Source organism: Gopherus flavomarginatus, chromosome 16 (genome assembly GCF_025201925.1).
Source record: "Gopherus flavomarginatus isolate rGopFla2 chromosome 16, rGopFla2.mat.asm, whole genome shotgun sequence".
NCBI classification, from domain to species: Eukaryota; Metazoa; Chordata; order Testudines; family Testudinidae; genus Gopherus; species Gopherus flavomarginatus.
The window spans coordinates 23,809,586-23,930,166 of record NC_066632.1 but is presented as its reverse complement, the minus strand read 5'-3'; the positions used below and the strand labels follow the sequence as shown (position 1 = coordinate 23,930,166).

At 47.8% G+C, this 120,581-nt stretch overlaps 6 protein-coding genes and 1 long non-coding RNA gene across 27 annotated transcripts; 3 read left to right on the top strand and 4 right to left on the bottom strand.

The window, feature by feature from the left end:
• Nucleotides 1–8,562: 8,562 nt before the first annotated feature.
• On the top strand, nt 8,563–10,536 carry HIGD1C (HIG1 hypoxia inducible domain family member 1C). Its single transcript, XM_050925321.1, has 3 exons — nt 8,563–8,657; nt 9,864–9,998; nt 10,452–10,536. Exons 1-3 carry the CDS (start codon nt 8,564–8,566, stop codon nt 10,514–10,516), a joined length of 294 nt encoding a protein of 97 aa, XP_050781278.1. The 5' UTR covers nt 8,563; the 3' UTR covers nt 10,517–10,536.
• Nucleotides 10,537–12,688: 2,152 nt separating this feature from the next.
• On the bottom strand, nt 12,689–57,860 carry SLC11A2 (solute carrier family 11 member 2). Of its 8 annotated transcripts, XR_007769788.1 has the most exons (18): nt 57,781–57,859; nt 42,010–42,093; nt 37,659–37,795; nt 36,493–36,618; nt 35,675–35,794; nt 33,358–33,464; nt 32,440–32,510; nt 32,228–32,295; nt 31,332–31,487; nt 29,988–30,146; nt 29,286–29,372; nt 28,905–29,024; nt 28,334–28,483; nt 26,923–26,996; nt 26,042–26,195; nt 25,204–25,257; nt 14,155–14,525; nt 12,689–14,034 (listed from the first exon to the last, which is right to left on the bottom strand). XR_007769788.1 is itself a non-coding variant. In XM_050925292.1 (17 exons), the coding sequence occupies exons 1-17, from the start codon at nt 57,827–57,829 to the stop codon at nt 14,448–14,450; spliced, it is 1,791 nt and encodes a 596-aa protein (XP_050781249.1). In that variant the 5' UTR covers nt 57,830–57,860; the 3' UTR covers nt 12,689–14,447. The 8 variants fall into 8 exon arrangements, 7 of the variants coding, with proteins under 7 accessions (XP_050781249.1, XP_050781248.1, XP_050781254.1 ...); XM_050925292.1 differs by having other exon boundaries at nt 12,689–14,525; nt 37,659–37,792; nt 57,781–57,860; XM_050925291.1 differs by having other exon boundaries at nt 12,689–14,525.
• On the bottom strand, nt 19,978–25,197 carry LOC127035433 (traf2 and NCK-interacting protein kinase-like). The gene is made up of 2 exons (XM_050925320.1): nt 21,591–25,197; nt 19,978–20,585 (listed from the first exon to the last, which is right to left on the bottom strand). Exons 1-2 carry the CDS (start codon nt 21,790–21,792, stop codon nt 20,089–20,091), a joined length of 699 nt encoding a protein of 232 aa, XP_050781277.1. The 5' UTR covers nt 21,793–25,197; the 3' UTR covers nt 19,978–20,088.
• Nucleotides 57,861–64,496: 6,636 nt separating the features above from the next.
• LOC127035579 (uncharacterized) lies at nt 64,497–70,371 on the top strand. The gene is given in 3 exon segments (XM_050925599.1): nt 64,497–64,860; nt 65,726–65,926; nt 65,929–70,371. Coding segments are annotated over 3 exon segments (3,414 nt in total). The 3' UTR covers nt 68,778–70,371.
• Nucleotides 70,372–71,411: 1,040 nt separating this feature from the next.
• LETMD1 (LETM1 domain containing 1) lies at nt 71,412–87,752 on the top strand. Of its 2 annotated transcripts, none has more exons than XM_050925300.1 (9): nt 71,412–71,712; nt 76,938–77,089; nt 79,041–79,156; nt 79,625–79,707; nt 81,132–81,318; nt 82,211–82,312; nt 82,712–82,864; nt 84,311–84,407; nt 85,083–87,752. In XM_050925300.1, the coding sequence occupies exons 1-9, from the start codon at nt 71,429–71,431 to the stop codon at nt 85,181–85,183; spliced, it is 1,275 nt and encodes a 424-aa protein (XP_050781257.1). In that variant the 5' UTR covers nt 71,412–71,428; the 3' UTR covers nt 85,184–87,752. The 2 variants fall into 2 exon arrangements, with proteins under 2 accessions (XP_050781257.1, XP_050781258.1); XM_050925301.1 differs by having other exon boundaries at nt 71,446–71,712; nt 86,333–87,752.
• On the bottom strand, nt 72,812–76,931 carry LOC127035436 (uncharacterized). Of its 11 annotated transcripts, XR_007769792.1 has the most exons (6): nt 76,232–76,931; nt 76,085–76,182; nt 75,709–75,755; nt 75,338–75,383; nt 74,562–74,607; nt 72,816–72,903 (listed from the first exon to the last, which is right to left on the bottom strand). It is a non-coding gene; the product is annotated as an uncharacterized LOC127035436 (long non-coding RNA). The 11 variants fall into 11 exon arrangements; XR_007769793.1 differs by lacking the exon at nt 76,232–76,931 and having other exon boundaries at nt 72,812–72,903; nt 76,085–76,217; XR_007769802.1 differs by lacking the exons at nt 74,562–74,607; nt 75,338–75,383; nt 75,709–75,755 and adding exons at nt 74,195–74,241; nt 74,608–74,654 and having other exon boundaries at nt 72,813–72,950.
• A 470-nt stretch (nt 87,753–88,222) lies between the features above and the next one.
• On the bottom strand, nt 88,223–118,038 carry CSRNP2 (cysteine and serine rich nuclear protein 2). Of its 3 annotated transcripts, none has more exons than XR_007769790.1 (6): nt 117,872–118,038; nt 98,838–99,092; nt 97,038–97,297; nt 93,900–94,196; nt 89,599–92,586; nt 88,223–89,059 (listed from the first exon to the last, which is right to left on the bottom strand). XR_007769790.1 is itself a non-coding variant. In XM_050925298.1 (5 exons), the coding sequence occupies exons 2-5, from the start codon at nt 98,986–98,988 to the stop codon at nt 91,714–91,716; spliced, it is 1,581 nt and encodes a 526-aa protein (XP_050781255.1). In that variant the 5' UTR covers nt 98,989–99,092; nt 117,872–118,038; the 3' UTR covers nt 88,223–91,713. The 3 variants fall into 3 exon arrangements, 1 of the variants encoding a protein (XP_050781255.1); XR_007769789.1 differs by having other exon boundaries at nt 88,223–90,661; nt 90,754–92,586; XM_050925298.1 differs by having other exon boundaries at nt 88,223–92,586.
• Nucleotides 118,039–120,581: the final 2,543 nt, after the last annotated feature.

Sequence of the window (120,581 nt, the reverse complement as noted above, 5' to 3'; positions counted from 1 at the left end):
TTCTGGGGAACTAGCATGTGAATATGATCTGGCTTGAGTTTCATCAGCATTGCATATATGCTTTTTTAAAAACAGACTAGCAAACTGGGATTCTGTGTTTCACATTTTCTCTAACAGATTAGGCATTTCCCTCCTGTCCCCCTCCATTACTAGGCATTTTTGAAATGCTGAACTTATTTTTCATTCAGCCAGTCTTTTTTTGTATGCATGTGCACTAGTTTAGAGGAAACATGTGCAGATAAACAGTTGACACAGCCATACTTAAAAGAGCACGGTCATGTTACTGTTCATAATTTTTAAATAAATGTTCCTTGTTTATAACACCTTCAAATCTTAAACTGAAACTCTTCCTTACAAAAGCTTCTTTCAGCTGCATAATCACAGTGATTTGTTACTGCATGATAGCTTATAAGCATTTCAGTTGCATAAACTGGTTTGCTGTTGTAGGGTTGCTTGAGTGTTGGGCTACACACACTGGTTTGTTGCTATAAGGCAACTCAGGAGGTGCTGGGATATGCACCTTTTTAATTTGAGGACTGCTTTTTGTGCTGGAATGCTTGCACTGTATTTTTAAATAAGAACTGAGGTACTTATTTTGAATAAAATAATTATATGCATACTGTAAACAGACACTCAGATACAATGGTAATGATAGGGCCCCTATAAGAACTTGATTAGAATAGATTGTTCAGAGACAGAAATAATAGATGTGGGAAATTCTAGCCCTTCCTCACCTTAACAGTATCTTAAAAAGAAAAAACCCTACGCCAACACAGTGACTCGCTGTCAAAATCAAATCAGATTGCCCATTTTACATCTATTTGATTGTATCTCTCTCCCCCTTCATATTTTGCTAGTTTTCTTACATTGTTAGCTTTTCGGGATGATGATCCTGACCTCATGTGTTGATAATATCAACACCTACCACCAGGGGATCCCAGTCTTGGTTGTAGTTCCTGGGTGTTACTGAAACTTAAATAAAGTTATCCTTTTTGGAATTCTGTCTCATTCAGATTTACCTGTTCTAGATTTTAGTCCAATCGCCTAATAAAGCCCCAGTATGTAGCTAAGTTTCTCAAATCTTTCTCCTCTTTCTCCTTCTTGAGCTTCTTGTTGTTTATTTCAGGGCTCAAAGAAGTTTTGGCTTGATGGTGTTGTATTTGGTATGAGAGAGAGACAAGCAGGGTGACTGAGGTACTGACATGGCTACAATTACACGTATTTGGTATCGTCTGATGCAGATTAGGCAGAGTCAGCATTTAACAAAGCTTTCTGAGCCCCTTCTCCTCCTGATTTGCAACATCTCTAAACTTCCCATCCTGGGCCTCCCTTGCAGAGAGGCTGCCAAATCCAGCACATCAATCTGGTGGTGTTGTAACAGGGATAAAAGTCCAGGAGGGGCCATGCCAGCAATCTGGAACTATTATATTTCTATTTCATTCCCTGGAGCCTTGGGGTTTGGATCTGGAATCTGTGCCGTACCTGTTCAGATGTGTGTTGTGGCTTTTGGCAGGTGTCAGTCCCAGCTATTACAAAAACAATTACATATTTTCTTTTGGATCAAGGCATGGGGCTTAAGAAATTAGACTGTTCTGAAATTTTTTTTTTTTAGACTTGTATTTTAATCATGTATTGCTTGCTTCAGTAACCCTTTGCTACTCATTCTCTGGATAACAACCTAAAGAGCCAGAGCCATTACTTTTCTCTTCTCATTAACCAGTTTATTAGAACACTAGGGGAATTACATAAAATACCACCGACAAAGCAGCACTTGGGTAAATAGAGTAAATTGAACATTCAATTTTTTTAATAGTCTGTTTGAGGAGATGATGCCACCTGCTGGGCACTTGCTGTAAAATCTTTAAAAAGGGGTATTCAAATAATTTCCACTCTATCAGCTATCCACCTCTAATCTGACTGGCATATTTCAGATATTTTTCTCTAAAATTATTACTACTCATATTTTCATGTCTTCAGACTCAACAGAAACTTCAGCTGTGATCATAGGTTCAGTCCTTCTAGGGGCACAATGTAGTGTTTCCTGTGTGAGACCATATTTAGTTCCCATGGAAAATGACACATCCCTCTAAACCCCACCCACATTGTTCAGATATTTGGCATCCAGCAACTGATTCCCCTCGCGGTTCAGATATTTGGAGTCCAAACCCATTGACATAAGAGCACAATATGCCCATGACTAAAGGAAATGCGTGTGACCATGTGGCTGGTGCAGTTTCTTAAGTCATTCACCAATGCACCATTGGGTGAAATACCTATGCGTCTGATTCAAATACCATTTGTCTAAACTGCAAGAGAAATTCAGGCAGGCAGAATGTAATTATTAACCAGGATGGGCAGGGATGGTGTCCCTACCCTCTTTGCCAGAAGCTGGGAATGGGTGATGGGATGGATCACTTGATGATTACCTGTTCTGTTCATTCCCTCTGCAGCACCTGTCATTGGCTACTGTTGTAAGACAGGATACCAGGCTATATGGACCTTTGGTCTGACCCAGTATGGCAGTTCTTATGTTCTAAATTAGCTGCACTGGAATTAAGACAAGACATTGCGGTTCACATACCTGTTCCTGTTTAAAAAAAAAAGCCATGACGTCTTTAATGATGACAAATGGTCAGGGTCTTGGGTGTACATTATACCCAAAACAGCATATCCAGCAGTGCATTGCCCTCTAACATCATGGTGAAATATTGGGTCACTATTCACTCAGAGGGAAGACTGACACCTATTGAATCACCAGTCCCACTTGCTGCAGCATTATCCTTGAGGAAGATAGCGCTTGTAAGGGCAGACAAAATCACAGCATGTAGTGGTACAGCAGCAGGTGTTTAGTTATGCTAGTAATACTTTCTAGGAAGTCATAATAACAGTGAGAGTCCCTCTTCGTATCTGCACTACCAAATTCCTCTGCTTTCTGAGCATGAAGCTGTGCAAGCATATGGTTCACAGGCACAGAATAAATATTTCATTAATCATAAGTGAGGATTCTCTTCTATGTATGTTCTTCTCTCTATTCTTTGGCAACTGCTCCCTCTCCAGGACATCTTCCTTTCTGCAATACGTTTATCTTTGTAAAGTATGGATAAATTCTGTGCTTTCAGCTGTTGTGTTTGGATATATCTAGAGTGGTACTTAAATCTGAGAACTCCCAAAGGTGTCAGTCAAACTTGTCTTTCCCGGTTCAGTGAATGTTCTTTAATAATATTAATTATTGTATCTCTCTCTCTATATAAATATATATATATATTGGGAGTGATAACATTTTCAGGCCTTTTAAATAAAATAAATTTAGGGGGTGGTTTTTTTGCTTCTGGGTTGCTGAGTTATTGCTAATGATCCCATCACTACTACTGGCAGAATGTTACTTGTATTGCTGTCATCTTGTTCATGTTAACATCATTCAGACATTTAAGTACCAGCCGAAACAGCATTGTGAATGGGCTTTCTTTGGTGACTGATGTGTGTTCTGCTGGAGGTACACTAACACTAAAACAATCAGGCATAATATCACCCACATTTATCCTTAACAACAATTTGGATCATCGGTGACAGTGAAGAATGGGCGAAAGCTACATTTAAACCAGATAGGCTCGATCTCTCAATCATAACCAAATTTACTTCTATCCCACACACTCCTACCCTAAAAAGAACAGAAGTACTTGTGGCACCTGTTCTTTTTGCGGATACAGACTAACAAGGCTGCTACTCTGACTCCTACCCTAGTGTTTATATCACACTGTTTATTACTGAACATGATGGTGAAACTGAAGTTAAATAAAATGGAGTATGTCCGTGCTGGTAGTCTGCAGAGAGCTGAAACATCACAGGGTGCTGGCTTTTCCTAGTTTCCCATTGCCTGAATGCCTGCAAAAGCAGCTGTAAACAAGGAGGAGGAGGAACCAACCTAGCCATCTCTATTAGGAGAGGCTGCTACATAAGAGGAGGAGGAAATAAACGGGGAGTCATCAGCCACCATCAGGAGAGGAACTAGGAGTTGCCAATGGGACCAGAAACCTCCACAGGGGAAGGAATGTTCAAAGTGGAAGGGAACCAGGCAGCTGGTGCAGAGGAGTGGAGAAGAAAGGGACCTGATGACAGAGAAACATATGCCAGGTACCAGAGATGACAGAAAGGGAGAAATGTAGAGCAAAAACTGAGGTGTGATTTTTTTTTTTTAAATAAAAGACAGAACATCCATTGCATTAAAGATATGAACTCTACCTCAATACTTTCCTTGCTTTACTTTTCCACATAAGCTATTATAGTAGTTGCACAGGGCTGATGCCTGACTGCAACAGGATGGTGTTGAGAGGGGAGATGTCCTCACTATTAACAGGCAGCCAACACTGCTAGATTTGAGAACCCCTGGTGTACATCCAAGTTCATTTCAAGCTCCCTGCTGTGTTATTTTGGGGGCTGTGTTCCTCTCCTTAAAGGTTCACATCACATGAAATGGTTTCTTTGGTCAAACAAAAAAGCCCCACATCTTTTGCAGCCTGTCCCATACAACAGGACTGCAATCAGCTCAAACACTCCCTTCCTCCTGTTATTTTCATTATTCTTCCCACAAGCAAACTGTCCCCCTCTTAAAAAAACACCTGTATCAATTTTTGAAAATCACTTACCTTTTCCAGGAGCCATAGACAGATGTTTTGTGCCTGATGGAAGGATGCTCCAGTCGCTCACATACTGGCATATTTACAGCCGGTCAACCAATCTCAGGGATGCCACGGGAGCCACAAAAGTGCCTGCTTCCTTACCTTCTTCCCACAGGGCACACAAAAGAAAATTGCAGGAACAGGTGATGAGCATGAGTACAGGGCACTAGCTCAATTCAAGCACTGCTCTCAGTGCAGTCAAGGAAACAGCTGAACCAGGTGGAAGAGATTATTGGAAGGGAGAACAGCCCAGTGGTTAAGATGCAAGCAGAGGACCAGGGAGGCTTATTTTCAGTTCCCTGCGCTGACAGACTTCCTGCGTAACCTTAAGCAAGCTGCTCCAGTCTTTCTATGCCTCAGTGAAATCACCACTTTTCTATATCATAGGGGTGTTGTGAGATTAAATGCATTAAAGACTGGGAGATGTTCAGCTTCCACAGTCATTGGGAGACGGGGGAAGCTATACATGTCTTAGATAACAAGAGCTGGTTTTTGTGACATACAGAACCTACTGATGGGCTGGGGAAGAAATTGGTGGGTTAGTTTTGAAATTAAGCTAAGCATGACATGAGCTGCTGCTGTCTGCGTGAGGGCAGATGGAAGCTAACGGAGGAGCCCAAAGCTGCCCCTAGGTGTGGAGCTAGGAGGAAACGAAAGCAATAGAAGCAGGGGGGGCTGGGGTTGGGGGGGGGGTTGGAAGACACTCCCTCCAGCAGGGCCGACTTTAGGACGTGCGGGGCCCAATTCGAACAGTTTTGACGGGGCCCCGGCAGGCAAGACTTAAAAAACAAACAAAAAAACCACCGAGTGGCGCTCCGAGTCTTTGGCGGCGGGTCCTTCACTCACTCCAGGTCTTCGGCGGCACTGAAGGACCCGCCGCCGAAGACCTGGAGCCAGCGAAGTACCCGCCGTCGAAGTGCTGCCGAAGACCCGGAGTGCTGCCGGGTGAGTAAAAATTAAAAAGGAGCCAGGGAAGAGATTCTCACTAGGCACGGGGCCCGATTCGGGGGAATTGGTGGAATAGGCCTAAAGCCGGCCCTGCCCTCCAGCATGTGACTCGGGGCAGCAGTGGAGACCGGTAGCCGGGAATGCTGGGCAGCCAGGGGCAGGAGGGTATTGGGGGGCTGTGAGGGGACCATGGCAATGGGGGTAGGGTGGTATATGGGGGGGCGCTGCCCTATAGCTCACAGTGACCCATCATGCCCACCCCTAGCCCTGGTACAGCAGGGATGAGGGTCTGCAGCTGTCCTGTGTGGAGAGGCCTAGGTCCCAGCTGGGCCAGGCCTTGGGGGTGGGGGGAGCCCTGGCGGACACCACGTTTCCATGGCTCCCGCTCCACGCTCTCAGGTGGGCCTGGCCAGCGCCCCCCTGCCCGTGACGAGCTGCCCGGCGGGAGCGTGTGTGTGTGGGGAGGGGGGGCACCTGACTGGGACACTTTCGTTATCAGCCCAATTACTAGCCTTGGGGCTGGGGGCAACATGGGGAGCACCGCCGCCCCGCCCACGCGGGCGGAGCTGGGGTGGGGCCTGCGCGAGGGAGGCACTCAACCTTTCCCGCCACTTCTGCCCACCCTGAGCCAGCGCGAGCCGCGACCACCCGCCCCCTCCCTGGCCATTGGCTGCCCCTGTGTGACGTAAGCCAAAGAGGGCGCGGCTTTGGGCAGCCGTCCGGAGACGGGTGGGTTGAGTCATGCGCGTGCGCCTGGTGGGCGGGGCCAGGGGAAGGGCCGAAGTGGGGCGGGGCGGGACCGTGTAGGATGGTCCTGGGGGGGAGGGGGGCTGTATGGGGTAGGGGGAGGATACTGGGGGGCAGTATGGAGTAGGGGTAATGGGGGAGGGTACTGGGGGGGCTGTAAAGGGGGAGAGAATAATGTGGGGAAGAGGATACTGGGGGGCTGTATGGGGTAGAGGCAACAGGGGGAGGGCAGTGGGGGGCTGAATGAAGTAAGGGCAATAGGGGGAGAGTACTGGGGGCTGTAGGGGATGGGGCAATAGGGGGAAGGCAGTGAGGGGCTATGGGGGGGAAGGGGCAATGTGGGGAGGGGGAGGATGCAGGGTGGCTGTAGTGGGGAGGGGCAAGAGGGGGAGGGTACTGGCGGGGGCTATATGGGGCAGAATCCTAGAAATGCAGGACCTGAAAGGGCCTTAATAAGTCATCTAGTTCAGGCCCCTGCACTAGGATAGGACTAAGTATTATGCAGACCATCCCTGACAAGTGTTTGTTTAACCTGTTCTTGAAATCCTCTAGCCTCCTTAGGTAATTTGTTCCAGTGCTTAACTACTCTGACAGTTAGGAAGACTTCCTAATGTTTAACCTAAATCTCCCTTGCTCACTTTAAGGCCATTACTTCTTGTCCTGTCCTGTCCTAAATGGATAATGAGAACAATTTATCACCCTCCTTTTCATAACAACTTTTACCTATGTGAAGATTATCATTCCCTCTCCTCCCCCTATCTTTTTTCCAAACCAATCTAATTTTTTCAGGCTTTCATTGTAGGTCATGTTTTCTAGATCTTTAATAATTTTTGTTGCTCTGCTATGGACTTTCTCCACAGTGTCCACATCTTTCCCAAACTGTGGTGCTCAGAACTGGACAGAATACTGCAATTGAGGCCTTATCAGTGTGGAATGGAGTAGAATTACTTCTCATGTCCTGCTTATAATGCTCCTACTAATACTTCTCAGAATGTTGGTTTTTTTTGCAACAATATTACGTTGTTGACTTATATTTAGTTTGTGATCCACTATAACCACTCATCCTTTTCTGCCCTACTCCTTCCTAGACAATCATTTCCCATTTTATATTTGTGCAACTGATTATTCCTTCCTAATGGTGGTACTGCACAGATATGCTTATTGAATTTCATCTTGTTTATTTCTAACCATTTCTCTAGTTTGTCAATATACTTTTGAATTCTAATCATGCCCTCCAAAGTGCTTGCAACCTCTCCCACCTTAGTCCACAAACTTTATCAGTGTACTCTCTATCCCATTAACCATATCATTTATGAAGATATCGAATAGAACAGGACCTAGGACAGATCCCTGTGGGACCACACTTGATATGCCCTTCGAGCCTGCTTGTGAACTATTGATAACTATTTTCCAACCAGTTGTGCACCTACCTCATAGGTTTGTCAAGGCTATATTTCTCTAGTTTGTTTATCAGAATGTCAAGCAACAGTATCAAAAGCCTTATTAAAGTCAAGATATCATATCTATTCCTTCCCTCATGGCTTGTTACCCTGTCAAAGAATATTAAGTTGGTTTGATATTTGTTCTTGACAAATCCATGTTGACTGATACCTTATTTTCTTCTAGGTGCTTACAAATTGATTAATTTGCTGCATTATTTTTCCAGATATGGAATATAAGCTGACTAGTCTAAGTCCCTGGGTTGTCCTTATTCCCCCTTTTTATAGCTAGTTTATATTTGCCCTTTTCCTCTCCAGGAAAGGGGCAATGGGTCTCTAAAACATCCGTTAAAAAAAAAGAAAGTAGTATCTCTTTATTTCACAGATACAGCTACGAAGAGGAAGCTTCATTTCCGAGCATGTCTTGCTGAGGTATCCTTTGGAGAGCTGATCAGGTGTAAGTGACAAACTTCACCCAGCCCAATTGCAGTGCCAAAATAAAACCCTTAACAGGGAACCGGAGGGCCTCTAAAATGAGATTAAGCAGCAGATGATATTGCATTAAGTGAATGACAACTAGAAAAAGGGAATCTGCTTACGTATGACCAGGATCAGTTTGCAAGTTAGCTGCTCTCACACCTGGGAGTCTCATAAGTTAGAGGTACCTTAGCAAGTAATCACTGGAGAACAGAGAAGGAAAGAATCTCTGGATTTGAATTGTCAGCCCTGTTCTCTTGTTTTCCGACGTGAGAAATGTCTTCTGATGATCGCTGGTCTGCAGAGGAAGATGACAGTCAAGTCTCTAAACTGACACGGAAAGCTAGAGACTCTCCATTTGTTCCTGTAGGTGAGTTGAATCTTTCTGTGCACACAGAGTGCTATGGACAGGGTTTTATTGCAATAATTCCGGCCTGTTTTTCCTCAGAAATAATCTCTTCAGCTAGTAATGGAGGTTAATAGATTTTTTCCAGAAATAGCTAAAATGTACACTGGTTAAACACGGAACAGCAAAATTGATAGCGTGAAAAGGTTTTTCTCCTTCCACTGTCAACTGTCATACACCATTATTCTATCATAATAATAGGATGGCCAGAGTAAAATATAAATCTGTTGCAAAGGTAGCTGTTACTTTATCAGTCGTCTGATGGAAGCCTGTTATAACCTTCATTTAAAAGGTGTCTTTACTGTAATTGTGCAGCTTCCTATATAGTACCTTCTACATGGGGCTTCTTCCCTCAGAAACAGAGCTTTACAGGTTTCTATATTCACACACCATTGAATCAGACCTTCCTTTAAAAACCAATATATTAAGTGAGATGAGTCACATCCAAAATACTAGGTTTTCAGGAACTGTGCAGAGCTGGAAAGGCAAGGAGAAGCCTCACCAAGTTTCATCCATCAATCTTCATGAGGCTTCCCTAACATTTAGCAGCAACAGAAGCTGTTCTAAACCTTAAAGTGATTTGTATGTACCAGACTAAATGAGCACAGGCTAATCTGTATACACTGTTGTCAATTTAGCAGGTTGCAAGGACACAGATTGCTTTTTTGCAGTGTGTGTGGGTGGTTGTAATTGAAAGATAAAAGAATAATTTAGTTATTCAATTTATATACCAAATAACAAAGTAATTGAAAGTGATTTACAGGCCCCCGACTTAACTTGAAAAGCAAAAAAAGGCAGAGATAAAATTAAACCTCTAATTGATGCTTCCTTCCCTACTTCAGAAAGAAAAAAAGTCAGATAATATGAGAGTGGATATAGCTACACTAGATGGTTTTGGGAACAAAACCACCATTTTCTGGTACAGAAAGTTGGATGCTTTGTTCAAACAGCATGTCTAATTTAGCATTTGGTAAACACTACTTTTTTAGGTCAGAAGGGGCAGATTCTGCAAACCCTTAATATGCTGATTCCTCACCCTATGCACTGTTTGGTAGATTTTAGCTTAGGGAATGTAGTATTTAGAGTAATTTATCTGACATTCTTTAAGCCAAAGTTACATTTTCTGGTTCTACACATTTATTGAACTTCACCCTCCTTCTGAATGCATAGGGATGGCAGGCTTTGTTGCTGTCGTGGGCTATGGTCTCTACAAGCTGAAACACAGAGGAGATCAGAAAATGTCAGTCCATCTCATTCACATGAGAGTTGCAGCACAAGGCTTTGTCGTAGGAGCAATAACAATAGGTAAGATACTGTTTTGTGCAGAAACCTTTTAAAGATACCTTTGCAGTAGCTGAGCCTTTTTCTGGGGGGCAGATGGGGTAGCCTTCTGCCCATATAGTAGTGAGCCTACTCATAGGCTGCTTGACTTACCTCTACTTTCAGCAAGTATTCTCTCATTTCAAAGCTAACATCTATATCTTCTGTAAATCACTATTACTCATGATTCATGATATAACTATTCAAATTGGGATTTATTGGACCATTTAATGTCCAGCTGTTACCTCCTTGCACCACTTATTTTTTTAGGATATTTAGAGAAGACATTTTTACTGCTAAATAATTTTACCTATGCTAGTTTGCAGACATTATAATTAAATGAAAAAAAGCCAGACTGTTTGCACGAAGAGTAATTGCTGAACTATCCTTTCATATGAAAAACACCAATAGATAACAGTATCTGCTCTTTTTTGTTAGGTGTTCTCTTCTCTATGTATAAGGATTACGTTAAACCTCAGTTCAAGAATGGGGCCAAAAAGTGAACCAACTCCATAGGAGCAAGCAGGAGAAGAAAGCATATGTTCAGTATTTAAATTTCTATATGTAAACATTGTAAGAATTTTAAGTAATTATCACCAGGACTTCTGTTAGCTCTGCCACTGAACGGCTGCTCTACGCTAAAGCCAACTGTTGGGATCAATACCTAAACTCACAATATCCATGTCTATGATGCTAGAGGCAATAGACTCATCATGAGTGACAGAACAGTCAATACCAATGTTTCAGCAGTCCCTGCCAGCTAGAATACGGTGCAAGGAGGAGAATTGTTATCTGGGGCAGAGGCAGCCATCTCCCTACATCAAGCTCAGAATGCTGCAGTACATCCCGTGCATCCTAGTTAGGAGAGGGGTACAGTATGGAAAGAGAGCATTGCAAGATTGTTCTCTGGGGTTAGCAGTAGACAGTTAACAGAACACCTGAGTAGTCCAATGTCTTGTACCATTGCTGGTTGTCTAAATGTTTTGTGCTAATATATTTATTAGGTGCCGTTTGTTTATGCTTTTTTAAATTTTTAAATAATTTTATTTATTAAATCTTTATATATAGGGTAACCCACTTGGTTACAATAAAACACTCATGTTTCAACTCGCTGAGGCCAATAATAATAGCTACAATAACTAGATTTTGAATAGCTGCTCACTATGAAATACTGAGTCATTGCTCTTTGGCCTGTTGCATATTTCACGTCATTACTATTGAGATCTTCACCTACCGGACATATTTGGTTTAACAAAGATGCTGTCTGAACCACAGCAGTGATTAATTGGATGCAAGTAATGAGATTACAACAAGAGCCTCTTCCTTCCAACTAAAGCAATAGTGTCTGCAAACAAAAGCTTTGGCAGCTATTTAAGAACTCCCCAGAGATAACACACGTTAGAGGGACTCCTGGTTCAGTTACTGTACAGGCTGAGACTTGCCTGCCACAGAAAGATGGCACCAAATTACAGCTAGCACCAACTGGGGTATGTCTACACTACCTGCTGGATTGGTGGGTAGTGATCAATCTATTGGGGATCGATTTATCGTGTCTAATGTAGACGCCATAAAATCGATCCCCGATAGCTCTGCCATCGACTCTGGAACTCCACTGCAGCAAGAGGCAGAAGTGGAGTCGATGGGGGAGCGGCAGTGGTCGACTCGCTGCTGTCCTCACGGCCAGGTAAATTGACCTAAGATACGCTAACTTCAGCTACGCGAATATCTTAGGTTGACATCCCCGCCCCCCAGTGTAGACCTAGCCCAAGGCTAGGGGCAGCCTGCCTCTAAAGCGAATCAGCTGAGGGGGACTATTCCTCAGCCTTAAACCAAGATCCTTAGTGTCCCTTGTATGTAGCTACAACAGCAAGCAAAAGCCACTTGCTAGATGCCTAATCCACACTGGTCAAGGTAACATTCTAATGGGATTTACTAAAAAACAAAAGCAAGTACCACCTGCAACAGACTTAGGCGATTAGCGTCTACACTACAGACCTTACAGCGGCATAGCTGTATCGCTTGTAAGGTCTCCTGTGTAGCTGCGCTTTCCCAGCAGGAGAGAGCTCTTCTGCTGGCATAATTAAACAATGCAATAGTGGCATTAGCTATGTTGGCAGGAGACCCTTTCCTGCTGACATAGTGCTGTCCACACCAGCACTTTTGCCAGTGAAACTGATGTCGGTCAGGGGTGTGTGGTTTTTCTTCTTCACACTCCTGACTGACAAAAGTGGTAGTGTAGACAAAGCTTTAGTGTGAGAAAGAGAATCTGAGTAAGACTCATTTTGCAAAAACATTTACGGCACATGTTTACATCTTTCCACATTAACTGGTGGAAACTTGGACACCATTGCCCATGCTACACTTCAATTCAAACCTTAGGGTCTCACTACAGTTGGGAGCCAGAGAATATCCTCTGGTGTACTGCAATCTACACTCACACTGGTAGTGTCTTCCCCCGCATGTAACAGCTACATGTTTTTGCAGTTGTTCATACTGTACAGACTGTTCTTGTACAGAAAACAGCCAGTGAAAGTTATGAACTTTCTGGGTCATCTGACCTGAAGAATATCAGCATTATTTCTTAAGCAAATGAAGCCTGAACAGAAAAGGCTAAAGTGAATTTGACACATTTATTTGACAGTCTAGGCTTCCATCATATTCATCACAAGTCAAAGTGTAATCAATATATTTAATAAATGGAGTGCCAAATACACAGGGACAGAAATGCTTCATTGGTAAGAGATTTAATTAAAAAACAGAAGTAAGATGCCTCAGAACTGAGCCCACATAGACATAAATACAAATATAATTCAGGGTATCTTCCATTTGAAGGCAGTTCCGGCCTCAGGGTTCTTTGCACAACTGCAAAAGATTTATCCTTTCAAAAAAACCCAAAACAAAACACACTTTCCCACCCAGAATATCATGGCCTCAAGCTTTGAGTTTGAAACTATCCAATTCTAAGAAATTATCCTAAATCATTCAAAGCTTCTTGAAATGGCATGAAAATGCAAAGCTCATGTTCAATTCCATTTGTGTCCCAGGAAAAGTTAACCCCATTCTGTGGTTGTTGGTTGGCTTAAAACAAGAGGCCACATTTCACCTATACATGGAAGCTGCTGTGTAACTGTGCACATGGATTTATTCAGTTACATTTATGGCTGGAAGAACTACATGAAGAAATTTTGAAGTTCCCTCTTCAGGACTTAGTAGTTAACAGGCACCTTCCATGGTGAGCACTCTGAATAGAGAAGTGTCCACTCCTATAACTGTATAGACCGATACTTAAATCAAGGATTTTACCTCTGATGTCAGGAGTAAAACCTGAACCTGCATTGCCTCTACAAATTGGTTGTTTTTTGAAATTGAGAATTAAGCATTTCAACACACTGTCGGTCAAATACAAGCTGGGATGTGATGACAAAGAAAACAAAGTTAGACTGAATGCACAAAGATACAACTCTTTGTGTCCTCCCATTCCAGTTACACTGTAGTTACCATTTCCTATGCAGCAGTCAGCAATGTAGTTGTGGGGGGCCAGGCAAGCACCTGAAATAAAATCCTAGAGCGGCTCAGTATTGAAGAACTGGCCAGATGCTTAGAAGAGGTGGGCAGGGAAGTGAGGATTGCCACGCTCTTGGAGCAGGAGACCTCTTCAGATCGCCACACTGGAGGCTAGAGAGGTTTGAGATGATAGGACTCATTGCTACAGTAACTGAGCATCTAAATACCTGGACAGATAGGGAGGGTGTTTTTAGACAGAAGGGAACAGAAATGGAAGGGCACGCCCAGAACATAATCTGCATTTTACAGAAACCTTGTACACTTCTTTCTTAGGCTCCAATGGATTTGCACTTCAGAATCTGTCCAGGCTTTTGAGTTAATTATTTCTCATTGTGTAGTCTCCTTAGTGTACTTCATAAATGAGATCATTCAAAATCAAATGTAAAATCTTAACGTTACTCATTTGGACAATCTTCCAAAAGCTGGAAAACATGTTACGTCCCATAATTTAGTTGACCTAAGAAACACCAAGCAGAATAAGTTTAGATCTAAAATCAATAAAATATTCAAATATCTCTAATTTACTACCCAAATAATTTACAATTAAAAAAAGGATTAAGGAAAATATTTTGAGTACCTAAAGACAAACCCATAGGGTATGTGATATTATGAACTGGTTTGACTCTGGCTCTTCATTGGTCCTGTGAGAACCTTCATGGCTGATGTCAAGTGCAATGCCTGTTGATTCCATCTGACACTCCTCTGCAGATGTCAGTTTTATCTTGTGCTCTTTCTCGGAGAAAATCTTTCCGTCATTCATGATGCTTGACCATACCCGTTTCTGAACTAACCAAAAGTAAGGAAAATCCTTTTCTGCAGCACAAAGGAGCTTCAAAATTGTTTTTGTTCTTGCTAGTGCAGTTCAGGGAATCATCTAGTCACAACTGAGGCTGCATCGACATTGTTCAGAAGGAAGAGTTCAGGGTGAGTAGTAAGTCCCAGCTGATACTAGAGAAGGCAAAGAAGAAAATTAGGGAAACCACTTTGAAACAGAAGCCAAAGAAGTGAAATCAAAGGCGATTAGGTTGAAGTCACTAAGCAGAGGGTTTTGTGCTTTGGCTTTCTTCAGCCTAAATCTTTGATTAAAAGTCCTTGATCAATGCTTCAAATCCTGAAGTATTACAGAAACATCTTATTTTGCTCAGACAATGAGTTTCATAGGACTTGTACAACCCAGAAATGCAAGCAGCCTGGCCTGGAGGCCATGTAGAGAATATTCCTCCAGGGCAGGTAGTAATTGAGACAATTGCACGCCACAGGCACAGAGGCATGACCAAGACCAAGCTCTTTTCCAGCAGTTAAGTGCTATTCTCTCTGAACTGCTATATAGCGTGCAGTTTCATTTCACTAAGGGCTTGCCTACACCGTGATTTAGTGCACAGCAAGCCAGGGTGTTTGAAACAGCAGGACGTCAAAGCACACTACGGAATTTTTAGTGCACGGAAGCAGAGGCTATGCAGCCAGTTAGTGCCATGTAGACAAGCCCTTAGGAACTGGTACTGCCAAAAGGCCCAGTAGCTCCAAGCCACACAGTACAGTAGAACCTCAGAGTTACGAACAGACCAGTCAACCACATCCCTCATTTGGAACTGGGAGTACGCAATCAAGCAGTAGCAGAGACAAGAAAAGCAAATACAGTACAGTACTGTGTTAAACGTAAACTACTAAAAAAGGGCAAAGTTAGAAAAATATTTGACAAAATAAGGGAACTGTTTCTGTGATTGTTTAATTTAAATTAAGATGCTTAAAAGCAGCATTTTTCTTCTTCATAGTAAAGTTGCAAAGCTTTATTAAGGCAATGTTCAGCTGTAAGCTTTGGAAAGACATAACATTTAGTTTAGACTTACAAAAATTTTAGAGTTACGAACAACCTCCATTCCCGAGGTGTTTGTAACTCTGAGGTTTTACTGTAGCTCATAAGGTCATCTAAATCATAATCTGATACGTAAGAATCCTAATTAACTCAGATGACTGATTCTTTGGTCCTGCCACTTTCATTATACAAAATAAAATAAAATCCAAGTTTTGTGAGGCTGTTAGATGTTAAAACCAAAGCATTAAATCAGTTCTTATTCTCTAATCAGCAGCAGTAAATCTGACTTGTTATAAATATGATAAATACTGTACCACAATTAACTGATTTATTAAAGTTATTTTGATTAATCTGAAGGAGTGTCATTGAAAGACTGAAGCAACATGCAGCTGATTAAAAAACAAAGGTGATTCAGCTGCTAGAACACAGGAGACAGATTTTTCCGTCTTTCCATGCTGATTTTCACTTATTACAGTAGATCTTGTACATTAATTACCTATTAGATTATTAGTAGTAGGAGCACAGAGTGTGATCCAACAGGAAAACCCAATCTCCACTTACAGAACATAGGATTCACCCTTTTCAAGTAGTGTGAATTTGTTACAGAAAGTTTAATTAAGCAAACAGTGGATGTTGTTTCAGGGCAACAGGTTTTCTCTGCCAGGGTGCACTCTCAATTAGCCAGAGATAATAACCAGTTATTTATCTTATATCTGGACAGGCTTCGGTCACTAGTGGCCAGCCAAATAATATGCTGCTATGCTCTAGGCCCCAAGAGTTACAGCTTTATAAAATCCTGTTTTGTATCCAGTTTATGTCTCAGCTGCAGTAGTTTGAGGACTCCCTTTAAAAGGGATTTGCATCTAATTTACAAGTTAGCTTATGAGAGCAATGGCTGTTGATAAGTTTTTATTTAATGGACACAATACTTCACATCAATACATATTACAAAAACATGCAAGGGACACAGATGCAATATCCCATTACTGTTTCTGTTGGGGGGAATCAAGGATGGTATCTTTCTCAGTTATAATTTCCTGTTACATCAACATGCAAGTTTGCCTGATTCCACGTATATAGGAGATAAAGTTATTCTCCTCTGTGAAGATTAAGTTCATGCTTAATTGTTCAAAATTTGTTAAAAAATTCAGTTGTTAGAAATCAAAAGGCAAGACAAGAGTTTTCAATGGACTGAAACTTACCAGTGTTTCTTACATGGTAGAAACAAAGAAACTAAATAGGTATTTAATTAAATTAAAGGCCTGTAGCGAGCTTACAAATTCAGTGTTTCCTCTAAGAGAAATAAATAATATGGATTACTTACAGCTTCCAGTTCACTTAAAGCAGGTAGGGAAAGCTTGTAATAAAAAATGGGAACGTTCCCATATCACATAGTAACACAAAGATCAATTTTTGAACAGAAGCAAAAGTTCAGGCTTATTTAAAAAAAGAAAGGAGTGTGCAATGCCTGCTTCTATCAGAATTCCCTCCCTACTCCCAAATAGATTTTAAGGCCAGATGGGACCATTACATCACCAAGTCTGAACTCCTGAATAAGATCAGGCCACAGGATTTCACTCAATTACCTGTATTCATTCCTAGTCCAACTAAGCAGAGTTTATCCCCTATTAAGGTTGTTCCTGGCCAAAACATGTTGGCATTTGATTCGTTTTGTGAGTAAGTGGGGAGACAAGATAGCCTAAAACCAATCAGACTGGTTTAGTGCATTTGCAATTTTGACTGAGGATGAGGAAGTGGCAAGACATGCAGAAATGTGGCAGTAAATGATCTAAATGTAGAATGGTGAGTTTGTCTTCCAACCAGAGCCACCCAAAGACACCTCTAAAAATGCTCAACTGAACCCTAGCAATAATTATATACAGATAGTCAGGTTGCACAAGCTAATAGCATATCAATCCTTTGCTATAGCTGGGAGCAGAAGCACTCAATATTGCCCTGAAGGGAGTGGAGAATATCATGCCAAGATAGCTTCTTGGTTGAATGTCTTGCACGAACAAGGACCGTAGTGACAATTTCTGGCAACAGCAGTTAATGAGAAGTTACTATGCACAGCTTGGAGAGAGTTAGTATAGAAATACTAAGCTTTGCATGCAATCTAGTGTACAGGGCCAGTAAACCTATAGCATCTCAATCATGTGGGCATCAATACGACTTTCTTTTAAAGCAACATACTGGGTGTCGTAATTTAAAAAAAAAAAAAGACCCAAGAAACCAAGTTGAAAAAGTGTCTCTTTTAATTGAAAATGTAGTGCATACAAATTGATTCATGCTCAATTAAAAAAAAATTAAGTTTCACAAATAGAATAGAATAGAAGCTAAATTATAGTACACTAAGAGGACTTTTATACAGAAGCTCCTGCATATAGCGGTGATTTTGACATACAGTTCACATCATATCCAACAGTGACAGTCATACATGTTCACAGTGGTCATGCATTTTTGACACTTTACAAACCAGAAGTTTTTAAATTGCATGAATATCTAAGGCATAAAAATTAAACTACAGGAACTTATAAGCTAATGAAGGCAGCTAGATTCAAGCCTAATAGCAGTTCTAGATCATAAACGTGCCTTTGGTTAGACAGTCTATATAATTTTGCTGCCAAAGGAAGACAGATTAACACACAAATCAGTGGAATTAGATATAAGACTACAAACCCTGGTGGTAAGTAGGATGCATACTCAGGATTTCTAGCTGGAATTTTGAACTAAAACACTAAGTGAAGTAATTTTTTTCTTTATATCAAGCATTAATACTTAAATCAAGTATGTTTTGTCAGTTATCTTGACTAAGGGAACGTCTACACTACGGGATTATACCGATTTTACAGAAAGCGGTTTTTTAAAACAGATTGTATAAAGTCAAGTGCACGCGGCCACACTAAGCACATTAATTCGGCGGTGTGCATCCATGTACCGAGGCTGGTGTTGATTTCCAGAGCATTGCACTGTGGGTAGCTATCCCATAGTTATCCCATAGTTCCCGCAGTCTCCCCTGCCCTTGGAATTCTGGGTTGAGATCCCAGTGCCTGATGGGGCAAAAAACATCGTCGAGGGTGGTTCTGGGTACAGCGTCACCCCTCCCTCCATGAAAGCAGCAGCAGACAACCATTTAGCGCATTTTTTCTTGGGTGAACTGTGCAAACGCCATAGCACAGCAAGCATGGACCCTGCTGAGCTCAAGACAGCAATCATGGACGTTGTAAACACCTCGCGCATTCTCGTGCAGTCTATGCTGAACCAGGACCTGCAAAACCAGGCGAGGAGGCGGCGGCTACGAGTGATGAGGACATGGACAAAGAATTCTCTCAAACCGCAGGCCCCTGTGCTTTGGAGACCCTACTGGTAATGGGGCATGTTCCAGCCATTGAACGCTGATTTTGGGCTCAGGAAACAAGCACAGACTGGTGAGACCGCATAGTTTTGCGGGTTTGGGACGATTCCCAGTGGCTGCAAAACTTTTGCATGCGTAAGAGCACTTTCATGGAACTTTGTGACTTGCTTTCCCCTGCCCTGAAATGCCAGAATACCAAGATGAGAGCAGCCCTCACAGTTGAGAAGTGAGTGGCAATAGCCCTCTGGAAGCTTGCAATGCCAGACAGCTACCGGTCAGTCGGGAATCAATTTGGAGTGGGAAAAATCTACTGTGGGGGCTGCTGTGATGCAAGTAGCCAAAGCAATCATTAAGCTGCTGCTACGAAAGGTTGTGACTCTGGGAAATGTGCAGGTCATAGTGGATGGCTTTGCTGCAATGGGATTCCCTAACTGTGGTGGGGCGATAGATGGAACCCATATCCCTATCTTGGCACCAGAGCACCAGGGCACCCAGTACATAAACCGCAAGGGGTACTTTTCAATGGTGCTGCAAGCAGTGGTGGATCACAAGGGACATTTCACCAACATCCATGAGGGACGGCCAGGAAGGATTCATGACGCTCGCATCTTCAGGAGCACTACTCTGTTTAAACGGCTGCAGCAAGGGAATTACTTCCCAGACCAGCAAATAACAAACAGTTGGGGATGTTGAAATGCCTGTAGTTATCCTGGGGGACCCAGCCTACCCCTTGAAGCCATGGCTCATGCAGCCATACGCAGGCAGCCTGGACAGTAGTCAGGAATTGTTCAACTACAGGCTGAGCAAGTGCAGAATGGTGGTAGAATGTGCATTTGGCTGTTTAAAGGCGCGCTGGCGCACATTACTGACTCGCTCAGACCTCAGCCAAACCAATGTCCCCATTGTATTGTTGCTTGCTGTGTGCTCCACAATCTCTGTGAGAGTAAGGGGGAGACCTTTATGGCAGGGTGGGAGGCTGAGGCAAATCACCTGGCCACTGATTATGCGCAGCCAAACACCAGGGCTATTAGAAGAGCACACCAGGAAGCGGTGCGCATTAGAGAAGCTTTGAAAACGAGTTTAATCACGGGCCAGGGTATGGCGTGACTGCTGTGTTTGTTTCCCCTTGATGAAATACCCTCCCCACCCCCCGCACCTTGATTGACTCATTCCCTGTAAACAACCCACTCTCCCCCTTCGATTACAGCTTGCTTAAGAAAATAAAGTTACTATCATTTAAAAATCATGTATTCTTTATTAATTCATTATAAAAAGGAGGGAGAGAACTGACAAGGTAGCCCGGGTATGGTTTCGGAGGAGGATAGGAGGGAAGGAAAAGGCCACTAAAAAAATTTCAAAGTAATGACAGCCTTTTGTTTGGGCTGTCCACAGGGGTGGAGTGGGCGGGTGCACGAAGCCTTCCCCCACGCGTTCTTACACGTCTGGGTGAGGAGGATATTGAACATGGTGAGGGTGGTTACGCAGGGGTACAGCAGCACTCTGTGATCCTGCTGCTGTTCCTGAAGCTCCACCAGATGCCGGAGCATGTCAGTTTGATCACGCAGCAGCCCCAGCGTTGCATCCCGCCACCGCTGATCTTCCTGCCTACACCTCCGATCTTCCTGCCGCCACCTCTCATCTTGAGCATCCCTCCTGTCCTCACGTTCACTGGCATCTTTCCTGTAATTTGATACCACGTCCTTCCACTCATTCAGATGAGCTCTTTCATTGCGGGTCACTTCCATGATTTCTGAGAACATTTCGTTTCGTGTCTTTTTTTTCTGCCGCCTTATCTGAGATAGCCTTCGGGATGGAGTAGGGAGGCCTGAAAAATTTGTAGCTGCACGAGGGAGGGAAAAAAGGGAGAGAAGATACATTTTACAGAACAATGCTTATACTTCTTCACGGTGAACACTATTCACCTTACATAGCATATGTTATTTCACTACAAGGTCGCATTTTGCATGTTAATATTGAGTGCCTGTGGCTCTGGTGTTAGAGATCTCACAGACGCCTGTCCGGGCAGCAGAATTCGGCTTCCATGCGGCCATGGTAAGTCATTGTCTTCTACAGCCTTCATATATCCAGCACCCTCCTTTACCAAATAGCAAGCAAAGCCCGTTCAGTGCTGCTTCTTTCCTATTAACATGCAGCAGCAGAAACCACCCCCCATCCAGTTTTCTGGGATGATCGCTTTACCCCTCCTCCCACTGCGTGGCTGGTATCACGGAAGATCACTGCCAAACCACCCCCTCCCCCTCCCACTGCGTGGCTGGTAGCAGGGAAGATCCCTGCTAGCCAAACATGAGAAAGCTCAGTGCCAATCACCCGTCCCCCTTCTCCCTGCTTGGCTACTCGCAAGGAAGAATTTCTTTTAAGCAACAGGCAAACAGCCCAGTAGGAATGGCCATCTCTGTCCCCTTAATTAAATTCCGGAATTTCAGCCAGGTTACCATGAACGATATCACTCTCCTGAGGATAACACAGCGAGATAAAGAATGGATGTTGCTTCAATGCCAGCAAACACTGGGACCATACGCAGCTAGGCTTTGTCATGCAATGATACCAGATTACTTGCTATATGCATGGCATGGTCAAGTGTCCTACTATGGAGGACGGAATAAGGCTGCCCTGCCCAGAAACCTTCTGCAAAGGCTTTTGGAGTACCTCCAGGAGAGCTTCATGGAGATGTCCCTGGAGGATTTCTGCTCCATCCCCAGACATGTTAACAGACTTTTCCAGTAACCGTACTGACTGTGAATGCATCCCAAGTCCTCAAGGCAAATTAATCATTAAAAAACGCTTGCTTTTAAACCATATTTTATATTTACAAAGGTACACTCACCAGAGGTCCCTTCTATGGCTTCATTGTTTGGGATAGTGGCTTGGGAGGGTAATTCCGCCAGGGTGAGAAAAAGCTCCTGGCTGTTGGGGAGAACGGAGGGCTGTGTGCTCTCTGCAAGCTCGTCCTCCTCTTCCTCCTCCTCATCTTCCCCGTCCGCAGAATCCTCAGCCATGGCTGAGATTACTCCCACCTCGGAATCCATGGACAGGAGTGGGGTAGTGGTGGCGGACCCCCCTAGAATTGCAGACAGCTCAGCGTAGAAGCGGCATGTTTTCGGCTTGCCCCGGACCTTCCGTTTGCTTCTTTGGTTTTCTGGTGGCTTGTCTGAGCTCCTTAGCTTTCACACGGCACTGTACTGAGTCCCTGGTGTGGCCTCTCTGCATCATGGCCTTGTAAATTTTTTCAAATGTTTTTTCATTTTGTCTTTTGGAACGGTGTTCTGTGAGCACAGAATCCTCTCCCCATACAGCGATCTGATCCAGTACCTCCTGTGCAGTCCATGCTGGAGCTCTTTTTCGATTCTCAGGAGACTGCATTGTTACCTGTGCTGATGAGCTCTGCGTAGTCACCGGTGCTGGTGAGCTCTCCACGCTGGCCAAACAGGAAATGAAATTCAAAAGTTCGCGGGGCTTTTCGTGTCTACCTGGCCAGTGCATCCAAGTTCAGATGGCTTTCCAGAGCGGTCACAATGGTGCACTGTGAGATACCGCCCGGAGGCCAACACCGTCGAATTGTGGCCACACTAACCCTAATCCGACATGGCAATACCAATTTCAGTGCTACTCCCCTCGTTGGGGAGGAGTACAGAAATCGGTTTTAAGAGCCCTTTATATCGATATAAAGGGCTTCATTGTGTGGACGGGTGCAGGGTTACATCGGTTTAACTCTGCTAAATTCGGTATAAACGCGTAGTGTAGACCAGGCCTAAGAGTAAATTAGCCAACTTTGTAGGCTTAGTCAAAATGATCATTAAAAAAAGATTAGCAGCTTTAATTTTTGCCATCACAAATTCATCATGTCTCTTGCTCATAGTACAGCCTTCCTAACACTGAATTCCTTACCAAATTTATGAAACCAACTCTTTTAATGCACTTGGGAGTTTATTCTTTCCTGTATGTCTGCACTTATTATCATAATAGGAGCTACACATGTAGGTGTTCTTTACTACTATTGGAAACCATGAGGCTTATGCTTTACTCTAGCAATTTGAGACTATGGGCTAGACTCTCCATTGTTCTGCACCTTGTGTAGTCTAGGGCAAAGCAGGTGTAAACTTTTACTGTGCTTATTCAGTAGCATTTTAACCCCTGTGCAAAGCGGATATAATAGACTATGGCAAGTCGCAGGGCAATGGGAGAATCTGGCTGTATGCCTTTGCTTTGGCAAGACGGCAATTGTAACATTCAGTATCTATTTCCGATTGCTACAATGGACAGGAACATGCAAGTGGTCCAGCCTGAACTAAACAATGTTCTCACACCACCCAATGAAAACCACATCCCATTTCCATACAGGAAAACATTTAAAGGCATTCTCCACACTTACTCTGGACATATCTTTCACCTCCCATCGACATGATGGATGTCCCTTACAGTCTGAAGTTTGTACAAACAAGAGGTATTACAATAAAAAGAAAAAGCTACCGTTCTCTTGTGAAATCTGTCTCTCCACCCCTCCAAAAGCCATGGATAACCCCCTTTATCTGCACAGAAGAATCACCTCTCTTGCGATGAACATGATAAACACTAAGACAATGAATTACCTGAGAAAACCTTGTCTCCAATTAGAACTACAGAAACTAAGCTTGGCTAATATAGGTATGTTTTCATTCTCAATAAAATATTTCCACTTAAAAAAAATAGGACTAATTTTAGTGATCAGCAGAGTGAAGGACTAATACCATGGGTTAAGTCAGGCAAAGCAAAGGGAGATGCTGTGCAACCCACACAGATCTTCCAGGGGACCCCAATCCTGTATCTTGTAATACCCCGACTATTGCAGTCCCTAGCCTCTGTTGAGCAGACTGCAATCATGCCATGCTTTTGGGAGGTTCACACAGAAGGATTGAGAAGTTCTTTGGAAGCCACTTTCACTTGTGACCCATGTCAGAATATGAACCCAGTTCTCTTAAAGAGGTGAAAAAACGAATGCACAAACTAAAATTTAGTAAAGGTCAAAATATCTAATGGGCACGTAAGATGAAGGACAGAACTGAGATCAGTTGAATTCTTGTGAAAATATCTATCAAAATACCTTAATGCAAACACAAATGCTTACACACAGAGTTATCAGCTAAAACTTCTATCAAGTAGTAACAGAAGAAAAATCTTACTCAGTAAGATCCAGGACTTCAGTTTCCCTACAGGTTCGCTGATGAACACACATTCCCCCCACCCCCTCCTCTAAAAACAATATTATATCTCCAAGGATATAATCACTTAATTCATGATAAAATTAGGACAAAATGTGCAGTCTTTTCCAAACAGAGAAAAGGAATGCATGTTTCTCACTGTGATCTTTGCAATACTAGATTGCAGACTGCCCTGGGAGGTGGAAGAAGCAGGAAGTACAATGGGAAAAGTATAAAGAGCCAGACTGGAAGTGAAAGTAAGTTAATTTAAAAAATGGAGACCCAAATCATGGAAGGCTTTTAGCATATTCTGTTACATTACACTCTATGAGTCATGATACAGGAAATTGCAGAAAATACAGAGAAAATTTCTATTAATGCCATATATACAAAATAAGTCACAGAATCATAAACAACCTGTAAACACTGATTTATTTTTTACCCTTGCTGATCACCAGAATCACATACCAGGTAGGAAAAAATATGACAAGTCTAATGCTTAGACTTCTAGTGTTTATGGGCTAGGATTTCTCCAACACAATTCCCACCTCCAGGAAGGAATTTCTGCACCCCATATTCATTCTGATTAACTGAAACCAGTAACTATTTTCTAATGTGTTTCGAGTGCAAAACAAACAGGTCAATTTGAGATTATAGAATACAATTGAATTCTAATCTGTGGAGGTAGATTGCATCACTTAGTGTCACAGACTTTACACGTTGCTTGTCTAATTGTGAGAAGGAGGATTAATACTTCAGATACGGTCCAAGCAGCTTGATTTCTGTTTACCAGCTTGTATTACAGATTCACTGGAAGACTTCAGAGGCAGAGAACTAGCTAAATGGAAGTGTCATTTTGGAACACAGAGTGTCTCTTTGCCAGGCTGTTAAACTGGTTAGTGTCTGGATAATGGGTAAGTTACATGCAGTTCCTACATTGCAAAGTAGACATCTATTCCAGCAGCAACATAACATCATGTTTGTGATTAGGTGTGTGATTAGAGGGGATCAGCAAGGAAACTTACTCATCTCTTTAGTTATCTTAACAACAATATTTTCCAGTACGTACATCTGAGCTTTTATAATACAAACTTACACACGTATTTTCCGTGCAAATTGCACATACATTTGGATATGTTCACACAGTAAACCATAGAAACGCACTGGCTCTGATGGCTACCTGCTGTGTGCAGACAGACCCAGTGTTTAGTTAATTTGAGTGACAGGCGGTTCTTCAGTGAGCCCTGTTCTAGTGACGCTTACCGTTTGCCCACAGGCCAGGAAGGAGACCCCAAGAGCAATCAGACACAACCAGCTCTGGAATTAAAAAAGGAGAGAACTATGAGAAACATTGCTGCAAGTTACAATCTTTTTGGCAGCTGCACTTTAATGAATAGAAACATGGAGGGATTACTAGATGCTATTTTTCAATAATTACTCAAAAGTCAAGTTACCAAATCTCTTCATAATGAGTTCTACAGAGAATATTAATGATGCTAAAGCATATCAAGCCTGCTGAGACTGTGAAAGCTATTCAACATTGTTGAGCATGGTTATAAGCTGTTTTAAACTTTGACACACTTTTCACAATAAGTAGAAACTTGGAGATACAGGAGCAGTCACAGGAAGGAAAATCAAACTGCCTGTTGACAGACTTTTAATTTTTATTTTTTAAAACAAATGCATAATTGTCCCCTCTTACTATTTGAATACACACAAACAGATCGAGAATTTTGCATGATTCAGAAGGTCTCTCTCCCATCAGACTATTAGATGAGTCACAAAAGGAACTGGGATGAAAGGTAAGAAGTTGCAAGGAGTAGTGGACTTAGCACAGAACTGAGAGGCTGAGTGGAGCCTGAGCATGTCTTGACTTATGGGAAACTGAGGCACATATCTGAAATTATGCACCTGGTGGATGGCGAGGATTACTTAGTGTTTGTAAGAGTTCTATGGTTTATTAAAAAATAGTTTCCAGCTCCTGGGAAAGCAAGTTCATTTTTTCTGTCCTGCCTACAAGCTGCCTCAGCCCAATAATCACTGGCATCACAATTTTATACAGCAATGGTCTTGCCAAAGAGCGTGGAAGAACAGTACTTACCAAATATGCTACAAAGCACAGGTAGGCAACGCAGACAATAGCTGCAACCACATACAAGGCAAGATGTCCCAGTGCAGTGACATAGACCACCACAAAATACATGTTAATGCAGCAAACGATGAGAATGAGCACACCGCCAGCGATCTTCCAGCCTCTGAAAGGGAAGTCAAAAGAAACGGGATTACAGGGGCGTTTGGGGGAGAGGGATGTTCCTATTTGCCCTGGTGTTTGGAGGGAACACTTCTTGTAATGTAAATGCCGAGACTCTGAAAATGAAGTCACCAGAATTGAAACTTTCATTGACCTGCACTGACTCTTTTCTAAGAAGGTTGCTACTTTCAGACTAAAAACACAGACTAGATAAAGGTGGGAGAAAAGAAGTCAAGACAGAGCTCAGGAAGCAATAAACACACCTGTTTCTAGAAGTGACATATTGGGCACCACTCCAAGGAGAGTGAGTTGTCAAACAGGTCTTGGGGAGGCCGGGCTATGTATAAGAAGCTTAAAAGCAGAAGAACTCTAATACTGTTTGGGGAATAAAAACAATTCACATGTTTTCATGAACAGTTAGCCCTGCTTAACTGTACTGAGGGAGGTTAGGGTGCCAGCCTAGACTTGAGAGACTTGGTTCTTCTACTTTGCCACAAAGTTCCCATGTGACCTTGGGCAAGTCACTTAGCTTCTCAATTCCCCAGACATAAAATGGGGATAAAACTCCCCTCCCTCAGAGGGTGTTGCGAGGTTAAATACATTAAAGATTGTGCTCAGATATCACATTTATTGGGACCAAGCACCCAAGATAGATATCAATATTCAGGGCTAAATCAAATGGTTTTAAATCAGGAAAAAGGTCAGGTGGGTGGGATTCTTTTCATACTTACAGTCCATTGGCAAAGTCATTCATCACAGGATGGAGGCTGGTGAACGTGAGGACTGGGATTAAAGCAAAGGGAAGCTGGAATAAGGCAACAAGATGCAGGAGATTAGGGCTGGGACTTGGTTCACATAAAAAAACCCCAAACACCCCAAATTTTCCCTTTAGCTATTGAAAGTGTGTCATCTAAGAGACCTCTCATGGCTAGGAATAGGAAGCAGTTTAAAGCCACAGCGGGTGCTTCCCCACCTCCCCTCAACCGAGAGATTCTTCAGTGAAAGAATCCAGAAGCGTTGTTTATAGAAGCAAGACCGCACAGTATTTCTGCTCCTCTCTCTGTAGTCCAGCTGAATTAGGAGTTATTTTCTATGCTGGAATATGGACTGTATCATTCTTGAGTGCGAGGAGCAAGTTTCAGACAAGAACCATCGGAAGCTGAAATTCTTCTACTTTGAGAACTTAATTTGGCAGTTCCCATTCCTCATTTTACAACAGGAACAAGGCACCATAAATACATATCTAGGTCGTTGAAGAGCTGGAAACTCGAGGAGAATTGGACCAGCCAGGAAACTTGTTATTTTTTATGACTTTTAAATGTAAACAAGGTATAAATGTAACCCTGTTTAAATATAGTTCTTGCTCTTCGTAAATATTCAAGTGGTGCTCAGATAATTCACTGAGAGGCATATAAGAGCCTAGAAGTAACTTATCTGTTCTGTAACTCAGGGGTTCTCAACCTTTTCCTTTCTGAGGCCCTCCCACCATGCTATAAAAACTCCATGGCCCAGCTGTGCCACAACAATTATTTTTCTGCATATAAAAGCCAGGGCTGGTGTTAAGGGGTAGCAAGCAGGGCAATTGCCCAGAGCCCCACACCACAGGGGGCACTCTGAAGCTGAGTTGCTCAGGCTTTGGCTTCAACCCCAGGCTGCAGTCCTATGCAGCAGGCCTTTGGCTTTCTGCCCTGGTCCCCTAGCAAGTCTAACACAAGCCATGCTTGGTGGACCCCCTGAAATCTGCTCACGGCCCCCTAGGGAGCCCCGGACCCCTGGTTGAGAACCACTGCTATAACCAATGTTGGCCACAATCCACAAGCAGCTACAGACCAAGGGCAGATCCTAAATTAACTGCTGCTGGAAAATCCAATCCTGATGGCAGCTGCTGCTATTTACAGTCCCTCCCGCTCCCCTCCATACTTTTCTGTAAGCTGGTTGGCTGAGGGGTCTTGAGTGCAGAGAGCCCTGCACTCAAGACCCCTCAGCCAACCAGCTTACAGAAATGTTCATAAGTGGGCCAACAGAAGGCCCTAAAGCCAACACTAGTAGTGACTAAGAGGTTGGTTCTGAATGAGGAGTTGCTAGTAGCTAATGCTTAGACATGACTCTCCAAGGAATAGTCCTGTGCTGTGAGCTGCTCACCTGTAAGCTCTGAAGAACATTCAAGAAGTCATTCATCCCAGTCAGGTGTTCAACGTCTTGAAAAATGGCAACCAGCAGGGTTGGAGTGATGGCAATGGAACGGGTCAAAATCACTCGAGCAAAACGCGACCACTTCAGGTTGAGGAATCCCTTTGGGGAGAGAAATGGAAGAGCTGCTGTTGCTACAAAGCAACATTCCAGAGTTAAACTGCAACAGGGGGAAGGAGAATGATCTACTACAAGGTGAGTTTTTCCTCTTAAAGAAACCTGAGTTAGGCTGGAATTTTCCAAGGGGACTCGGGGACCTAAGAGTCTGGTACATGGGTCAATAGCAGGAAAGTCTGATCCTGCAGCAAACTGCATGACCAGGAAAAGAAACTAGGCCTTCTCAGGCGTCTGACGAAGTGGGTATTCACCCACGAAAGCTCATGCTCCAATACGCTTGTTAGTCTCTAAGGTGCCACAGAACTCTTTGCCGCTTAGGCCTCCACTGACCATCTCAACTTCAGGGGATTACAAGGGGAAGGGGGGAAACACAGCCATAAGTCAGCACAGCTGTAGAGTCACATACCTCCATGACAAACTGCCCAGAGTAGGTCCCAGTCATTGTTGAACTCTGTCCTGCAGCAAGAATCCCAACTGCCCAGATGTAAAGAGCAGCAGGGCCAAAGTAACATCCCAGAACAACACCCTGAAACACAGAGAGTTTCCAAACACAAGTCAATCGGTGTTAAATCCTAAAGCAGAGTTTTTGGAGACAGCTGCTCCAAGACACTGATTATGGGCCAGGCAGGAAGGAACACTGTTCTGTTCCAACAGGACAACTCTTATAGTCTTATAGGTTCAAGCCCTGAATAGTCTACATTTATTCAGAAGAAGCAGCTGCATATAACTCAGTCAAGGATCATTCAGATAAGACCACCCTGCCTGGCATCACTATAAAGCCACTCACCCCTTTGTAGATATCCACTTCCAAGGTTGCATTGTTATTTGGAAAGAGTCCGGCATAGGGGCTGCTGCTGTTTGTGCAGACTTCATTCTAGAAGAGGACAAAACAGTTTAGGAAGTTTCATTTTTGTTAACAGATTTCAGAGAGCAGAAACCATGGCTGGCAGAGTTTGGGATAGAGGAGCTGGCCAGATGAAATGCATTAGCATTAATGTGTTGGGTGCATCTTACAGGCTAGGGCGAGATCAGTGCCTACATTTATGCCTGCCGGGGCAGCGTAAAGGGGCCTTGGTTTAAATGAGAATCAGGCCCTTGGTGTATGAAACACTTAGGCCCACTGTTAACACAGTAGCTATTATTAACCCAGGTGCACAGTGTTTTAGGGTGTCTACACTGCAGCTGGGAGGTGCGACTGAAGTATGTGTGGACATACCTCATCTAGCTTTGATCTAACCAGTAGTGAAGCTGTAGCAGCATGGATAGTGGGTTAGCCCCAAGTAGGTACCTGGGGTCCCAGGTGGGCAGGGTTAGCCATGCTGCTGCCTTGGCTTCATTGCTATTGTTAATCGAGCTAGGGTACGCCAACATGTGCTGAAATCACACCTCCCGACTGCAGTGTCGATATACCCACCATGTATATTACTCCTAGTAATCCAGAATCTCCACAACACAAGCGCACAACCCCCAACAAACCCCAGAGACTCACCACTTGTTCATTAGTCTTCCCAAAAAAAGCTTCAGCAAAGACAGAGACGACGAAGACGTTAATGAGGAAGGAGACAAAGAGAGCAATGCAGGACTCTATGAAGAAATATTTATTGGCTTCTCGCACCTCCCTCTTGTCTGCACGATTCACCTGCCTTGACTGGAGAGAAAGCGTTTAAAGACAATTATGAGAGTATTTCAAAACCTCTAGTCAACGGAACCAGCTGTATCTCCAACAGGTGGTTCCTCTGGATTGCTACTGAACTTTGACTGTATCTCTCTTTAGGCCTTACAAATAGCAATAAACAGCATGAGACATTAGACATCAGCTAGCCAAGAGTAGTTGCTAATGCAACAACACTGTGGGGTGCATACAATGAGCCAAGGGGCATGGTTTGAAGAAGCAGGGCTGTGGCTGACCACAAGCACCCATCCACAGGATGTACTAGCAACACTACATGTTTGAGCACTTTGCTCCGGCAGACTGGATTTCCCCATGGTCAGCTGCAGCTCCAAATGAAATCTCACCATGTTGGACATGCTTCCTAGCTTACCCATGCGCCCAAAGGCTGCCCAGCCTTCTGCTGTGATGTGCCCCAAGATACAGGAGCTAGAAAGATAAGGGGCGGCATCAGCCTGAGCTCTAAACATATGCTGCTATGAGGAGGCGGAAGGAGAAAAAAGCCCATCTTGTTTGCAGGACAGACTGATGGCCTTCAGCTTTAAAATTAGCCTGGGTTTGTCATCTTGTCCCCAATAGAATCAAATATGGATGAACCCCACGAGACAGAGAGACTGGGAAATACTGTTCAGATGTCTGAACTATGGTTTCAGGGGTTTGCCAAGTGTTAATTTAGCCCTAGGTTCTGTCACGCAAACACACAGTTAACGTGTGTTCAGCCGATTTATTCAATTTACCCTGTTACGTAACAGATACCACATTTATCAGGTGCACGTTGCATATTCTAATTCTGAAAACTTACATAGCACAGTCAACATCAGAATCAGCTTACTGAACTGATTCCAAGGTCTGAGGAGTTCTCCGCAGAGGTTACAGGAACTGCTACCATAGAGGGGATTTTCAAAGGTGCTCAGCATCGGCATTCACTTGTCGGAGGTAAAACTCTCACTGACTTTGCACTAACTCTGCAGTCACTCAGATCAGTGAACGGGAGTTTTGCTACTGACTTCCTTGACGTCACCCACTCTGAAAAGGGCAGTCACAGCTATTCAAACATACCAGACCTTGCAAGGCGTTTTCCTCTCAACCCTCACGATCGCATTCTAATAGTCTCTACTCCTGAAGAGCGAACTAGAGGAGATACAGGACTCGCTCCTCTCTTACCTTGACTAAAGCAGAATGCAGGTACATGTTGTGCGGCATGATGACTGCTCCCACGATCCCCACAGCTTGTTCTAGCTGGGGGGTACCGCACTTGTCACAGTATGGCATAAACATCCCCTTCAGCAGCTTTCCCTGGTCCGGTTTCACTGTAACATACTGCACACAGACACAAGAGAGCCACTAGTACCACTGGACTGGCAACGTTCACACAGTTGCTTAGATGGCCAACTTGGAAGGCCCCAAATTTGCCCCACCTAAAAATTGCAATAATTTGGTAATAGCTCCCCCCTTAAAAAAACTTAGATTCTGGTTACCCACTAGCATTGAAAGAGCGTTGTACACCACCTGGTAGCTTTTTGGAGGTAGATAAACAGCTAACAATTTTTGGGCAGGTCTAACCTTCTAGACCAGTGCCAACCAGATTTGAGCCAGGAAGCAAATAAACCCCCCGGGGCAGTTAAAGTGGGCCCCACCGCAAGCAAACAAACAAAAAACAAAATCTCGGACAGCATTAAAGTATGTGCTTTAGAACTAGTCTAAAATTTTCCAATGAAACCACTTTCCATGGAAAATTTTGTTTTTTTGAACCAGTATCTTTCGGTTTTTGACTAAAAACTCAAAAAGCTGCATGGGAAAAACTTATTTTTTTTTATTAGCTCTGATATGCTTATCTTTAAGCCTGGGCTTAAGTGCTTTTCAGCACTGGGGCCACGGGCAAAGGAGACTTCACAAGGGCCTGGCAGAGAGGGCAAAAATCAGAGGAAGAAATGAGATTGTCCGGTTTCTAAAATGTTTGAGAGGAGAGAATGAAGACACAAGTTCGACAGAAAGAAGAGGGAGAGGGACTGTCACTCTAATTGCTAAGTAAAGCTCCAAGATGTTCAAGTGAGAATTACCTCATATCCAAACGTAAGCGCCATGATGGTAATAAGAAAGCCAAAAAATGCTTCCAGTTTTCGCAAGCCTGTGGAAGAAAAATGCCATTAGCAAGTTCTGGAGGACAAGTCTCAGGCATAAATGTTGAGGGGACAGCTGTCAGATTTAATCTGTCACAGGTACTTTCATGGGACATTAAAAATAATTAAAAGGAAAAAAAAAAGGAATTTACCATACTTGTCCAAGAAGAGAAACATGAAAGTGTCAGCAATGGTTATGAGCACTCCACCCCACAAAGGGACTCTGCAACAGAACAACAGGGCTTAGTTTGAATAGTGCTTTTACCAGCTCTTCTAGCCACGTCAGTCCAAGCTTCCCTATATTCCGGGCAGGGATCATGGCCACTTTTTGTGTGCTGTTATCAAACATTTATCTCAAGGTTTTATTTGTAATCTGACAAGTTGCTTGGTTACTTAAGGCAAGAGACTAAGTCGGTTTTCTACATAAACAGTTCAGAGAAGAGTTCCACCTTAAGCCATGCCTACATTTCTCTGCACAGCGAGCCAAGAGTTTCTGGAGCGAGACATACTTCTCATCTACTAGAGGGCAATGAGCCTGTTAGTTTCTGATTAAGAGTCCATTTCTACGCTGCCTGGTGGAAGTGGCTAACTTGCAGTGAACATCGAGCTAAAACACAGTTGGACTCTGGACTTCTAGGTTAAGACTCTACATCAATTTCCTTCCCGCTTTATTTAGTTCTGATTTAACAGAAGCTCCACCGTTGTAACATATAGTAAGGGTCTGGTTTAATATGAGGGCTAAAAGCCAAAGGGAAGCTTATTTACAGTTCTACAATGTGTCACATCGGCAATGGCTGGTGCCAATTGTGGGCTCAGAAATGCCCCCATTTTATTTAAAAACCTTTAATCTCAAATACTTTTTATGTAATACACAATGCAAAGAGGGAGCTCATACCCTGCTGAGCAGAACAGGGCAGTGATCTGCTGAGATTCTCAGCTACAGAAAATAAAAGGGTCCTTTTTGGCACAAAGCATGTTGTTTTCTAATGGGATATGGGCAGCTGATATACACTAGAGACGGAGAATGACATTCATTTCCTGTTTCTCTCAGGTGACAAAAGCCAACTTACTTCCCAGCAGACAAGAGGTTTATAGCGATTGCTGAGCCAATTACTTCTTGCATATCCGACCCAATGATAGCGAGTTCAATCATCAGCCACAATATAATTCGAGGGACCTAGATACAAACACTCAGCCTTAGATACTTGAAATTAAAACCAGAAATAATGAACAGACTATTACAGGGGAAGTTTTTCTCCCTCAACTTCCTGCCAGACTTATGTGGGTTTACAACACCATTTAGGAAACTCATCTTCTCTTTCAGCACAGAAGTCAATGGAAGACACCCATGACTTCAGTATATATTGGATCGGGCCTTTACATTGCTAAGACGAGTTCTGAAGACCTTATGCGCTTCAACTTTTATAGTTTATTTTCTGCTCCTTGCTCAGTTTGGATCGTGAAACTAGACAGATGTGTTTACCGCAGCATATGAGCGGCAAGAATGACAGGTGTGCATTTGTGACAGGTTTAAATCAACACCCCAAAATGCCTTCACAACAGAAATGTAATCAAGTTGTCATGACTTTTCTTATGAGGGATTTATTGGGGGGGGAGGGGAGGAGGAGGAGATAGGGATTTTTAGATGGACAACCCAACCTTATGGCCTTGATGTCTGACTTAGTCTCTTTAAACTGGTTTGTGTAAGATTGCTGGAAATACTGGTTAAGGGGAGATCCATGTTTTCCACTGGATGGCTTTACTCATTTTCAGCTGAAAAGTAAGTCATAACCGTATGCTTACACAACCATGAGCATTTCCTCAACAGCCAACGGCAATGTGCATTCTTTTTTCATCACCCCGCCCCCCTAAAGCTAGTTTTAAATCTCTCCAGTCATTTGAAGAGGAAACCTGATTCAGTGTTCGAACAGGGAACTAGGGAGTTAGGATACTCCTGGGTTCTATGCCTGACTCTGCCAATGTTGTGAGACGATGGGAGAATCATTCAATGTCTGTGCCCCAGTCTCTCCCTTCTAGACGGGAACAATACCACCACCCTCATGGTAGGCAGGCATGCTGTGAGGTTTCATGTTTGGAAAGAACATCAACACCCTCAAACATATGTGCAAAGTTATACCATAAAGCCTATATCAAAGGAAGCTAGCGTGTGCCAGATCTAGAGACTTTGTTAGTGCTAAATCTGGGATAACGTTAGCACTTGTTTGCCAAGTATCAGCACGTAACCCTGCCATTCTTTCAACCACAGGCCATTGCAGAAGTCAATCCTGAACTCCTCAGCTACCTGGGCATTGTGCAGAAGAGAACTTCACAAGTCTATTTTTAGAAATAAAATACCACCCTTAGAGGCGGATTTAACATATGCTGATCAATAGTAACATTCATATGAACCACAAGAGAGGTGCGGACTGTCTGAGACAGCGAGTCACAAACTGACACATACCCACAAGATCGTCAGTTTTTTTGTAAAACGGAGTCTGTAAATTGGAGTAAGACCAATGTAAACTCAGCAAGGGCATTTAAACTACTGTTATCCCTTTAGAGGATGCACTGAATCCACCCTTGGGCTTCATGTCTAATCTTTCCTTTCATCCCGCGGCCACTGCCCAGCAACAATCCATCTTTCAGAGTAGTCACTGAGAAGCCAAGGACGCTCTTCCTTGACCCACCAAGGCAAGGCTTTTGTTTGCTGTACAAAAGGAAGAGCTGTCTCACACACAATGAATGGCTTTTGAGATGGACCATGACTCTACTGGCCCTTATTGCTTTGCATGCAGAAAAGCAAGAACTCTTTCCCTAAAGAGACATACTTGGCTCTTACTTTGGTATAACTTAAATCACTCAAGGGTTTGGAAAAACCACCCCAAGTGACGTAAGTTACACTAACCTAAGTGCTGGTGTGGACAGCATTATGCTGGTGTAAGAAGTTCTCCCATTTCCCCGAGCAGTGGTAGCTAAGCAACGGGAAAGCTCTCTCGCATTGGAACAGAGAGTCTGCACTAGCAGTGCTATCAGTACAGCTGTGCCACTGTAGCGATTCTAGTGTAGATGAGCTCTCAGACAAAGGAGGAAGCGCCATTCACACCAATTTTGAACCAACAGTGGAGACCAAAAGAGGTGTCACCTGTACCATCCCCAAGCCCTTCAGTTCAGAACCATTTTGAAGGCACTGTCTGGAAGTGGAGGCTCCATGTCTGCTCTTTCCCCCTCTCAGCCCTTCCTGGAATTTCAATTCCTCAGCATCCCTTTGCTCCCAGCCATTCAGAAAGCTTTATTTTCAGTGATATGACTAAGAGCTCAGATGAGCAAAGCAGCCCAGCGCATGGGAACAGCATCCAGAGTCACTATTTCGAATCTAAAGTCACCCACCTTTTGATACTGCCGGTTACACACTTCTGCAAGGTGCAGTCCTGTTACCACTCCCAGCCTTGCTGCCAGACGTTGCAGGAGGAGACCAATGATAGTGGCCAGCAGCAGAACCCAAAGCAGCTGAAAGAGATGCAACAACGCTAAGTAAGTGACCTTGAGTAATGAGATGCTTCAGAGGCAGATGAACAAGCCAGGACTTGCACTGGAGAACGCCTGGGTCTCCTGACATTATAGTTCCTTCCACATGCCTTCTTGTTAATAGGAGCCAGGAACATAGTCTATTCATTTGGAAGTGCAGTCCTGTTGAGATTCCATGCTTGGTTTTATAATCCTGGCACTGACATATACAAGGGGCTGCATGCAAATAAACCCGCAAGCCATTTTGTTGCCCGGTTTCACTCTCAGGTATACTGCAAACCTGAGATCTGCTAAACCAGGGATGGGCAAACTTTTTGTCCTGAGGGCCACATCAGGGTTCTGAAACTGTATGGAGGGCTGGGTAGAGAAGGCTGTGCCTCCCCAAACAGCCTGGCCCTGCCCCCTATTCACCCCCTCCCACTTCCTGCTACCCTCAGAACCCCCAACCCATCCAAGAGGGTAACTTCCAAGCAACGCAGGAGGCAGCCCTTTAGACCCCTAGCAGTACAAATTCTGGCCAAACCTTTCAGCACAACAGCACTGATGAGGCTTTTGGCACTTAGCTCAACACCGGTTCAGTGCCTTCATCTAGAAGATGTGCTAGGCACCTGCTAGGAGAGGTGATGGGCCTGGAAGTACAGCATAAAATTGCTTTACAGTTTGGAAAGCTTCACACTGACCTTAAACCCTGCGACAGCACCTGACTGTAAATCCGACTCGATGTTGCCTGGATCCAGGTAGGCAATGCTCATGAGAAAGCCTGGCCCTGTGAAGGCCCAGAGTTTGCGGAAGCTAAACCATGAGTGCTTTAAAATGGAAGAGAAGATTGAAATGTCAAGACTCCACTCTGCACCAAAGACTGGCGTTGATTCCAAACAAAACAGAGCACAGCCTCCAGGAACCGGCCCATTTTTAAGACAAATAAAAAAAAAAAAAAAAAAAAAAAAATCGGTAAGAGGGACTTACAAGCTTTTTTAGCTGCCAGCAAAATAACAACCAGCCCCTGGCAAGATCTCTCCATTCCCTTATCAGTCTCTCTTTATTTTGAATTCCAAACTTCAACCCTTTATTTTGAGATCTTCAGGGTCACCCACACTTTAGCTGGGGGATGATATCAAGCTAACTTTGCACGCAAGCCTCTGACAAGTGCTGGCTTGCCAGCTCTTTACAGAAAAGACAGCAACTGCATCCCACACAGAGCTCCTTGTGAAGGGCCATTATGCTGGTGGGCCCAGCTTAGCACAGAAACAGCTATTCCAACGTGCTTTTCTTGGTAAGAGCAAAGCCAATTTCCACCTGGCAATCACACGCTAGAAGTCTCTCTGCTCTTTAGCAGAAGCAGAAACTGCTGTCCTGGGAAACATAACTAAAGAGAGCAATGTGGCTCTGGGGTGAGTTGCTACGCCCATCCTCATTAGGAGTCTGCATTCACTTGAAACAGACAAACGCTTTGAAGGTTCTGTAAAAGTCTGCCAACCCCGATGGAGGCAGCAGAAGGAGCGTTTCCTGTTCAGCTGACCTGTTTACTCTGAATGCAGCAATAGCCACGTGGGTAACTGGCATCCACAGCAGGTAGTGAACCTGGCAGTCACTTGCTTTGTGTTAGTTGGCTGACAGGCACTCATTTTGTTTTAGCTGGGTCACTGAATCCCACGCAAGCACAGCAGATACCTCACCCCCTTCTCAATATAGCTCTCCGTAGTTAGAAACAAGCAAACTCAATTTAAACTGAAAAGGGACCCAGTGCCCACAAAGGGAAACAAGTCATCTAGGCTCCTACCACTTCCATTAAAGCCATTTCCTCACCAAGGTGAGCTTGCTAAGTCTGGGGCCCAGCCACACTGACCTTTTCATCTTCAGGGATAGGGATCTTCTCATCGAAGTAGGTGGTGAATGGTTCATCATTGGACTCCAGTGACTGCTGTGGGACCGGGCTGCCGTAGATCGTGCTGATGACCTCCTCGTGGTCTTCAGCGACATCTTCTGGATTTACAAAAAGCCACGTGTAAAACAAGGAAGGAGTCATTGTGCTGAAATGATGCCAGGAACATGGCCGGTTTAAAATGCAACTTGCAAGTGCCATAGGCAAAGTAGAAAGCGGATGTTCTAGCCCCACTGCCATCCCTTGTCAGGATTGGTGGGTTGGGAGGTTTGGGTTTTTTTTCCAAACACCTGGAGGAATGAAACGTGTGGAGCGGCAAATCCACATAAAGAAGCTACTGCAATGAGACTGCGTTCTCCACTTGACATTCTCCAGCTCTCACGGTCACATGCGAGCGAGGCAAGTTTATTTTTTATTTTAAATATTAAGATGCCTGCCCAAGCTCTTGGCGCCTTAACAACGCATTTCCAATAGAATAAATGAAATTATTACCTTGCTGCTGCTGGGATTTTGCTGTAAGTGCAACTCAGGTGGCTCAACACCTACTGGCACCCCCTTCCACTCCTTCATTTTAACAAACCTTAGCCCTGTTCAAAAGCCCTACCATCTTTTGTCGCATGCCTGGAAGTTCAGTTTAAGCCCCTAGAACAGAGGTAGGCAAACTACGGCCCGTGGGCCACATCTGGCCTGTGGGGCCATCCTGCCCAGCCCCTGAGCTCCTGGACAGCCCCGGCCCCTCCCCTGCAGCCTCAGCTCGCCGTGCCAGCAGTGCAGGGGCATGGCTGGCTCCGGCTGGGCGGCGCGGCTCAGGGGTGAACACAGGGTGCCCTGGCAGTACCTCCAACAACATGGAGGCCCCAGGGCCAGGCACTCGGGCAGCTCAGCACCCGCACAGCCTCCGCGGGAAGGGAGGGGCTGCACTGTGGGGGCAGAGGAGCAGGCAGGCGCTGCCAGTGGCGGGAGTGTGGGGAATGCAGCCGGAGGGGGCGGCTGCACAGCCAGTCAGAGAGAAGAGGTGCTTTGAAGGGGAAATCGCTGCTTCTCTCTGGCTGCGCAGCTGCCCTTGTTCCTCCTGAGTCCTCTGCCCATGCTCGCAGGGCCACATTCCAAAAGGGGCTGGCAGTGTGTGGATAGCGGGTGGGGTCCTGGGGGGCGGTTATGGGCAGGGGGTCCCAGGAGGGGGAGGTTAGGGGACAAGGAGCGGGGGGGTTGGAGGTTCTAAGGGACGCAGTCACGGGGGCAGGAAGTGGGGGGGGATAGGCGGCCAGGTTGTTCTGGGGGGCAGGGGGAACACAGCCTTCTCCACCCAGCCCTCCATACAGTTTCACAACCCAGATGTGGCCCTCGGGCCAAAAAGTTTGCCCACCCCTGCCCTAGAAGATGCTGCTAATGCACTGAATTCAGCCTCAGGAAGGCACAATGCACAGTTTGTTAGATCTTTGGAAGCCAGGAGTAAGAGACATTAAAGGAGACTAGCGGATCATTTCCCCGACTCCCAAGATCGAGAGAGAGCCCACAGCAGACACCCAGTCCTGCTGAACTCTTTGGACAGTATCTAATTTTAGGCTGTAAGTCAGGTAAACAGGGTCAGTCCAGTGACAGAATTACAACTCCTTTCCACTCCCCTCAGCACCAGCCCAGAAAAAAAAATCCAATTCCACCACCCGTGTTATACTCACTCCGGCTACCACCTTCTGGCATTATGCTTTTGCTTCAGAGGAGGAAAAGCGGCATCCAACTTTACTAAGAGGAGAAGTGACCATTTATAACCAGAGAAATAAAAGCCAGGTTTGGGCTCTTAAACAGTTTCCAATTGCATCATCACAGCAAACTGAAGCTGGTTGTTCCTCCTCATTGCCCCACCTCCTAAATACCTGACCGGCCTGCCAGCAGATCTGTTTATATAATAGATTTAAAGCAACAGCACCTGTGTGTGTTTCTTTTCTTCCTGGCTTTGGTTGCACAATATCTGGCTCAGCTAGTTCAACCAAACTAAGGAAGTCATACGAACAGTCAGTCAATCTGTTGCTTAAGGGTGCTGGGAACTGACAACCTGAGAACTGGCTTCAGCCACAATTTTCATCCATCTGGAACAGCTAATCTCAAAGGTGTAAGTCATACCAAAAAAGGTCAGCCAGAAAATCTTAGTTCTACCTGCGAGCGACCAAAAGAATCCCTTTACTAACACCCTACAAAGTACTGTAACAATTTTTGTTCAAAATATGCCTTGTGAGGTATCATTTGAAAACTACTAATTCCCTGGTCAATAATATGGTGAAATATAAGTAGAAACATGATATGAAAAGTTATGAATTCCCCCGTACGATGCACATGTTCTGCTTGGGCAGAAGTTGCCAAAGCCATCAATCCTAAACAAAGGAATGCGTTTACCTCAATGTACAGGTAAGTAGTAAACAGGATCATCAAGACAGCAGGGGAGGAGATGGCAGGGAACAGAACAATCTGCACATTAGCGAACACAATAGAGAGGGAAGAAGGTGAAGGGAGCTCCATGCTCTCCCAAACTCCATGTCCCCTTCCTCAGAGCTTGGTGAAACTTTACTTCTGAAGATTTCATTTCAAAGATTCCACAGACTATTAAAGAAAGGGGCAGAGAACCCCAAGTTTTCTCTTTCAGCTAAGCAGAAAAAGGCACCAGCACTTTAGGCCTCTGGAAGAGATTTTGACTGAGGAGAGGGTCAGTCACCATCTTGCTGGAAAACTATGGGTGAGAAAGGCCATCTTGAACAAAGCCTTGAAGCAAAACTTGCTAGATTAAGTTTTAGACTTTTAGATGGGTGTTTTCACTTTTATTTGCTTGTAACCATTTCTAACTTTATCATATACTTGAGCTCACTTCAAATCCTATCTTCTTTTGTTAATAAACTTGTTTTACTATTAATCGAAACCAGCGTCACTGTATCTGTATTACAGAAGTGGTTTTCAACCTTTTTTCATTTGCAGACCTGTAAAAATTTTTGAATGGAGGTGCAGACCCCTTTGGAAATCAGATAGTCTGTGACTCTCCAGGGGTCCGTGGACCACAGGTTGAAAAGGTTGTCTCATTAAAAGAGCAAACAGATCTTATTCCTTTGAAGAGGGGTGGAGACTGCAGAGCACATGGGTCTAGGGAAGTTCGGGACTAGGGGTGTGCTGCGGTCACCTCCTAACATTAACCAAGTCTGGTAAAGACAAAACTGGCTGGGATAACTGCTGGCAGGCTGTTGGATTCCAAGTGGTTGAATCAGAGCTGTACAGCATACAAGGAGCATGCTGGCTGTGTGCAAGTCCTAGGCAGGGAGCTGCAATACCAGAAGCATTTGGGGACACTCAGGGTTAAAAGTGAATTGCACCCAACTCTTGACACTGTGACTATTCAAAACAAGTACTGTTCATAACCCAGATCAATGTTACTCTAATTACACTAAGGAAGCAGGATTTAAAGTTACTGTCTGGTTTCTCCTCTTTTATCCACTGCTTTCACTAACTGGTTCACAGGCAATGCTGACAGGACTTAACCGGAAAGATGGTAACCAGACCACTTGGACAGACAGTCCTGTCTGTCTAGAGATGTGTTACACTCTTTTCATGGAATCTCAAAACCTGTTGCTTTCTACTGGAAGTAGCATGCAAATAAGGTTTAAGACTGGATTCAGTCACAGTCTCCTTCTGATTAAGAGAGGGAAGAATTTGCACTGGGGTTTCCAAAGAAGCCTAGTAGAGTCAGGCACCCAAACCCCATGAAATTTCAACGGGATATGGCCACCTACTTCCCTTAGGGCAGTGGTCCCCAACCTTTTTCGTCTGGCAGGCACCAGATGACGAGCCACAGCGGACCATGGCAGCGGGCGAGCATTCGGCGGCGATGCCTCTGGATGACGCTGTTTGTCAGCGGCAAGTAGTGTCATCCAGAGGTGGCGCCGCTGAAATGCTGCCGAATTTCAGTGGATGCTTGTCTGCCAGCCAGTCTGCGGGTGCACTTAGATGCCCCAGTGGGCGCCATGGTGCCCAGGGGCACTGTGTTGGGGACCCCTGCCTTAGGGTCTTAAAAAATCCCAGCCTTGGTTCTCCCATTTTAAGTGGTTCCCAGTCTATAACCTTGCCAGTTCACAGAAGGATGGAAATTGTGTGAGGTTAGGAAAGAACTTTGTCTATATTTTGTAATTGTTTTATTATGGGAATTCTTGTCTCTTCTTCTAAGGAGCCTGCTACCAACCACTGGCCTGAAACAAGGTAGTGAACTAAATGGACAACTGGTCTGATCCTGTATAGCAATTCCTGTGTTCCTAACATGCACACGAGTGTGGAGTGTTACCATATAATATTTTCCGCTCCTTGCCAGGTGCCATGGTGGAAGATCTCTGACTGGAGGGGGACTCCTTAGAATAGGTCACATTAACTGCAAAAAAAAAAAAGGGAAAAAGGCAATGTTAGGGCAAGAACACATCAAAACACAGAGACTGCATGAATCAGGGAGAAATAAAATGAGCGGCTAAAGTATGGACTATAGAAATAGCAACTTCTAACAGACAGATTAAAGCACAACAGCAGCACCCTTGGAATTTATACAGCCCTTCCCCTGCTTTAAAAGGGCTTCAACAAGTATTAGAAATAGATGTTTTCACGTGGACCTGATTTACAAAAAGCCGCTTGAACAAAGAAAACAAGCCCCTGGGAGCTTAAAACAAGAACTAGGGGGAGGAAGTGAGCAGAACCACAATTATTACACATTTGGGGACAATATAAACCTTCAAGTCAGCGGCACTGCTATGGGTACCTGCATGGCCCCACAGTATGCCAACATCTTTATGGCTGACTCAGAACAATGCTTCCTTAGCTCTTGTTCCCTAACGCCCCTACTCTACTTGCGCTACATTGATGACATCTTTGGACTCATGGAAAAGAAGCCCTCGAGGAATTCCACCGTGATTTTAACAATTTCCATCCCACCATCATCCTCAGCCTAGACTAATCCACAGAAGCGGTCCATTTCCTAGACACTACTGTGCTAATAAGCAATGGTCACATAAACACCACCCTATACCGGAAACCCATTGACTGCTATACTTACCTACATGCCTCCAGCATCCATCCAGGACACACCACACAATCCATTGTCTACAGTCAAGCTCTAAGATACAACCGTATTTGCTCCAATCCCTCAGACAGAGATAAACACCTACAAGATCTCTATCAAGCATTCTTAAAACTACAATATCCACCTGCTGAAGTGAAAAAACAGATTGACAGAGCCAGAAGAGTACCCAGAAGCTACCTACTACAGGACAGGCCCAACAAAGAAAATAACAGAATGCCACTAGCCATCACCTACAGCCCCCAACTAAAACCTCTCCAGCGCATCATCAAAGATCTACAACCTATCCTTAAAGATGATCCCTCACTCTCACAGATCTTGGGAGACAGGCCAGTCCTCGCTTATAGACAGCCTCCCAACCTGAAGCAAACAAACACTCACCAGCAACCACACACCATACAACAAACACTAACCCAGGAACCTATCCTTGCAACAAAGCCCGATGCCAGCTCTGTCCACAGATCTATTCAAGTGACACCATCATAGGACCTAATCACATCAGCCATGCCATCAGGGGCTTGTTCACCTGCACGTCTACCAACGTGATATATGCCATCATGTGCCAGCAATGCCCCTCTGCCATGTACATTGGCCAAACCAGACAGTCTCTACGCAAAAGAATAAATGGACACAAATCTGACATCAGGAATCATAACATTCAAAAACCAGAGGGAGAACACTTCAACCTCTCTAACCACTCAGTGACAGACTTGAAGGTGGCAATTTTGCAACAAAAAAACTTCAAAAACAGACTCCAAAGAGAGACTGCTGAACTCGAATTAATATGCAAATTAGATACAATTAACTCAGGCCTAAACAGAGACTGGGAATGGTTGGGTAATTACACTAATTGAATCTATTTCCCTATGTTAAGTTCTCCTCACACCTTCTATGGGTCATCTTAATTATCACTTCAAAAGTTTTTTTTCTCCTGCTGATGATAGCTCATCTCAATTGATTAGACTCTTCCTGTTGGTATGCATACTTCTACCTTTTCATATTATCTGTATGTATAAATATCTCCTGTCTGTGTGTTCCATTCTGTGCATCCGAAGAAGTGAGCTGTAGCTCACAAAAGCTCATGCTGAAAAATTTGTTAGTCTCTAAGGTGTCACAAGTACTCTTGTTCTTTTTGAGACTACCTAGAGAAACTAATCAACATGGACATTCGTTCTTGCAGTATCTGGTGCCAGCTCCAAGATTAGTGGTGCTTGTGATGGACATTTCAACCCTATCTTTGGGGTCTGCTGTTTTAAATGAATGGCTTGTGTTCTACTCTGGATGTTGAGAGATACTACAGCTCTTACAAGAACTAAAACCAGCGGCAACTCAGCCAGGTTGTAACCCCCTCAGAGAGGGATACTACCTTCTGGAGAGGCTCACATATACTAGTTCAGACTAGATTCTCCAGAGACGAACAGATAAAGAAAGCACTTTTGGGTAAATAGCTGGAGTTTAAACTGACTCAAGGCCTTCTTTCTGATCCAGCAAACAGACAGGACCTTCTGTCCAAGGAGGGCCCACAATCCTTCCTAGGAAGGTCTGGAAGGACTTTGGCCTACAGAGGCCCCATAAGACTGATGGGTGACCTCTGGTAAGCTTATCAGCGTGCATGTAGTGTTTGGGTTTGTTTTTTTTAAAATGTTTTCTCTATAATGCTGTTACCTTAAGAAGCAATGTGCTTGTTTATAAAGAACTGTGTGGTAACTCATAACTGCTGGCCAATACATTGTTCATAGCCTCCAAACAGAACGTAAAGAGCAGACACTGGCCTCTTTAGGCAGCCTGGCTTGCTGGGAATGTCACAGTGTAGGCAGGGAACGATACAGCCTGGAGGAACCCTGGTCAGGTAGGAGAGAGACATGGATTGCCACCCAAGAGAGTTGACAGCTGAGGAGCCAGGAGTCTAGAGTGGATGCTCTTGACGCATCACAGAAGGAAAACCCAGAAGCAGTTGCCCTGAATTGCGACACTAACAAACAATGAAACCACAACAGGGAAGCAGGAAATAATGGAAATTCTTTTATGTGTAGAACTGGAAATCACACATCCTACACTATGGGGCTGTGGTTTAAGGATTGAGATCATGTTCATCACCCTGGCATCAGAATGCTCTTCTAAACGCACTAAAAAGCCAGTCAGGACCACTAAATAGCCAGTCACGATCACTTTCTGTGCCAGTCAGGTGCAGAGTTTCAGATGAAAGCTGGCATCATCCCTAAATATCAATATGTCAACTTAAAAAAAATCCAATGATATATTTTAAGTCCTGATAACATCTAAGCATGGTATGTAAAGCACTTAATGTCCTCAAAGCCTGTTATATATTAACAGGGTATTTTTGCTCATGGGACAATGCCATACATTGGCAATGTTTTCTTCCTAAATTCCATCTTAATGTGGGTATACAAGGAAAATGCTAGTTGGATATTAACACTAAGTGAATTTGTGCCAAAGTTAAAATGTTCAAAGCAGAATTACAGTTCATACATTCCATACTGAATAAACCAGCACGTGTAGCTGACGTTTTAAAAGAACCCAGACAGACTTCAGCTCATTCACAGCAATTTGCTCAGTTGAAATGGCTCCGTTCCTTTCCTGTAGAAAAGACAATCCTACTATTTATCAACTCAAATATGCTCAAGATTTTAAATTGTTTATTCTAGAACAACAGATTAATGCAGAGTGAACACTGTTCTGTGTGCTCTACGCACTTCATGGCTCTCAATGAAATTTGCTAGTGCCACTTTAGACAAATTAGGAGTTTGCTCTTCACGGACTAACAAGTACATTTGCTCACCTTAGATGAGGGCTTACAAGTTCAGACTGTTTCAGTGCCTCAAAAAGCACGTCAGATTTAATTTGCCACGTACAAAGGCTGCAATATTTTGGTGCAATGCTTTAGCTTTCACCTGGTCTGCACGTGAAAAAAAATCCTCCACTTCTTCCAGCTCTGCAGGTACAAGGAAGAGGATCAGACAATCAGTCATCCTAGTTTGAAAGCTGTTGTTTTGGTACATATGTAACGCTGACAGACCCCAGTTGTCGGCAGGCAGGATTGAACTATGGACCTCTGGAGCTTAGTACATGAGCCTCTACCACATGAGCTAAAAAGCTAAGGCTGTTGAGCGGACAATCGCTCTTTCTAAGGGGTCTCAGTGCCACTAGAACACCACACCCAGAAAGAGTGCGGGTTACATACTTCTCCTAGCTGAGGAAGTACGTCCCAAGCTTCAGAGACTTCCCAGCTGACATCCCGGACAAGCCCCGACTTGTAATGCTGACAGACCCTGGTCGTCAGCGGGCAGGATTGAACCTGGGACCTCCGGAGCTTAGTGCTTCAGCTAAAAGTCAACAGGCTATTAGTGAAGGCTGTAGAGCAGACTCATCAATCAATCAATCAATCTCTCTCTCTCAAAGTGGTCTCCGTAGCACTAGATGAGACAGAACACCACACCCAGGAGGTGTGCGGGTTACACATGCCATATACTCTTGTTGTCTTAAAAGCAGCAGAATTCCACAGAGACCCACATCCCTTACAGATATGAATGCTGTCACTACACAGCATTCTGCTGCTGCAGCTATGTTTCTGACCAAGTGTGGTAATTAAAACAGGAGAAATAATCACCTTGATCCAATGATGTGGAAACTATCACAGTCTGCAGCAATTTCAGCAGCACCACCACGATCAAATGATTGGACATAGCATCAGCAAGACTTGATGCCAAAGACATTCTTTTAGACCAAGAGCACAGTAGCTCTGCCTTAGACTTAGTTGCTAGTCTGCATAAGCAGTTCCCTCCTAGATGGGCACCCATCTTCAAGGCTAGATCAAAGCTTTACCCATCTTAGTTATGTGAGCATGTGACTTGTTGTCTTTACTATTCTTTCAAAACAAGAGCTTCAAATGATTTTTAATACTAGAATCTTAAGCAACCACCATCAACACAAACATTCTCTCTATTGGTGTATAAAAGCCAGCAACAATCCTACAGAATAGTTTGAAAAACTGAAATACCAAGTTTCAGAGTAGGCAATTTCAGAGTAGGTAAATACCAAGGTAATTTGCCAGAACAGGGCAGAGAGGCTAAACAGGTGACTGTGTGATATGCAAGTGATCCCGAACTGGCCAGGACGGTTCTCTCTTACAGTGGATCACTGACTACAATGGATGTGATCTACCAGAGTATAAGCTTGCTGTTGCTCAGGTAGGTCAGGTCAACCATCCAGAGCAGCTGGAGAGAGATCTTGGCTGATTTTCTACAGCAGTGCTCTCCAAACTTCTTTGATCGTGCACCCCCACCAGTAACAAATTTTTGAGTACGCATCCCCTGCCACGCCGCCTCTACCATTTTTGCCGCCCCAAGCAACAACAACAAAAAAAAGTCGCCCGAACTGCCGAAGCAGCACTGCTCCAGCAACGCTCCTCCTGCTGCGTACCCCGAAGGATCCTCTTGCTCACCCCACTTTGGAGACCACTGTTCTACAGGACAGTGGAGACAGCTTTCAGCATAGTTTACCTTACAGTGGAGGAGATGTAGTTCCTAGGGGTAAAGTCTTAGGCTCCTAAGTCACTTAGGTGCTTCTGAAGTCCCATTTTCAAAAGTAATTTAGGAAAACGTTATCCATTGCTCTATAGAAGCTTATTTACAGAACACAATCCACACACATCCTCCCTTTGGATTTTAAAGCTTTACAGATTTTTAGAAGCTGTTCTGATGAAATCTTAATTCTAAAACCTAATAGAACAGATTCCTCAATACATCATGTTTCCCTCAAAACAAGTTCCCCAGAAGGAAAGAAGTTACTTATTTCTGCAGCAAGTTCTATTAACATCAACCTCAGAGAGGTTAATAAAGGCACAAGGGAAGACGATCACATGGCAAACATTCGTTACAGGAAGAGACTGACCTAAATATCGCCTTCCAAAACACATTTCTCTTTGAGTGCGAGATAAACCATTTCGCTCCTATCTCTGCTGACAAGCTACAAACCCTGGCCCAGTTTAAACTCTCATGAGACATTCATTCACTATGCTTGGGGGAGGGATAGCTCAGTGGTTTGAGCATTGGCCTGCTAAACCCAGGATTGTGAGCTCAATCCTTGAGGGGACCATTTAGGGCGAAAATCTGCCTGGGGATTGGTCCTGCTTTGAGCAGGGAGTTGGACTAGATGACCTCCTGAGGTCCCTTCCAACCCTTATATTCTATGATTCCTTTGTCCAGACAGCAAACGCTTAAGTTTGAAAGTATCATTCACTGACCTCTTACAACATGCTATTCAACACCTGACGCTCGACCACTTCCATTCATCTGTACTAACAAACCACAATAGGTGGGGCATGAAGGAAACACCTTAAAATAAACTTCTGAGGAAAGTGGTCAATTCTCCATCTGCTGATGTCAAGATATGATGTGTTTCTGAAAGTCACATTTTAGTAAATACCAGGGCTCAATATAAAGACAACTAGATGAAGTTCTATTGTCTGTGATACAGGTCAGAATAAAAGATCTAATGGTCCCTTCTGGCTTTAAAATCTGTGAGTTTGATTGAATAAGCCCCGCCAATCAAATGCTTAGAGATGTCCTGTGGGTCTCTGCAGAAAGCCATGTTTTTGCCCTCTTGGATCCGAGTAGTCACTGCAATAATTTGTGGGTTTTATTTTGTGTATGACGTTCCCAGTAATGCAACATATCCACATGCTGATCACACACAACTCTCTGGAATTAAAGCAAAAGGATAGCCAGGCCTGTGAAAGCCAATACAACAGGGAAGGCTGTGTCAGAAGGACAAGGTCTAAAGAGCTGGCAAGGAAAGATTCAGATCCTGTCGCTCCCCTCAGAAGGAGGAATCCATTTTTGAGGCTGATTACTACATTACACAGTTCCATCAGGCATTTCTGCTTCAGATCATTTTTTATCCCAACTACCTTGCTCTAGAATATGAAGAGCAACAATTTCTGTGTGCATGCCTCCTTGAACTTTAAGCATTCCAACAGGTAATTGGGAAGTGTGTTCTACTCTGGATTATTATTCTCCACACGCTCTTAAACTGTTCTAGTCCACAAGGCAAATACAGTATCTCTTTTGTTTAGACATTCAATACCTCTTGCAGCAAACAGACCGTTCTCCTGCATAAATCCTGAACCACTACTTATGAAGTTACACACTTCAGTCCAGCGAGTCCTTTCTTTTTACCGGCATTTCTAGGGTTCTGCAATTCTGCTTCCCAGCAGCAGTACACTGGTAAGCATGAAGAGCTGATGACTGCTTGCCAGTCATTACCACAAGATGGTGATGTATATTAGACAAGGAGGAACCTGATCTAGTAACATACCAAAAGCAGGTAGGGTTACAGAGGCTTTTGCAGTTGGTGCTGAGCTTTGATCCTCCCTGGCTTCCCTGCTGGCCACGTGAACTCTCCATGCTGGAGCAGTTACTGGTTTTTAAGCAGGCTTCATTAAGCCAGAATGGTGTATCCCTCCTCAGAACTCTGAGGGCCATATGGTTATTTTATCCATATCTGTAGGGTGACCAGATGTCCTCATATTACAGGGACAGCCCCGATATTTGGGGCTTTTTCTTATGTAGGTGCCTATTACCCCCTCTTCATCCCCTGTCCCAACTTAAAACAACTTGCTAGCTGGTCATCCTATATATCTGGAGATTTATACAGTGCTCACCCACAGTGGTATCCCAGCATCTTTCTGCGTCATTACCCACAGACATGGGAAACATGGCTACACTTCTTTATGGCTCATTATTTGTACTGTGGTAGCAGCTAAGAGCCCCAATTATGGACTCCACTGTACTAGGCCCTGTCCAAACACAGGACCAAAAGATGGTCCCTGCCCCCAAAAGTTTACAGTTGAATTGCTTTGGTATATACAGTTAGCCATTCACCCTCCATTATAAAGATACCGCCACCCACCCTCCTGGGGCATCCCAACACCTACACCTTTCTGTGCTGGTTATCACCTTAAGAGCTCTGTGTAAGCTTGTCTCTCTCACCAGCAGAAGTTGGTCCAATAATAGATATTACTTCACCCACCTTGTCTCTCTAATATCCTGGGACCGACACCGCATCATCACTAGAAGTTTTCACTAGTCAGTTCTTCTTGACCAAGGGTGAGAGTCAGTGTCCAGACTACAGAACTGTCTCTTTCCTCTCTGTGAAAGCTTTTGCCCTCCCAAAGCAGTCTCTTTATAGCCTTCCTCTTGTTATCTGGGCAGTTTCAACACACAAAGACATTCTGATGACCAGAGATAAAGGGGGGTGGAGGGGTGGAGTGGAAAAGATGATTCAGCAAGGCAGATGACTATGGGTAAAATCAGCTTCTCCTGAACAAGTGACTTAAATTGTCCTTGAGAGGGTTAAATTAACCCCATCCCTGGCTATTACATCACAGAGGGAATGACTATAACAGGGAATCATTAAATGATCCATCTCCTTTGCCCATTCCCAGCTTCTGGCAATCCGAGGCTAGCGACACCATTCCTGCCCATCCTGGCTAAGAGCCATTGGTGGACCTATCCTCCATGAATTTATCTGGTTCTTCTGTAATTGTCTTGGCTTTCACAACATTCTCGGGCAAAGAGTTCCACAGATTGATTGTGCGTTGTGTGAAGAAATACTTCCTTTTGTTTGTTTTAAACCTGCTGCCTATTAATTTCATTGGTGACCCCTAGCTCTTATGTTATGAGGAGTAAATAACACTTCCTTATTCACTTTCTTCATACCAGTAACGGTTTTATAGACCTCAATCATATACCCACCTTAGTCATCTCTTTTCCAAGCTGAAAAGTCCCAGTCTTATTAATCTCTCCGCATACAGAAGCTGTTCCATAATAATTTTTGCTGCCCTTTTCTGAACCTTTTCCAATTCTAATATATCTTTTTTGAGATAGGGTGACCACATTTGCATGCAGTATTCAAATAGGTGTACGATGGATTTATACAGAGAGGCAATATGATATTTTCTGTCTTATTATCTATTCCTTTCTTAATGATTCTCAACATTCTGTTCACCTTTTTGCCTGCCGCTACACATTGAGTGGATGTTTTCAGAGAACTATCCACAATGACTCCACATTTTCTTTCTTGAGTGGTAACAGCTAATTTAGACCCCATCATTTTATATTTACAGCTGGGATTATGTTTTCCAATGTGCATTAATTTGGATTTATCAACACTGAATTTCATCTGCCATTTTTGTCGCCCAGTCTCCCAGTTTTGAGAGATCCTTTTGTAGCTCTTCACAGTCTGCCTGGGACTTAAACTATCTCGAGTACTTTTGTATCATCAGTCTATTTTAGTTATAGGAGAATGAAAACCACTTTCCATTATTATCCCTTTTTAGATATTTCAGCAAACTGAGCATAACGCCTCCCTGCACCCAGGCTCAGCAGGGCAAAGAGGGGGAATGGCCATCCACCCCTCACACACGCACACCCTGGGAGACACAGACACACAATAATCCCAAACCCTTTCTGCACTCAGGTCTCTAGCATGTCTCAAAAGAACAGCGGGTAATGAAGTATAATTTTATGATCTAGCCTTTCCTTTTAGTTCTGTTGAAAGCCCCTTCCACTGCAAATGTCTTCACTGAATTAAGTGATGAAACCGTCTTTTCAACAACGCTTTCAGCATTCCTCGCTGAGGGAGCCACAAAGACATGCATTCCATGTATCTGAAGATACGATGCATGCATCTCTTCTGCTTTAAACATGTCTCTTCGCACAGATTCAAATGTGGTTCTAACCCAGAACTCATCCTACGCTTAGAGTCGCTCATTTTAGGATTGCAGGCTGCCTTGGAGGAAAAATATAGATGCTGATCTGTTGAGAAAGGAGACCTGGAGCAGGAGACATACTCCCATTTCCTGATGTGTTCCAAAAGGACTTAGGGAGAGTTTAAACCCCTCTGATCTTAGTATCCTTTCAAGAAGCATCTGGATCTTAGTGGGAGTCCTGTGTTGGTTTCACTATGGGAATGACCCACCCAAAAGTTCTGCTTATATCTGAGCCTTCACTAAAGAGGTATTTGCTTTTGAAGGTAATGCCCAGGAGCTCCAGATGTGGATATAAACTTTTGAAGGGTTACAATGACCTTCCCTGGGCTGAACCTGGCATCATGTAGTATTGTGTTCGCCAAAAAGTACAACAGAATACTAATGTAACTTTTCATCCCGCTTAGCATCACACATAGCGAGCACTGGAGTTTGGACTCCAGGACATGTGATGTGGCTTTGTGATAACACTAAGACAAATAATAGTCCATACTTCATGGTTAAGACAGGCACAGAGATATGTGATGTCGCCACATTTCAAACAAAGCATTACATCAGGGGTAGTCAACTATTTTTTTGTCAAGGTCCAAATTTCTTGGTCAAGGTATAGTCAAGGTCCAGACTGTAGAGAAACATTTTTCAAATTGCAAAAACAAGAAGAGTCACTTGGATTGAAGTAAAGAGGATGGGGAGAAAGAAGATTAGGCCAAGAAAGAAATGCAAAATTATTTATCTTATATCAAATACTGATCCAAATTAAAAGTTTATAGCAAAACACCAGCCTGGGGAGAAGGGCAGGGCATGGCCACTGATCCTGTGTATATCATCTGCTTGGCCCTAAGAACTCTGTCCAGCACTTATCACCATAGCCCATAAATTAAGATTGTAAGCTCATTGCGGCAGGGATCTTCTCTCTGCCATTGCCTTTAAAGCACAAAGCAGACTTTAGACACTTAAAAGAAAACCAGCCCATCAACAACAAAAAAGCAGGCTGCAAAATCCTGCTGAGACTCAAACTCCAATGAGCCACTGAGACACCAACAAGCTGGTGACACTAATGCCAAACAACTCCACAGGCTCTGGGACACCACAAGGTCACAGATCACATAGGGAAATGCCAGGCCATGCATGCACAGTCATCATGCCCATTATGCAAGGTTAGTGTCTGGTATGCTGAATGCAGCAAACCACAAAAGGGCAGTGTCCTAGGAAGAGAGCATAAGACTGAGATGAATATAATATATCCTGCTGTACAGACTTGAGTCACAAGTCACTTTCCTCCTCCCCCCCACATGGCTGCTGCAACAGCAGTGGAAGCCTCCTGCCGCAACGGCCCACGTGTATACATTAACCAAACCCCACAGGGGCACGCAGCACCCTTAACCCACCTACCATCCCTCCCTGCACCCCCGTGGGTGTCACCTCTTGAGTGCCTCGGGAGTATACGCCACCCCTGCAACAGCCGTGTGCTACCTGCTTCCCCATCCCAGGGATCTGCACCAAACCCCTACCCAGTGACCTCTGCTCTCCCACCCCCACCGACCTCCCTCTTCCCGGACATGCACCACCCTCGACGCCCCTGCAGTGCCAGTTAATACCCCATCCCCCCCCGGACCCTGGCCCTCCCCCATCACCCGCTTCTCTCCCCCCTTGAATCCTTCGCTCTCCTGGTACCAATAACTCTGCCCCCCACTCTCGGGTCCCACCCCCTCTGGCTCCTGTCTCCCCCGCCCCCCCGGGCCAGCTCCCCTCCCCCACTCTCGGGTCCCACCCCATCCCCTCTGGCTCCTGCCCCCCCCGGCCAGCTCCCCTCCCCCACTCTCGGGTCCCACCCCACCCCTCCCCTCTGGCTCCTGTCTCCCCCGCCCCCCAGGGCCAGCTCCCCTCCCCCACTCTCGGGTCCCACCCCACCCCGTCTGGCTCCTGCCCCCCCCGGGCCAGCTCCCCTCCCCCACTCTCGGGTCCCACCCCACCCCACCCCCTCTGGCTCCTGCCCCCCCCCGGCCAGCTCCCCTCCCCCACTCTCGGGTCCCACCCCTCTGGCTACTCTCTCCCCCGCCCCTCCCGCCTCTGCCCCCCCCAGTGCCTGCCCCGGTGCCCTCCCACACGCCCCTCCCCCATCCCTAGCCGGGCCCGGCGCTCACCTCCCCGCTCCTGAGCCGCCGCCGCCGCCGCCGCCGCCCGGCCCCGCCGGCCTCCCCTGGGGCCTCCCTGACGCCATGTCCCCGGGCTCCGGGCAGCACCGCCAGCAACCCGGCCCCGCCCCCTGGCCGCCAGGCCCCGCCCCTGCTCCCCGCCCCTTTGGGCCCGCGGCGGCGGAGCCTTACGTTGCGTGATGACGCACACGGGTTACCGCTGACGTCGGTCTCCTGGGGCAGCCAATCAAACTGCGACGAGGAGGGAGGCGCTTGTGTGTGTGGAGTAGAGCTGCTGCGGAGCTAGGGGGATTGGAACGGAGGGCCTCCTGATGCAGCTCCGCCGTGGGGACACAGGGCCTCCCCGTGCAGCTCCACGCTGGGGACACTGAGCCTCCCGGTGCAGCTCCATATGGGGACACAGGGCCTCCTGATGCAGCTCCACCGTGGAGATACTGAGCCTCCCGGTGCCGCTCCACCGTGGGGACACAGGGTCTCTTGGTACAATTCTGCACTGGAGACTCACGGTCCGGTCCGTAGTGGGGACAGGGACAGGGACCACTCCCGGTGAAGCTCCGTACTGGGACCAAAAGGTCTTCTAGTGCAGCTCCACCTTGGGGATGCAGGGCCTCCTGGTGCAGTGCCGCGCTGGGGAAACTGAGGCAGAGAACCCTGACTTGTCCAAGAATGCCCAGCAGGGCAGTGGCGGAGCAGAAACTAGAACGCAGGTCACCTGAGACCCAACCCAAAAGCGTTGCTTGGCCCTAGTGATCAACGGAGATTGATGAGAGGGGGAGCTCTCTAGGGAGGAGGTGACTGTAACCTGTTTTTGGCCGCATCCCAATCACAGAGGAAGACAGCTTTCTGTCCTGGGAAGTTCACAGCCTAATCAGACCACATGGCAGCAGGACATTCCCTTAAAGCTCTGCCGCCTTTCAGAAAAAATATTATCCAAGCCTCCCTGTGAACAGAAAATCTGAAGTACCCAACAGAGCAGCATTTACCCCTTGGGGTCACTGCTGCCTGTCTTTGGGGAGGCCCACGTGAAGTGTCTTGGACTGACTTTCAAAGGCACTGCATGCTCACTGCTGCTGCTGACTTCCATAGTAGAGAGACAAGGTGGGTGAGTCCTATATCTTTTATGGGACCAACGTCTGCTGATGAGAGACAAGCTTTTGTGCTACATACAAGATCAAACATTGTTTAGCATAAACAGCACGTGTTCTAAGGGACCATTCAAGCTGAAATGGCCCATTAACACCCCTGTAGTTGAAGGACAAAAAGGGGGGTTAGTAGGTTACAGGTTGTTATAAGAAGCCATAAATCAGTGTCTTTATTAAGGTCATGATTTTTAGTGTCTAACAAAGTTATAAAATTAAGCTCCCAGGCTCATCTTTTGAAAGTGTTAGGCAGGTTTCCTTTGAGGATGAGGACTGATAGGTCAAGATATAGGGTGATCGCTTTCTGAAGTGTTTACCCATGGGTGATAGGGTGTTTTTGTCTTTTATCATTTATCTTTTTTTCTGTGAGAGTTCATCTGAGAGCATGGTGATAGTAGAGGGTACACAAGCACACAGGCCCCCCCCTCCTCAAAAGTTGAAATCAATGCAATTTAGGTGCCTAAATACTTTTGAGGTTCTTTGTCTTAGTACGTCAAGTTTGGGACCTAAAATCAGTGGGCACTTTTGAAAAAAGTGGGTTTAATTTCTACATGCCTCACTTTCCCTATCTGTAAAACGGGATAATATTGTACTTCCCTTCCTCCCAGGGAGCTGTGAGAATAAAGGCTCAGATCTTCAGAGATCTCTAGTCGCCTAATGCTCATTTACATATTTGGGAGACAGATACTATAATGATGGGTCCTATATAAATACCTAGATAAACAGAATCCTTTGTGCAAGAACTGAGGGGTCAGACAGAGACAATTTGATCAAGACAACTTTGGTGCATGATCTTTAGGACCTAGCTGCTTCCAGAGCAATGGGGCTTCTGTGCAGAATCTTTTTTATAACACTGACATTATTGCCAACTACTACACTGCGTGGAACTGAAAAGAATGTCATTACTATTTAAGTTCCAGTAGTGTCTTGAGAAATACTGAAAAGTGGTTATATTTATATCAGCTTGTTTATTTGTATTACAGTAGCATCAAGAGGCTCCAACCGAGATGGGGGCCCCCAGCGTGCTAGGCAGACAATCCCTGAGAAGAGCTCACACTTAAAGAGAGGTGAATGGAAGGGGGAAACTAAGTCACAGAAAGAGGTAATGCCTTGCCCAAGTCCACCCAACAAGTCAGTGGCAAAGGTGGGAATAGAACCCAGAGCTCCTGGCTTGCAACCCAGTACCCCATTCACTGGATCTCACTGCCTCTCCAAATAACAAATATGGAGTCCATTGGTTAGAGCAGGAACTTTGGAAGTCAAGACTCCCAGGTTCTACTCCTACCTATTATAATATGCGCTTATGGCAGTATCCTTGACTTTGCTTTTTACAAAATCATCTAGGAGGATTTTATATAGATTGGCTAATGGAGAATACTCTAGTTCTTATAAAACATATTAAAAATCTGTTCCGTGATGTAAAAGTCTGTTTTATCCTTCACTGGTTTATTACCTAACTCCATAAAGTATAAGTGATTTCCACCCCCCCACCTTATTAAATATACTGTTCAGCTTGAGTGCTCTGTTCTGTAGAGACGGTTGGAAAATTTCCAACAGAACATTTTTCTGTCCAAAAATTCTGCAATAATGTATCAATTTTGATGAAAACCAGCAGGTTTCCTGCTCCTCCGTGGATCCTCGGCAGCTCACCTGGTGGACTGCCACAGAGCCTGGGGAGACGGGACCAGAAATTTTCAACAAGTTCCATTTCAGTTCTTCCCATATGGAATCTTTTTTTTTAAATGTCCCTCTGATGGAAAATTTCCTATGTCTGACTTTTTGTTGCAATACAGAAGGACGTTTTTATTCAGAAATGAAAACTTTTATGTGGGAGGTAAATTCTGGTTCCCACACAGCTCCACAGTGACTTGTGGCTAGGGAAACCTAGAGATCAAATATTCCCCTATCTCTGTTTCCCCACCCCGCAATTTTATTATAATCCACCCAAACAGACCTGCTGTTTCACCCTGACACATCAGGGAATGCAAGACAGAGAGATCAAACTATGTGTTAAGGGCAGATGAAGAAGAGAAAAACTTGCCAGTCGCCATAAGAAATGTCACCCTTGACAAATTAAACTGTGTGCCACCGTGCACATAGCACACGCTTGTTTGTACTCCTGGAATAGGAGAGAGCTTTGTAGACAAGCAAGGAAGACTAATCGTTGGCTTTTAGTTAATGTCCGTAGGGTTTTGAGAGAAAAAATATCATTATATTTGTCTGAAGCGTCAACTTTTCCCCAAGCAGACAAGGTTTTGCAATGCTGCTTTCTTTTTGTTTAAAACACACGGGAGCAAAATAATTACATATGATGTTATCAGGGAAACAAAACCACAGAATCCAGCACAGATAACCAGGCAGCGAATGTGTGGAGCTTTTTGTGTCCCTGTGGTTGTCTCTGGGCAAAAGGGCAAATTGTGCATTTCCAGTTGAGTGTGAAAAATTTCCCTGTATGTCTGCAACCCTGAAAGATAAATCCCCCTCCTGGCAGGATGAAAACGACATCAAACTGAGCTGGAAGCTGTAGTTGCTAGGAATAGAGGGTTTTTCATAGAATCACAGAAGACTAGGGGTTGAAGAGACCTCAGGAGATCATCCAGTCCAACGCCCTGCTCAAAGCAGGACCAACACCAACTAAATCATCCCAGCCAGGGCTTTGTCAAGCCAGGCCTTAAAAACCTCTAGGGATAGAGATTCCACCACCTCCCTAGGTAACCCATTCCAGTGCTTCACCACCCTCCTAGTGAAATAGTATCAGAGAAGTAGCCGTGTTAGTCTGTATCCACAAAAACAACGAGGAGTCCAGTGGCACCTTAAAGACTAACGGATTTATTTGGACATAAGCTTTTGTGGGTAACCCCCCCACCCCCAACTTCTTCAGTTCTTCCCCTTTGTTCAGATTACTTACCCAGCTCACTGACTGGCGAACTCTGGTCCAGAATATATTTCTTAGTCATTATGCAGAAGCAGTGTTTGCCACTTACTCTGCAGCTGTTGGGACAGAGTAGCGGAGCCCACTCCGCGGTTGTCTTTATACAAGTGTCTCGCTTCCGATAAGATAAGGGTACTTCAGACGTGCCCGGGAATTGGCTGGCATTTGGCAGAGTTGTTTGAAAGAATCTTAAGAAACCAACTGGAATGTTGTTTTCCAAACACAATTAACCCTGCTTTTCTCTTATCGTTCTGAAAATAACTGACAGGGTGATTATTAATGGGTCATTAATTGGGTACCAGAAACCTTGATCCAGAGGATTTTCCCTAGTTGAAGTGGCTGTGGCTTATCCACTCCTCTGAACAAATGTTATCAATAGGGGGAGTTAAATCAAAAAGCCATTTGGTAGAACTTTATGTAGCACTCTGGCAATTAAATACATGAGACATGCTGGACTCTGCTCTGACCGGATCATTTTTCTGACAGATTAGAACCAGAACTGGCATTGCTGTGTTGTGGTACGTGCAGCACTGATAGGGCATCAGCTGGGTAAATATGATACAAAGTATCATTGATCAGTGCTGATCTGAAAGTTTCATAAAGACTGAATTTATCAATCAATGACCTGGAAGCTATCAGTAAAGCCTACGAAGGCTTCTGTGCATTTCTTCTGATAAGCAGAAGCTGAACGTGCAGAACGTGAGCTGCCATATACCCATTTGACGGACTTATCACTCAACAGGCCACGGGAGGTGAGTATTGTGCCACTTCAGCCTTTCCCCATAGATGGTAAAATGCATACATGTATTTGGCTCATGATGGCTATGAAGCAGCCACTGGGCCTTCTGAAAGGATAGGATCACTGTGCTTCTGTGGGTTACAACTGAGAATACTAATTCAGGACAAACTGCTGAGAAATAGGGCAAGCAAACCCAGGGCCAGCTCCAGGCACCAGCATTTCAAGCAGGTGCTTGGGGCGGCAATCTGCAAGGGGCGGCAGTCCGTGTGTTTTTGTGGCCCCAAGCAGGGCCAGTGCAACCCATTAGGCGACCAGTGCTAGCATTTGGGGGATGGCATTTTGGGTCCTTCAACGGCGACTGCAGCGGCCGGATCTTTGGCCGCCCTGGTCGTCGTCGGCATTTAGGTGGAGGGATCTGGGGCAGGGGGGCGCAGGGAGGGCCGCCTGCAGCAAGTAAGAGGGCACGCGGCAAACAGGAGAACTGCTCCCCCTCCCCAGCTCACCTCTGCTCTGCCTCCTCCCCCAAGCATGCCGCCCCGCTCTGCTTCTCTTCCTCCCACGTTTGGGGTGCCAAACAGCTGATTGGTGCTGCAAGCCTGGGAGGCGGGAGAAGCGGATAGGCGACGCATGCTTGGGGAGGAGGCGGGAGGAGGCGGAGCAGAGGTGAGCTGGGGCGGGGAACTGCTGTTGGGGGGGGCGCCTCAGGGCGGAGTGTGGGGAGCTGCTGTGGGGGGGAGCCTTAGGGCGGGGGGGGCGGTGGAGAGCTGCCACAGGGCTGGCGGGTGGCGCAAGGTGAAAGTTTTGCCTAGGGTGTGAAACATCCTTGCACCTGCGCAGCGCGCCGAATTGCCACTGCGGACGGCAGGGGCACTCCGTGTGCCGCTAGGGCAGCACGCGCATTTCCGCAGCAGTGGCAATTCAGCGGCAGCTTCTCTCTTCAGCTGCCAGTGGAAGCAATTCGGCGCACTGCTTGGGGCGGCAAAAACAGTAGAGCCAGCCCTGAGCACACCCCAAAACTGGTGGTTATTCTCCCATAAGATATACCAAACCAGCAATGAAATTAAGCTGTTTCACCACAAGAAGCAGTCCCTTAGGCATTCTAGTTCTTGTATCACCACCAAAAACACCAGACTTAATGATGAGTGGTTATTGAAAACCAATTTCAGCAAACAAAAGGGGTCTTTTGATCCGAAATGACCAGCCACATACCCAGATCTTACCCACAAATCATGCTGTTGCCAGTCCTTTAGTATCTAAAATCTAAAGGTTTATGTATAAAAAGAAAGAAAGAAGGAAAGAAAGGTGAGAGTTAAAATTGGCTAAAGGAATCAAATACATACAATAATTGCAAAGTTCTTGGATCAGGCTTGTAGCAGTGATGGAATAAACTGCTGGCTTGTTAAGTCTCTGGTTGCTTCCAAATCCTTGGAAGGTCCTCAGTCCCTTAGTTAGAATGTTCCCATTAGTATAAGTCCATAGTCCAGAGGTTTGAGCAGGAAAGAGGCAAAATGGAGTTGTCTCCAGAGCCTTTTACAGCTTCTGCCAAGTGAAGGGGAAACCCATTGTTTTACTGTTTGTGGAAAATCACAGGTAACAAGATGGTGTTTGGAGTCACATGTCCATGCATGATTTCGCTTAGTCATAGCAGAAGCCATCCCATACTACAGCTCAGTCCATTATGTGTGGATAGGCGTCTTCTGTGGTCCATTGCGAGTTACGTATTCTTTGATGGGCCATCCAACGTGAATAGCTCCTTCACAATGTGCTGGCTAAACACCTTGCTGTTACCGCAGGAGCAAACATTTGAAATGCAGGTGCCTAGTTAATATTCATAACTTCAGATACAAAAATGATACATGCATACAAACAGCATACTCATATTCAGCAAATCATAACCTTTCCATAGACACCGTCCTTGATATACTTTGGACAAGATTTGTTGCAATTATATAACAGTGGTAGCAACAACATGGTCATATTTTAATCAGATAATGGCACGCAATATTTATCATTCCCTTTCTTACTTCCCCTACTCAATAGCTGGACATATTCCTATAGCACCCAACGGTCTTCCATTAATAATTTTTGGAGAGGAGAGGGTGACAATCGCTGTAAGATTACAGAAACTAAAACAACATCCTTCATTTTCAGTAAAGCCTTTCAGGTATCATTATTTAGTGGCTTGAGCATAGGAAAGGGAGCCAGGAAGCTTGTGACGGATATTGGCATCACATTGATAACAAATGTTATCAATACAGGGAGCTAAATCAAAAAGCCATTTGGTAGAACTTTATGCAGCACTCTGGCAATTACATGCATGAGACATACTGTACTCTGTTCTGACCGGGCCATTTTTCCGACAGATTAGAACCAGAACTGGCACTGCTGCATCGCGGTACGTGCAGTGCTGATAGGGCATCAGCTGGGTAAATACAATACAAAGTATCATTGATCAATGCTGATCTGAAAGTTTCATAAAGACTGAATTTATCCATCCATGAATGTATCACATTGTATTAAATTTATGAATGGTTGATGTCTGATTTTGTTCTGCTTCATGGAGGCGAGTAACCTTAGCTCTTCCTGGAGCTAAAAGCACTGGGAGGTGATTAACATAAATCACTGAGACTAAACAACTCTAGAGGGGATCAGCCCCTCATACACTGGCTCAAGCTGGGTTTTCCAGAGACTAGGAGACAAATAAAGGGCTTTTTCTGTAAAAAGATTGGCTTGAACTGACTCAGGGCCTTCTTTCTGATCCAGCAAAGTAAGCAAACAGACAGGACCTTCTGTCCAAGGGTTGGGGCAACCGTGGGGAAGGGTTGGAAGAACTTTGCTCTCCAGAAGACTGATGGGTGACCTCTGGTAAGCTTTTAGCGTATAGGAATGTTTATTGTTTTTTTATATTTTCTCTATAATGGTTTTATCTTAAGAATGAATGTGCTTGCTTGGAAAGGGCTGTGTGATGACACTCGGAGAGAAAGCAAAGCATAGGGGCTGGTCTCTAGGCAGCCTGACATGCCGGGGATATCACAGTGTAAGGCAGAGAGCAATACAGCCTTAACCCCCCCCCCCCCCCCCCGGGGTCAGTAAGGAATGGGACAAGAAACAGGTGATGGCTGGAGACCTGATTGGGAGTTCCTGGAGTGGACCATGCAGGTGCAGTTACTCTGAAACAGTGACACTTGACTCTGATATTGATTCTCTTCTGTGACCACAGACAAGATGTTTCCCCTCTCAGCCTTGTAAATTGGGGAGAACACGCTCTAACTTTGCCGGCAGTCTGTGAATTGCTTGGTGAATGTAAAGCTCACTGAAAATAAAACAAAATGCTACTGAAGTGCTAATTAACTGATATTAAGAAGACCATCCCAGAAGAATGATGCAAAAAGAATTAAAGCCAAATGCTTCCAATGATGCTGCTTCTGAGTTTGTTCCTGAAAACAGTGCCAACAGGCCAAACGATATTGTACAAGAACAGCACAATCTACCCCATCTGAGGAAAGGAGGAGCTGTCCATCAAGACATTTATAAGCTTGGTGGGTAAGATGTACAGTTATTATTTGCATAGCATCAACTACAGGCGAGGCACTTGTACCACTTCATTTAGTGATTCCCTTTATTGGCACTTTAGGGAACAAGAAAATCACATCTAAAGAGAGCTGAGGTAACTGAGTCATCCTGGCAGAAACGAGCGAAGGTGGAAGGGTGTGAGAAGGAGGGAGGGAGGGAGAGACAGGCACAATTGGACAGGAAAAGGGACTCATGGAGAAACAGACAAGAGAGAGTTTGACAGGTGGGTTGGAAATTGTTAGACAGTGGAAAGTTCTTGCATGTCTCAAAAGTTTCTGGAGATTTTATTTAGCTCAGCAGTTCTTACAGTACCACACCCAGTGCCACTAGGGGAAAGTCTCATGCCCTTGTGTGGACACAGAAGACCAGACAGCAAGTGTGAAAAGTTGGGACACTCTTTTTTTTGGTGGGGTGGGTATAGTTGCATATATAAGACAAAGCCCCGAATATCAGGATGTCTGGTCACCCTATATGGATGTGACAGAACATATCTTTTGAAGGCAGGGGAATGGAGTGTAAAGATGCCACTAATAAGACATCAAGTTCCTCCTAGGATTAACCCCCCCTTGTGGCTTCATGCTGCACAGGCATAAATCATGAGTTATCTCTTGGTGTGGCAGGCTGTACAAGTGCTGGCAAAGACCCAAGAGGACAGAAGCTTTGGGTCTCCGCAGACATGGAAATGGGTTCACACAGGGCTCAAAGTATGTGCAGGGCATCTTCCACAACATTCAAGGGACAGCCCCTGCCCTGAGGTGCTCACAGTTCGGTATCAGCAAAATTGCATGGCTGGTTATGCAGGGTTGTTGTTGTCACCAGGTATAAATCTAGGTAACTCGGGAAAGTGGTAGATCACAAGTGTCAATAAAGCCCTCCTGTTGTAGGCCTTAGTGAACCATTGTTCTTCCATGTTCAACACTTTGTGTAACCTAATGTACTAATAGTTGCAAAAATGTAATGTTAGCAGTTAGTTTTTGGTTGTAACAGCCAGTTCTCTGCTGTAATACATTGAAGCTAGGCTGAAGCAAGTTTCAAGGCCACTTTTAGATACAGCATACATGTCTCTGCAGTAGAAAGGGGGAGAGGGAGGGGGAAAACAAAGAAATGTGTGAGAAGAGAATGCTGCAGCTGGACAGAAGAGGGAGGGGAAACGGGGGATTGCTAGTCAGTGAGAAAAGTTCTCATGGATATAAAGGAACAGACTGCTTGTTTTAGACGTGCTTGATCTGAGTCATTCTCCCTGCACCGCTTTGAGATCTCAAATAAATTTGGTTTGCTTCTCCACCCTGGTGTGTTTATTGGCGCGGTACACCAGGCAATGGACCCCCCCCCCCCCCGCTGTTGCTTGGCCTCAGGCAGTTATCTGCCGGCAACAGTTCTTGGCGCCCAACGGTGGGCTTTGAGGCTAAAATTAGCCTTGCCTGGATCCCTCCTGGTGGTCGACGGATTGCGGCGACGACCGACGCCCAGTGCGCACCGGTGACTTCATCGGGGGCCTCGGCGGAGACGTGGTGTGAGCGACCCCAGAGGGCACAACGGCGCAACGCGCTCGAGTAGTGGAGAAGCAGTTGTGGGCGACAGTGAGAAACCGGTCCCTTGGATAAGGTAGGAACAGTCCAGTAGTGTGGACTTAGGCCCGAGGCTGGGGACGCCCAGTCGTTGTAATTCCCATTAGACAATAGAGCGTCATATAATGGGTCAAGGGCATGGTATGGGGCGCCAGGTACGGTGTACACCCTTAGAATGCATTCTGGTGAATTGGAAGGTGTTTGGCTCAGATCCAATGACTAAACTGACTAAGCATAACTTAAAAAGGTTCTGTACAGTAGACTGGCCTCGAAAGCAACTAGAGAGCCAGGAAAGGTGGCCACCAGAAGGATCACTTAATTACAATACGATCCTTCAGCTGATCCTGTTTTGTCAGCGAACAGGTAAATGGACTGAACATCTGTATGCGCAATTGTTTATGGCCTTATGGCATAGGACTGATATTTTGCAACAGTGTAATTTAACTCCGACAGGTTCGGTAGTCACTAATGTTAGTCCCCAGAGCCCTCCTACAGTTGTAATGGCAGATTCGGTGTCCCCTTTGGCTTTAACACCCCCACCATATAAAGAGCAGGTGCCCCAGACCCCAGAGATTGCCCCCTCAGTGGGATTCTATCCGTTGATTACTGAGACCAGGATAGCCCGCCCTGGAGCAGAAGGGCGTGCTGCCACTACTATGCAAGTTTACACCCATGTGCCTTTTAATCCAGTGGAGCTAGCAGCCTTTAAGACACAGGCTGGGGAATTCTCAACGAATCCAAGCCGGTTTATCTCAGTTTTTGAGGGATGTCTGGCTAGCCACAAGCCTGACTGGGATGACTGTCAGATCCTTATGAGGACCCTGTTGTCTGAGGTGGAGCGGAATCAGGTTATGTCCAAGGCAAGGGAGGAGGCACAGCGGAGATATGATGCGAATCCAGATACTGTCCCTGTCCCCGGGAACCAGGTTCCCCTGGCTGACCCCAGGTGGAATCCTAATAATGAGCAGCACCTCAACCGCCTCACCTCCTATAAGGAGCTGCTTTTGCACGGACTCCGACACTCGGCTGTCCGACATAACAATTGGGCAAAACCATATGAGATAGTGCAGGAGCCAAAGGAAAGTCCAGTTGCCTTTTTGCAGCGCATTCAAGATGCTATTCGACAGAATACAAATGCAAACCCTGATGACCAGGCCACTGAGGCAATTATAAAAGGTATCTTTACCAGTTGTGCAGCGCCTGATATTAAAAGGAAATTGCAGAAAAAGGAGGATTTAATGGCCATGACCATGGCACAGATTCTGGAAACTGCAAATAAGGTTTATAGCCTGAGAGAGGGAGAAAAGGAGAAAAAGCAAGTGAAAATGATGGTAGCAGCAGTGCAAGCCGGCAGGGAAAGGCCCCAGGAAGGTGGAAGGGGCTGGGGAGTAAGGGGCCGTGGGCGTGGACGCCCTGACCCGCAGGAGAAGCACCTGGGTCGCAACCAGTGTGCTATCTGCCGGCAGGAGGGACACTGGAAAAATGAATGCCCCCAAAGGGAGCGTACTCTTATGATGGCTGCGGAGGAGCAAGAATAGGGGTGTCAGGGGAGATGGACTATCCTGCCCCCCAAGCCCCGAGTAAAAATGCGGGTGGGAAATTCGGAAATAGACTTTTTAGTAGACTCTGGAGCAACACGCACCGCTGTAAATCAACCCCTTCAGCTGCCTGTGGCAGACTCTCTCACTGTGGTGGGTGCCACAGGAAAAGGAACCAAGTGTTCAGTGTATGCCCCAGCGGAATGTGCTTTGGGAAACAGGACTATATCTCACAAGCTGGTTTACCTTCCTGATTGCCCAACACCCCTGCTAGGACGGGACCTGCTTTGTCGCTTAGGTGCCACCCTGCATTTTACTCAAGATGAAATAACCCTCACCTTACCCCCCGAGAATGCATTGATCATGACTCTTGCAGTTGAGCCCTCAGCTATGCAAGCCCCAGAGTGGAGCCAGTAGGAGGACCAGATATACCCCCTAGTCTGGGCATCAGGGGTCCCGGGAAAAGCCACACACCAAACCCGTCAATGTGCAGCTTTTGCCAGGAAAAGGCCCAGTGCGAATCAAACAGTATCCAATCAAGAGGGAAGCCAGAGAGGGGCTACAAGGAACTATAGACAGATTCCTACAATATGGTGTACTTCGAGAATGCCAGTCAGCTTGGAATACTCCTATCTTGCCTGTGCAAAAGCCTGATGGCACGTACCGGCTGGTGCAGGACCTCAGAGCAGTCAATGAACGGGTAAAACTCTGCACCCCCTTGTCCCAAACCCATATTCCTTGTTGGCCTCCGTGGGGGGACAGCATACCCATTTTTCAGCTCTGGATTTAAAAGATGCCTTCTTCACAATTCCAGTTGACACACCATCTCAGGAGATTTTCTCCTTCGAATGGGAGGACGAAAGGAGGGTTAAAAAGCGGCTTTGCTGGACAGTTTTGGCCCAGGGATTTAAAAACTCCCCCACCCTTTTTGGCCAGGCCCTGGCTAAAGACTTGGAGGAATGGGACAATGAGGACAAGGTCCTCCTTCTGCAATATGTTGATGATTTGTTAATTGCAGCTGTGGGTTTAACCCCTTGCCTTAAAGCCACTGTGAGCCTCCTGAACTTTGTTGGACTCCGAGGTTATCGGGTAGCACGGAGTAAGGCTCAAATTGCCCTCCCAGAAGTACAGTACTTAGGGTTTCACATAAGGCAAGGAGAACGTCAGCTTTCAAATGAAAGAAAGGAAGCAATCTGTCAAGTTCCTATCCCAAGCAATCGTAAACGGCTCAGGGCATTTCTAGGCATGGCAGGCTTTTGCAGAATATGGATCCCTGAATTTGGACTGTGGGCCAAACCATTGTACAAATGCGTTAAGGGAGCGGATCACGACCTCCTTCACTGGTCCCCAGAAGCTGACAAGGCATTTAAGGTTCTGAAAAGAAAGTTAATGGAAGCCCCAGCCCTGGGTCTGCCGGACCTCTCCAAGCCGTTTCAGCTGTATGTACATGAGAGGAAAGGGGTGGCTCTGGGAGTGCTTACTCAGTTATTAGGTACTTGGAGACGTCCCGTGGCTTATTTTTCCAAACAACTTGATCCAGTTGCCAAGGGGTGGCCAGTGTGTTTACGGGCGGTTGCTGCAACTGCCCTAGTACTTGAGGAAGCTGAGAAGTTAACCCTGGGAGGGGTTGTGCAAGTGTTTGTTCCTCACATGGTTCAGGCCCTGCTGGATGCCAAGGGTGGTCTTTGGCTCACCCAGGCTCGGGTGGCTCGGTATCAGGCTAAGCTTTTAGAGAACCCTGAAGTCACCCTGCAGACCTGCCCCTCCCTTAAACCAGCCACCCTTTTGCCAGAGACAGAGGAGCGGGAACATGACTGTCTAGATGTAATAGATGTCCAATACTCCAGCTGTCCAGACTTAAAGGACCAACCACTTCCAAATGCAGAGTGTGAGTGGTACACTGATGGCAGTAGTGCTGTTGTAGATGGACAAAGGAGGACAGGCTATGCTGTTGTGACCCTCCACGATACCGTGGAAGCTGAGGGTTTACCTGCTGAGACATCTGCTCAGCTTGCTGAACTAGTAGCCCTGACCCGTGCACTTGAACTGTCAAAAGGAAAACGAGTCAACATCTTTACTGACTCTAAATATGCTTTTGGAGTATTACATGCTCATGCTGGTTTGTGGAAGCAAAGAGGACTGCTAACAGCCCAAGGCTGTCCAGTTAAGCATGGGTCCCAGATCCTCCGGCTTCTAGAAGCTGTACAGCTCCCCTTAGAGGTAGCAGTGGTGCACTGTAAGGCCCATCAAAGAGAAAATCAGGATGTGGCCCGGGGAAATGCTAGGGCAGACAGGGAAGCCAAGCGTGCTGCTACCTTGCAGCCACCAGAGCCAGAGACTGCCCATACGCATGCCCTTATCCCATCGGTAGGGGAGCTCCCAGCCCCACAGTACTCTCCAGAAGAAAGAAACCTGGCTGACAGGCTTGGTCTCCAGGAAAAGGAGGGATGGCTCTACTCCACAGAAGGAAAAATTCTATTACCTAAGAGCCTAAACCGACCAGTGTTACAGCAATTACATCAAACTACCCATGCAGGGAGGGAGGCTCTTACCCAGCTTATGAGTAAATATTTTCTAACCTCTGGACTTAAACCCCTAGCATCCCAGGTACAAGCTGAATGTTTGGTCTGCCAAAAGAATAACCCACAACCAGGACTGTCAGTGACGCCAGCCACTCTGGAACCCACCCCAGGTCTGGGACTGGTGTGGCAAATAGATTTTACTGAGTTCCCCCAGACTCAAGGGTACAAATACCCTCTCGTCTTAGTGGATCGATTCAGCAGATGGCCTGAAGCCTTCCCATGTCGAAACAATACAGCTAAAACAGTGGCCTTAAAATTTGTCAAGGAGATTATTCCTCGATTTGGACTCCCCCAGTGGATGGAATCTGACAATGGAACCCACTTCACATCAAAAATTGTTCAAAACATATCGGATGTCTTACAGATCCCATGGAAGCTCCACACTCCTTGGCGACCGCAGGCCAGTGGAGTAGTGGAACGCATGAATCAGACACTCAAGCGACATCTCTCAAAGGTTTGCCAGGAGGCCTCTCTTCGGTGGCCTGATGCTTTGCCCCTTGTTTTACTCCGTGTCCGTGCTCTCCCCAAGGGCAGATTAGGGCTCAGTCCCTTTGAGATTATGTTTGGAAGGGTATGGCCTATGAATGGTACACCGGTTCTGGCAGGGGAATGGGAAATGGGGTGTGGTTTCTTGTCTCAGTACATGCGCTCTTTGTCTGCTGTTCTCTGTTCTCTTCACAGGTACACCAAAGATTTCCAGCCTCTCCTGCTGGATGTCCCAATCCACTCCTTGCAGCCCGGCGATTCCGTGCTTGTTCGTACCTGGAAGGACGAGCCTCTCCAAGAGAAGTGGAAAGGACCCCACACCATCCTGCTGGTTTCCCATACAGCAGCAAAGGTTGAAGGACACAAAAACTGGATTCATCACTCTCGTCTGAAAGTAGTGCCAGCTCCTGAACAGTGGACAGTCCAGCCTGCTGAGAAAACTTCCAGCGACGATTTGGGACTTAAGCTGTTATTCAAGCGACAATAAGGAGAGCTGGGAATGCCCTGTAATCCCTTTGAACCGCCACAGCACACTCCCTGTGAACACACTGAACATTGGCTGTGTTTATTTTCAGAGGGCCGGCCTAATCTGTCAGCCTGGATCCTTTGGTTTTTAATTTGCGTGTTGTTGTACTTCTTAATCTTTCTTATTTTATAGGCATTTGAGGCCTTAAAATTTTAAGGCCCTAAAGTAATCCGCCCAATATGGGTTCAGGTTCAGGATTTACCCTCCTGTTACTATTTGCCATAATATTGCTGCTATTAATTCCTGTGTTCCCCCAAAAGCATGCAAAGTGGGAGGATAATAGTTTTTTGCATTTAACTCATGCAGTTGCTCAAGGTGTAAATCAATCCTCATGTTGGGTCTGTATACACACTCCCACCCATACTGATCAGGGCATTCCACTATGGGCTGTTCCTCTTTCACTCAATGGCACACTTATAGATCAGCTGTTTCCTGACTGCAACTACAGCCCGGACCCCCCAGTTCAGACATGATCCATCCATATGGTACCTCAGGGTCCCTATGCTGCATGCTACTGGCGAGATAAGGGAGACAATACCATCTTTGTGGGCAATGCCATGGTGGAGTGTAATTATTCAGAACATGTTTACCTAAGCCCTTCCTCCACCTGTGGTCGAGCCCCATGGCCGGTCCCTACGGGATCTGGCTGGTAGTGGCTTTGTAATCAAACAGCTTATAAAGCGCTCCCAGCTGACTGGTGGGGCTCTTGTGCCCTGGGAGCTGTGGTCCCTGCTGTCACAATACATCCAACATTAAACCAAGGCGAGGTTTGTAATCATGTTTGGAGGAGCCGACGGAATGTTCCTGCTAATCCCCTGGTCAGTCGGCCTACAGGTTTTCATTCTTTTGTCCGCTGGTTTTTGCCTTCATTGGGAGTAAATGAGTTAGAAAAAGCTATAGTAAATATTTCTGTTGCCTTGGAAATAATGGCAAACTCCACAGCAGATGCCTTATCGGCTCTCCAAGGTGAAGTATTTCAATTGTCCCAGACAGTTTTACAAAATCGTTTGGCCCTAGATTACCTCCTTATTAATCAGGGTGGAGTTTGTGCCTTAGTTAACTCTAGTTGTTGTGTGTTTATAAACCAATAGCAGCGGGTGGAAACTGATATACATGCTATTAGAAAGCAGGCTGTGTCTTTCACCGTATTACCCTTGATAACACCAGTACAGGAATCCAAGAGGTATGTGGTTGGTTAACCTCCTGGATGCCCGATTTAGGTGCATGGGGTCGGCATATAGTGTTTTTGCTCTTTTGTGTACTTCTCCTCTTTGTTGTTCTTTTTGTATTCATACAATGCTGTAAAATGCTCCTGAATTCACTTTGCTCCCCCCGACCCCCTGGTATTTCTCAGTTGACTCTAACCAGTGACCCCCATGCCTATGAGCTTAATCTGTTTTTATCTTCTGCATATGAGAACACTCAACCAAAAGTTTGTTGAGTTTTCTCAAAGGAGGGAGTTGTTGGTGTCACCAGGTATAAATCTAGGTAACTTGGGAAAGTGGTAGATCACAAGTGTCAATAAAGCCCTCCTGTTGTAGGTCTTAGTGAACCATTGTTCCTCCATGTTCAACACTTTGTGTAACCTAATGTACTAATAGTTGCAAAAATGTAATGTTAGCAGTTAGTTTTTGGTTGTAACAGCCAGTTCTCTGCTGTAATACATTGAAGCTAGGCTGAAGCAAGTTTCAAGGCCACTTTTAGATACAGCATACATGTCTCTGCAGTAGAAAGGGGGAGAGGGAGGGGGAAAACAAAGAAATGTGTGAGAAGAGAATGCTGCAGCTGGACAGAAGAGGGAGGGGAAACGGAGGATTGCTAGTCAGTGAGAAAAGTTCTCATGGATATAAAGGAACAGACTGCTTGTTTTAGACGTGCTTGATCTGAGTCAATTCTCCCTGCACCGCTTTGAGATCTCAAATAAATTTGCTCCACCCTGGTGTGTTTATTGGCACGGCACACCAGGCAACGGACCGCCCCGCCCCCCCGCTGTTGCTTGGCCTCAGGCAGTTATCTGCCGGCAACAGTGTGGCAATCAGGGTAGAGGAGAGCTCAGAGCATCCTGATCCATGCACAGGCAGCAGACTATCACTTCCCCTTTGGCAGGGACTGGTTCTTCCAAAATGCACCCCAGGGTCTCATGACTAAAAGCGATTGGCACTTCACTCAGCGGGGGTAATATTTGCTGCAGCGAGTCCCACATATGCTGGATGGGGGCTCGGCTCATGTTTCTCCTGTCTTGAGAGGGGATAAGGGCCAGAATACCTCACCCATCCCCATGCCAAGGGAGGGGCCTGCATTGCTCTCCCCATTTCTCCTCCTGCGTAGGATGCGGGGGAGTGAGAGGCCTTCCCTGGCTATATCCCCCCCAATCTGGTTTACCTCTCCACCTGCTGGGAACACATCCTGCCTTACCACTACCACCCCCACCCTGCAGCTGGGGAAGGGCCTGGCTCATCTTCCTGGGAGGGTGGCTCAGCCCCAGCTCCTGCTTCATCCATTAAGAGGGGCCTGACCCCACCTTTCATTCTACTCCCACCCTCTCACTTCCGCCTATCGTCACATGTTCCACCTGCACGGAAGCACTTCCGCCTATAGACACGTGTGAATAGATGGGCGGGCCCCGCCTCTCCGGAGGTTCCGGCCAATCAGCTCTCGGGCCTGCCCATCGCCTCCCTCCCGCCCTCGCGCCAGTCCAGCCGCGCGATAACCTTTGCCCTTTGTCCCTTAGAGATGACCTTTGCGCCGTTGCCAAGATGGCGCTGTCCAGGCTGGGCTGTGGCCGGGGCGGTCTGCACGGGGGGCTCCTGGGCGTAGGGCCCGTTACCGTCCCCGCCAGCTGGCTGCGCCGGGTCCTGCGCGCGCCCGAGCCGGTCCCCGCCTGGAGGGCGCCGAGGTGCGTGCGGCTACCGCGGGGCGGGGGAGGGGCGGGGCCGTTAGTCCCGCCTCGCGCGCGCCATAGATCTGTGACAGGAGCCCTGGCCGTTGGCCCCTCCCCCCGGTACGCAGGGTGGCCGTTGACACCGCCCGTTGGCCTCCCCCCCCCCGCCGGTCTCCATGGTGACACCTCAGCCGTGCCCCCTGTGCCCACGGGCCCCTCCCCCCTGCACCCCGCCCCCTAGTGCCCTCTGTGCCCACGGGCCCCTCCCCCCTGCACCCCGCCCCCTAGTGCCCTCTGTGCCCACGGGCCCCTCCCCCCTGCACCCCGCCCCCTAGTGCCCCCTGTGCCCACGGGCCCCTCCCCCCTGCACCCCGCCCCCTAGTGCCCCCTGTGCCCACGGGCCCCTCCCCCCGCACCCCGCCCCCTAGTGCCCCCTGTGCCCACGGCCCCTCCCCCTGCACCCCGCCCCCTAGTGCCCCCTGTGCTCACGGGCCCCTCCCCCATACACCCCGCCCCCTAGTGCCCCCTGTGCCCACGGGCCCCTCCCCCCTGCACCCCGCCCCCTAGTGCCCCCTGGGCCCACGGGCCCCTCCCCCCTGCACCCCGCCCCCTAGTGCCCCCTGTGCCCACGGGCCCCTCCCCCTGCACCCCGCCCCCTAGTGCCCCCTGTGCCCACGGGCCCCTCCCCCCTGCACCCAGCCCCCTAGTGCCCCCTGTGCCCACGGCCCCTCCCCCCTGCACCCAGCCCCCTAGTGCCCCCTGTGCCCACGGGCCCCTCCCCCCTGCCCCATGGTGCCCCCTGTGCCCACGGGCCCCTCCCCCCTGCCCCATGGTGCCCTCTGTGCCCACGGGCCCCTCCTCCCTGCACCCAGCCCCCTAGTGCCCCCTGTGCCCATGGGCCTCTCCCCCCTGCACCCAGCCCCCTAGTGCCCCCTGTGCCCATGGGCCTCTCCCCCCTGCACCCAGCCCCCTAGTGCCCCCTGTTCCCACAGGCCCTGCCCCCGGCACCCAGCCCCCTAGTGCCCCCTGTGCCCACGGGCCCCTCCCCCCTGCACCCAGCCCCCTAGTGCCCCCTGTGCCCACGGGCCCCTCCCCCCTGCCCCATGGTGCCCTCTGTGCCCACGGGCCCCTCCTCCCTGCACCCAGCCCCCTAGTGCCACCTGTGCCCACGGGCTCTTCCCCCTGCACCCAGCCCCCTAGTGCCACCTGTGCCCACGGGCCCTTCCCCCCTGCACCCAGCCCCCTAGTGCCCCCTGTGCCCATGGGCCTCTCCCCCCCTGCACCCAGCCCCCTAGTGCCCCCTGTTCCCACAGGCCCTGCCCCCGGCACCCAGCCCCCTAGTGCCCCCTGTGCCCACGGGCCCCTCCCCCCTGCACCCGGCACCCAGCCCCCTAGTGCCCCCTGTGCCCACGGGCCCCTCCCCCCTGCACCCAGCCCCCTAGTGCCCCCTGTGCCCACGGGCCCCTCCCCCCTGCACCCAGCCCCCTAGTGCCCCCTGTGCCCATGGGCCCCTCCCCCCTGCCCCATAGTGCCCCCTGTGGCCACGGGCCCCTCCCCCCTGCCCCCAGTGCCAGCTGTGCCCACGGGCCCCTCCCCCTGCCTCATAGTGCCCCCTGTGCCCATGGGCCCCTCCCCCCTGCACCCAGCCCCCTAGTGCCACCTGTGCCCACGAGCTCTTCCCCCTGCACCCAGCCCCCTAGTGCCACCTGTGCCCACGGGTCCTTCCCCCCTGCACGCCGCCCCCTAGTGCCTCCTGTGCCCACGGGCCCTTCCCCCTGCACCCAGCCCCCTAGTGCCTCCTGTGCCCACGGGCTCTTCCCCCTGCACCCAGCCCCCTAGTGCCACCTCTGCCCACGGCCCCTCCCCCCTGCACCCAGCCCCCTAGTGCTACCTGTGCCCATGGGCCCTTCCCCCCTGCACCCCGCCCCCTAGTGCCACCTGTGCCCATAGGCCCTTCCCCCTGCACCCAGACCCCTAGTGCCACCTGTGCCCACGGGCTCTTCCCCCTGCACCCAGCCCCCTAGTGCCACCTGTGCCCACGGGCCCTTCCCCCCTGCACGCCGCCCCCTAGTGCCTCCTGTGCCCACGGGCCCTTCCCCCTGCACCCAGCCCCCTAGTGCCTCCTGTGCCCACGGGCTCTTCCCCCTGCACCCAGCCCCCTAGTGCCACCTCTGCCCACGGCCCCTCCCCCCTGCACCCAGCCCCCTAGTGCTACCTGTGCCCATGGGCCCTTCCCCCCTGCACCCCGCCCCCTAGTGCCACCTGTGCCCATAGGCCCTTCCCCCTGCACCCAGACCCCTAGTGCCTCCTGTGCCCATGGGCCCCTCCCCCCTGCACCTAGCTCCCTAGTGCTACCTGTCCCCACGGGCCCTTCCCCCCTGCATCCAGCCCCCTAGTGCCACCTGTGCCCATGGGCCCTAGCCCTCTCTGCACCTAGCCCCCTAGTGCCACCTGTGCTCATGGGCCCTTCCCCCTGCACCCAGCCCCCTAGTGCCACCTGTGCCCACGGGCCCTTCCCCCCTGCACCCAGCCCCCTAGTGCCCCCTGTGCCCATGGGCCTCTCCCCCCTGCACCCAGCCCCCTAGTGCCCCCTGTTCCCACAGGCCCTGCCCCCGGCACCCAGCCCCCTAGTGCCCCCTGTGCCCACGGGCCCCTCCCCCCTGCACCCAGCCCCCTAGTGCCCCCTGTTCCCACAGGCCCTGCCCCCGGCACCCAGCCCCCTAGTGCCCCCTGTGCCCACGGGCCCCTCCCCCCTGCACCCAGCCCCCTAGTGCCCCCTGTGCCCACGGGCCCCTCCCCCCTGCCCCATGGTGCCCTCTGTGCCCACGGGCCCCTCCTCCCTGCACCCAGCCCCCTAGTGCCACCTGTGCCCACGGGCTCTTCCCCCTGCACCCAGCCCCCTAGTGCCACCTGTGCCCACGGGCCCTTCCCCCCTGCACCCAGCCCCCTAGTGCCCCCTGTGCCCATGGGCCTCTCCCCCCTGCACCCAGCCCCCTAGTGCCCCCTGTTCCCACAGGCCCTGCCCCCGGCACCCAGCCCCCTAGTGCCCCCTGTGCCCACGGGCCCCTCCCCCCTGCACCCGGCACCCAGCCCCCTAGTGCCCCCTGTGCCCACGGGCCCCTCCCCCCTGCACCCAGCCCCCTAGTGCCCCCTGTGCCCATGGGCCCCTCCCCCCTGCCCCATAGTGCCCCCTGTGGCCACGGGCCCCTCCCCCCTGCCCCCAGTGCCAGCTGTGCCCACGGGCCCCTCCCCCTGCCTCATAGTGCCCCCTGTGCCCATGGGCCCCTCCCCCCTGCACCCAGCCCCCTAGTGCCACCTGTGCCCACGAGCTCTTCCCCCTGCACCCAGCCCCCTAGTGCCACCTGTGCCCACGGGTCCTTCCCCCCTGCACGCCGCCCCCTAGTGCCTCCTGTGCCCACGGGCCCTTCCCCCTGCACCCAGCCCCCTAGTGCCTCCTGTGCCCACGGGCTCTTCCCCCTGCACCCAGCCCCCTAGTGCCACCTCTGCCCACGGCCCCTCCCCCCTGCACCCAGCCCCCTAGTGCTACCTGTGCCCATGGGCCCTTCCCCCCTGCACCCCGCCCCCTAGTGCCACCTGTGCCCATAGGCCCTTCCCCCTGCACCCAGACCCCTAGTGCCACCTGTGCCCACGGGCTCTTCCCCCTGCACCCAGCCCCCTAGTGCCACCTGTGCCCACGGGCCCTTCCCCCCTGCACGCCGCCCCCTAGTGCCTCCTGTGCCCACGGGCCCTTCCCCCTGCACCCAGCCCCCTAGTGCCTCCTGTGCCCACGGGCTCTTCCCCCTGCACCCAGCCCCCTAGTGCCACCTCTGCCCACGGCCCCTCCCCCCTGCACCCAGCCCCCTAGTGCTACCTGTGCCCATGGGCCCTTCCCCCCTGCACCCCGCCCCCTAGTGCCACCTGTGCCCATAGGCCCTTCCCCCTGCACCCAGACCCCTAGTGCCTCCTGTGCCCATGGGCCCCTCCCCCCTGCACCTAGCTCCCTAGTGCTACCTGTCCCCACGGGCCCTTCCCCCCTGCATCCAGCCCCCTAGTGCCACCTGTGCCCATGGGCCCTAGCCCTCTCTGCACCTAGCCCCCTAGTGCCACCTGTGCTCATGGGCCCTTCCCCCTGCACCCAGCCCCCTAGTGCCACCTGTCCCCACGGGCTCTTCCCCCTGCACCCAGCCACCTAGTGCCACCTGTGCCCATGGGCCCTTCCCCCTGCACCCAGCCACCTAGTGCCACCTGTGCCCACGGGCCCTTCCCTCCTGCACCCAGCCCCCTAGTTCCACCTGTGCCCACGGGCTCTTCCCCCTGCACCCAGCCCCCTAGTGCCACCTGTGCCCACGGGCACTTCCCCTCTCTGCAGCCAGCCTCCTAGTGCCACCTGTGCCCACGGGCCCTTCCCCTCTCTGCACCCAGCCCCCTAGTGCCACCTGTGCCCACGGGCCCTTCCCCTCTCTGCACCCAGCCCCCTAGTGCCACCTGGGCCCATGGGACCTTCCCCTCTCTGCACCCAGCCCCCTCATGCCACCTGGGCCCATGGGCCCTTCCCCTCTCTGCACCCAGCCCACTAGTGCCACCTGGGCCCATTGGCCCTTTCCCTCTCTTCGTGGAGATAGGCACGTCAGCCAACACATTTAGGAGCTACTGAAGCTTCATGGGATTCTTTTGTAACATGATCTCCCTAGGAGACTATTTGGTTTCCATCTCAGACAGAACGGATCCAACTCTTCTCTCACTCACACTAGTGTAAATTGGAAGAATCTGATTATTTCTGTTGGCCCTGCAACGGCCAAGACCAGTGCAAAAAAGAGTTGGACTCCATTCTGGCTCCGGCATCAGTAACAGAATTGTTAACTAAGATGTGATTATTGGGCTAAATTCTGCCCTGAGGTGCACAAATTTAACAAGACAGAATCTGAAGGCAGTGGTGCTGCACACGTTCATCTGAGAATGGAATTTGCCCTGCAGAATCTTTGTTACCGGCACACTTCAGAAATGAAAACCCTGTAGCGTTTTGTCCCATCTTCCTCATTATGAGTGGTGGGGTTTCCCCCCCGCCTCTCCTCACAGCTACTCAAGCTTTGCATCAAATCAAATCACTTCAGCTCAAGCCCTACATCCCCACAGGGTTTGCTGGAGTACATGTACTTTCCTCTTTACAGCCTCACTGTGCAGGGTATGGGAAGATCACTTGGTTCCTATAAGATTTTGCTGCAAGTTGCTCTTTGTTGCAGGCACCCAGCATGCTGCCTCTCTACAAAGACAAACCCCAAAGCCATCCTTGCTGCTGTCGTGTCACAATTCAAATATGCCAATGGGAAATACGAGAGCTTTTTGGAAAGGACATTCCCTCGCTTCTATGTATTGTATTCAACTTTTCTGAAAGGTAGGTTCTGAGTGGGAGAACTGGTTTCTTTTACTGATTATAGAAAAGGCAGGCTCAAGAATTTTAGACTAAAAATCACTTATTTTTTTCTGTGTTATGAATAATCCTCAGATTATTTTCAAAGCCAATTTTTCAAGTCCTTTAAGCAATCAACACAGTCTCAGCCTTAACGTAGCATTTACTTGTCACTTATGCTTGGTCTTGGCTTTTTTTGCATTTCGTTTCATTCGGCTTGGACAATGAAAATAGACTAGCTAGTTTCACTCTGGTGGTTCCGGCTGTTCGGGTAATTAAGACTGTGCAGACAAATGTTTTTAAAAAAATTGAAAAACTTCTTAAAACCATGAAAACTTTTCTATTAAGCTCTGTAAAATCTTTTTTCACAGAACCTAAATTTTGTGTCTGAACTGCCCAATAATGTTGCTTTGAAAACTGCTATTTGTTCTTAACCTTGTAGCAATAATATCCAATGTAGAGCCAGTGACCGAAAGTTGAGGTTAGACAAATTCAGGCGGGTAATAAGGCACACTTTTTAACAGTGAGGGTAATTAACCATTGGAACAATTTACAGAGGGCTGCAGTAGATTCAGCAAAACATCCAATCTTGATTTAAAAATTGTTGGTGCTGGTGAAGGACGTGCTCTAGTTTAAATGGGAGTTAATTTAAGGAAATCCGATGGCTTCTGTTATACAGGATGATCACAATAGTCTCCGTCTGGGCTCACCTATGATATGTTGTTTGTAAAGGCTGGACCAGCTTACTGCGACTAGATATTAACTGTGAGATTTAAAGACTTCTTGTATATCTGAGTCAGAGGTGATAAGGAGGTGCCCTCCCCTAGATAAAAGATCCAGTTTGTCACCTCATCGCTAAAAGGATAAAGCAGAAGTAGGAGGGTTCAGTGATGGATAACGAAAGTGACAATTCCACATGGGGAAGAGTAAAAAGGTTCAGATTACTTAGAGAGCAGACAGATAAAAGCTGACATAATAGACAGATATAAGATAACTTTGGTAGGCTTATTTATTCTCCATACAAGACCAAGGGGTCAGCCTATGTACATGAAAAGCAACAGATTTAAAAGTAATATTTTTAATGCCATTGCAAAAGGCATAATTCACTCATATAAGTCATTGCCATAATAGACTAAGGCCACAAGCTTAGCAGGATTCCAAAAAAAATTCAACCTTTATATGGCTAATGAACGCCTGCTGTTCTAGGATAAGTGTACAGGGGGGGCTTTTCAAAGGGACGAAGGGACATAATGCTTAGGCACTTTTGAAAAATCTTGCCCATAAGAGATATTAGCTCTTGTGTTTTAGAACAGAGGAAGAAACTTCTTGGACACATAAATCCTTAATGCAGAAGTGTCCATTCTGTGGGTTTTATACCTTCCTCTGAAACATCTGCCTCCAGCCGACTCAGGAACAGGAGACCAGATTGGATAGACCATTGGTTTGATCTGCTCTGGCATTTCCTGTTTTGATTTGAGGTCTAAATTTTATGTGTACTGAGGAAGCAGGTAATTGTGTATAACCGCCCTCCCTCCACACACACACCCCCCCTCCAAAAAATCCTGTAATACAGCCTGATGGGCTACTCCAGTCTGCAGACTGTGCTCCGAAAGGTTTTGGGTCAGTCAGGTAAACTGCTCTCGCATTCTGCAGCTGGCTGCAACAGTTGGAAGAGCTGCTGAAATTTTGATGGCTTGGGTTAGATTCTACGTTTTCCAGCCTCTGTTCTTGTTTCACTCTGACTCTTCTATTCTCTGAATAACTCTGTGTGGAGCGCAGCCTGTATGAGACAATATATAAAGTTGTGTTGTATTGCACTCTGCTGCTCAGTAGCCAAACTAAATAAGGATGTAAGGGATTGTGAAGGACATTGTCACGGGATCTCTGGGGCAGAGCACAGCTCCAGGCCTGAAGGTAACATCTGTATTCTGTACAGGATGTCGGACATTGTTTTCGGAAGCAAAGGAAATAAGAAGAATAAAGTTAAACATGTCCCTTAAAAAGATTGATTTTCATCAGCTTCCATACAGGGAGATGGAAAGACTAAGACAGGTGAGGGCCACCTTTCAGGTTCCTGTTTTTTACTCTGGTATCTGTAAGTTACACTGAATTTCTCAGAAACCATCAAGCATTTTACTACGCTGTCCCACGCAACTGGCAACCTTGTTTAGTGACTTACTCCTCTTGTGATGCCATGACAGAGAGAATGCCCTGCTTTTAGAGGAGGGATCTGCTGTTGTGACTGCGTAGAATCTCTATTCTTTCTGTGAAGGGAGGGTCAAGATACACACTTTAAACACCCCCCCAATAGCATGGTGGTTTTACAAAGTTAGGTATTTAACCCAAGGCAGCTTGGCAGTTTGCTCTGGCCTATAATATTCCTGCCACTTACAGAGCATTTCTTATTGAGAGCAGGGTTAGAATGCTGCTGGCTGATCTGAGACAGTCTATCAATCAGTTTTCAACTGCATTGCTATAACTTGCTATCAAGTCATAACTGTTGTTTTAATTTTTGATCAGTTTCGCAGGGACCTGATCAAGGCCATTCCTATTGGGCTTCTCGCCCTTCCACCTTTTGCCAACTACTTGATCTTTTTGCTGATGTAAGTATGTCCTTTACCGAGCCTTTAAAACATTGTTGAACATCCTGTTGCCAAGTCCTTGCCCTGAATAGTCACCATGCAGAGGCTCAGATGGTAACTGAAGCGATTAGTCAGTGGAGCTGATCTTTCTCTTTGGGCTCCTTTCTTCTCTTGTCTCTCAGCTGACACTTGTACTATTCCTGGCTGTCTGATGAGAGGGTTTGCTACAGAACAGCTGTCTTTGTTCCTCTGGAGACTATTTTTTGCAGCAATTGAAGCTATACTCATATTAATGGAAAATGATGTTTCTGAGCCTGATTTTTTCCCCCCCGATATAGTTTTTCAGTTGTCTAAATTGAGTAAGCGCAAGAGGGAAGAATCATTAACTATTTGTTCGTCTGCAGACAACTCATCACCTAGATGTCATGAACTAGATGGAATCTGAATGTTTTCTATCTGAACTGATTTCTCCCTTCAGTATAGATTAAACGTTCCCATTTCTGTACTAACCTCTGTAAAAATCCAGTACCTTGGATCTCTTGGAGCATTCTGTTCTCACCACATTAGTGCATGCTTTGGGCCCCCTTGTTTCAAAAAAGAAATCCAGATGAACAAACCAAACAGCACTGATTTTGTCTGGGGAGATTTCTGCTGCATTCTAGGTACCTACCCACACCATTAATTCCTTCTTTCGAACCCTAAGAACAGTGCAAACTTTATATTTATTGGCATTTACATGGTGCTCATCACTGTAGCATCTGAGTATGTCTTCAGTAAACAGCGCCATGGACACTTGACTGTAAAAGTGGCCTCCTCGCATGTGTCCATGCCGTCTGACTTCTTTCTTAGCCACCCCACCCAGATAAGTGATCCAGTTCCCTTCCCGGATGCTACTCTCCACTCCTAAGCACCTGGGATGCCCCTCCTGCTAGCTAACCCTCCCAGCTCCTTGCACAGTCCTGGCTAGACTATGTTGTGCTTTGTGGGTTAAAAGATATAGCCAAATGACTGACAGATTAGTTATCTGGTATCTTAATGGAAACTAAGGACTTATCAGTGAGGTTTCTGTGTCATCAGAGTGCTGGAGATCTTTATACCTGCATACTGGTGGTCCTGGATCACAGCCGAGGGCTAGCTGGGACTAGTTGGAGCTGCTTCTTAACCGGCCACAGGGCAGGCTCTTCCCTATGCAAGGGGCTGAGTGTGCCACTTCCGTGGAGCTCCCAGATCTGGACAGAAGGAACTGGAATCAAGCCCCAATTTGCCACATCAGAAGCAGAGCAGGTCCCAGAACATCACAGCGTGTCTCTGGTTTGACAGGGCAAGGCACAATTGCTAGGCCACCAGCCTGGCCTGTGACTGCTGAGTGTTGGATTTCGTGTCTCTGCAGTGTCCCTATTTGTGAAGTTCAGTGAGTCACCTCTGGGTGACCTTTTCTTTCCAAGGTACTTGTTCCCAAGGCAACTGTTGATACGCCACTTCTGGACCCCAAAGCAGCAGTTTGAGTTTCTGAACATTTATCATGGTATGCGGAGAGAGGTGTACCCAGAAATCATTGATGGCTTAGAGCAGGTGACTCGTTTTGTAGCTGATCAGCAGCTCCGAGACCAGATGCAAGAGCTCTGCACCAAGGTAAGTAACACAGGGCCTCCTTGCCCCCTCTGGAACACCAGAGTCAGCTGCGTCTCATCATTCGCTTATAGCCTTGCTGGCTGCTGAGTTAACCTGGTTGGCACATGGGATCAAATTGTGCCTTGAACCACACTCCGTGTAACCGCACTGGGGTCAGTGGAGGATTTGGCCTGTAGTTTTGGAGGGATTTTTTACATCGGAAACATGGAGTTTGTCTGCTAGAATAGGAGTCCCATCCAGCGGGTTTAGGATTCTGACTCTGATGGGGATTGAGCCTACATTTGTGGGTCATCCTAAATCTCAAATACTTTTCAAGAGGATTGGCCCCTCATTTCTTGCCCTCCAAGCTTCCTTGGCTTCATTTGCTATCCATGGGCAGACAAATCCCCCTGAATTTTCATTGCTCTAACCCCACAAAAAGGAAACGGTCTAGATCTGTTCCACCCGAGGCAGTTACAGAGATGAATCCAGAGGTCCTTAAGGGGCAGAAAGGCTGCCCTTGTGCTAATAGGTAGGTAGGAACCCAGTTTGGGAGGTGGAAGAAGTGAAACCCTCTTACGACAAGCAGAAAAGTGCCCAGCTTGCATTGGTTTGGAGAGATGGGATGGGGGCGTGTGGTCACCCAGAGTGGCTGGTCCAAACAATTCAATGGAGACCATCCGAGCGGAGAGGCATTTCTGCTTTGCCGTAGGCTGAGAGTAATATGGCAGCACACGGCATGCCAATGCCACCATGGCTGGCACACAGAAATGCTGAGAGAACAAGGTCAGCGACTTACCCTTTGAACACAGATGGATTTCCAGGGGTCGTGCTGAGTCCTCAGTAGCTGAGGTCAAACGAATCATCTGTCCATGGGCAGTATCATGAGCAAAAAAATCTTTGGCTCTCCAAGGTGCAGAGCGGTTTTCATCCAGAGGTGGCGAAACTCCTGGCCGTGAGAAGCTTGTTTGTAGGACATCCTCTGGGTCTGCAAAGGCTGCGCGTTTGGCAAGTGGTAAGTGCCTCTCCCCGCAGAGGCTGTCTGTGTTAGTGGTTAAGGAGAGAGCTGGGATTGTACATACTGCTGAGTGCTGAGGCAGCTTGTTGAACTCTGAATATTCACAAAGCAGCCGGCTGCTGTTTCACGACGCCCTCTGCCCACTGCTTGCTGAAGGCCTTCTCAGTACTGCCATGAGGCTAAAAGGCTTGGTCAAGGGAGATGCTCTTAGCCAAGGCTAACCTCACCTCCAAGTCTGAACCCATCAGGGACGATCATCGCCAGTAGCTCAGCCCGGATTAGATCTCAGGGTTCTCTGAGCTCTGCCCACTATCCCATATTGCCTCCTTGGATCTTAGCAAGTTTCCTTGAGACGTCATAGATTTTTCTTGCCCTGCTTTTCACTCCCTGCCACAGAAAGCCTTGAGCCGGGTCCTGTTCCTGACTCCTCACTTGCCGATCTTCGTCCTGAGATACCGGCTGCGGAGCCATATGTTGGAGCTGCAGCATCTGGACCAAGCCATGCTGAAGCTGGGAGTGAGCGAACTGTCTGAAGAAGAAGTGAAAATGGTAAGACCGAGTCCCCTTTCACGTTGTGCCGCCCAGCTTAAAAAAATCTGAGACTCTCAGAATCTTGTTAGGGAGAACTAGATACACTGTTGGGTTTTTCCCCCCTCTTGCTCGTTAGCAAAGAGCCTTGTGTGACAGCATCTCTGTGGTGGAATATGATTTGCTGTGTTATGAATCACTCGCTGTTTCTCCTGTTCTGTCTATGTCAGTGGTTCTCAAACTTTTGTACTGGTGACGTCTTTCACATACCAAGCCTGAGTGCGACCCTCCCCTGCTTATAAATGAAAAACACTTTTTCATATATTTAACACCATTATAAATGCTGGAGGCAAAGCAGGGTTTGGGGTGGAGACTGACAGCTTGCAACCCCCCAGGGGTCCTGACCCCCAGTTTGAGAACACCTGGTCTACGTCAAAGAAATACTATTCAGGCTCAGATCCCTGTTGATAACTTGGGGCTTGATCCTGCACTCCTGACTCAGGCAAAATGCACAGTGAAGTCAAGCAAGGATTGCAGGATCAGGCCCTGTTTGTTCTGCTGCTTAGCTAGTGCTGGGGAAAAGAGGAAAGTGAGTCACTGAGTTTAAATCACTCAGCTCTAGAGATGTACAAAGAGCCAAGAAGAAATGCACGAATCAGTGGGTTTCCCTGCTTGAAGTGTATGTATGGAGGAGGATAGTTATGCCATGCCCGGGCCCCACAAATAAGCCTCTCTCAGCAGAGGGAGTAGGGAGGGACAGGAGGTGAGGGGCAGGCTTCTCCCATCTCATGTGTGAAGCAACAGCACTAGAGAAACCACATGGTGTTTTGGTCCATTTAAAGCTGTATTTATCCAAATGCCCCCAAAATGTAACTGAGTCAGAGAATTAAGCCTATTTCTTCCCCTCAGAAATAAACCAGGTGCATTGTGAATACACCTGCCAGCAGGGAGTCAGGCTTCAGATGAGATTTAGTGTACAGGGGACATGAGAGGAACACCAGTGTATTGCCTCTGAAATTGACTAGTGCTCTGACTACACTTCAGAGGGGTCTAGAGTTGCAGTCCTGCCTGCCTTAGTGTAAATGCTTGAGCTTCACTTCCAGCAGAAGAGAGGGAGTATAAGGCAGGCACTGTGGGAATCCTTCTAGTGGAGGGCCAGAGCAGAGCTGGATTACATGGCCCTGTGCTGTTCCTGCCCCTCACTCTCCATGTAGGGGAATGCTGGGGGTAGAAGGGAAGCAGGTGGAGTACTCTGGCGATTCTAGGCTGTGGAGCAGCAATGGGGCTGCTCTAACTTACACAGGGGACCAGAGCAGCCCATGGTTTAAAGCCACTTTTGTCCCCTACTTCGTGGGAGGCTCAGTCCAGACTCTGACCACTTGCGTTCAGTGATACCCACTGAAATGAAAGCTCATCTGGCTGCACACGCCTGCCGCGACACTTGCTTTTCTCTCCTGTGGTCATTAGGCTTGTTATGTCCGTGGCCTGAACTCCACCCACCTCAGCTCATCCGAATGCCAAAAATGGCTGAAGCAATGGGCGAAGCTCTCCTGTGAACTGAAAGGTAAGACTAGTAGAGCTCAGCCAGCTGGCTGTCTTGGCCGTTTCTTCCTCTTGTGTGCGATAGATCCCGTAGGGCTGACCTCAGCCAATGCATCCATGGATAAGCTGAGTTCTGAGCCACTTACTTTAGGTGAGACCTTGAACCGAGTTCTGGCTGGTCTGTTGGGACCTTGAGCACGGTGTCCTTCCGTAAGGCTATGGTCTTGCTGTGGTGTCCTGGGACCCCACTGAAATCCTTGGGCTTGGGAGAGCCCAGGTTATGCGTGTGTTTTAACAGAGAAGAGAGTTCATGCTGCAGGACGCTCAGAGGCAGATTGTAGTATTGCAATCTTGTGTCTTCTTGGCAGCGTTGAGTGCAGGTACATGGGGAAGAGGAACAGACTTTCAAAGAAGAGTTTCTCAGTATATGAAGAGACGAACATTCAGACAGCTTCAGCTGGGCCAGGCCAGTGCATTAGTGCAGCTTCTGGGGGTATTCGGCCATGATGTGTGCTAGGGAGGCTGAGCGGCGATGGAGCACATGGCCGAAAGCACTGCAGTCTCTAACCTAAAACAGGCAGTCTAAATGGAGTATGTTCTGAGGCTGGCTCCCTGGGGGAACTGCATCCCCCCAGTTAATGGGTTAGGATCAGCCCATTTAGTACAGCTTCTAACCTCTCACTTTCTCTTCTCACAGCTAGCTGGAGAGGAGCTGGCCTCTGCCCTGCTTCCAAGAGCGAGATTGATATTTCCCCTCCCCCATGCCTGTGTCCTGAGTGTTACTGTGGCTTTAGTTAAAATACTAAATTCTGCCACGACTGCTGGCCAGAGTGATCCTCTCCCTTCCTCAGATGAGGCAGGAGAGTCTCTCAACCCATGAAATCTGTGCAAACAAACGAACAGCTTTTCTTCTGGAATCATTTGATTCTTGCTGGCCCCCGATCAGTATCCTGCAGGTGGAGTTTGCCAATCCGTTACCTGCTGCCAGCTCCTCCCTCACAACCTGTCAGGTTTCTGGGGAGCAGAGCTGGAATTTTAAAACCTCAAGGAATGAGGCAAAGGGTTTCGGACTCTGTATCATGGTGACACTGAGCTTCTCTTCAGGGCAGAACTGAGCTACTGTGTCCAAAGGGGCTTGGCCAAGCTGTCTGCCATCTGGCAGGACTGTCACTCAGAGAATGGCACAGAAAAGCTGAACAGGAGTGCTGGCAGCTGGTCCTGCTGCAGATTGACAGGGCAAACCTATGGAGTCCCTGGCATAAATCTGTGGCCCAGCTGCCATGGTGGAGGCTGCAGTTCTCTCCTTGGGCTAGTGTTTCCCTTCAGATGGGCTAGTGCAGATGTAGACAACTTTTGCTTTTGTCAAACATGCTGCTGCTTTCTTCCCAGCTAGCCTCAAGCACTGTTCTAAGTGTATGGTGTGGGGGTGGTGGTGGGGAGGAGAATTGTCCCGGCTGCAGGTTTGTGATTACTGCACTGTGTAGGTGTTGCTCCTGCCTCTTAGTGAGGATTTGATGTAAGAGCCAACTAGGAATTTGTCCTGCCCAGCCAGTGCTGGTGAAACATGAGGCTGACCTTCCAGCCCCTGCATTGTTCATGGCTGTAGAAGGGTTCATTACACAGCAGGTGTACAGCCCAGAGCCGGATGTCAGGAAAACTTGTATCAGACCTTCTTGATGGTGCTGTGGCTAGAGAGGGACAGAGCAGCTGGCACAGGGGCCCGGGTGAAATGTGATCCTGCACTGCTGCTGTGTCCCACCACTGCCAGTCTGTCAGCCATCCAGTGAGCCCTTGTGGTACTTTAGCTGGCACCTGCTACCGTTTCCTCTCACCTCCAGAAATGCCTTCTGCTAGGGCCAGGGGGTCCTGCCAACAGTAACACACACAGGCTGGGGCCTCCCGAGAGCTGGCTCTGGAGGTGTCCAATAAACATGACTCTGTTTTCAGATTCGGAGGTCTCGCTCCTGGCACACAGTATGGTCTTACTGTCCACCAACTACCTCGGGGCCAAGGAGTGACGGCACAGGTACCGACGGCAACTGTCAACCTCTTTCTTGTGCTGGTGGTTGCAGCAGGATAGTGTTTTTTTTTGCTTGCATTGCAGGACGAGGGCTAGACTTTAGCAAGAAACACCTTGCTTTTTGCCTGCCGACCTAGCTCTAAACCGTACAGCAGCAAAGGGTAAAACCCTGCCAGAGCCGAGTGCTGCAAACATATTTACCTTACACACAGTCAAGTCCCTGAGAGCAAGAACCTGCTGTGGCTCCATCACTAGGTGGTAGAGTCCATAGTTTTTGAATGTGTAAGACTGGCCCTTGCTGGGGCTGGGAACGACGCTGCAATTCTGAGCCACGCAGACTCCAATGCTCTTCTGTCATTTTCCAAAAGAGACCACGCTGAGACACAGCCAGGAGCCCGGGCTGTGCTATTATAGCCTCAAACGGTGGCACTTTAAATGTAATCCTGTCCAGCGGGAGCGCTTCTCTTCCCTGGATTTGTAAACTTCCCCTGGGAGGCTCCCACTGGTAACTTAGAGCAGTGGGCATTATCTAGCTAGGTTCCTTGTTGCTCCAGGGCCCGTGAAGTCACCAGGCTGGAGCAGTGCTTTGTTGTTTTTCCTGTTAAGTTGTTATAACTTAATTTACTATGTTGTTTTAGGAATAAGGTGAATTTTACTAGGAGGGGCTGTGGGGGGAGCACCTTAGTTGCCAGGGGCTTTATAAGTGACCTTGCCCCTTCGGCCAGTGATATGCCTTAATGTTGAGGATCCATGTTTTGTTCAGTTGTCTTTAGTTCACAGCAGCACCGTGCTAATGTTTGAGACTGTTGTTCTCTGCCCTAGCTGACTGCTAGGAAGAGATATAGGCCAGATAGGAACAGTCACCACTTTCAAACTTGGCCACTCAATAACTTAACCTGATTTTCAGTTTCTGAGCCTCTGCTGATTTCAGGGGAAGCTGCAGGAGCCCCTCTGAGGCTCAGGCCACTTTGTATAGATGCCCCACTTTGAAAATGCTGCCCTAGAGCCTGCTGCCATCGAAATAAATGGCAAACAGCACTTACCTGTTAAGAACAGTCTCAACTTCGTTTTGTCAATGGAGGGATTTAAGTTCTGCCTAATCAGTTTTTAGACTTGAACTTTCTGCTCAGTGTGAGGATTTTGGAGCTAGAAGTTTGGTCAACTGGAGCTCCACCCCTGCACACCTAATGTCTTGTGGCAGAGGCTGCAAGTTGAGTTTAAGGGATTTTTTAAGAAGTTATAACTAGTGTCTTAAGTTATTTATGGCAGTAAAAATGCATGAAATGTTTGTCTTAAATCTGTGGTACCCTTACATAAATATTCCATTAAAGACAACTGCTAAGGAAAGGTCTCTGGTGCATTTTTAAAATTAGAGCCTGTGTGGTGTCCAGTTAGTCTCCCAGCACCTGTAACTCTAATTAAGATAGCTGAGACTGGAGCCCTGCGCTCAGATTTTAAAGCAGCATGACGACATGTCTAGGATGACTAACCTATAGGATCACGTGAGCTGTTAAAGCCCCACTACTCTATTTTTCATAGACTATGTCCCATTAATAAACCAGAGGATATTAAGCTGCAGTCTAAGTAAACAGCCTTTGTTTGTTTAGCTGGAAATATTAGCCGGCCTTCAGCATAGACAGAGACCACATGGCAATTCCTGGAGGTGTGCGATGGTTACTTCACAAACAGACCTCCCTTCTCTAATCTGCTTGAATCAGGGTCAAACAGATCACAGCAGGAGTCCCTGTCCAGTGGCTCGGGGTAGCTTAAACCATATGCTTTTATCCCCTTTGAGACGAGAACACAAGGCACTGGAGGCAAGTTTGAGCATTTATTTATTTTTACACTTAAATATTCTCTTAAATACAGCGTTATCACAATGAAAAGAACCTAAAAGGTCAAAAAAAATGCAGAGGACCTGACAAGCTTTGGATTCACACTGAAAATCCCACCTGTATACAGTGTGTGAGAGGAGACTGGAAAAATCACTATTTAAATCCGAAGAGGAGCAGGGGCTAGAACCAAAATGTCTCTGCTCGGGAACAGGCAACAGCTCAATAGCACCAGAAGTGAGATGGGCTGTTGGGTTTACGACATGGCTAACAGAAGTGGTTGAGGAGGAGACAGTGCAGTACCAGCATTAGTGTCACAAAGGGGGGAGGGAAAAGGCCAAAATGCACGTTCATTAGTTATCTTTGTAAAAATAGAATAAATCCTATTAGTTCTTTGCTTAGTGCCAGAGCCCCCATCCGAACTGCTGCCCTAGGCTGCTTCTGTAGTTTCATTTAAAGCAGTCCAGCCTCTGGTCATCCTCTGTATTTCCACATCACCAGAAGGCCCCAGCCTAGTTTCATTTGCTTCTGTAACAAAGGGTTTGGATACAAACCAAGAAGGGAACTTTAGTATCAAAGATTTTACCTATTCAATGTCACCAGGCAGAACCACTCTCTCTCCCCCTCGCAGAGGAGAGCTTCCCTGCTTCTCCTAGGAGCAGACGACATGTCCAAAGCCCTTACAGATACATGCAGGAGTCAGTCTGGCAAATGGCCAATCCAGTTACTCAACACCTGAGCAACACACACAGCCAGGTCAGTTGTGTGAAGCGGAGGGAGTTCTCCTCCTCCTGGCGCAGGTGACGATTATTCCATGGGGGACTGGGGGGTGAGAAGAGCTTTAGTCTTTACCTGTGGGTTCAACTAACCACCTCCTACTCACTGGCAGCACCATCTTGGAATGCGGGGGGGGGGGATTCTCCCCGCTAAAGGCTTCAAAGGGATCTACCAGGAAAAGGTGTGAATGGTTCATTCCTGTCTCTGCTGGGTACAGGTCAGCCAAGGGGTGAAGCTCAGAGCGCTCAGCAGCTCTCCTACTGCAAGAATGACTTTTAAAGCCTTGCTGTCCCAGAGGAAGGGGATTGGCTGTGGAATTAAGGCAACAAAAATGGGGGGAGGGCGGTGTTTGGGCTGTCTACAGGAGATGCCCAGCTGTGGGGCACCAAGTGCAAGATTCAGCAGCCTGGTTAGGGACCCACTTTTGAAAGGACAGCTGCCCTGGGGGTGGGCCGGCCAGCTCCATCTATTCTACAGCACCCAACTTTATAGCTCAGAGTGTGGAATTTGGAAATAGAGAATTTAGTGATTTCATTTGTGCCCTTCCCCTGGTAACAAACCAGGGAGAGAAGAAACATCAGCACCTGCACCAGTGTGAGCTGTTCTTGTCCATTTCTCACAGTCATGGTGATGGGGTTGTGCTCATAGCCCCAGCAGGCAGGCGAGGGGACTGCGTGGCTGATGTTTAAGGATACATGGACACTGAGGCCAGAGGAGGTTCACAGTCTAAACCAGAGAGGAAAAGCTAGTTTGCTGAACACAACGTTCGCTGCACCAGGAAAAAAAAAAAAGTCAGGCAGCAAGTGGATTTTAAATACCAGTCACCAAAACACAGTAGGTGCCCAAGCCCTGTTCACCTAGAGATCCAGCAAGGTGTTAACATGTAGCCAACCCACCACTGACTACTTCGTATCCTGCCAGCACTCTTAAGAAATCTGTAATGGAACAGAGTGACATGGACAAGATTGTTGTGGCAGCCTGGCAGGCTCCATGCATCTGAAAGAGAAGGGGAAGGTATTTCTGCTCTCCGCAGAAGTTTAGTGCTGCAGTTGTGCTGGGTCCTGGCCCTTTAGAAAGTACAGTGCAGAGAAATACAACTGGGTTCTCCTTGGGCCAAGAGAATGAGGGGACTTAGGAAGGGGTCTGTACCAGCTTTTTATCACAGAAGGAAAGATGTCTGTGAGGTTAGGGAGAAAAGTGCTTTTGCTACCTGCCTGGAAGGCAGGGTTGATGGGCTGTTAGGACAGAAAATTGTGGCAGTTTTGAGAAGATTTAGTCTTTTCCCCTGAGTCTGGGGGAAATGCTGGGGCTTATTAGAATGATGATGATGTGCCTCCCTGCACCAGGCTGGGATGCAAGCCCAGAGCACAAGCACCGTCTCTGCCACCAACATATTGCACCTTTGCAATCTCTGCTGAATTCACAGACAGCCCTAGTAGGGAAAGGGCCAATTTCTTCCAGTGACTGAAAGATTTGCTGCTCACTCAGTCACCCAGGGCTGCAATTCCATTGCATACAAACCTCTCGCCCTCCAGTTCAGACTGAGCCAGGACAGAGGATTGCTATTAAGTGACTGGGTGGCAGGAACCTTTTTTTTAGATGAGCGCATGGATCATGTTCTTGGTCCTCCCCCTCCCACTCCACTTCCTGTGCAATTAAAACAGAAAACATTGACATGATTAGGAAACAGGTAGGTAGCATCCCCCCCTCCCCATCTCCACCAGGTTACCAGTCTTTACCGTCCAACGTTCATACTTCCACAGAGAAGAGCAATTCCGTTGGGAGGAGCCCAGGTCCAAAGAGGGAGCTCCCAGAGGGGTTTGCGACAGCCCAGCACAGGGACTATAGTGTCAGTTACAGGCAATGGGTCACAGAATGGCCCAGTAAACATTCAGCACATTAAAAAAAAAAAAAGTCGGGGGGGCCAGGACAAAGTTACTGCCGAGCAGGAGACTCTAAGCTGGGTGTTGGTTTGTAAAATGGCTGCATGCCGAAAGAGGAAACGTAACCAGTCGTGGAGGATGACTGATCCACAGAAAGCCATCTCTCTGGGGCAGGGTACGGGTGGCAGCTACCAGGGGAGAGCGCGGAGAGCCCAGGCTGTTCTGCTGCTGGGGTGGGGTTCAGACAGGAGGTTCCAAGGGCAAGTGCTGAAGCAGACGGCACAGTAGGAATGTTGTCAGTTTCACCTGGGAGGAGAAGCAGGATGGAGACTCTGCCACACAAACACATTCGATATCAGGGGGGGAGGAAGCAACCACGGAAAGACGTCCCTGCTGCCCCGCAGGCCAAGTCCGGTGCTCGAAGGGGAGGAACAAGAGGCAGCTTCGCACTATTGCTTATAGGAGACAGACACAGATTCACATAGGATGGTCCCGGGGGGGGGGGGGGGGGGGGCGGAGAAGAGACACACCCAGTTCCACAAATGGGAGGGAGCTCAGCTGAGCCTCCTCCCTCATCTGGCACATGGAGCAGCACCTCCAGTGTTAGATGTGGTGCCCCACCCTCTCGGAAGAGGGAGCCTCTCAAGAGACTGCCACAAGCGCTTGGTTTCATTGGTTGCCTTTGAAATCAAACAAAGCAGCCCGGCTCCCACCCCCGATACCAGTTAAATAATCCTCAGCAGCTACTGCCACTCGATAAAATATCTGTCAATAAATAGACATCAGTTAAAGCTCCTGGAGGGGCCAGGGGCCGGGTCACACAGCCAGGGCGGGCCCCAGGGAGCGCTCCTCCGGGGAAGGCAGCTCACACACACTCTCCAGGGCCTGCTCCAGTCCAGACGACGGAGCGTTTGTACGGAACAGAGGAGCTGCGGCTGCCCTGCAGCTCTCGTGGGGTGGGGAGGGCTCCAGAGACAAGGCGGCTACTTTCCCTGTCTCCGTCTTGCTTGGGGCCACGGCTCTGCTGCAAGGCATCAGCGAGGCCATGGGGACGGAGAAGATGCTCAGATCCTTCTCATTCGTGTAAGGAGAGGGCATCTCCGACTCCTCCGTGCCACTCTCCCCCTTCACCCCCAGCACGGACCTTTGGTCCACCTGGTAGTACACCACCGGCCCATTGTTCAGGTAGGACTGGTCGCCCCCAGCCGAGGCTGCCTGCTCGGTGCTGTCTGCGAAGCACAGGACAGACGAGCCCGGAGGGAGCTGGGCTTGAATGAGGATAGGCGTGGGTAGGCCTGGACACAGCCCCTCAGGCACAGCCAGAGGCTCCTCAAGGATGCACACTCCTAAGCTCTCTATGTTGGCGCCACTGGAGTCTTCCTCAGCCTTCAGCCTCTCCAGCTCCTCCGCCGTCTGCAGGTGCATGACAGCTGTCTCGTTCTCTGCCATGAACTCCTGGAAGTCTTGCGTCTCCGAGGGCTGCGTTCCCAGCCAGTCGTTGCCGGAGCTGTGCAGAGACTCCTCCTCCAAGGCCTGGGGCCGGCTCACCTGCCGCTTGTTCTCCAGCTCAAGCTTCATGATGGTGTGGAGATAGTGAGTCCGCACCCGGATGGGATTAAATTCTATTCGCCCGGCCATGTTCCCACAGCCGTCCCTGGAGCAGCCACACGGGAAGGACATGCGATCCACCTGTGAGTAAAGGGAAGGGCAGTCAGACTGTGGCTAACAACAGGGGGGCATGGCCTGGCATGAGCACCTCTCCGGCTCAGACCTCAGCTAAAGGAAACATGCACAGGGTTGTGTCTGCCACCGCACTACAACCATTAACTGGCCCACAAGTGCAGCTCCCACCCCCCGTTACCCCGCCAGAACCCCTGAGGCTAATGCCTGGTCCTTCCTGGAGCTCCACATCCCCAGCCAAACCTGGGGAGTGCAAGGTGACCCTGCGGCATCTGCCTGTCTCTTCCCACCTGAGCACGTGGCTAAGAGGGACTGACAGGTGATGGGGTGGAGGGCACATTGTTGTGGCTCTCAGACAGGGGAGGGATCGCTGGACAATGGCCAGCAGATGCACTGCTCAGTCCCCCTGCACCCAGCCCAGGACAGTGTGGCTAACCAGGAACCCCCTTCCCTGCCCCCCCAGGTGTCTCACCATCATGGGAACAAATGCCCAGTGAGCAGGACGGGACGGGCCACCCTAACAGCAGGTCTGGCCCTTTACTCATGAGAATCCAGGGGTATATTCAGGGGATCCCTGCTTTGATGCAAGGACCACAGGTGTTTGGCAGTGATGGGGGGAGCGGGAGGTCACTCCCCTCTTACTCCCTGTCCCCATTTCTGACCCTTAAATCCCAAAATGCCCACTCCACCCCCACTGCTTTGGTTCCCCCTCTATCCAGGAGATGCCATCGGTGTGCTCCATGAGTCAGCCAGCAGGGGGCGCCAGTGCAGTTCATAGTTCCTGCCACATACCTAGGCAGTGTCTGGTCCCAAGCCCAGATCTCAACCCGGCAGACACCATCAGGATCTGATTACTGGCTCTTCGCAGCCACTGAACAGAGGGTTCATCTCCGTGGGTGGGGGTGGCAGGGATGGGAAAGGAAGGGAAGGGATGACATCCCAGCTAACGGGGAATCTTCTTTCCACCTAACCAGAGGGGAGGGAGAGGCTCAGCACAGGCCAATGCTGCAGACCTAAGAGCTCCCACACAGCCTGGGATGCCTCCAATTTGCAAGAAGGGGCCGTTACCACCTTCAGTTTGGGAGCTGTCCTGCACAGCAGCCCCTGGAACCAGGCAGATGCAGGTCTTCTCTGAAGGGTAGCTCTCATCCTCCCCTATCCTGCCCTGCAAGCTCAGCATTGGGGAGGAGCCAGAGACCTGGCACAGAAATTGAACCCACAGCCTTAGAGCCTAGAGACCAGCCAAGCCAGAGAGGTGCTCTGACACAATCCAGCACGGATCAGGCCAGACCCTGGTGCTATCTAGAGCTGCCCCAACTGACCTGGCACTTAATTCCAGCTTGGCTGCAAGCGCAGGCTTCGGGGTCGCAGTACAGGCGGCAGTCGCAGCCGCACTCCTCTCGCGACAGGCGGATGGCGCGCAGTTCCTGCTTCTCCTCAGCATCGATGCGGTGAACCCCGGAGGCCCGGAGCAGGGCTCGGCGCCGCTTGGTGGGCAGTGGCTGCAGAAAGAAATAGTCATCCACTTCCACGTTCTCCACATCAATGTCGTCGTCTGACACGTCCTCCAGGGTCAGGCCATCTGCCTCCTCTGACTCCACTGTGCCATTCTTGGTCAGCTGGGGAGACACAGGCAGAGTTAGTCCTTGGCTTGGGCCCTGGGCACGAGGCCTGGTGCTCTGCCCCAGCACACACCTGGTGAGACACCTGCTAGCATTAGCTCCTGGAGAAGCGATCTGCCGGGAAAGGGGACACTCAGTTGGGACCACGCACTTAGGGACCTTCAACAGCAGCAGCAGATGCTGAGACAGATCCTTCCTCCCAATTTTCCCCTCCATGGCATCATCTGACTCGGTCACCTACTGCCTTGTCCCTACCCACCCAAACAGAGGCCTCAAGTACCGCTGGGCCTGCACCCGCCCCTTTGCCCCATGGTTATTATTACAGCCAAAATGCCATTTCATTCAGCTCTCCAACACAACTTGAGTAGGAGGCAGGGGACTCAGCCCTCAACATGACATCAGCTTCACAGGGGGATCTGAGCGAGTCAGCCAGCATGAACGAACAAGCCACTGCCTGAGTGGATTCTCCACCAGGCCCCCAGGTTTTCCCCTCCTCAGACCCTTGCTAGGCCAGGCCAGGCAGCTTTCAGCCCTTCAGCTCGCAATAGCCCGCAGAGCATCCTCTGCGCTGACCCACCAGGGATGTGCTGGGGAAGGAATTTGTGCTCAAGTCAGAGGAGACAGGCTGCCCTTCCCCACCCTCTGAAAACAGGGAGATAAAAGGAGGCCACTGTGTCTTAAAATATCTGGCCCCTCAGGAGTGGAGCAGCAGCAGCACCTCCACGGGCCGGATGCAGCATACATGGCATCATCCATTTGAGAACAGGCAAGTCAAGTGTCTCCCAGCTTGCTGTGGTTGAAAAGCAGATAAGGTGCCAAGCCCTGGCACCAAGGATCTTCAAGGAAAATCAATGCATGTGGCTTCAGCAGTGCAACCGACTTAGAGATACGGCTCCTGGGCTGACGCGGGCCCCATCCCTCCACCCACACACCAGGCCTGCCCCCCAGAGCAGCTGAACAAAACCTGAACCCTCTGCCCCCAATCCTCTTCCATTACAGAAATGACAGACACTCCCTGATGGAGCCCGACAGGAACACAGAGCCAAGCAGTGGCTGATCTTTCATTCCCTCTGCTCTTCAAACCCTTGGAAACCGACAGTACAGTGTGTTCTTATGGCCACGGCTTTTTTCCTCCCCATTTCTATTTTAAATGCAGAGACTCAGGGTTCCTAACGCAGGCATGATGGAGAAGCTGCTGCTGGAATACGTGACAATACCCTAGAGGCTGCTGCTTTCATCAGACAAGCCACAGGTTTGTGGAGGCAGAAGGAAAATTCCTGAGAGAGACATGATGCAATAACTCCGCTTAATAACGCTCGTTTCAGGAGCCATGGAGGTCAGAGTGACTCCACCTTCATTCTCTGCAATCCAGGAGGTTCCCCGCAACAGATGGCAATTCTATAGCCCTGCTTGCCACTGGCAAAGTACTGATGGCTCATGCCAGGTCCCCAGGACCACAGTCCTTTTTCCTGGGACAGGAGCAGCACTGGGGCAAGGGACAGGGGTCTGGTTTCAGTCCTGTGGCCTGGTTTCAGTCCTGTGGCTGTAAGTCCACTGACTTCCTGCTCGTGACTGCGTTGGCTGCAGGTGCTTCACAGACCCCAGCTCATCTGCCCTGTCTCTCTGCACCCCTGTGTCTGCCCCACATAATCCACCCTGCAGCCACACGCCCCAGCAGGGGAAAAGCCCTAGTTTGAGGTGGGCTCTTTAAAGGCTGGATGGATGTGTGTCTGTTTGTCAAGCAGGTTGCCATGGCAGCAAGAGGCTAATTTGAAGGGCTAGCTTTGCAGACAGACATGTCCGTTCAGTAAGGGAAGTCCAGTCTCTAGGGAACCCCCCCACTTCCTCCCCAGGGCACAAGCCAGGTACTCACCCATTGGGGATAGCATGCCCCACTGAGTGAGACTTCTCTGTGCCTCAGCTCTCGAAGCTGGATAGAAATTGGGCAAGTTCACAGAAAACCTAGTGTCAGGCTGAGAGAGGAGGTTTAGCTCCAGCCAGGATCTTCTCTTAGCGTGCCAGGCTGCAGCCACACCACTGGCAGGATTCTGCCAGGCTGCGCCCATCGTAGATTTGTTCACTCTGGTCAACACCCACAATAGAGAGACGTAAACGACTTGAGACAAAAAATTACCTCTGGCTGCTCCCTAGGAAGCTCAGTCGTCCATCCCCACATCTGGCTGTTCCCAGCTTGGGTCCCAATCCCCCCAGAATTCGCTGTCAGATATCCACCCCCCGACCCGCTGCAGGGCAGTTGCAGTCCAAGGAGGGGCGAATAGTGATGTCCGATCTGCCTTCTCCATGCCAATAGCGACGGAGGAATGCAAGATCGTGCCTGGTCTGGAGAAAGGCAACCAGGCGCCTCTGCCCACCCACTCTTGGAATGTGAGGACAAGAGACATTCAGCAACAGCGGCAGATAGCACACTTTAAAATGAGGTCAAAAGAAATCCTGTTCACACCACACGCAGCCAGTGGAACTCCTTTCCAATCAGATGCCACTGACACCAAGAGCTCAAACAGGATTAAAAAAGGACTGCATATTTACAGTGACGGGAATATCCAGAGTTATAAGAGCAAATATTAAAAAGATCTCTGCCCTCCTCCTTCAGGATTTAAGTCAAACCCTCCTGCTACCGGGGTGAGGGGCGGGTTAGGAAGACACTTCCTCTGGGGGCTGCTTATCACATGCCTTCCCAACTGCTGGGTTTCATGCACCATCCTTCGAAGCAGCTGCTATTGGCCAGACAGAGGATCCTGGACTGGGGATTCCCCCAGCAGTCACTGAGCTCTTATGTGCCTTTACCCCTCCTGCTCCCCTACTCTGTGTCAGTGATACCTTCATTTTCTTGGCATGGAGTTTCTCCTCCTTGAGGTGCTCCCGGAGGATCTCCCGATGATTCACTTCCTGCTCCTGGGCGAACTCGCACAGCGTGTACCTGCGGACGGAGTTGTGGCGCTGGGCCATGCCCAGGGAGCTGCCCCCTTGGCTGGGCACACTGGTGAAGCCCTGGCGTCGGGCGAAATAGTACACGGTCACCTGGTCGAAACGCACATTCTTCCGGCGCAGCTGCTTCTGCCTCTTCAGGATGGATGTAGCTGAGAGCAGAGAGAAGGGAGCATTAGACATAGGGTGAGAGCATGGGATTCTGGATGGACCCTACTCATGCCACAACTGCCTCCAGCTCTTCCACAACACAGCAGAAGCATGGACCCTGGCAGGTTTGCTCTGAGTTGCTGATGCACTGGTGCCTGAAAAGACTGATCAGCTGATTTGAGGTGCAAGGATGGGAGGGAGAGGGATAAGCAGGATGTTTGCATCCATCAGGACTGGCGGCCAACTTCCAGAGCAGCCCATACCCTGCACCTCACTGAGGAGGAATTCATGTGTGGAAATGCCTTACTCACCCTTAGGGCTTTGCAAGAGTTACATTCAGAGGACCCTATTTGGGGAGTGGGGCAAGGGAGGCCAGTCCCAGGAATACGGACACACTCTCTGGCTGTAAATGTCTGATAGGGTTAGAAGAACCATGAGAAGGGGAGAAATCACATTTCCAGCTGAAGATTTCTGGCAAGTAAGCCCTAAAATTCCTTTCACTGGAAACACTTATTCACTCTTGCTCATATTTATCAGTTTATTTACTTTGTCCATAGTCAGAACCACTGGGTTTTTGTTTTTTTTTTGACAGCACATCCCCCTTCTCTGACACCCCAAGGGGTTTACCACTGGGAACAGGAGCAGCAAGGCTGAAACTGAAGAGGCAGCAGACATGCAGAGAGGGCAGAAGGCAGGAGAGCCGAGCCAGAACAGGGTTGATGGCTTGGCTTTTGGGCCGCTCCAGGAGACCTTTCAAAAAGGGGAAGAGAAAAATCCCTTCCAAATTTTTCTTTAAAAAAAAAAAACAAAAAAAACAAAAAAAAACCACCAAATCTTTTTAATAATACTACAAGGCAAGTGATTTTCTAATCCAAAATATTTTTTTAAAGTGAGTGGATTTAAAATAAGCTAAGTTGATAGTGGTTTATTTAAAGGGATGGTAAATTTGGGGCTGGAGGGGAATTATGAATTTCTAATTCCTCTGATCTTTCCTGACCATTGCCAATACTCCCAGCCTCATCACTTTCCTCTGGAGCATGGAGCAGGGATCATCTTTTAGGGTCAGGTGGATGTATCACACATGCCTGAATTCATCCACTGTTGGGGAGGGGCGGGAGTTTGGGCAGCGTAGGAGAGAACTGGACTTTCTCAACTTCCATACTGAATGTTAAAGCATCCCTAGAGAGTCTCAGGGAAATAGATAATAAAAATAAAAGCACCTCAGCTGTGCTCTTGGTTGGAGACTGCTTGTCATGCACCCCTCATTTGCAGTCCCAGTGTCAGGCAAGGTCATCTAACTGAACCCAGTGTGAGAAGATGGAAGGGCAAAGACCAGATCTGTCCAGAGAAAACCCATTTGACTATGTTTTCAGCCCACAAAGCAAGGACACCAACATTTCTCTAAATGCGATTTGCACTTGTCTCATGCTAGTGAGACCAAACTGTGAAAAGAGCCAGATGCTGGGTCCACCAGTGAGGTCAGACAAATGAAATGCCACAGAGCGGCTCTGCAGCTCCCCCTCCCCCAGCTCAGCCACTCACGTATGAAGCCCATGGTGCTTGGGGGGTTGAGGCTATCGCAGCTGTCGGCGCTGTCGCTGTTGGAGATCTCATCGTCCGAGTTGGAGACGGGCGAGCCCACATCCACATCTTCAAACTTCCTCTTCAGGCTGCCGCTGGCGATCGCATCCATTTGTCTCTGGCTCGCATGGAGAGCCAAAGAGCATAAAAAAGGAGAAATCAGCTGCAAGAACTCCACCACCAGCCCCAGTGCTATCGTGGAGCCTCAGCGGGTACCTGGAGATAAACAGGGAGCATGAGGGAGAGAAAGTCAGCAATCCACCAGCACCAAGCTACAGCCCCTGAGCTTACACCGAGGCACCTACAGGCCGCTGTACAGCAGCCCCCATCTCCACAACATGCACTGCTGCAGTGGCTGCCAAACACCTTCTTGGAAAGGGGCTACTGGACTGAGTTCCTAGCAGTTGCTTTTCCAAATTAGGGCATCAAGACCCCTCAAAACTTCTGGTTATAAGCACCAGTAACATCACACTTCTTGAAAAGCAGCAGAGTGGCAAACCCTTAGTGCTACAGTGATGTGTATGCATTAAATGATAAGCCAACACGAGAGGCAATAGAAAAGGCTACAGAGAACTCTGTGCCAGGACTCCAGCAAACTCTGCTGCTCACAGGTACCATCGACACCCCACTTGGTTCTGTCATGACACTTCTGTATGAGCCAAGAACATGGGAGGGTTGGATGCCTCCTTTGCTACAGACTTATCAAGACAGAAGTCCTGCATGGAATTTAAGTTATTTACACTTTTAGGCCTGGTCCACACTACAGTTAAATCGATTTAAACAGCGTTAAATCGATTTAACTCTGTACCCGTCCACACTACAAGGCACTTTAAATCGATTTTAAGGGCTCTTAAAATCGATTTCTGTACTCCTCCCCAACGAGAGGACTAACCCTAAAATCGATATTACTATATCGATTTAGGGTTAGTGTGGACGGGAATCGAAGTTATTGGTCTCATTCTTTTACTGTAGCTACCCAGAGTGCACCGCTCCGGAAATCGATGGTAGCCTAGGACCATGGATGCACACCACCGAATTAATGTGCCCTAGTGTGGACGCATAAAATCAATTTTATAATATCGGTTTTATAAAACCGGTTTTAGTAATTTCGATTTTATGCTGTAGTGTAGATGTAGCCTTAGATGCCAGCTGGGTTTCCTATTCCTCAACATGTTACGTCAGACATGTGGTCCGATACACTCAGCTGACTGGGAGAAAAAAGTCTGTCCCTGTCTTGTGTGTAGCATATGGTGAGGAAAAATGCATGCTCACAAACCACAAAGGAAGTTGGACAAGAAGCCTAAATCAAACAGATTTCATATTTAGAATCAGCTGGACCTATGCTACTGGGGTGATGGTGGCCAAATTAGCACAGAGGAACCATATCAAGAATGGTTCAGAAGAGACTTCTATTTGAGACTGGACTAGATGACCTCCTGAGGTCCCTTCCAACCCTAATATTCTATGATTCTATGCTAGACTGTGAACAATGTTTACCACACATGGAGGCGTACAAGCTATAAAGACTTAAAAGGATTCCACAGAAGAGGGAACAGGATCAGACAACCCTGCCCAGGTATTCTTATCTAACTATCTCTGTCTAGTCTGCTCTGCAACTATGGGAGAATCTCATGCTTAAAACAAGTCCGAGGGTCAGATTGTAAGCGTGAAGCTAACACAAAAATGGAGCTTTACATGAGTCCCACAGTAGAAAGGCATATGGCAAAGGCATAGAACTAGGTAAGTTCATGGAGGACAGGTCCATCAATGGCTATTAGCCAGGATGAACAGGGATGGTGTTCTTAGCCTCTGTTTGCCATAGGCTGGGACTGAGGCAACGGGATGAATCACTTGACGATTACCTGTTCTGTTCATTCCCTCTGGGGCACCTGGCATTGGCCACTATCAGAAAATAGGATACTAAGCTAGATGGACCTTTGGTCTGACCCAGTATGGCTGTTATGTTCATATGGCACATGTTTAGCTGAATATCAAGCTCGATAAGAGTAGATGCCTGTAGCTTCCACAAATACAACAGGGCCTCTATTTTACTAAATAATTGGGGATTGAAGAGTTCATGGAATTGGACATCTCAAAATTACAGTAGGTTTAGTGCACAAGCTGCCATCTGGTACACTGCATTGTTTTCTTCTTGTCCTTCAAACCATTGAAAAGCAATTTCCAAGGCACTGGGATGTCGACTAGTTCTTCATTGACATCCCTTTCATGATGTGATTTTCCCCCCCCATTGGGAAAAAAAAATAGTTCATATAACTGGTGGTATAAAAGATTGGTGTTCAAAAAAACAAACCCAATCAATCAAGATTCTACTATACCCAAGAACACAGTTCCCAGCATCACATCATGAGATATTTAATAACTTACTGCAATTTGAGTGACTCTTCTCAGGGTGTAAGTTTAAGAAAGTCACACCTATATGTAAGCTTAGATCAGTTTTCAAACCTATTTAAACTGGTGTAAATCCCTGCATAGACACTCTTATTTCGGTTTAAGAGTGAGTGACTTATAGTGGTTTATTTTAAGTCAATTCCTTATTGACTTAAGCTAAATGAAAATAAGCCTGGCTGAAATCAAAATACAGGAGTTTGCACAGCCATTTGCGCCGGTTTAACTAAACTGGTTTAAAATCACCCCCTTTAAGGTAAAACACACTCAATTCTCCCATGTAGACAAGGCCTTAGCTTAGAAGTGGCATCACAGGAAGCCAGGGGCTCCTATACACAAAAGCAGCCATGATTCTATCAAGTTTTCATTTTAGGATCCAGTGAGAAGACAAGTGTAACAGGTCACAGGTTTATAGGGTATTTGCTAATAACACTAGGACTGAGTTGAATGCAGAGAAAAAGTAGAACCAGCTGCATTGTTCTTGGCTTCAGCCCTGTCTTCCGAGCTGATTTCCACAGCAAATACAGAGCTGGGGACTGTTCTAGGAACAAACCACTAACTAGCGCTGCCTCTAAAGGCCACACACCCAGCCTCCTAACGAACTGGGCACTTCAGAAACTCAGTGGGGAGAAGAGACTGAATCAAAGTGGGTAGTTCTCTTCCCATCCCCACTTCAAGCAGAGAGAAACATTCATTATAAAGCAATGTTCTCTTGCCAAGTCAAGAAACAGCAGAGCGGTGTGAAACAGGCACCATTTCTCTTGTGCCTGATGTTTAGAGGCACAGGTCACTATGATACTGAGGATTTGGACCAGAATGACTTTGATCTGCGCCCTTTTTTTGAGGCAGATGAATACAGAATATTTCGGGGATACCTGGGGCAGCTGACAGTATCCTCTGAGCTCCTTGCTAGATGGAAGAGAGTCTTTATGCTTTTTAATAAAGCATCTCCACCAGAGCCAAGAGAGAGACCCAGACGTCCAGACCTTTGTCTTCAGAGGTGAGGTCTGATGGGCAAGTGGTCTGAAGGGCAGGAGAATGAGATAAGGCCAGCCAAATGCTGAGATCTCCTCCTCAGGGTTAGGCTGGAGTTTATAGAAAGTGCCATTCAAACCATAACACAAAACTCTATCAGAACAAGCCAAAGAGAGAAATCCTACCCTTTACACCTTGCCCAGACCATTGCATGTGTTCTGGATAGTTTTTAAAACTCATTTCTCCTGGAGCAGGGCTGGGTTCCAGGCCACATCCCCGGTGGTTGGAATCCTGAGCCCAACACCCACCCACCCAGCCTTCCCCCTCCCCTCAGTCTTCTCTGCACTTGTCTATTCCCTTCTACAAGCTAGCAACTGTTCCCATGGCAACAAGTTGAACAAATGGGTTTGAAAAACATGTCAGCTGTCTGCATGTATCAGGAGAGGAGAGAGGCTCCTGACCGCAGGACAGAGCTTCCTGGGGGAATCAAACGATTCCACGCTCGATTCCTTCAAACAAAATGGGGAGTAGCCCCACCCCTTCGCTTCCAGCTTTGGACTCTTCCCTGCTCTGAACAGTTAAAAGTGCATGGATTCGTTCCAGGGTTCTGGGGGCCTCCAACCTCTTCAAAATCAAGACGAAATGAGACTACTCCCCCTGCCCCAAAAACAAGCGGAGTAAAAATCTGTGAGTCTCATACAGCTGACACAGCAGAAAAGGAGAAGCTAAGAAGTCAAGGAGCGCTTTGCAAATATCGAATTACTCCCAGGAGGCTGAGCAATAGCATCCTCAGGTTTGCCTATAAGCAGAGTTACACCAGTTGAAGAGGTGGAATGTTAAACTGATTTAGTTAACCCAGTGCCAAAGGCTCTGGGATGCTCTTATTTTGATTTAAACCAGGCATGTTTTATTTTAGCTTAAATTGATTAGGAACTGGTTTAAGCTAAACTGAAATAAGCCCCTCTTCAACCCAAAATCAGTATCTACACAAGGGTTTGCGCAGATTTAACTGGACTGAGGTCCAGATGCTTTCAATGGACTATTGAATCCCTCCAAATTGCTGCTGCTGCCGCCAAAGACATCCTGCTCAGTTGTTTGACCAGAATATCACCTCTCCCCTTGGAGATGCTCCACTCGCTCCCCTTTGCGCTGCACATCCCGTTCACTGGGTCTGCCTTTGCCTCCAAGGCTCTGCAGCAAGCTTCTGCCCACATCTGACCTGATCATCTTTCACATTCCCACCTCCCTTTGCAACGCCAATGGCGCCTGCCTCAATACCTCCGTCGTCATCTTCTCACCAATACATCTTGGAAATTTCTTCCGTCTCCTTCAAGACACCTCCGTCTCAGTCAAGTCCCTCCCAAAATCTTTCTCCTTCCATCTTGCCTATTGAGATACAATGTATATGGATAACAAGAATGTCCAGTGTTATCCTACTTAATGACAACAAAAATGTTGGAAGGGATATTAAGTCTTATGCTTCAGGACTTGAGCCAATCTCTATTAGAGATCAGGATGAGATGTCAGATGGGGTATGGGGTGGGGGGCAGATTATCCCACATCTGGCTGTATTTATGCCTTCCTCTGAAAATTATGACACTGGCTACTGCTGGCTGACAGAACACCGAGCTACACAGACCTTGAGTGCGATCCAATATGGTAAATTATTTTTTGTCTTCTTTATGACGGTAGCGCTTAAGAACCAAGAACAGGGCCCCGCTTGTGCTAGGCACTGCAGAGAGTAGTAGTCAGTCGGTGCCAAGGATCTCAGTCTAAATAGACAAGACAGAAACGAGGTGGGGGAAGGAGTAGAACACAAAAGCAGACTGAACAATGGGATGGCACCAAACAGCATGTGAACCACAATTTTTTGTTTTTGAGGAGTGCTAAATGGAAAGGAAAGTGAATGAAGAGGGGACATTGAAAGCAAGGGGAATGAGGGGAACAGGGTGAAAAGAAGATGGTAAGAGACTGATGTGGGGAGACAGACGGTTGGAGCAAAGAGCCAAAACCGGAAAGGGCAGAGGAAGTCAAATCAAAACCATAATGTGGTGTTTGAAGGAGGGTTGTACAGCTATGTATGTGTGTACACCCCCCCGCCCCCACAGTAAAGTCCATCTCCCACCTCATTGCGATACTGAGATGGTTCTAGAAGAAATCTCTGGTTAATGGGGCTCTGGCAATCATATTCCCACCTGAAGTTGCAGAAGAGGTTTCAGAAACAAGATGCTACTGCATACAGGGAAAGTGATCCATCTCTTTTTATGGTTTCCAGCAGAGGTGTTGACAAATAGACTTCTGCTCCTTTGGACATCATGCATTTGTATGCAATGGGCATCCAGAACCATACTGGGGAAGTTGAAGCTCTTCAGATTTGACATCTTGGATCGAAGCCTTACAAAGGGCCCATAAGAACTGCCAAGTTCGTTCTCAAACTTCATGCCCTGATATCATCATCATGGGACAAGACAGCAGCGGCAGCAGCAGGCGCCCTTCCTTCAACTAGCAGAAACTATACTCAGGGCCCAATGGCATATCTCCTCCTTTTCCACTCATCACCCACAGCAGGTGAGGGACATTGAAAAAATATTTCACGAGGTGGCAGGGAGGAAAAAGAAAGAAAAGAAGCTTCTGATAACAAGTGCTAAAAGAGGTAGAGTCTCTTTTGGAAGCACGTGGCCCTATTCACGTCTGACGGTAGCATGTTACCTCGGCTGAGTATTAAGTGGCCTGATTTCTCCTTAGGGGAAAAAGAAACACAAACGGTCAAGAATTTAATTAACAATGAACTCCAATGAATCTCCAGATTCCTGTGCACTTCTGAATTAGCCTCCCTCAGCAATACAGTAGCGTGGGTGGAGCTTGCCTCCTCCAGCATACAGCCTGGCAGAAGTCAGTCACTTGGGTTCTCATCCTAATGAGTTTCTTCACCGTGGGGTTAAGAGGTTAACAGCAGCATCCTGTCTGCTACTCCCTGGTACGCCACTGTTTGCAGTCCTGCTGGCTCACTCAGAAGCCCATGCACAGTGGAGAGGATTAACCTACAGCTCGTTCTCCAAGACTCACCTTACAGGGCCTTAAAACATATATATTTTTAAAGGAACTAATAATATAGCAAACCACATGTGACATGCCCTGGACCCTTCTGCAGCACCAGACCCCAACAGAAGGGGTCTCTAAGACTGTCCCCTAAAAGGAGATCCACGGTTGAATGGGGGATAGATCACCTGCTTCTCATTACAGGAAGGAATTTCAAATATTTTCTGAATAGCCCTGTGGTGCTGGGAACAAAGTGCTGATGGGAAAGGGAGAAGAGAGCAGCAGGCGCTGAACAGTGAAAGACTCCTTACAAAGGGGCCAGCAGAACCAAAGTAGATTATTTGTGTGTGTGTAGGGGGGGGGGGGTAAGGAGGGAGGGGTGTAATTTCTTTGGCGGAGGGAGCAAAGATAAATTTGAGAAGGGTGCCAGGGAGGAGGAGAGAGCAGTGAGAGAATTCCAGCTAATCCTGGAACACTAGCCAATCACCCTACCCAGAGAAGCTTGTTCTCCATCAGCTCAATTCCTTTCCCCGGTACGCAGGGGAGGACAGCTGTCCCTGCACAGCACACACATCCTGCTGCAGAGTAGAGGAAAAGGGCAGTTTCATTCATTCACTGTATCAAATTACCTGAATTTATAGAAACTGCACTTGTAAAAAACATTTGAGACCCACAGCGGCAGGTTGCACAGAGACCTCTGGAGCCTTCGAGTCCAAGAGACATGCATCTGCTAATCTCTCTACAGGGAATGGGCATACAGGCAGAGCTGGCAAGTATCCTATGCCAAAACCCTTGCACCAGAGAAACATTTAAGACATTTCCCCATAGCGTCTTTCTATTAGGAGACATTCTTGTGCCATGTTTATAACAGCGTTTAAAAGAGAACTGGATAAATTCATGGAGGTTAAGTCCATTAATGGCTATTGGCCAGGATGGGTAAGGAATGGTGTCCCTAGACTCTGTTTGTCAGAAGGTGGAGATGGACAGCAGGAGAGAGATCACTTGATCATTACCTGTTAGATTCACTCCCTCTGGGGCACTTGGCATTGGCCACTGTCGGTAGACAAGATACTGGGCTAGATGGACCTTTGGTCTGACCCAGTACGGCCATTCTTATGTTCACATTCACTAGGGCTATTCAGTGGGATTAGGATTTTGGTATGTTATCAGAGCAGGACAAGTGCTACATGCAGAATTAGCAGGAAGGGATGATTCATACCTCAAAAGTGACGGCTTTTAAAATATAAAATGTCATCTTAGGTAACATTTTTCAAGACAGAACGGCTTTAAGAGTTGGATATAGTTAAAGCTGCAATGGTGAAGGCCCTTACACCAAAAGCAGTGAGCTTGTGTGAAGGCACAGAGCAGAGCAGACGGGAAGCACAAGAAGACCAAGGCTACAAGGTGAACTGGAGCAAATCCATGCAGAGTTTTCAGAGGGAGAAAATAAAGAGCACCAGTGGAAGGCAAGATCTGAGGAGCGGGTGAGAGTGGTCCTGTTTTGCACTGGAGAGAAGGTAGATGCTGAATTCTGCAGAGCAGGGACTCTGGGAGCCCAAAGACAATGCCCTTGACGTAATTAAAGGTGGACGCTCAGGACAAGATGGTGAGCACAACAGCTGTGGTGGATAGATTAAGGGCATAGGAGGAGAAAAGCTTAATTCAATCACCAAAGGTGGCAACAGGCAAGGGAACTCAACTAGGAAAAGCCGGCCAAGGACAAAGGTTTCCATGCTGTGCTCCACGGCTGGTCACATCATATCAACTCTTCTTGTTTTCAGCTTCTTTGTATGCCATTTAATAAATGGAAACGAAATCTTTGATGTCAGCAATTGCTGTGGTTGCCTCAGGGTATTTAGCATGAACGGAAGGGGAAAGGAAAGTCCACGTGATCAGGAATGCAAGGACAGGCATGTCTCCAAGGTAGCCTCTGCATTAAGATGTGGTCCATACCAGGAAGAAGTTTGAGGCTATCATGCCCAAAGACTGCACACTTCAATAGCATCTCCTTTGTCTCAGATCTTCAAGAAAGTTGACGGCTACCAGTTCAAAGCTAGTTAGTACTGGGCTGATTAACAAGCAAAAGATCCATGAGGCCCTACCAGTAACACATTGTAGCTGGAGAGTCTAGTTACTTATCTGTAACCCATTATAAATTTAGCACCCACCACCAGGTTCCAGCTTTCAGGTCACAATTAGAAATCCTTCCGTCAACACATCACCACTGGAGGCGGAAAGCTGCCAAAGAATGCTTAGATCATTCAAAGGACTTCCTGTTGGTAAAAGCAGTACAGAAAATACCGAACGCCTTCCCACCAAGCAACGTTTGGAGAAGAATATATGACAGCAAGTCCCAATCCATCCATTCTCACTGATCTCTGGTCAACATGCCAGAAAAATCCCCAGGAAAGCAGGTGAGCGAATTATTTTAGATGCAACGCTAGCCACATAAAAAGGCATCACTATTGTTCCTTAAGGACATTTGCTGGGACCAGATACCAGAATGAACTCAGGAGCGCTTTTATCCTTCAATGAGAAAAAGCAGCTTCATGTCCATAGTCCTTCCTGCTTCCTTCATCTCCCATGTTCACAGCTGAAACTATTCTTCCTGTAATCAAAATGGAGTTGTTCTGCAGGGACCCAGGTATAGCTGACACCCAGAACCTTAACAATAGCTCAGCCAGATGATGGGCTGAGGGCATCTAATCTACTTGAGACACACTTACAGACTGGTTTCCTACTTGCTTAAGGGTCTGTCTCCATGGGGAAATTCACCAGAAGAGCTACTGCAGAATAAGTTACTTTGGAATAGCTCCCCTTGTGGACACACTATACCAAAATAAAAATGATTCTATTTCAGGACAATACCTCATCTTTGGAAGCACAGTGATTACTCCAGAATAAAAAGTTTTCTGTTCGGAATAAAAAAAAAAAAAGTGTCCACATGGGGAACAATACCTTATTCTGCAATAGCTATTCTGGTGAATTTCCCTGTGTAGGCAAGCTGTAAGACTCCCTAAACTTTCATTATAAAGCAGACACTGACCCTCATTTTGCCTGAGTCAAGAATTCCATGGAGTAATCTCATTCACACCACATGTAGTGGAAACGAAGGCATCAAAACTTCAATGCCCTGGGGTGACTCAAGGGAAACTCTTTACAACCTCAAGTCTTTTGGTTAACTCTGATCACTGTTTCCTCATCAGATTTCTTATCTTTTATTTGGTTCTTTCCCCCACTCACTGGCTGTAGGAATAGCCTTAGCCAGATCCCACAAGTCTGCTACTCATTGGCATCTGGCTAGTCACTACAGTACCACTTCCTAATTTAAAAAAAAAAAAAAAAAGTTTAATATTTCTTCCCTTGCTCTCAGCCCGTAGAGCAGGGGTTCTCACACTGGGGGGGTCGGGACCCCTCAGGGGGTCATGAAGTTATTACATGGGTGGGGGTCGCGAGCTGTCAGCCTCTACCCCAAGCCCCGCTTTGCTTCCAGCACTTATAATGGTGTTAAATATATAAATAAAGTGTTTTTAATTAATAAGGGGGGGGTCGCACTCAGAGACTTGCTATGTGAAAGGGGTCACCAGTACAGAAGTTTGACAACTACTGCCGTAGAGTTTCAGGCGAGGGACTGTTTAAGCTTCAGATTCTGGGGGTTGCCTCATGCCCAACTGCCTGGAAAGCTTATACAGTACCAGCATCTCTCACTCTCTCTTTTTTTTTTTTTTTTTTTTTTTTAATAAAAAACAAACTGCAGTGTAATTTTTGAAACTTCTTTTGCTTAGGGCAGGTTTTCACACTGCAGAATGCAGTGGCTGGCCTGGTCATGTTTACACATAAGGCAGCTGTGGGAACACAAGACACTGATCACATCAACATGGCAACTTTGGCTCTTTTTAATTTTTTGTCATTAAATAAGCAGCTTGTAAAGGATAAAAGGCAAAAAGTGAATTCTGTTCTCACACGACTCCTAGAATAGATCTTTGCTCTAGGCCACGAGTGTCGAACACCCAGTCCACCTGCTGCAGTTATGTCACCTGCATGAGGTAGTAGGATCTTTAGCTTTAAACAAAAAAGGGGCAGTTTCTAGCCCATGTCTATGAAAAAAACCTTCGAAACAAGATCCAAGTGTACCCAGTCTTTCACTGCCTTTCTGAGTCCATGGGCAACTGAAAAGAGGAGGCTACTTACCTGTAACTGGAGATTCTTCGATACGTATGGTCCCTATTATTCCAAACGCGGGTGCACATGCACACCATGTGCTAGACGGTTTTCTTAGCAATGCCCTGTTGACCTGCACACACGTTGTGCATCCCGTCATGCTCGCAGAGTGCAGAACTAGCCATGCAGGTCGATGCCTCTCCAGCGACTCTCTTACTGCTGAATAGTCAAGTCTGCAGCAGAGGGGATCAAGGGTGAGTACTGGAATACAAATAGGAATCACACATCTCACAGAATCTCCAGTTACAGGTAAGTAACCTCTTCTTCTTTGACAGAGGGTCCCCATACGCATTCCAAACGTGGGTGTGTAGAAGTCAGTGTGAAGGGGGGTGCGAGGATGCGAGAGGAAGTGCAGTCTATACTACAACGTGGCCCACTGCAGCATCTACAGCTGCCCCTTGGGTGGTGGCATTGTGGGATGTGAATGTGTGTACGGATCGCCATGTTGCTGCACAACAGATGTCTTGCCACGAGATGTCTGCTAAGCAGGGCGAAGTGGCTACTTCTGCTGGCACTGAGCGTGCTGTAACTCTATCAGGCAGCAATATGTTGAATGGCATGTGGCATTCACGGATGCACCTAGAGACCAATTTGGAGATTTGTTGGGAAGAGAGAGAGCCTGGCCCTTGGACCAGTCAGCAATGGCTACAGATTTGCTGATGCATGAAAAGCATGGGTCCTATGGAGCTGGAATGCCAATGCACAGCAGACGTTAAGGGAGTGCAGGGAGCAGTGTAGTTTGGGACAGAAGACAGGGAGGTGGATGCACTGATTGAGGTGGAATTCTGACACCACCTTTGGGAAGAACTTAGGGTGGAGCCATAAGTCCACCAGATAAGGGAGGCCAGAACCATGTGGGGGACAGCCACCCCAGCCTCCAAATGGTCGTTTTGGGATCTGTAAATGAAGAGGAGCCTCCAAATGGTTGTTCTGGGATCTGTAAATGAAGAGGAGCCACAACTGGAGGCAATGCATGCATAGACGTGGCTGTAATGTCACGGAAGTACAGGCTGCCATATGTCCAAGGAGGGAGAGAACGGCAGACCACGGTGCATAGATTGTGGCAGAGGCCCACAATCATCGCTGTAGTGTTGCAAAGAGGTCCTCCAGAAGGAAGGCTCATGCTGCAATGGAGTAGAGCCGCATGCTGATAAAGTCGATCGTCTAACTTCTCATTAATGCAAATACCCAGAGAGCGCGAAGGGCGAGGATGGCAGAGGTGAATTCTTGTCAGGATAGCATGACAAGGGAGCTAGTCTTTGAAGTAGGGATACACCGAATAGCCAAAGCGGCGCATATATGCTGCTACTATGGCAACAACTTTGGCAACGAATCATGGAGCTGTGTCTATGCCAAAGGGGAGGACTCAGGATTGGTAATGGTGGTGACCCACGCAGAAGCGGAGAAATTTCCAGTGGGTCAGGTGAATGCTGACATGGAAGTAGGCATCTTTCACGTTGATAACCACAAACCAGGCCCCAGACATTGGGATAATCAATCAATCAATGTCAGCATCACCATATGGAATTTGGATTTCCTGATAAAGGCGTTGAGCACCCAAAGATCTAGAATGGGGTGCCACCCTCCACCCTTCTTCAGGATGAGGAAGTACAGTGAGAAGCAGAATGTCTGCTTCTTCTTGGAGGATGCGTTGAAGGGATGGGTTCCCAACGGAAGCCCTGGGTGGGGAGTGATGAGGAGGAAATGATAGGAATTCTATGGAGTATCCATGATGGATGATCTCCAGTACCCAAATGTCCATGTGAGCATGCCCCAATTGTGGGCAAATAGGGGACGATGGCCCCCAATGACAACATGGGGTGCTGCATGAGATCTTGCATGTCAAAACTGCTGTTTTGACTGCTGCTGGGTTGGGTCAAGCAAGTGATTGTGGCAGAGGAAGGGAAGCGAGGGCATTGTGAGCAGAGCAGTCCATGTGGCACCTCCAGCTGCTGTTGATAGTATCTTGGTGAGAGGGCATGTGGTCAGGGACAGAACGGTTGCCGCCGCAGCTTGTGTCTCAGGGCCTGGGTGTAAATGCCAAGAGACTTAAGCATGGTTCAAGAGTCCTTCAGAGAATGGAGGGATTCATCTGTCTTATTGAATAATTAGTGCTCAATCAAGGGGAGGTCCTCGATCAAGTTTTGGACCTCCCTGGGAGATCTGGACAACTGGAGCTATGAGTCACTGGGCATTTCAGTCACCAGAGACCAAGAGGATGTGTCCTCTGTGTTCACAGCAGTCTGGAGGCCCACCTTGGCCACCAGTCACTCCTCGTCCACCAGCGCCTGGAATTGCTGCTGTTGGTCTGGTGGCAGCTTGTCCCTGAACTCTGCTAGCCTGTTACAGTTGTTAAAGTCATATTTGGCTAGCAGAGCTTGATAATTGACCATGCGGAACTGCAGTCCTGCTGAAGGAGCAGACCTTCCTGTCTAGCAGGTCCATCCTCTTTGCAACTCTGTCTGGGGAAGTAAATTTTTTGAGGGTGCTGGGGTGCCTGTTTTGCTGCTGCATGGACCACAAGAGAGTTTGGGGCTGGATGAGTAAAAAAAAGTCTGCCCCTTTAGCAGGAACAAAATACTGCCTCTCTATTCTCTTTGGTGTGGGGGCATAGGAGGCAGAAGTGCACCATGCTATCCTCATCTGTTGCAGAATGGTCTCATTGATGAGGAGAGCTGTCTGAGAGAGTTCCTAGGGTTGGAGGATGTCCAGGAGCGAATGCTGCATGACCTGGATCTCCAACAGAATCCTCAGGTCCACCACCACCATCTGAAGCAATTCCTGCTTCTGGGAGCGGTCATCAAACAGGGAGAAATAAGAGCCTCATCCAGTGACGAAGCAGCACTGTGGAACCAGTTCCATATCTTTCTTTGCCTCGTAAACTGACGGTATGGAAAGTGAAAAAGGGCCAAAAAGAAGTGTCCCTGGGCATTGGTGGATCTAGCGGATAACGGTACTAGGCCTCTGCAGTGGGGTCGAAAGCTGGAAGGTTATGGCAGTTTGGGCTGCAAGTCCGGACTCCGACGGGGCCTGGGAGAAAAGGAGGGCTCCAGCTCTGAAAGACCCTCAGATTCTGAAGACGGTTCCAGCAACGGGGGGTACTGCTGGTACCAGAGGGCTGTGATATGGCAACAGGACATGCTTCTCTGGTAGCAGCAGCAGCAGCAAGGTTCATCCGCTGGAGACAGAAGTACAGTGGCAAGCGAGGGTCTGGAGAGGAGCGGAGAACGTAGATATGGGAGGAGCAGCTCCTCCATCAAGAGCAGAGGCTCCAACTGCCAAAGAGTGCATGGTGTCCCCCTGGACACAGCTGAGGGTCCAGATGGCAACAGTGGTGCTACTTGATCCAGTGAGCCTAGAGGCACTGTCATGACGGACAGCGCGCATGCTGGTGAGGGTGCCTGTGGGTTTATCGAGGCAGTCGTCAATACCACCAAATCCCACTTGCACTTTGCCTTGCTCTCAGTGTGAGGCAGCTTGGGTGCTGGTCCAGCTGGATCCACATGCGACCTCTCATCTGATCTGGCACGGTTCGGGGAGGAAACGCTGGGCAATCCAGGATGGGGATCTGCTCTTAGGCCTGGGTCCATGCTTTTTACCCTCATGGCAGGGCTTGTCCATCTCCTTTGGTACCAATGGATCCAGAGCTTGGGAGCTGCTCGGCAGGGCGCTCACCGGTGGTGATGGTCTCTGTACTGGTGGTTTTGCGGGTCCCGGATCTGGGTGCACCCTGGGGTGCATGGGTTCTTCCATTAATTTCCAGAAGCTAAGCTCTCGAGCCTCCAATATTCAGGGTGCGAAGGACTTACAAATAGCACACTGGGCTATGATACAGGCCTCGCCAAAGCAGCAGCGGCAACTCTGGTGCTTGTCGATCACAGAAAATGAGCACGGACAAGAGGCACAGTTCTTAAAGCCCATTTCCCCAAACGGGAGAGAAAATTACACTATTTAAGAAGAAATATAAAACACTAAGGCAGCTGTGCACAACTATCACTCTCAAGCTAAGACTCCGGCCATATGGTGGTAAGAGGGAACTGGGAAAAAAAAAACTCTCAGCTGTGAGCATGAGAGGACACGTGTGGGGGTCAAAGGACTCTGCTAAGAAAGCCATCTAACTCTGGTGCGTGGTGCGCATGAGCATCCATGTTTGGAATACATACAGGGACCAATCATACTTGAAGAAATAATGATTCAGAGAAGTGTGAACTCCCTGCCCTGCAGCGGTCTCACAGGAGTGAGAACTTTAGAGGCCAGTGCTGACAGCACTTTATTTCATTGCTGATCATTTTAGCAGATGGATGGGGAAGGGGGACGAAATCATGAGTTTCCTGAAGAGGATGGGAAGAGGAGAAAGGAAGAGGAAGAAAAGAGAAATTGCAAGGATCTTAAGGGGAGCATATTCTCCCACAGGATGATGCTCTCTCTGACAATAAGGGACTGAAAAATAAATGACAATTAAAACTTTTAGTTCCATTGTTGTGCACACTGCCACTGACATCAATGGCAGCCCCACTGTGGCTCAAGGACACCACACAGGCCTCAACATTTCGTCTGGTCTACAAACCATAATTAAATGTGGGATTCATCCCTATCCACAGAATTAACTCGACACTCCTGCTCTAGGTGGTACACGGCACCTTTACGAATGGATTATGCTCAATCAGATCAGTCCAGAAATTCAGAAAGGCCCCATTTTATGCTGTGAAATGTTAAACTCCAATTTTCTTCAGTCAAGGCAGCTTTAAGACATGAGGAATAGTTAATAAGAACAGGAACTAGCCTGCGCTTTCACGTTTACTTGAGAGAAGCGAGGCTGCTTCCAGCAGCTATTTTAAGAGAGATGATTTATTTATTTTAAACAAAATAGGTAAGGGAGGTTCACATTCCTCCAAGTTGAAGCCTCCAGAGAAAGGGGTTCATACCCCTCTGCTGTGGGCTAAGCTCACTCAAGATCTCAGACAATGATCTCACTAGTTAGCAATTATGCAGCAGGAATAACATTGCCCAGGATGACACGGCACCATCACTGCAGAGCAACACACCCCACTGGTGTAACATGATGTCAGAGAGAACAGTGAAACATGCTGAGGGTCTGGGAGAGAGCCGTGAATAGCTACTACTCCACATCTAGAGACCTCCACAAACACCAGCAAAAGCCACAAAGTAATACATACACTAGAGAAACCCTTACTACAGCTGCTCTCACTGGCCAGGTGTTGGTAGCTGCATTAGATATAAAATGAATTCTATACCTGTGCCAGCATGCAGAGTAGTCAATACTCTAAACTGTTTCAAAATAAATGTAAAGTGGCTTGCTTCAGCGAATGCCAGACAGACACGTGTGGTCTACACATCTCCAGCATACTAGTGAGTCTCGATTATACAGTTCTCCAAGGCACAATACTGAACACAACAAACACCATGAAATGATTGTAATGCCAGAGAAGAAATAGCAACCACAAAGAATCTAACCCCATGTCGACCATTCCTCCTAAAGGCAAGTAAAGCACCCCACCCCTTTTACAAGGGCATGCATTCTAATAAGCCTGTGGAATGTATTTGATAGACACATGGTATAGCGATTTGCACTGGGTTTGATTGAGGGAATCGCTTCTGAAGTACAATCAATCATCAACTTCTATTTAACTGACTAGGGCTAGAACAGAGGGTGTATGGTAACCATTTCAACAGGGGCTGGGGGATATGAAGCTCTCTGCAGGTTCCAGAAGTTGAAAGTATCAAACTAGAGGCTTGTAACAAGAACGTGAATAATCATTAAGGTTCCCATCACCATCTGATTGGATGCATATCCAAGAGTTTCACCTTTCAAGTATAGTGAGAGCACAGAGAACCCAGTCAAGACCTCAGATGGCTTCTACACAGTGTCCTCAAAAACCCATGTCAACAAGCCACAGAAAATAGGTTAATTACACACCAGATTAGAGACTTGCCACTGTGATGGGACAATCCCTAAGACGATGCACAAAGTGACAGCTTCCCAGTAAATGTCAAGAGTTCAGCAGTTATTGCCCAAGCTGTTTACAAACCAGTCAGGATTTCCCACTGGGTTCAGCTATCATCCTCTGTCAGCCATTCAGATCTGTGACTATTTTATTTCACACACACCATGCTCCAACTGTAGTAGGGCTGACATGCCAGAGATCAGGTCTCAGTCTGTCCATTAAAACAACAGGTTCTGGAAGTACAGTGAACCACAAGATTCACACCAGATCATGGAAGATACAGACTCTCCATTCTCCACCAGTGATAGCAATGGTGAAAGTTATAGCACACTCAAGGCACAGATTTATTTATATTCACCACTGTATCTGCAGTAGAATGTGCCCCATCTATACTACAGCTTACATGGTTGCTACCACCAGAGGTAAATATAACCTGAATTTTCCTATTGTAGATGCACCCTAAGATAATATCTTTCACAAATGCTATGGCTAGACATACCTTTTAAAACTCTTATAGAACCTCCTCGGCACAGCTAAGCTCATCTGCAAAAGGTGCAACCCCAATACATGCTGATGCTCATAGAGGCCCGTTTAAGATCAGAATCAGGCCTTTAAGGCTTGATCAGCTCCAAGTCACCCATGGTGACTTGATGGGCATCAAGGTCATGTTCCAAAAACTTTGATATTAGGGTTACTGCTGGATAACAATAGGGAAATCCATACTCATCCATGACCTTCTTCCCAGCCACGCTTCAAACAGGACAGGCGTAAGGTCACAGAGTCAAACTGCACTAACTCTGCTGGGCTTTACTGATGTTTTCCTTGCCTGGTTTAAAAGGGAAAGATTTCACACTCAAACCAAGGCGAAAAGAGAAGCATCAAGCTGAGGGGGCAGCTTGCCCTGATAGTGTCAGTGAGAAGGAAAGAGGGGGGCACACGGAGGTTACTATGGCTCTGCAAGACTCCAACAGGGCCAGCTCTATCCCCTCTGTGACCTTAGCTCCTGCTATAAATGGGGGTGGGGGAGGGGAGCATGCCAGTGGCATACTGACCCCTTGGCCTGGATGCCTGTGAGGAAACATGCTTTCCAGCACCTCCAACAAGAGAACGGGTCCAGTCACATCACCAAGAGCCCGTTCCCAGCATGCAGCACTGGGATGCTTTAATACCCTCAACCTTCTGCCCTGAGCGGGGGGAAGTCTCAACCTTCCATCCATCCTGCCCCCTCCCCCACAAAAAAACCACAATGTCTCCTGTGACCCTAGGCCAGGGAAGGATCCACAATGACCCCTACAGCTCATCCCTCTCAGCTTCCAACTCAAGGAGTATAACCCAGATGTTCTCCCCCCAAAAGCCCCACACTGCAACCCTCAGCACAACACCCCATCCAAGGGGGAGCCGCTGCCCCATATTCCCCCCCCCCCAATGGTAATCCTATAAGATTAAGTCCTCCCATTAACATTCAGGGATGAAGGGGATGGTCCACCTGCCCCCTCATTATGCAGCCGCCGCACCAGCACCCAAGGGAGCAGGGTCATCCCACCTATCCTCCAACACCACTTGACTGCCCCACCCAAGGGGGAGCAGATGCTGTTATCTGCCCTCCCCAACACCCCTTCCAACCACATATACCCCCCCACACATGGGAAATGCTCCAATCCCCCCAGGAGAAGTGAGGGGAAGAGCCCCCCCATGTTTGCCCCCCCAGGAGACGTGAGGGGACGAGCCCCGCATGTTTGCCCCCCCAGGAGACGTGAGGGGACGAGCCCCCCCATGTTTGCCCCCCTGATGACGTGAGGGGACGAGCCCCCCCATGTTTGCCCGCCCATGACGTGAGGGGACGAGCCCCCCCATGTTTGCCCCCCTGATGACGTGAGGGGACGAGCCCCCCCATGTTTGCCCGCCCCAGGCGACGTGAGGGGACGAGCCCCCCCAATGACATGAAGGGAAAAGCCCCCCCCCCCCGATTTGTCCCCTCAGGAGACGTGAGGGAAAGAGTCCCCCCCAGTGACGTGAGGAGAAAAGCCCCCCCATGTTTGCCCCCCCAGTGACGTGAGGGGACGAGCCCCCCCAATGACATGAAGGGAAAAGCCCCCCCCCCGATTTGTCCCCCCAGTGACGTGAGGGGAAAAGCCCCCCCATGTTTGCCCCCCGATGACGTGAGGGGAAAAGCCCCCCCATGTTTGCCCCCCCAGTGACGTGAGGGGAAAAGCCCCCCCATGTTTGCCCCCCCAGTGACGTGAGGGGAAAAGCCCCCCCCAGATCTGTCCCCCCCAGTGACGTGAGGGGAAAAGCCCCCCCCAGATCTGTCCCCTCCAACGAGAGGTGAAGCAGCCCCCACGCCCCCCCTCCCGGGCGGGAAGGGGCCACTGCCCCCGCGTCACTCACCGGCTGCGGGTCCCTCCCCGCCGCTCCCTCCTCCCCGCCGAGCGGGCCGGGGCTGCAGGGCGAGGCCCGGGCTCCCGGGCGGTTCCGCGCCAGGGGGAGCGGGGGGGAGGGTCCGGCCGGGCGGAGGCGGAGGCGGCTCGGCGCTCTCGGGCTCTAACCGGACAAACCCGCCCCGGCTCCGCTCCGCGATAACAATGGGGCTGCCGGCGCAGCGCCTCCCCTTATATAGCCAGGAGCACGTGACTTCCCCCCGCCCGGGCGCGGGGCCGCTTGGGAAATAGAGTTCTGACAGCCCGGCCTGCGCAATGGCCGCTGGGAAATGGAGTCCGGAAGGAGGGGCTTGCTGGGAGTTGTAGTCGATGGCCTAGCCCGCAAAGCGGCGGGTCCAGGTGGATACGGCTGGGAGACGGAAGCTGCCGCAGCTGCAAAGGAAAATCAGGCCCTGGGAAGAAGCATGGGAGGAAGACAGTTGTGCACCTGCTGGTTAAAAACCAAGCAGGCGTGCAGGAGATTGGGTGGAGAGATGCATGTTGTAGCAGAGCCACCACTGGTTTTTGCCTTCTGATGGAGCCTTTAGAGGAACACAGTCAGGCTTTTCTCTAGCTGCTCCAGAGCTAGGAGCTTTTAAAATAAAATAAATAAGCAAAAGCAAGAAGCATAAGCTTTTTAAAAAGTAAACTGACATTCATAACACAGAACTGTAGCTTTAACATCACGTAGTGTGACAGCAACAGACAGCAGGTCATAGGGAGGAATAAGGTGAAGCTTTTGCTCTTCCACAAATTTAAGGTATCAAGAGTGCAGGCAACAAGGGAGGAATTTGGGCAAAAACCAACCCACCTATACACCGCCCCTCCACACCCCAAAATCCACTATCTGCTTTGTGTCCCTGAGTACCTATCTTCTGTACAACACAGCTCTTTGCCTGCCTGCACCAAAAGTTTGCGTAGACAGCTGAAAGGAACAAGGCTACGGTGCAAAATGAATTCCCTTTAGTGCAAAGGTTCTTAGCTTCGCTTTAATAAATATTACTCACTCTGCAATTACAAAGAGTACAAATGTTAAGTAATGTAATATCCTGGATCTCCACTGGATGGGGTGTGTGCAATAAAGATGCATTGAGCAGAAGGGTCCTTGGAGCCTTTGTGCATTTGCAGTCATTGAGGTCTCCAGGACGGAACAATTCTCTCATTCTCCCCATACAGCGATCACCAAGTCTTACAGATCATTAAACAACCTTTACAGTTTAAACCCCAAGGCAATCATGAACCAGTTACAAAAAGAAACAAGAACTGAGAAGCAACAGCTGGATTAGCTAGATCTAAGGAAGAGAAAGTTAAAATTCAAACAGTAACTCCTCAAAACTTTTAAGTGTAAATTCCACAGTGATGATGGAATCAGCCCACCCATTGAAGAGTTCTAACAAGACCAGCAAAAATCAACTTAGAAAGATGGATAAGAGGGCCCTGTTAACAAATCCCCAGATCGGCACTTACACTAAAATAAGCCACCACCATATGTTATCAACAGAACTTCAGGTTGAATTGTTAGTAAGGGTAGTAATGGGATAAACACGTCTGCAGTGAAGAAGCCCAACTGCTGAGTTCTGGGTGTAAACAGCTCCAGATGGAAGAAATAAGGTGACCAGAAGTGGAATTACAGAGGAGTCTAGACAAGAGATTAGAAAGGCCAGAACCAGCAGAAATAAGCAAAAGCACCTTATTTTAGAAATAGTGAGCAGCTGCAGCCCGATGTAGGGGGTCAAAGGGCAACTGAGTCAAAAAGCAGTTGGAGAATCGAAGCCCCAGATTAGTTAAAATCAAGTAAGAAATCAGTTTATGAGTACAGAAAGCTTTCCAGCAGATTCCAATTCTCACATTAAATTCAGTTTCTTTTCAATCCACTATACAGCTTTATATGGCACAAGTTTCAATTACTGGCCATTCACTTAACATCTACTGTATTCTGTCACTGGGGATCCTGTTTCTAGCTCTGCTTGTTAAGTACACTAAGACTACTAATTCTCTTGTAAAAGTGCAGGCAGAAAGACAACATGCAGCACTGTTTTCCATCCAGTAGGAATCTGAGAGGTGATGTATGAAAACTTCTCACAATATAACATGAAGTGCATTGGATGGACAGTGTCAAATTAGATAGGACCCAAAAGGCAAGCAAGAGCCCAGTTTTAACGAAGGAATTCTCTACACAGCCTGCCACCAGCTTTTTCCACATATTCAACAACTTTGTCACTTGCCTCGCTCAGCTGATGATGGGAATCATGGAATCATAGAATATCAGGGTTAGAAGGGACCTCAGGTGGTCATTTGGTTCAACCTCCTGCTCAAAGCAGGACCAATTCCCAACTAAATCATCCCAACCAAGGCTTTGTCAAGACTGACCTTAAAAACCTCTAAGGAAGGAGATTCCACCACCTCCCTAAGTAACCCATTTCAGTGCTTCACCACTCTCCCAGTGAAAAAGTTTTTCCTAATATCCAACCTAAACCTCCCACACTGCAACTTGAGACCATTACTCCTTGTTCTGTCATCTGGTACCACTGAGAACAGTCTAGATCCATCCTCGTTGGAGCCCCTTTCAGTAGTTGAAAGCAGCTATCAAATCCCACCTCATTCTTCTCTTCTGCAGACTAAACAATCCCAGTTCCCTTTGCCTCTCCTCATAAGTAATGTGCTCCAGCCCCCTAATCATT

Coding starts and splice junctions, on each gene's coding strand:
- CSRNP2 (XM_050925298.1), bottom strand. CDS start 98,988: ATGGATGCGATCGCCAGCGGCAGCCTGAAGAGGAAGTTTGAAGATGTG. Junction 97,298..98,837: donor AAGCACCATGGGCTTCATAC/GTGAGTGGCTGA, acceptor CTCTGCTCTCAG/CTACATCCATCCTGAAGAGG. Junction 92,587..93,899: donor AAGCTGGAATTAAGTGCCAG/GTCAGTTGGGGC, acceptor CTTTACTCACAG/GTGGATCGCATGTCCTTCCC.
- LOC127035433 (XM_050925320.1), bottom strand. CDS start 21,792: ATGGATTCCGAGGTGGGAGTAATCTCAGCCATGGCTGAGGATTCTGCG. Junction 20,586..21,590: donor AGCCATAGAAGGGACCTCTG/GTGAGTGTACCT, acceptor TCCCTCGTGCAG/CTACAAATTTTTCAGGCCTC.
- SLC11A2 (XM_050925291.1), bottom strand. CDS start 57,829: ATGACTAAGAAATATATTCTGGACCAGAGTTCGCCAGTCAGTGAGCTG. Junction 33,465..35,674: donor GTAACCGGCAGTATCAAAAG/GTGGGTGACTTT, acceptor GTTTGTATCTAG/GTCCCTCGAATTATATTGTG. Junction 25,258..26,041: donor TGTGCTTTGTAGCATATTTG/GTAAGTACTGTT, acceptor TTTTAATTCCAG/AGCTGGTTGTGTCTGATTGC.
- HIGD1C (XM_050925321.1), top strand. CDS start 8,564: ATGTCTTCTGATGATCGCTGGTCTGCAGAGGAAGATGACAGTCAAGTC. Junction 8,658..9,863: donor CTCTCCATTTGTTCCTGTAG/GTGAGTTGAATC, acceptor CTGAATGCATAG/GGATGGCAGGCTTTGTTGCT. Junction 9,999..10,451: donor CGTAGGAGCAATAACAATAG/GTAAGATACTGT, acceptor CTTTTTTGTTAG/GTGTTCTCTTCTCTATGTAT.
- LETMD1 (XM_050925300.1), top strand. CDS start 71,429: ATGGGCGGGCCCCGCCTCTCCGGAGGTTCCGGCCAATCAGCTCTCGGG. Junction 71,713..76,937: donor CCCGCCTGGAGGGCGCCGAG/GTGCGTGCGGCT, acceptor TCTTTGTTGCAG/GCACCCAGCATGCTGCCTCT. Junction 77,090..79,040: donor GTATTCAACTTTTCTGAAAG/GTAGGTTCTGAG, acceptor TATTCTGTACAG/GATGTCGGACATTGTTTTCG.